Source organism: Nicotiana tabacum, chromosome 12, assembly GCF_000715075.1.
Source record: "Nicotiana tabacum cultivar K326 chromosome 12, ASM71507v2, whole genome shotgun sequence".
NCBI classification, from domain to species: Eukaryota; Viridiplantae; Streptophyta; class Magnoliopsida; order Solanales; family Solanaceae; genus Nicotiana; species Nicotiana tabacum.
The window spans coordinates 108,813,598-108,957,776 of NC_134091.1; the positions used below are offsets into that span (position 1 = coordinate 108,813,598).

Below are 144,179 nucleotides of genomic sequence, written 5' to 3' on the forward strand. Positions count from 1 at the left end.
TCCTTAGAAATATTTTATGTATAATTGACCTCCTTTGAAACTATATCATGCGGCCTTAGTTTGTAGTGCCTGAGATGCCTTAGGATCCCCAGGCAGTTTTTCGTGTTCGAGATAGTCAATAACTTTGTTTCTCCAGTCCCAGACCGAGTTAGTCGAGTTACCTCGTAATAGCTATCTACGTCCAGAACCGAGTGCATAAGCTGTACGACAGTACCAGAGTCCGATCCTTTCATTTCCGTGGACGAGTCAAGGTTAGCTAATGTGTCTGCTTCTGCATTTTCTTCCCTCGGGATATGAGTGATTGACCACTCTCGAAACCGAGCGATCAGAGTTTGAACCTTCATTACGTATTGATGCATGCATTCCTCCTTGGCTTCGAAGATCCCGTAGACCTGATTTACCACCAACTGGGAGTCGCATTTGATTTCTATGACCTCGGAGTCTAGTCTCGGGCCAATTCGAGCCCTACAATCAAAGCTTCATACTCTGCCTCATTGTTAGTCAGCAGGACCGTTCTTATGGCCTGCCTTAGGGTTTCCCCTTAAGGTGTGATTAGTACTATGCCGAGCCTGGACCCATTTACCTTGGAAGCTCTATCCGTGAATAGGGTCCAAACTCCTGATGTCGATTCTGACACCATCTCTTCATATTTGGTTGCCAAAGGTAACAGTCCCGGACTAAAAATCGGCTACAAAGTCGGCCAAAATTTGTGACTTAATCACAGTCCTAGGTTTAAATTCTATGTCAAATTCACTCATTTCGACGGCCCACTTGGCCAGCCTACCCGAAAGTTCGGGTTCATGAAGGATATTCCGAAGGGGAAATGTGGTCATTGTTGATGGCCAATTTTCACCCTCCCTTTTAAATTAATTTATTTATACTTAACAATTTACAATAAATATTTTTAAAGTGTTTTTTAGTATCAAATGCCTATTTTTACAAATTAACCAAGTATTAGCTCTAAAATTAATCACATAGTATTAACATTATGTAATTACAAATATATTTACCTTTTTTAAAAGATTATTAAAATAATTCTTATATATATATATATATATATATATATATATATATATATATATATATATATACATTACATAGGTTCTATAATTAATTTTATAGACTACTATTTAATTTCTAGTAAATTAGATTATTATATGAAATTCGAATTTACTGTTGCAATTTAGGAAAAAATAAGTGTTTTACAAATGGTTCATTAAATAATTAGTAGTATATATAGAAATTATAATTTTATCACATTTTATTGAAATATTTTAAGATTATTTAAATTAAATTCAAAAGGGGCCAAAAGACAAAAGGGCCACAATTGCAATTCTTAAACCAAAGACAAAGTGGCCATTTTTCAAATCATTTGGCCCAGTTAACAAGCCCAGTCCGAAAATACACCCAACCCAAACACCCATCTCTTTCCACCATGGCGATCCAAGTAACTTTATTTGCACCAATCAACGCTTGCCACATCACCCGTCTTCAACACTCACATAAAAAACACAAATGATCTGAGTCGTTGATCCAAATCATCGACGACCCACGATTACTCACATTTTCTCTTTTAATTTTGACCAGTGATCAAATATTATCTCCACCATTGGATCACACAAATCCAACGGTTCCCGTATTTTTCCAAATTAATTTGTTTAAACTCATAAAACCCCGATTTACCTGTGTCGTTGATCAAATGATCAAACCCATATTCCATCTTTCAAACATAACCCTCAGAGACCAACCCCCAATACCCTAACCCTAAATCATTTCCCCTCTAACCTCGCCGCCCTCCTTTCCCTTTTCTCTCTTCCATCTGTCAACCTCTATCATCCTAATCAATCAAAAACCTTGCACCAATTTGTGCAAGGTCACAAATCGACAAAAAATCATCCACTTTGCCTTCTGAATCCGCGAATCCCGCCGGTTTCTTCCCCATTTCATCGTTCAAATTCAAACGCCTAAAATTTGGAACCCTAGCATAAACATTAAACCTCAAATGGTTTAAATCCTCTTATACTTCGTCAAATCAGAGCATGCATAGAGCTTCCTTCAGAGACTCATCATGAAATTCTATACCAAGAGGTCATACATAGTGACCTCTGGGTTTTAGGATTTTTTTCATTGGTTCAAAGCCTTCAACAATCGATCCCTACTCTCAGGTAAGATCGACCCTATTTTTTCCCTCTATTTCTTTCTGATTTCCACTCAATTTGCTATCATCATCTACCATGCGTCACTTTCCACTACTGATTAGAATTTGTGAAATCCTAGATCCTTAAATGGCACTATAAAAGGGGCTTTTAATATTCTCACCAAACACACGAACACGGACACGGACACAAACACGACAACCTAACACTGAAATCATATACACAATCCCTCAAGAGCAATTTTGAGTTCAAAAGCCTAGGGTTCCATACTGTTTCTTTTCTTTTTCATTTCTGAGTACTGTCGCTGCTTCGAACTTGAAGTTTTTTGAGGTCTTAAGCAAACTAAGAGAGTATTCATTTGGTCTACTATCCTAAAAAGGGTTAGCATATCTCTCATCTCTCTCTTTTTCTCATCTCTTTTGAATGCCATAAATGTGTTAGTTATCTTCTGAGAATTACAATAGTTTATGGTGTTTGTAATCAGTATGGGAATGCTTATGTTCTGATAGTATATTGTCTGGTCGTAATTATTTGTCATGCCTTTTGAGTCTTTAATTGATGATTGATCAAGTTATTAAGTGATTCTTGATGGTTTTCATTTCTGCATTTCCAACAGTCTACATGTTTAAGTTATAATGTGTCTTGAATGATTGTTCATGTTCACATGAACTTCATAGCCTTCCATTGAAGATTCTATAGCGACCTTTACCTTTATACGCTACTTATCTGTATTTTGTTAGTCTTTTGGTTGAGTTTGCTGTTTGATAATCATAACTGAGATGAATCTGAAGGTACCTAAGTTTATATCATCTACCATTTAACTTAAGCATGAAAATCTAAGTGCTTATGTGCTTTTTTTTCTTCTCTATACTTGTGTTTGTTAACTTTGAAAGCAACTTTTGGGTTGTCACTATGACATTCTCATGATCTCATATAGTTATTGTTGCATCTGTTCACCTAGACTTGTTTGAGTTGAACTTTTTTCTTTTCATGAATGCCAATAGTTCTACTATACACATCCTGTTAGGATTAATTTATCCTTCCTTCATAAAACAAGTCATGATCATGTTTTGTTACAGTCAACTGGTAATTTATGTATAACTAAACTTGGCTATCTCATGATTAGTTAAAATCTTCAGATACATGTTTAATTCAAAAGATACTTTGTATAGTACTTCCTTGCCTTTAATGTCTTTGAACTACTGTTAGTTTTGTAAAGCTTACATGCATCTATCATCAAGTTATCTTCCATAAAAAGTGAGACTTAGTTATTCTGTATTAATTAAGTGATAACTTTTAAAAGTTGAAGCAGGACTACTTCACATTTAGATACTAAACTAGACTTATGTCTAAGTTAAACTTATTTTAACACAATGCTTTCCTTTATCTGTAAATCCCTCTCCTAATGACATGTTTAACCTGATTCTATAATGTGCAAAGCTTCCCTGTGTATATAAGGTCATAACTACACTTGAAGTGTTCATGTAACTAACTGAATACTATATGTTCCTGTTTGATTCCTGATCTCATGCTTTGACCTATATCACCCCAGTCCTTTCCTTATTGTTAATTTGAAACCAAACCTAATCCTTAAACCTTATGAGGTCCTTAGTTGATACTGTCTGAACATGATGACTCGTTAATGTTAATATTTTTAGGGATATAACTCTGTTGAGCCCTTAGGGATTCCATGTTCAAATCTGTGAACTTGTAGTCATGTTAAAAGTCCAAACTTGTCTCTGATATCTTCTGTAAAAATGGTTTGCCATGACTGTTCTGTCTGAATCTTTATTGATGACCCTTAAAGTTCTAAGTAGTATCATCAACCCATGCATGTGCTAGAAGCAAACCAATCAGTTTACAGTTGGTTTGTCAGGGACAAGTGCATCTGTATCTTTGTGTTGTTGCATATATATGAGCCCTGTATAGCTTGCCTTTCCTTTGAGTGTGCTCTTCTCTAATATTTAGACCTTTAACAGTATGCTTGTGATGTTTCTTCTCCTCTCATGTGTGTGTTCCAAAGTCAGACCTTCAAATTCACTTGATATGTATTCTTTTATTTGGCATAAAATGTAGACTATGTGTTCTTATTTTAGGAACGAAAGTATATTTTTGTGGCAAGTAATGCTATAGCATTTAGTTTATATTGAAATGGCCTCATTGTCGTTTAAACCTATAAGGAAAATATGTTGTTAGTATTTAGGGGTATTTGGGATGGGAATTTAACTCTAGGTTGGGCTGCCCTCCCCGGCACAAGCATTGCCCTGGACCTTAAGTCCATTGGGAACTTTGAAGTGTCGGGGGATTCAAAGGGGACATTGACCTTGAGTAGAAATTCCTCCTTAGCCCTTAATTCATTAACACATTTGTTTATTTAGGGGTTTAATATTTAATGACAACGAAAGATTTTAAATGTAAATTATTTGCCGGGTATAACTACCACATTAATATAATTTCCCATAGTATTTGAGTATTGATAATTTCTTGTTCCAGTCGTTTGTCTATACATCTATACATGTTTGAATATGTTGAAAATATGAAATATACATCTAATAACCTTCTTTCTTTCTGGGCATGTACACACTTGGGCCTGCTAAGTTCCTAAGGAACTCAGGCCCAAACCAGCCTTGTTGCATTTTTTGGAGGGTCCAGTCAGCTGTAGCCGTATCTTTCAATTGTTGGGCCTACCTTCTTGAGGCCCAACCACCAGAGTCCAGTCTTCTTTCTCTCATTTCTTTCATTACTATTTATTGCTTCCATAATCTAGTTTATTGCTTTCATTATTTTCACTTGTTGCCCTTGTCGTTTTATCGTATTTTTGTTATCATGTATTTAACACTCATATATTGGATCATGTACTTTATATTCATGCTTTAATATCATATGAAACATAAGCAAACTATAAATAATATAGCAAACTTTGAATTAATTAGTAATTAATCTTTACTGCGCTAATTATAAATTATTCATATCATTACCATGATCTCGCTCACTTATTTTTTCTTAAAGATGTTTTGAAGCCCAGAATTTAATCAAAACAGCACCCCGTTTTCAGAAAGACAAATCAGAAAGAGTCGATGGTCTTACTCACAAGAGGTAAATCAGATTTTGTTTTGTAAAACATCGAAGCATTATTGCCCCAAATGATTTTTAAAAGATCGCCTCTCTTAAGATTCCAGAAATCAAGGTACATTTAGGTTTACTTTCTTACAAACATCTTTTATATAAACACACATTCCTTAAATCAATTGTTTCCATGGCTTAATCTCATTTTTTACAAGCCTTATAAAATATGGACTACTTTCAGAACTACTCTATAACTTCACATCTCTCTTAAGTCCTACATTCCTTCTTTTATTCCCTCCTTTATATATATATATATATATATATTTAATATATATATATATATATAGTAAGCCATGCCTTAGTAGTAATTAAGCATAGTATAAATAACTGATTCCTTAAAATTAGTCTAAGTCCTATGGAGCTACCTCAGGTAGATTTTAAGGGGTGCCTAACACCTTCCCCTTAGAAGAACAAGAACCCTTACCCATAATCTCACCGGTTTGCAGACCTATAAGGAACATGACTTAGTAATTAAATAGGTACCCTAGTATACCTTTAAATATTAGGTCGCAACTCTCTTTCATCAACAGCAGAGAAACCACAAGTTGAATCATGTCTTGACTAGTGCAAAATTTGGTACAACAAGCCATAGAAGAAGTAGACTACGAGAGCTAAGGCCAATTTCTCTAGATGTGGGTAGCGAATTTCTTATCCAGTTAAAATTTTACTAACATAATAGATAGGAGATTGCGTACCTTCGTCCTCAAGGGCTAGAACAACACTTACCACTATTTCTGAGACTGCAAAGTAGACCAACTATTTTTTGCCTTCTTCCGGTTTCGATAGTAATGGAGGGCTTGACAAATACCTTTTCAAATCCCTCAAATCCTATTGATATTCCGAGGTCCATTCGAAGTTGTTCTTCTTTTTGAGCAATGAGAAGAAATGAAGGCATTTCTCCGAAGACCGGGAAATGAATCTGCTCAAAGCGGCCAATCTCCTCGTTAGCCTCTGAACCTCTTTTACGCTTGATAGCTGGTCCGGGATGTCTTCGATGGACTTAATTTTATCAGGGTTAACCTCGATCCTCCTTTGTGACACCAAGAATCCCAAGAACTTATCGGAGCTGACCTAGAACGCACATTTCTCAGGGTTAAGCTTCATGTTGTGCTTCCTTAAGATGTCAAAATTTTCTTGCAAGTGTTTGAGATTATCACTTGCTTTCAAAGACTTTACAAGCATATCATCTATGTAAACTTCCATGGTTTTCACTATTTGCTTTTCAAACATCTTGTTCATGAGCCGTTGATAAGTGTCTCCGGTGCTCTTTAGCCCGAAGGGCATCACGTTGTAACAATATGTGTCGAAATTCATGATGAACAAAGTTTTTTCCTGATCATCCGAGTCCATTTTGATTTGATTGTACCCGGATTAAGTATCGAGGAAACTCATTAACTCGTTCCTTGCCGTTGCATCAATTATTTGATCAATGTTTGGCAATGGGAACAAATCTTTTGGCATGCCTTATTTAAGTCCTTATAGTCTACGCACATACGAAATTTATTCTTCTTCTTTGGTGCTACTGCTACGTTAGCTAGGCAGTCGGGATACTTTTCCTCTTAGATCGAACCGATATCAAGTAGGCGAGCTACCTTTTCCTTGACGAATTTATTTCTGGCCTCGGCAATAGGATTTTTTTTTCTATCTTGCCAGAGGAATGCTGTGATTTGAGCTTAGCTTATGTATGGCCACCTCTGGCGGGATACCTGTCATATCTGCATAGGACCATGCAAAACAATCGACATTAAATTTAAGAAATTTAATAATACTAGACCTGAGTTTAGGGTGTATTCTTGTTCCCAAGTGAAATTTCCTCTCCAAAAATTTCTCGAACAATGCGAGTTGCTCAAGTTCTTCTGTTATGGACTTTGTTGCGTCCGTCTCTTCTGGTACCTGGAAATACCTTGGCACCTGATAGGATTCTGATGCCCTTTCCCCCTGGCTGACTTCTCTTGGCTCAGGATCAGGCGTCGGCTCCTGTAATTGCTACGCCGCATGTTCCTTCCCTTTGCTACTAGAGATTGAGATTTCATTCATATCCCTCTCTGCCGGTTGGCACCTCTTATTTGTTTAACTCCCTCGGGGGTTGGAAATTTTAGCAACTAATGATATGTTGATGGAAAAACCTTCATTTCGTGCAGCCATGGTCTCCCTAGGATGATATTGTAACCCATATCGCTATCCACTACCTCAAAAAGAGTCGTCTTCATCACCCCTTCGGCATTCGTGGGCAGCAAGATTTCTCACTGGGTTGTCACGCTTGCCAGATTGTACCAAACGAGGAGTTTTGTGGCCGGAATAATACTTCCGCTAAGCTTGGCTTTCTCCAACACTCTCCATTGGATGATATTGGATGAACTTCTTGGATCCACCAGAACACGCTTAATCTTAAAATCTAAGACATTTAGAAAAATTATCAGGACGTCGTTATGCAGTAGCAGCAGTCCATAAGCGCCTTCCTCCGTAAAATGATGTCGTGTTTAACAACTTCCTGGAGATTTTTGTTGTGGTTCACTAATACTTTCGTCTTTTTTGCCGCCAAAAATGTAAACCCGTTGATCTCCCCCTCCCTCCCCCCACCCCCCACCCAAAAATCATGTTGATCATCATGCATGGGGGATCTTCTCCTGCTTTTGAAGGCTTCACATTATCACAATTGCGACCATAGTTGTTTTCAACCCGATCGCTTAAATATTCCATGAGATGGCATTTTTCAGCAATGTCGCCACCTCTTCGCACAAATGCCGGAAGTCCCCAGTCTGGGGACCGTTTGTCCCGTGGTATTCACACCACAAATTAGGATCTCTCTGGACAGTATCTGATCTTATTGGCTTCGATAACTGCGTTTATTTAATGTTCCTCATGGTCGATACCAGCTCCACTACGCTAACGTTGAAGTTGTATTCGAAAAGTCTATGGTAGGAAGAATCTGACATTTCCTTGTTCAGAATGGACCTATTGTTTCGACCGTGATCGGTTCTTCTAACAATAGAAAATCTATCCGCTGAAGGGAATCCAACTCCTCGAAGACCGTCGATCTGTGTCGAAGTCTTCTTTCGATTTCTCTTTATTCTTCTCCTGGTCCCGACTCTTAACCGATGCTGGGAAACTGGGTTGTTCATCTTCAGTCCTTATTTTTGACTCGTACCAATTGTGAACATCCGCCCAAGTTGTCTCCTGGAACTCGAGCAAAATTTCTTTCAACTTCTGGGAAGCGTCAGAACTTCTCGGATTCAGACCTTTGGTGAATGCTTCAGCCGCCCATTCATCCGGAACGGCCGGTAGCAACATCCTTTCCTTCTAGAACCTGGTTACGAACTCCCGCAGCAACTCGGACTCTCCTTGCGCAATCCTGAATATATCATCCTTTCGATCTTGTACCTTTCTTGTCCCAGCATAGGTCTTGATGAAAGAATCCGCGAGCATCTCAAAGAAATCTATGGAATGGTCGAGCAAAAGCGAATACCACATCAGGGCTCCCGAGTCACCCAGAATTTTTTCAGCAAAACTGACTCAATCTCGTAGGGAGGTAAATCGTTTCCCTTCATCGACGGTATATAGGTAGTGATATACTCCTGAGGATTCGAAGTCCCATCATACTTCGGCACATCTGGAATTTTAAACTGCTTCGGGATCAGTTCAGGTTCTACACTTGGTTTGTACGGTAATTGAGTGTATTTCTTTTAGTACTGGTGGTGGGCCTGGAATTTGATCCATTCGGGCATTTACTTCCCTCATAAATCGCATGAGTTCGATTTTAAAGGGATTATTCTTGTTGTTGTGACCGGACACGTTCCTCCCGGCACTATCAGAGCCGACCTCGCCCCTCGAGGTGTTGTTGTTGACCCTCTGCATCGCTTGGTTTCCGGGAGCACCAGGAAGAACTAGGCCTTGCACATTCGCGTTGTTGGAAACGCCCGACAATGCCTGCTTCAGTTCCGTCATGACCTTATCATGCCGTGTGAGATGGCCTATAATGGCCTCCTGTTGCTCTTGCAAGACCCTGACCGCTTTGACGACTTGCTCTTTTTCAGCATCATCAGGAGTTGTCTCTCGAACATGTCGCGGATATCGGCCACTGTGGACCGGCGTGGCCTAGTTTCCCTCGTTGCGGGTATCACTGATTGAATCCTCGTGTTGAGGCTGATTTCCTTGGGCCTCAATGTTGTTGTGTGTTGTTAACACCATTATCTGCTATTTTTAATAATTTTTGCTAAGAACAAAAAAAAACAAACAAGTTAGTAACAGATTGAGGGATCAATTCAATTACACGACTGTTTATGCTTCATGGTGGGCGCCAAACTGTTTACCCGTAAAATGATCTAGTTGAATTTATACGTGGTTTAAAGACAAGTGAATTAATTTGAGCCAAAAATAATAGTTGAATTAGACAGAAATATAAGACTTAGCCTTAAAATCAAAATAGTCAGCAGATATCGTGGTTCCGAGCGCAGAGCTATCGGGAGCAATAAGAACAATACAGATAAGCAAGAAAGTAAAATGTTATTGAGCTTTTGATAGAATATAGTGTATGCTTGTGAGAAAATTTCTCTCATTTACAATGATGGTAGAACTCACTATTTATAGCTGCACCTAGGGAACAATGTCCTAGGATTAAGTTCATATTTAATGACAACTATGAGGGTCATTGAAGGATGTGTAACGGCGGGCAGTGAATGCCATATTTTCTATAATGGATCATGCACTTAATGTTGTAGAATATTCTTCATTGAATGCTATCGGATGGCAGCATTAATTTTGTCATTATGAGTATCATTCTCTCCGGTGACAAGCAAGATCATTGCCTTCTGGTTCAGCTATCTTTTGCTTTCGGTTTCACGTGTCGCTTTCTCATGGGATCATTAAATATGAACATATTTTACCCCATGCAGTACTATTATGTATGTGCCTCATTCAGTACCTTTAGTTTTTCATCACCTTCTTTTCTACTAAGCATCACTAAATCCATAGACACAAGGGTCTTTCCGGTAGGATTAAGCCATTGCTTTAACATATGATATTATCCGCTTTAGATTAAATTTATACCGTTAAGAGTATCCTAACCGGTCATAATCTATAGAACAAGAAGACTCTTTTCTTGTTTTTCCTTTTTTTTTTTTGAGGAGAAAATGAACAAGGAATGGATTCAAGCTTCTCCGATCGGATGGTGATGATCACTTGCATACATTTCAATATGATCTATGTATAATTTTCTTAATTGAAGCGTTCAAGTTTTCAAACTTTGATTGGAAAATATGATTATAATTGAATGAAACTATGCAAAAAAATCTCAAGTCAATTTTGTTTTGCTACTACAAGAAGAGAGACTAAAGAATTTCCTAATAAAAATAATATTATTTGAGATAAATATAGATAAAGAAGACAATAGGTGGCTAGCATAGTCGCAAAAGCTGTTTGTGAAAATGATTTTCTCGATAGATATATATATATATATTTTTCTTTTTGGTCCAAATAGATTTGTTGTTTAGATACAGCTTAATGCTTGTAACTTGCTTCAGGAAAGAAAAAAACAAAAAAGTAATAAAATAACTCCATAGTACGTTCCCTAAGCATAAGTTTCATGATCATCAAATTAAGGTCGTTTATTTTCCGCCTCAATATCTATATATTTATATAATTGAGGGACAATGCCCCGTGACGTGACAAGGCTTATTGATCAGGATTTGCATCTATCTGTTTCCTCATTTTTTTGCCCTTTTCTTCTTTAGTTCGTTTTATTTTTCACTACCCCTATTTAACGGCGTTCGCATACAGTTCGTAACTTCCAAATCTTTAAATTAATAGACGTGTTTCTTCCGTTTCGTTGTGTATATCTATAGATTAGTTTCCTTTTTTTATGGTAACTTTAATTAATATAATAGTGCCAACAGCTACTTTCCTGCATGCCCATCCTACTTTCTTTTTTGTTTTCTCTTTTTTCCTTTTTAGTGTGCATTTGATGGAATGTGAAGGTTTTGAATTTGGGGAATAAACTTTTAGTTGTATGCTTCAATGAAGTATTTCTCAAATTTCAGTCTATAAACAGTGGGTCTGCATCATGTGAAGAAATGCGAGGCATGTGAAATTTGCTATGTTGGTGATATAGTTCTCGGAAAAAAAAAATGTTACTTTTAAGGTCCACAGGGGAACACTCTTACCTTTTATGATTTTCTTTTTTCGTATTTTTCTTTACCCGGAGTAATCTCTGTTAGTTCAGGCTGTATTCACATTGAAAACATATTCTTTATCTATGTATAAAATATTTGGTAGAAGTGTTGTGCTTTGTTTTTGTTGATGGTAGTGCGCGTATAGTGTATCCCTTTTTCCATTTCGTTTCGGTATTCTTTGAGAAATTTTATTGTTATTATTTTGTAGGAATACTGAAGGATCAACATTGAAACATGGTGAGCTTTTGGCCTCACACACGTGATTTGTACATCTACTAATGCTGCATAAGTTTTCTTTTTCTTCTACCCCCAAAATATTTGAATACTTGTATAAAATGAAAATGATTCATGCATCATTATGGTTTTGTTTTGAAATGTCACTGAAAGTCCAAAATTGAATGTTTGAAACCATGAAGTGATAACAGACACAATCTCGATATGGACAGTTTAATTGAAGCGAATCCCTTAATAATTTGTATATCTACATGGCACCTTTTACAGTTTAGGGTTTAGATTTATCTATCTTTTGGCTAATTCCCCTATTTATGTAATGTGCCCTAAATAAATAAAAAAACTCAATAGTCACGTCTCTTAATTGGCCGCCATTTATAATTCATTTCCCTCACTTTTGATCATTTTCGGTCCGTTTTTACTGAAACAAAATGATTCTTCATTCTTCTACTTTTACATTCTCTTTCCCAAGTTCCTTTTCAATCATCTGCTCTACTTTTTAACTATTTCTTCTATGACAAAATCTATATATTCTATCCTTTTTTATTATTTCTCATGAAGAAGTTTTTTTCCGTTTTACTTCTAATGAAGTTTGAAAAGCTACTTCAATGTCAGCAACAAGAAAATGGAGAAGAGTACGGCGGTGGGGTTGTTGTATTTAATAAGATTCAATCACTTGAAAGATAATATATTTGTCAAATAATGCAGAGGTCCAATATGTGGTGATTGAACAGAAAGATGATTGAGATTAATTGCAAGCAGTAATGGGCAAAAACTGTAAGTATACTCAAATGAACGACTTGTATCATGCAAAACTTTAGAGATCTCCATGTTTCTTTTTTTTTTTATTATTAGTAGAAATCTTCGTGTTGTTTTCTCATTATCTATTCATCGTAATATGATAGAAAGGTGACAAGTTGCTCAGAGAGACTAATGTAATATATTTTTAAGCCAGGTTAGTTGCTTTGGAATCTTTTTCCCTGTTTTATTGTTAGTAAAGTTTTCACCTAAGAATATTATTACTATGAATGTAATTTTATTTACCCTAATATCCTTTTCGGGTAACTCACTAGTATTTTATTTTTTTCTTGTAATAATTGTTTTGAAATACTATTTATTTTTTGGTGATTCATTAATGTGTTGTTTTTGGGTGATAATTATGATTTTCAATTCATGTTGTTCTCTTCTTTTTTTTAATTCTGTTTTGGGACCTACTTCCTATTTTGATATCTAATAAGTATCGATTTTATTAAACTAAAAGTAAATTTCTAAAGGTATTATTTCATATAGTTTTTATGTCAATTATCTTTTATATTAAAAAAAATAGTTTATACTTCTCAATTTCTCGATTTCATGTAAATGGCCTAGATACTTTGATGTCTTTCATGTATTTTACTGAAAGACTGTGAGCATATTTATTTGTTAATTCCTAAGATAAAAAAACTATATCAATAATAATAAGTGTTGATGCTATTTTGAGATAGGTGTTATTTGTTACCAGATAATTTATATATCTTCAATGAAAATGACCCAAATAATAAATTTCTCGGATTGTCCAATTGTCAATGAGACCAAAACTTGAAATTTTTGTTAATATCGTTGATTCTCTCCAATTTGTGAAGATGTTGTGTGTATTGAATTGATAGGAAAAATTTAGCTTCCAAAATAAATAAACAGATTTTTTGAGATTAAAGAAAATCTTAGTATACTTCGGGTGATACTGAAGATGAAAAGAGTATTTTAGAGTGAAGGAGTTGCTGGTTATGAAAAGTTAGAGAAGAAAGAAAACATAAGTAGACATTCTTTCTGAAAAGATAAATGGATAGATAGATATAAGAAAAGAAAGAATACGAAAAAAAAACAGAAAAAGGTAAAAGAAAGGGAAAAAATAGCGTGAAATTAGAATTTAATTTTACGCATTTGGAGCAGATATTTTTTTATCATTGGTTAATTTCTTTTATAGCCTCTCTTTCTTCTTGTAGGTAAGAGTAAAGTCTGTGTACATACTACCCTCCTAGAACCCGCTTGTGGGATTATACTGGGTCTGTTATTGTTGTTGTTGATTAGCTTATTCTATAAGATGGTGAAGGAGTGTGCTACATACCGCCAATTATTATGTCAAGCAAAGAATGAATGGCTATAGGGTCTTAACATACCTCTCGTAAACTTGTGAGCACAATAAATGTATTGTAGATGAGGATAACAGAGAGTCGTAATATAGGAGTCAATAACAATATAATAAAGAGGAAAGTCGATAATAAGAGTTCATTTAGATGATGAAAACTGAGAGGAATATCAAGTAATATGATGATAGAAAGAAAAAGAAGAACAATGAAAGGCAAAAAATTAAAAAGGAAAGGAATACAAAAATAATTTTCTCTTTTTCCCTGTTTTTTGTTTCATTTTTCATTTTCTTTTACTTGAATAGAAGAAAAGTTCATCAAGTAAAAGTTTTATTATATAATTAAAGAAAAATAAGTTCTTATGTACATGTTTTTGAAATTAGACTAAGAGGGTCGTGGTTAAGCTCTCCAAACACAGAATATATGAACAAATTTCTTAAAATCCCTTTTTCATTTTTAAGGAATATTTGATATTAAAAAATATAGTTCATTTGAACTCTAATTCAACTAAAAACATTTATATTGTGATCTTATTGATATATATAATTAAATTTATTATTCGTATTTATAACAATAACAACAACAACAACAACAACAACAATAACTATACGTCAGTTCCAAACAAAGTTGGAGTCGGTGATATGAATTATTCTTTTTTTCGTATCTATATACATGAAATAAATTATCACTTCTAAAGTAAATTTATAAAAAGATCATTTCTAAATTTAATAGTATTTTTTCATAATCGCGCGAAGCGCGAAAAATTCCCTAGTTTACAGTATTATTTACAGGCTACCCTACCCAAAATTGTACAATAAAAAGAAATAGTCCTTCCATTATAAGGAAAATGATATTTTTGTTAATCCGATTTTAAAAAATAATGATATATTTTTAAATTTAAAAATAATTTAATTTAAATTTTTTTATTTTATCTTTAATAACAAATATTTATGGCCATTCAGAAATGTTAATAGAATATCACAAGTTTCAAAATATTTCTTTTTTAAAACTCCGTGGCCGATTTTGATTTTTTTTTTTTTTTATGGTTTTGTATATAACTTGTAAATATAGATATACAAAATAATTAATAAAGAACTTAAATAAATGTGATAAATAGGATTCTATTATAGTATAGCTAGGTAAAAATCCCTTGTAAATTCTTATGCAATTTTCGTGGGCCAAAACAAATGATTTTGGTTGTAAGCCTTTTACTAAGATTTGGGTCTTTCCATCTAAGATCACTTTCTTTTCACTAAGTACTCCTATGAACGGTAACACAAATCTATTTTGAAAAAAAAAATATCATAAATAGCCAGATTTATAATTGGTAATTGAAAAATAGTCACAATTTTAAAAGTGATCAAAATTTAGCCATTTTTTCTTGTAAAGATAAAAATCTGAACAAAAATACCCTAAAAATCCAACATAATATGCTGGAGTTCGAATTTTTTACATATGAGATTCCATCATAATGTGCTGAAATTTCAACATAATATGCTGGAAGTTTATACACATGAGCTCCATAATCCAGGTGGAACTTTCCATGTGCTGGAGTTCCAATATTATATGCTGGAAGTTTACATGCAGGAGCTCCCTAATCCAGCATATTATGTTGGAACTTTTCGTGATTCAGCAAAATAATAGTTATTTTTCAATGACTTTACAAACGTGGATATTTCTCAATTACTACTCCGAAAACTGGTTAGTCGATGCTATTTTCACATCTATTTTGCTAAAACATTAGGTGAAAACATAAAGGTAGTCCAAACTTTTGGGACACTTAACATGAACACTATTGCAATATAATTTTCGCTTTCTCATAGTTCTTTGAAAAACTAACTAGATTATGCTAAATAATTTTCGAGAAAATTTGTGCTTTTGGATTAGGAGTTAGAGAAAATTTACTTGGAAAAGATTTCTGTTAGTTTTGGTAAAGACCTACCTTTAAATCCTTTCAGTTTCTGAAAACATTTTGCTCTGATTTCCAAAAATCACAAATCTGTCTTTTGGATCAGATAGTTTTGGTTTTGTTAAAATAAAAATCTAATTAACTTTTCTATAAAATGACAAAAAGGAGAATTCTTTTTCCACATAAAGATGATTAATTTATTGCTATTTTCAAGACTTAACGGGGAAGAGTGGTATGTTATAAAGGTCCCCAACTAAATCTTACTCCCTACGTTTCAATTTAGATGATGTGGGAAAACATGAAATAATGTTTAATAAAAAAAAACTTTTGAAATATGTGATCCTAAAAGCTTAATTGGCAGCTTTGTGGGGTTATAACATTTATGTGACTATAAAAACTTCTTATTAAGGATAAAGTGAGTAAAATAAAAAAAAATTAAAGTTAAATTATTTTTAAATATGAAAATATGTCATTTTTTTTTGAAACAGACTAATATGAAAAGTGTGTCATTTAAATTAAAACGGAAGGAGTACTTATTTTACCATAGTTAACATGAAAAGGAAATGTCCAATGTTGAATTTCTAACACTTTATCTAAGAAATTAAGTGATTAGAACACTTGTATTATAAATTTAGATATATAACATGTCCTCATCAAGTGTGAGTATTTTTTTTTTTTTTTTGGACCAAATATATTGATATTGAAAATCTTTATTGGTAAAAGATAGTGATAGAAAACAGTCGGACAAACTTTTTTACGCACTATATTAAATTGTCTGAATCATCGTCTAATAGCTTCAAGTTTTAGAGGGAAATTAAGTGCTGACATTACTAATTTTAGATCTGCAACCGTGGTCACGAGTAGAGCCGTCAAAATGGACTGGCTTCACCAGCCTGTTATTTGAGTAGTGTTTGGTTAGAATTTTTTGAGCCCATTTAAAATTGAGGCTTAAAAGTCCGGCCGAAGATAATCCGTTGGCCCTTGAGGCTTGACCGAAATTGGGCCTGGGCCGGCCCGTGGGCCAAAAATTAATTAAATTTAAATTAATTAACTATTAAATATTTAATATTTAAAAAAACTAAAAACTAAAAAAATGATTAACTATAATCCCCATTCTCCAACCCTAGATTGCTCATCTACCCTTCCATATCAACTAGAATTTAGATTTTTGACATGCATGTAATATGACAAAATTAGTTTTTCTTTTGCTTAACTAATAACGAACTCGAAAAGTTTTAGGTGACCAAAATAATCTTTTATCAAAAGAAAATATTACTTCAAGTGGCCAATGATCAGTTTGGATTACTTTAATATATTATTAATATTTAAATTGTTCTTCAGTATAGAAAAAGATCAACTTTAAATATAAAAAAAATATGACTACTAGCGAATTTCAGGAATTTAAAACATTTATGGACTATAATGATGAAATTGGCAAACGATGTTAATCCTAAATTAAAAACCTCAGCATATAAACTTATTGAAGCAATTCCTGAATCTAAGAAAAATGAAAGAAAAGTATTAAGAAAATATTCACGTAACTTTTAAAAAGAGGAGTTAGAGATATAGAGAATTTACATTTTAATTACGAGATTCATCGTCAAATATCAAGTTTTTTATATGTTCTAAGCAAACAGAAGTTGTTTACATGATTAATCAACTATGTCACAAAAAACTATTTAAGGATTTAAAGAAATTCTTTTTTCTAAAAATAATTGAAGGGTCGGCCTGTCCTAACCCGTGGCCCTCTTAGGGATGGGTTGGGCTGGCCATTTTAAGGCCCATTCATATGGCGGTCAGGCCCGGCCTAATTCACCAAATTTAAAAGCCCATGAAGCTTGGACTGGGCTGGACTGGCCTGGCCCGTTTTGACAGCTCCGGTCACGAGACTATATATTATGACACAAACTTGTGTACGTCCGGACCAATGGTACGAGGCTTCCAAAACAGGAAAGGATTTTCGTAAAACTGGTCATAAAACTCATTAGCTCGTTATTTACTACAAATATGAGAAATTATAGAATTTGTAAGGGTATTCAACAAGCTCTGAACTGTATTGTTGAATGGCCTTACAAGAATTTAGAAACACAACATTTTAACAGATTTTGAATGGAATGATTTCGACTATCGATTTGTTGAAACTGAAAAAATAAGTTTTGAAATTGAAATTGAAAGAATATTTGAAAGTATTTTTCTAGACATGAATTTTACTAAGTTGAAGATTTTGTGTGCGAAAGCAGAAAGTTATCTGTTCACTTCAAATACTCCTCAAAACACAATTTTCAACATCAAAATTTTGTTGTAAGTTGAAATTAAAATAATAGACAAAATTATAAAATTAAATTAGTTTACAAATAATAAAATTGTAACGACACGATCGGTCATTTTGAGCCTTAGCGCTTTGTTCAACGGGTTGAGGCCTTAAGTAGCTTCACTTCATGTTTTATGACTTGTACGTATGTTAGGAATTGAATTTCGGGAAGTTCTGAGTTGATTCGGAAGAAAAAATCTCAATTCGAAAGCTTTAAGTTGGAAGAGTTGATCAAGGTCTGATTTTTGAATGAACGACCTCGGAATCGGGATTTGAAGGTTCCAATAGGTTCATATGATGATTTCGGACTTGGGCGTGTATTCAGGTTGAGTATCGGGTGGCCCGGGAGCAATTCAGCACTTATTGTGAAAAGTTAGCATTTTGAAGGTTTTAGAATTTTTTAAGTTTGATTTGAAATAGATTTTGATGTTATGGATGTCCGTTTGGGATTTCGAGCCTTGGAATGGGTTCGTTTCATGATTTGTGACTTGTACATAAAGTTTGGCGTCATTCCGGAATATTTAAGTGTAATTCGGACGCGTTCGTCGAAGTTTATAAGTTGAAAGTTTAAAGAAAAGTTTCGATCGTCAATTCGTAGTTTTGATGTTGTTTGGTGTGATTTGAGACCTCGAGCAGGTCTGTGTTATGTTATGTGACTAGTTGGTGTGATTGGACGGAGTCCCAGGGGCCTCGGGTGTATCTCGGGATGGTTTCAGACCATTTTTCTTTATTTTGTGATTGCTGGTTTCTGGTGTTTGGGTTGTTCATCGCGATCGCGTAGTGTTGGCTGGGAGCTGGCGAAGTTATTCTTCGCGATCGCACATAGTGGCTCGCGATCACGAAGTTTGGTCTGATGGTTCATCGTGTTCGCATGGCAAGGGTCGCGAACGCGAAGTGTTAGCGGGCTGGGCTTGGAAGGTTGTTCTTCGCGATTACAGAAGGTTTTGGTCTGAGGCATGAAGGTTTGGCCTTCGCGTTCGCAGAGCTGGGCTCGCGTTCGCGTAGGCTGATTAGGCAGAGGTTCGCGATCGCGTTGATTTTGTCGCGTTCGCGTAGAGTGAATCTGGGGCATCTGATTTTGGCCTTCGCGGTCGCGAAGGTATTCCCGCGATCACGAAGAAGAAGGGCCTGGGTAGACTTGTTTTTAATTTGGGACTTAGCTTTCACTTCTCTCATTTTGCACTTGGATGGCCGAATTTGGAGAGCTATTTTGAGGAGTTATTCATCAAGCAACACGAGGTAAGTGATTCACACTTATTGCAAGTTAAATACATGAGTTATATATGGATTGAACATGAACATTTATGGAAATTGTGGGAGTTTAGGAGAAAACCTAGAATTTGATATTTTTAGATTTTGGCCGCGAAATTGGACATGGAGTTAGGAATAGATTATATATTTGAGTTTGTGGTATTTATTGGTAAAGTTTATCTTCGAAAATTTTCGAAATCTGGGCATGTGGATCCGAGGGTTGACTTTGTTGACTTTTCGAGCGGAGTTAAGAATTATTATAAATTATTAAATTATACACTTGGAGTATATTTTGATTGATTTGCATGATGTTTGACTAGTTTCGGATCGATGAGCATTTGTTTGAGGTGTTAGAGAGGCGGTTATAGAATTTCAGAGCGAGATAAGCCTCATATCTAACCCTGTGAGGGGAAAATCACCCCCTGGGTGATGTATTTGATATATGTGTTAATTGCTGTGGGGGTTATGTATGCACAAGGTGACGAGAGTCCGTACGTAGCTAGATTCATGTTATGTCCGGGTAGACGTAAGCCTTTATTATGTTATTACTTGCACTATTTAAACTCATTTTTTCTAGTTTGAATTGCTTGAATTAATAAGTAAGATTTTGGTTAAAGATTATGTTAAATCGAGCTTCATTATCTAGAGATTTGGCGGACTATTAATTATTGAGGAGAATTTATATTCATTTATGGACTTACCCTGAAATTGTAAATATATAATTCGTAAATTCGAAGAGTTTCCTTATTCCTGTGGATTGGGCCGAACGCCTCGGCGATATCTATATATATATATATATATATATTATGGGATGCATCCATGGATCGCGTCGTACGATCTCGGCAGTGTATGTATACGACTATATGGATCGGGCCGAACGACCTTGGCATAATTCATGCGTGAAATCGCTAAGAGTCCGAATACCCATGAGATTACCCTCTTAATTAAATTTGAAAATTACGTAATACTCTCTTTATGTCATGAGATCAGATATCTAATTGAGGGTTCCTATTTGTTGAGATAGCATGTGGCTCTTGGGGACATTTTAACTGATAATTGTTGTTAACGGATTTTGTTATCTACTGTTCCTTATTCTATTGATCTTGTTGTATTTCATGCCTATTTATGATTCCTGCATTTTATTTATTGGACTACTTGTAAGTGTCGATATCCTCGTCACTACTTCTCCGGGGTTAGGCTGGATACTTATTGGGTACGCGTTGATTTACGTACCCATGCTACACTTCTGCACTAAATGTGTAGGATCTGACATGTTCATTCGATGGTCATCTTGGCGCGTAGGCGTAGCTATTGGGGAGGCTTTATGGTGAGCTGCTCTCTATGCTACGCACCGCAGCCCTCAGAGTTTCCATCTTATTTATTTTCTTTATCCTGTCTATTTCATATTCCAGACAGATGTTGTATTATTATTGTACTCTTTAGCAGATGCTCATGCACTTATGACACCGGATTTTGGGATATCCTAGTGGTTGTTTATGGTTCGATTCGATGTTGTCATCTTTTACTTTATATCTTACTTGTTTTGAGTATTCATGGTCTTTAGACACATTAAATTCTTTACTTAATAAAACTTATGATTTCAAAAAAATAAATAAATAATCAAGTTGGTACATCACCATTAGCTTATCTAACGATAACGTTATAATGAATTATGGGACGTGACAAAACTAATATCTATGTTGAAAGTTGAAACGAGAACTTTATTTGCTACTTCCAAGCTAGAGGAGTCTGGGATTGTACGGCCATATTTCTCCGTTGTAAGCAGTGATCTCTAATCTCTTACCCCTAACGTGGCAACCTTACATTCGCTTGAACCACCAACTAATGGATCACTCCACTTCACATGCAAAGACCTAGATAACGCTTTTGGGCCCCACCATTAGCTTACGTGTTATCATCCACCTAAGATAAACCCATACAGAAAAATGCCACGTAATACCAAAAAGTGTCCCTTTTGTCTTTCTTTGCTTTAGAGATAGTGATAGAGAGAAAAGTAGATAACAAAGAATGAATCATCAAGTATTGCGGTAGATTTATTAGTACTTCTTTATATATTTTTAATTCGAACCCTGACATGTTATCGTGTTTGTCAGAAAATACTTTATTTCTTAATATAGATTTTTGAGCATAAATTCAAATTTATTCAGGCTTTAATATAAATATTGAATAGCCAGTGAGGAAAAAAGAAGATAACAAGCACATATAATGACAAGTACATCAAGAGAAATCAAAGGCAGTGCTGCTGATCATGAATGATAAGATGCATATTCCTGTGACTCTCCTCCATATACCCCCTTACCCTCAATCCTTTTTCTCTCTCTCTTTCATAAATTCACTTAAATAATTAAGTTTCATATTTTTTGCTGATTCAAGAAAGTTGACTTCTTGCCAACAATCACAGGTTCATTACTTTAATTGAAACTCTTTCTGCGTTTTAGTTTTGTTTTTCCTAATGTGATTAATAGAAATTAATTAGGTGTCTTGGCGATAATTCTTTTAGAAAATTGCAGTGAAGAAACAATTGATGTTACTACTAAGTACTACAGGTTTGATTAATATATACTAGAATTTTGTTCTTGTTTTTAATGCCGCTAATGCTTGCATTGAGGTAGGTTGACTACATCACATCCCTTGAGGTGCGACCCTTCTCTGTACCCTGCGTGAACGCGGGATGCCTGATGCACCGTGCTGCTGCTGCTTCTTGTGATTTTCATTGAGGAGTTCTTGAAATCTTTTGAATAACTTACTGTAGTCTATAATAGTTTGAACTATCTATAAAGAAATCTCTATTGTGCTTTATGAAAGTGTAAATTGTTTAATTATGCATAATGTTTAATTTGTAGGAGTTTGGTATAGATAGATATTAGTAATTTCCATTCATCACCGAGTATTTTAGTTGATAAGAACAGAAAACTAATCCAATATTTAGCTTATGTTCTTGCACTGAATTCTTTCTGCAATTGTCATTTGAGTTCATCATTGATTCTGAGAGTTAATTGATAAAGATCTTGCACAAAGTTATCTTACTATGAGCTGGAATTTATACTTTTTACTTTTGGAGGTCTTAGAAGAGATTTTTCTAAGAGTATATTGTATGGCTTAGATGTGCAGAGCAACTCTTTCGAGGGTCGTTCTGTTTTGTGAACATGGAAATGGAGAAAACATGTGAATTCTGCATGTTATTGAAGCCAGTGGTGTATTGTGAGTCTGATGCAGCACACCTTTGCCTTTCCTGTGATGCTAAAGTTCATTCAGCTAATGCCCTTTCTATTCGGCATCCGCGCACCCTTGTCTGCGAGCCTTGTGGATACAACCTAGCTTATATTCGATGTTCGGATCATCAAATGTTCATGTGTCGTGACTGTGACTGCCGCCATCATGACCTATCTTCTCAACACCTAAGAAAAGTGATCACTAGTTATATGGGGTGTCCTTCTGCTAAGGATTTGGCAGCATTGTGGGGTTTCGGCTTGAATGAGTTGGAAAATACTACTCCACCAGATAAGTTCATCTCAACATCAAATGGAACAGTAAATGGAGCCAAGGTCAATCCAAAAATTGTCAAACGGTCTCACTCCTCAACTGGGGCCTCTTCCTTGGCTACTGAACTCGACTTCAGAGGTCCTGTTGTCTCTGCAGAATGTGAAGTGGGATCAAGTAACAACCACACTAAGGTAGACATCAGTAACTAAATACCTATTGTTTTGCAGCTTTTTCCTGAAATCCTGAATTAGCATGTTGGAGATTTTATCATATTTTCACTATAATTTCGAATAGTAAGTTGATGGTTTCTGGCGAAGTGCTTCCAAAGTTGGTCTAGAATACTAGTATCTCTACATGTTGGGGTTGAATTAAGCATGAGATTAGCATACTAAATTAAAGATGTCTTTACATCTTGGATTGCTCATACAAATATTGTTGAGATAGATTATAGTTAAGTAGGAATATGCATATAAGTATGAGGATGATTATGTCAACTGACCACGGAGGCGGATCTAGGATTTCTACAACATGGGTGCGCAGTTAAAGAGAGGAAGAAAAAAAAGTTTTAAGTGGGAATTGATACCTGTTCTTTTGAGTAAACAATTAAGAATTGAACCAAGTGCACCATTCAACCCTTATGGAGCATGGGTGCCAATACATAATATTGGACCAATTCTAGAAAATACGTACATAAAATACCTAGTTTGACGGAGGGACCATGGGTTCACGTGCCCGATAATTTCGGCTATAGATTCGGTTATCCGCCCTGACTGTCTGACCAGTATAATCTTCCGCATTTTAATTATAGAAGGGGTGATTCTAATGCAGTTAACCTAATTAATATTGGCTATGCAATTTAGCTTTCTCCATTAAGGGATAAATCCTTGTATATGACTGTAGATCATAGCAATAAGTCACCTTACATTGTAACTCCTCAAACTCTTGTCTTCATCTTTTCATATCATGTTCGTTAATTGTCAAGGATCGATTATTTTATGAATGCCAATAGTTAATAAGGTCAACTTACATAATAACATCCTCCCTACTTTCTTTGTAGGTAATTTTTGGAAGTGTATTAGCTTCTTTGTATATCCTTTACAAGTCATATATGGCCTTCGTACCACTATAATCACTTGCTTCATTTCTTTAGGTGTTATGCTTGCATAAACGGCGGGAGAGCACTTCTTTCATTCTACAACAGATTCTTGACTTGGAAAGACTTCAGCTGACAGAGGGCAGTTACAATTTAACAAGTGGAGAAAGTCAAAATAATGTTTCTTCATTCAAGAATGGTACTTCATGGAATATGCATAGCAAATCTGATCGCTTGCAGAGTTCACTTGATCTTGGCCCTGAACTTCAGGATTGGGTCAGTACTCATGAAAGTTCAGTTGCTGAATCTTTTCCTTTACCGTTGCCAGATGGAGATTCGTTTTGGGAATGTAAAAGTCCAGTTCAGAGTAGTCAGGTCTGCTGCTACTCTATGTCATTCTCTCCCTTATCCCGCTTTCACACATTTGACGTTTTATTTTGTATGGAGTACTCAAGGCTGATGGCAAAACCTGCCCTCGCCCATAGAAGCATTGCAAGATTGTTTGTCTTGTTTAGATTCTCTCCTAGGATATTAAAGATAATGTTTTGTCTCTGGAATAAACTGTAGCATAAAGTCTTCAAAATTGACAGAAAAAGGAATGCATGCGCAAATATCATGGGTGTAGTTGGTTCCAACATAGGTAACTTTTTCACCCTTCTGATCATGTAACTAGACCAAAATTCAAGATCTTTCTCAGTTTCAAATCTGAAGTTCTCATTTTCTGTCTGGTATAGGTGCATGATCCCTATCTGCAGTTATCCTCGTGCTTCTTTTTTTTTTTTTTTTGTGTGTGTGTATTTAGTTCATGTTGGAAGTTTGTCAGAAGCGATGTAAGGAACACTGGCACTCACATTTTGTCATTAAGGGGATTCTTCGTGTAATCAATTAATGTCGGCGATTTGTCTGAAGGGATGTAAGGAACACTGAGAGCCACATTTTTCATTTAGGGGACAGTGTCCGCAAACCAGCTAAAGCATAAGACTTCTCATTAACTAACTAGTTTTACTTTACTTAGAAATTTCTAGGCAAACAAACTAGTTTTACTTTACTTAGAAATTTCAGGGACCAAAGAAGCAAGCCATGCATTACATTTGCTGCTATGCTGGCAAAATACTTTATCTTACAGAGCACAATTAGCTACAAAGAGTTTTCATGTGCTGTTAAAATCTTTACCTACAGTCACTAACACCTAATATTAAGAAACATAGGCTGAAATCTAGTCTAGTATGATAAATAAATTTTCTTTTTGTAGCACCATGTACTGTCTTCAATCTTGGCATTGATGCAAGGTGATGACTTTAGAATGAAACTTTTAGCGAGGTCAAACCACTATTTGCCTGTTTCTTCTCCTCTTCCCCTTATGATTTTCCGCACTATTTGTCTGTTCCTTAACCTCTTCTCCTTATGATTGTTAGACATGCGCGCTCTTATGGGAGTCTAAATGCAGATACAATATTCAGGGATAATGTCTAGCTCTCTTCTCTTCTCCCTTATTATTATTAACATGCAATTTGATAAGGGATTAGAACCGTAAATGCAAGTATATAACCAAAATCTGCTTTATATATAGGGTGTCACTACTAATATATCAATAATTTCTAAAGGCATATACAATGCATACATGGAATCTTTGCTGAACTTTCCGGGTGCTGGTGAACCCTCTCTTTACAACATAGGTCCGCCTCTGTGTACTAGCTTGATCATTATATGAACTCTGCAGCTTTGGCCTCAAAATCTGCAAGATCTAGGACCTTATGCTGAAGAAGGACGTTTTGACAATTCCAACATGCCTGATGTTGATTTGACCTTCCAAAATTTTGAAGAACTCTTTGGCGAGGAGCAAGATCTGAACAACACATTGCTTAATGAGGAGGATATGACATGCTCATCTATGGAGAATTTTTCTTCGACGGATAGATCAGATCATAGCTATGTCAAGAGGGTTGAGGTCTGCAATATATTGCCTTAATTTACGGTTTTCTCTAATATGATTTGTTCTCACTCGACGAAACATCTAGTTTTCTTGTACTGCAGAAACTGAGTCAGATTTCTACCAGCGACCTTTAATTACATAATTTTAGCCTGCAAATATGTTGAAACTTTATTTATGTTATTAGAGGTTTTTTTAACTGATGACAGGACATATCAACAGCTTCATCAATCTGCAAAAGACGGCCAACTCACTCCGGCCAAAGCCATGTTACCTCTAATGAACACATTCCCACAGTCAAGGATTGTCCTCCTCCAATTCGAACAACTTTTTCATCTTTGTACTTCTCAGCATCAAGGCTGAGCAGTGAAAGCAGTGGTAATGAGTACGTGGATTCACCCGCTTCCAACGAGCAGGATCTTTCATGTAATTCACAGTTGGACAGTAAAGAGAATCAATTAGCAATGCACAAAGAAAAAAAGAAGGCTCGGCTGTAAGTACAAGTCTCCTTCTTGATGTTAAATATGTCCATATGCTGTTTGGTAGCTCGTTACTGCATGTTTTAGTTTTGTATTCAGGTTTGAGAAACAAGCTCGGAATACACCTCGAAGATCCAGGACTAATTTAAAAAAGCATCCAATAAAAGGGAGGATCGTAAAGGTGGACAGATATGAATCTGATGCAGTTAGTATGTCTTGAAGCTTTTAAAGTTGCCCTGGTTGAATGTGTGTGATTTGTGTACATATCATCAAGCATCGCTCAGTAACTCAAGACATTGTTCTGAACATCTGTTGTATGTCCGCTCCTGCTAATTGTTTCTTCGTTTCCTACTGTAGAGCGTCATTTTTGTGTTTTAACAGAAATGAGCTACATTTATGCTGGCTTTTATGTTTGCTGTTATCATTTCCCTTTTTCTGTATCTTATGCTTTTCAGAAGCAACACAATGGATATAAAGTGATTAAACAGGATTTGTTTTCTGAAGTTGTGTTTTTAGTTCTCATTCCTAGTCCAACTTTGCAAGCTATCCATAACCGGGGGCGGTTTTAGCCTCAAGTATATGGGTTCTCGTAAATCCAGCAGCTTTCGCCCAAACCTTGTACTTGTAGTAAGAAGTTAGACTGTGAACCAAATTATTATTGTATATATAACTCAAGATTGCTATGAAAACCCATAAACTTTAAATTTTGGATCCCCGTCTTTCCATAACACAAAAATTGAAGTTGTGTTATGCTTTTCCTCCACACTTCGTTTTCTCTATGCCCGTTCAACATGTTCTTTGAGAATGGCGCTCGCTCTCTTATTATTCTTCATTGGATAGATTCTATGAACGCAGAGGCGGAGCCATAGTGTCTGCTGCGAGATCAGCCCAGTCGCTTTGGTTCAAATCATGTATTTATCTTAAAATGTTTATTAAATATGTACAAATTATTACTTTAGAACCCAGTAACTTAAAATAGATGATCCATCTCAAATCAAGGCATCTCTGATTCTGATTCTGATTCTTGATATCCCCATACTGACCCTTACCCATTGTGTTTGTTCGATAACTATGGGGAAATTTGGTTTTCTAATCCATCACAAATGTTATTTTAGTTAAAAAATAACACATGAGATCTTTGTAGGGTCATTTTCTAAAAATCAAATTGTAAGTGGACATGGAGATCACTTCATCCACGCCACCACAAACACACGCACGGAAGAGATGCTATCACCTTATTTTTGGGAAGATTTGGTTTTGTAGTCCACTATTTATTGTTGTTTAAGTTATATCACTCTTTTGGCAAGAGATTAATAAAAAAAAATAACATAAAGGAACTATAATTACAAAACTAAATCTTTATAAGTCATTTTCTTCTAATCAAACTAGAAATGGTTATAGGAGATCATTTCCTCTTAACTTTTTGTCCCTTTTCCTACAAAATTCAGTAGGAAATCATGTCATTTCAACATTTTGTGAGATGTAACTGTCCTATGCTGAAATATTGAACCTGAAGTCTCAAGCAAACTTCTGGGGTCAATCATAAATTAAAAAACTGTTTACTTCTATTTCTGCACACTATTACACATTCTTATAGGAATTGACATGGTATGCTAAAGAGTAAAGATCAGTAAATACTAGAGTACGATGGGGTATGCACATGCATATAACCTACATCTCAAAATCTTTCTTTGTTAATAAACTCCATACCTAATATCAACTATACACCAAATCAAGATTACACTTAAAACTTCTCATTTATTCAAGTATCGTGGTATAAAACGAAATGTGAAAGTACAAGAGGGGGTAAATTGTAACCAATTAAAAAATCCTAGTTGACTAAGTATGAATTTAGTCGACTAGACTTTGCGCAATTATTTATTTCAGTAGAGATAAACTAAATGAACAGAAAGGTAAAGAAGACACAACATTTATTATACTGGTTCAATACCGGTGTGATACCTACGTCCAGTTCCCTTGGGTTACAAAGGGTTCTCTTAGATATTTGATGAATGTTTACAGCATTGATGGTTTTAGTACGTTCACCAACAACGATATACATCGACAATTATTCTTTCCAATGTTGACACAACTCTCGTTTTATGTTCTAAACCTTCCTATCTTTTGTGACACTTATAAACTCAAGAATACATTGTTTGTACTAAGAACTAGAAAGGCTTAGAAACATATGATGTAGTTGCGTGTGTTGAATGTTCTTCTGCTTCTTCCTTTATAGCTTGATGAGTCTTCTATTTCCTTGTCTTCTAGAATTGTATTGCAGCAATTCTAGGAGTCCTTTCCTTGTGAGACATATACATCTAAGAGAAATACCCAAGGGTAGCCTCATGAATCTAGCTTGAAATGGTATTTAGATTCATCCTTAATCTTGACGAGTTGCTTCCATCATTCCTCCTTGATTTGAGCTTCTGCAGAATCTTCTGGATTTGATCTTTGGCCTTGATTAGCTCTCTTCCCATTCTTGCTTCCTTGAGAATCTTTGACAAGGCTAACTGATTGACTTTCATTCTTTGTTTATTGACTGATTGATTCATTTTTCATGTAAAACAAAGTTCAAAATACATAACCATTGAGTAGGATCTTTTTTCCAAATCTGCATACAAAGATATGTCATTAATCAAGGCTTCTTTTAGATTATTGATCATTATTAAAATTCTAAACTTAACAATCTCCCCTTTTTTTTATGATGACAATAATCTAAAAAGAGTTTGACTAATTTATGGCTACTTCCTTTTTTCAAGTGTGCTCCCCTTGTCTTGAGGCTGGTTCTTGTGTGTTTCCCCCTTGTCTTGTACCTGTACTCTTTTTCTTTCTTTTACCCTTTGATATCAATCAAAAAGAGCAAGAAAAATAATTTGCAATAATAGTACTAGTTAAGCAGGTAAAAAATATATACATCTAAGCAGTTATACTGAGTATAGTCGACTGATATGCTCGTCCAAGACACAACCAAAAGAAATAGTTTTAACTACCACTACATAAAACAAAATAAAAAGATTGTCTAAGCATCCCAGACACTTAATTCCTTCCACGAAAATATTTCAGGGTGTTGATCACTTTAGTGCAGAAATTGTCATAAGAAGCATCAATATCTTTGGTGACTTTGGTCAGCTTCTCAATTACATCCTGCATGGGCCTGATCCCTTGCCTCCTTGTGGCTTGGAGAGTGATCCTTAGCTTAGCCACATCTGCTCCAGTTTCCTTAGTTACTGCCTTGATCTTGTCCACCTGCTCATGCATAGAGGTTAGTAACTCCTTGATACCTGTAATGTTTTGCTGCATCAGCAGCAACTGATCTGAGAAAGAGGATTTGCTGGCTTCAGATTTGATCCCCCTAGTGCTCTGAGGAGGGATGAACTCTGGTTCTTTGTCTTTCTTAAGCCATATTCCCTCAATCAAGGTATATCCCATCATGGCAAAGGTAGTTTTGTCATAGGTGCTGGAGATAATTTTAGGAGCATTGAGAGACAGATCCACTTTCATAACTTTCAAGATGTGAGAGATTAGTAAACCATAGGAAAAACTGTTCGAAAAAAATGAAACATCCCTGATGCTTTCAAGCATGTACTGACGTACCCAGGCAAACTAGTTGATAGCTTTTACCATTTACAAACAATACAGAACAAATACATCTCTGAGAGACAGAGTACTCAGTGAACCAGTACGGGGTAGCAAAGTGGTAGCAATAATGTGGGCTAGGATACGGTGTTCAAATTTCAAATTTTTTGGGCCTATATCAGGTGCTCTTGGCTTCCTCAAACGACACTTCAAAATTATCTGGCCAGGAGTGTTGCACAAAAATATTGTACCCAACAAATTTTGTTGCAAAGATTTTCTCAAACTGATAAGAGTCTAGAATGATACGAGTTCCTAAAACCATGGATTCTAGATCATCTTTATCATTCACAAACGGATTTGCATAAAACATACACACATGCTCTTCATAGACAATATCACCAATAGTAACAAATAGAGAGACAAGTTTTTGAGTTTCGAAAACAGACATAACATCACAGTGAGAGTTTTGCACAGACTTTAAACTTACAGTGCGGCCAAAAGCAATCGACTTTCATTTGAAGGCAAAAAACCTAGCCTTCTCTTCAGAGCCATAGAAGTTCATCTTATCTTCAGGGCCAAACTCTACACTTTCAGGTTTTTCCTTTTTCTGAGAAGATTGTTTAGGGAAGGACTCCATTGGTCGTTTTTCCGCCTTCTTTTGGGAGATGAGAATGTCTTCTTGAGAGTCACTGGAATCTTCCTCGGTCAGTAGATGGTCTGTGCTTTCTGAAGATTCTGTATCAACAGGATCATCTTTGGTCTTCTTGAAGCGATGACTTCTATTGGATATGGAGGAGGAAAGAGAGGGTTTGGTTTTGGCCATGAGTAAAAGAAAACAGAGAGATATAGATTGAGTTTCTTTGAGAGAATGAGATATATGATCGAGGGATAAGGGGTTAAGAAGGGTTAGAGAGGATGCCTTGATTCTCGGAGAGACATGTGAAGGACAACTGAAAAGTTGCCTTATGCGAGCCCACCGTCAATTCACAATTAATACATGTACCAACTAATCAAGTAATTAAAAGATTTTTGGGACAAAAATTACGAAAAAATATATGGACAAAAATTAGAATAAGACAATTAAGGAAAACATTAAACACAGTAATACGAGAATTGTACAAATACCTATTTTGTTACGAAGGAAACAAAATCTTTCTTCAAGCAAAGTTTTGTAAAAATATCCACTAACTGATTTTCAGTATTTATAAATTCTAACACAATATCACCTTTAACAACATGATCACGTATAAAATTATGCTTAATCTCAATATGCTTAGCCCTCGAATGATGCACATATTTTTTTGATAGACAGATAGCACTAGTATTATCGCACATAATAGGAACACAGTTAATACGTAAATTATTATCTAATAGTTGATGCATAATCCATAGTACTTGTGTGCAGCAGTTACCTACTGCAAAATATTCCGCTTCAGTAGTAGATAGGGCTACACAACTTTATTTCTTGCTATTCCAGGACATAAGAGATTTTTCAAGTAACTGGCACATTCCACTTGTGCTTTTTCTGTCAATTTTATCTCCTGCAAAATCTACATCTGAAAAACCTTTGAGATCAAAATTATCTAAACTTTCGTACCATAATCCATAGTCGACTGTCCCTATCAAATATCTGATAATACATTTAACAACATGCAAGTGGAATTCTTTAGGAGTTGACTGATATCTTGCACATTTGCAAACGCTAAATATAATATTTGGTCGACTAGCTGTAAGATAGAGTAGGGAGCCAATCATACCTCGATACATTGTTTCATTAACATTCTTACCGTCTTTATCTTCATCCAAGGTAGTTGATGAACTCATAGGTGTTCCTATGGCCTTCGCGTTGGACATGCCAATTTTTTTGATGAGTTCTTTTGTGTATTTTGTTTGACTAATGAAGATCCCTTTTCTGTACTTGCTTGATTTGAAGCCCAAGGAAGAAAGTTAGTTCCCCCATCATACTCATTTTAAATTCCCCTTTCATGATGTTTGAAAAGTCCTTGTACAAGACAGGGTTAGTGCTGCCAAAAATAATATCATCTACGTATATTTGTACAATTAAATTACCTAGAGATGATCGTTTGATAAAAAGAGTAATATCAATATTGCCTCTGTTAAATCTATGTTCGACTAAAAATGAGCTCAGCCTTTCATACCAAACTCTAGGAGCTTGCTTTAGACCGTACAGTACTTTGGATAATTTATAGACATGATTTAGAAATGATTTATTTACAAATCCTGGAGGTTGCTTAACAAATACTTCCTCATAGATGAACCCATTTAAGAAAGCATCTTTCACATCCATCTAAAATAGTCTAAAATATTTGTGAGTAACATAGGCTAATAGAATGCGAATTGATTCTAACCTGGCAACAGGGGCGAAGGTCTCCTCGTAATCAATTCCCTCTTGTTGTGAATAACCTTGTGCGACCAGTCTAGCTTTATTTCCCACAACTTGTCCAGATTCATTCAATTTATTTCTATACACCCATTTTGTTCCAACAATGGATGCATTTGGTGGTTTAGGAATGAGTTCCCATACTTTATTTTTCTCAAATTGATCAAGCTCTTCCATCATTGAAGTTTTCCAACTTTTGTCCCCAAGTGCCTCATCCACCTTTTTTGGTTCGAACTGGGATATGAGAGCAACGTTCGATGTTTGCTTTAATGATCTTCTGGTTTTTATTCCCTCCTGAGGGTCTCCAATCATGTACTTATGTGAATATCCATGCTCACTTTTCCATTCATTTGGAACAACTAATATTGGCTCATTTTCAATATAATTTATTGGATCAGTTGTAGAAGATCCTTGGTTTTTTGTAGGACTGTTAGTCGACTGATCTTGTTGATTAGTTACTTCATCAAGAGTGTTCTCACCTGTATTGATAGACTGTAGAACTATGAAAATTTCCTCATCTTCAGGAAATTATTCATTCCTTAAGCGAGGGATAGTGTCCACCAAAACGATATGTATAGATTATTCAATAGATAAAGTGCGCTTATTAAAAACCCTATATGTTCTACTAGAGGGAGAGTATCCAAGAAAAATACCTTCATCGCTTTTGGGATCAAACTTACCAAGATTGTCTTTTCCATTATTATGTATGAAGCATATGCAACCAAAAGGATGAAAATAACTGATGTTGGGTCTTTTCCTCTCCATAGTTCATATGGAGTCTTCTTGAGAATAGGTCGAATTAGGCATCTGTTGATGATGTGACATGTTGTGCTTACAGCTTCTTCCCAGAAGTGGTGTGAAGAGAGCATTTTTTCCATTCATGGTTCTTGCCATATCTTGCAAGGTTCTATTTTTACGTTCTGCCACTCCATTTTATTGCAGTGATCTTAGAGATGAAAAATTATGAGAGATCCCTTGATCATTGCAGAAATTTTTAAATGCTTTAGTTTCAAATTCTCCTCCATGATCACTTCTTATGGAGGATATGTAGTAACCTTTTTCTCGCTGCACCTTCTTGCAAAAGACTTTAAAATTCCTTAATGCCTCATCTTTATGACTTAGAAAGATAACCCAGGTGAATCGAGAAAAATCATCTACTATAACAACAGTATATTTTCTACTACCTATACTAGCAGTTCTAGTGGGACCAAAAAGGTCCATATGCAGGAGTTGAAGAGGCTTTGTAATAGAGACAATATTTTTAACTTTAAAAGAGGGCCTGTTTTGTTTTCCTAGTTGACATGCATCACAAATTTGATCTTTTGAAAAATCTAGTTTTGGAAGACCAATGACAAGATCGTTTTTGGAAAGTTTATGTATAGTATGCATGCTGGCATGACCAAGTTTTCTATATCATAACCAAGGATCATCAATAATAGAAGCTAGACAGATTTGGTTACCAAGACAATCTAAGTTACTGATAGTATAGACATTTCTGTCCCTATTTCTATAGAGAATAATTTTACCTGATTCGTCTTCAATGAACCAACCATGTTATTTTAAACGAACCTCGTAGTCATTGTCACATAGTTGACTGATACTGAAAAAATTGTAACCAAATTCATCAACCAGGTACACTTCGTCTACATCACATGTTGAGCTGAAAGGAACTCTTCCAACTCCAATTACATTTTCTTTTGATTTATCTCCAAAGGTGATTGTTCCTCCATCTAGTTTGGTGAACGTTTTGAATAGTTGTTTGTCACCAATCATATATCAGGGCAATTGGCTTGAATGTGTCCATGTTTTCCAAACTCATAGCATCTTCTATCATTTTTATCATTATCATTGTTCATCTTCCCTTTTCTGAAGTTTGATTTACCTCTCCTACTATTTTTGTTTTTTCTCATCATGCTTGTTACAACTTTGGAGAGCATAGCTATGTTTTCATTTTGTTATCCTCCTTCCTCTTCTTCTTCATTTTCTGATCCAGCCACAGTTTCTTTGAATGCAACTGTCTTCTTTTCTTGTTGAACATGCTTGTCTAAGTGTGTTTTCTCAAACGCAATTAGATCACCTCTAAATTCATCATAGGATATTTTGTCAAGATCCTGACATTCCAGTGCAATGACTTTGGATTGCCAGATTGTGGGAAGACTTATCAGAGTTTTTCTAACTTGTTCCCCACTCTTGATTGGTCTACCAAATGACTTTCAATCTCCAATGATTTTCCTAAACCTATAAAATATTTCCTCCACTGATTCTCCATCCTTCATTTGAAGCAATTTATAGTCTCGAACTAGGAGATTTATCCTTGTTTCTTTTACTTTGTTGGTTCCTTCATATGTGACTTCTAACTTATCCCACATTTCCTTTGCAGTTTCATAACTTGATATTTTTTTGTATTCTTCCCCTCTGATATCATTGTACAACAGATTTTTTTGCCTTGGGATTCACTTGAATAACGACTGATTGTTCTTCAGTATAATCATCTAAATTAAGTGGATCGGATGATACTATGATTTGACCATTTGTATCCTTCTTTGGAGGAATTGAAATATTTCCCTTTTTGATCATAGGACAAACATTAATGTCAGGCCACAGGTCTCCATGAGCACTTTCGAGTGAGAGAAGTGTTGTCCATTGACGTACGGGGGTTGTACTTGAGATGTTCCTTCTTGAAATAGTACTCCAGCTATTGTATTTGATGCCATGATCTTTTCCTCACTTGCTGTTAAGCAATATTTGTGAGTCCTACTCTGATACTAATTGAAAGTACAAGGGGGGTGAATTGTAATCAACTAAAAACTCTTAGTTGACTAAGTATGAATTTAGTCGACTAGACTTTGCGCAGTGATTTATTTCGGTGGAGATAAACTAAATGAACAGAAAGGTAAAGAAAACACATCAGTTTTTATACTGGTTCAGTACCGGTATGGTACCTACGTCCAGTTTCCTTGGGTCACAAGGGTTCTCTTAGATCTTTGATGAATGTTTACAACAATGATGGTTTTAGTACGTTCACCACCAACGATATACAATGACAGTGATTCTTTCTAATGTTGACACAACTCTCATTTTGTGTTCTAATTCTTTCTATCTTTTGTGACACTTGTAGACTCGAGAATACACTGTTTATACTAAGAACTATTAAGGCTTAGAAACAGATGATGTAGTTGTGTACGTTGAATGTTCTTCTGTTTCTTCCTTTATAGCTTGATGAGTCTTCTTTTTCCTTGTCTTCTGGAATTGTATTGCAGCAATTCTAGGAGTACTTTCCTTGTGAGGCATATAGATCTAAGCGAAAGACCCAAGGGTGGCCTTATGAATCTAGCTTGAAATAGTAGCTAGATTCATCCTTAATCTTGACGAGTTGCTTCCTTCATTCTTCCTTGATTTGAGCTTCTGCAGAATCTTCTGGATTTGATCTTTGGCCTTGATTAGCTCTCTTCCCATTCTTGCTCGCTTGAGAATCTTTGACAAGGCTAACTGATTGACTTTCCTTCTCTGTTCTTTGACTGATTGATTCATTTTTCATGTAAAGCAAAGTTCAAAATACATAGCCGTTGAGTAGGATCTTTTTTCCAAATCTGCATACAAAAATATGTCATTAATCAAGGCTTCTTTTAGATTATTGATCATTATTAAAATTCTAAACTTAACAAAATGAAATTTCTAGTTAGCTAATCGTTAGAGATTTTTCGGTTTAATAGAAAAGTTGATCTCCGTATAAAAATCATAAGTTGTCTTGTTTCGTGTACATTACTCTATATTAGTAATACAACATTTGATTTCTGTTGAAACGTTGTAGTACTACTACATGTAATCTTTGGACAACTAAAATTAATGGTTACAATTTCATACTAGTTCTGTGGCATAACAGAGCTCAAAGGGTAAAAACTAATTGTTTACATCAAACCAATGAAAGCATTACACGTGTTTGCATATAAGTTTTTCTCACTTAATCATGGTTAATGAATATATAATTTTACTTCATTAAATCACTTAATCATATTAAGTTGATATTGGAAACATCCGGTATAGATAAGTGTTGGAAAATATAACTTTTGGGCCTAGTACACCCATAACACTACTAGAAAACTGCCAAATCTCGTCCAAGGCATTCCGATCGACATTGATCGAAAAGAAATACCGACCGAAATTGGTCGAAAACAAAGTAAAATGGTCAAAAAAAGCAAATAAAAAATTGTAAATAAGACTACTGACCGATGTCGGTCGGTTTATATGGTCCCACAAAAAGAAAGTTTGTTTTATCTGACACAGTTAAAATTTCTGACTGATTTCAATTGAAAAATGGTCAATCTTTGACCAAAGACTGTTTAGACTTACATACTATCTACAAAAGAAATAATTAATTAAAATAATTATAGAATACGGACCGATGTCGGTCGAAATTTTTAATTTAATTTTTTTCCGCCCTAAGTCAATTATTTTTTTTATAATAAATAATTATTTATCATATAATTATAAAATTTCCGACCGATATCGTTCGAAAATACTAAATTGTATTGTCACGACCCAAACCGTAGGGCCGCGACGGGCACCCAATGCCTAACTCACCAAGTACCAACATAACGTATCCTTCTTATTATACCATCATGGGTAAATGAACCAGAAAGGACGTCATGATGTAACTAGAATTAAACATAAAAGAATACTCGACATGGGATGACCCAACATGATATAGAAGCTTATGCATGTGACATACGGGTCTATAAGGACGATATGATCATTTGTACATTCAAAACATAGGCCGACAAGGCCATACAATCATCTATATACATGACATATGTCTACAAGCCTCTAAGAGTACATAAATATCATAAAGGTCGGGACATGGCCCCGCCATACCAATCAATACATGTCCAAATCATACTGACCAAATAGGCAACTTCGGAGCAAGTGGAGTGCACCAACATCTTCCGCTGAGCTGATAGCCTACTAGGAGGACTCTCAACCTGTCTATCGGGACCTACGAGCATGAAACTCAATGTCCCCAGGCAAAAGGGACGTCAGTACAAATAAAGTACCGAGTATGTAAGGCATGACAGTAGTATATAAAAGACATGAAAGAAACATGGAGAGAAGAACTCAACCTGTAATTCTGAATAGCTCTGTGAATCATGAAAAATTTATAATGTCATGCATGTGCGTATAAATACCATACCATGCATAAGTATATGCGTACATAACATCATCAAGCCTATGAGGGCATCCCATCATATCATCTCAGCCACTGTGGGCGAAATCATTAACGTATACTAGCTGATCAGGTGGTGGTGCGTATATAACGCCATAACCTTTCCTCATAATGCCATCTGGTCATGGGTCAATATACATGTATAAATAAATGCAGTGCATAATGAAATAAGTTAATAAGATCTCTCGGAATGTCATGAGACCCCTGAATAGACGATATGATAGTAGGACATATGGGGAATCAAGAATATAGGTAAACTTAGTACTTCTAGGAATAGAATCATTAGTGAAAGTGGTGTGCTTGATCGTTTCGTTGTATCATATGTATCATGCCAAAAGGAAAGAAGGGATAGCCTTAACATACCTTTGCAATCTTCTCTCCAATCGTCAGCCAAGATCAATATAAGCATTGTAACTCGCATATTTCAAAACCAATATTCTACAAGAAAACGGACAATACCTCCCATATTTTTACTACATCCCATAAGTTACTAAAAGTCACCAAACAGCCCAAACAACAACAATATAATTCATAATAAGCTCTCTGATTACTTCAACAACCATTTTGAGCGGCAAGCTCGATTTACAATTAACAAAATATAATTTAATCCAATTCCATTTCCATGAATTTGCCTACAACTTATATAACATCATACTTATGCTTACCATATCATTTTCATCCCAAAACATTATAAGAATAATCTTCAAAAATAGTCCACACGCCTAGCACCTTAACATTTATCATCAACCTCTTATTTTTCGTGTTATCTTCTTTAATACACTGAGTTAGAACATACATAAGCTTAACAACAGTAGCCACAACATAATCAAACTATTTATAATAATTTCCAGCCACAACAAACCATATTTGTATTCTCTTTTTTAATTAACTTTTGTGTTCAAGTTGATGTGTAAACACTTGTATTTATATATGAAGGAGGGACTAATTCTTAGCTTAATCATAAAGAACAACACGAAATCTGAGGTTACTTACCTTTGAAGAACCCTCCAAAATAGCCACAAGATGAAGAACTACGATCTAGCAAGCACCACGGGATTTCTAGCGTTGGATTCATGTTTTCATCTTAGGTTCTCACCCTAGAATCATGAAGGAACCATTGGAGAGCATTTAGGAGGATTTAAAAACTGTTTTGGACCATAAAAATGAGTTAAAACGACGGAGAATGGACTCTAATACAAGCTGAAATGTTTCCCCGACTTTCTGGGTCCCATGGGTGCTGCTTGCGCAGTCTCGCGAAAACGTGAATATCTCTCTACTTCGATATCATATTGATGAACGGTTAAATGTGTTAGAAACTAGATGCAAAGACCTTCAATTAGTATATAATATGTCCAAAAATACATCATCAAGATTACGAAATATATTGCTCAAAATGCTTTATTACAAGGCAAATCCTTAGTCGTTTGTTTCCGCAACTTAAATCCGATTTTTTCCAATCTTAATATTTCATATCCAAACATCATATATTCATATCATGACTTTAAAATCATTTAAATCATTATTAAGAAGTCTCATATTCATCTTAACTTACTTAAGACTTCGGTAAATCTTTCTTATCATTCTAGAATGATTTTGTCATTTTTGAACTTATATTAGATAATCCTATAATGACAGTGACGTCTGAAGTACGGGGTGTAACAACATGTCCCCTAGAAACATTTGTCCCCGAATGATAGCTCTTAAAGGGTTGCAAAAATGGGACGTAATATGTGTGTGTGTATATATATATATATATATATATATATATATATATATATATATATATATATATATATATATATATATATATATATTTTCTTGTAGTATATGATTTGACCAAGTATATGTTGTTATTGTTATATATATATATATATATATATATATATATATATATATATATATATATATATATATATATATATATATATATATATATATATATATATATATATATATATATATATATATATATATATATATATATATATATATATATATATATATATATATATATATATATATATATATATATATATATATATATATATATATATATATATATATATATATATATATATATATATATATATATATATATATATATATATATATATATATATATATATATATATATATATATATATATATATATATATATATATATATATATATATATATATATATATATATATATATATATATATATATATATATATATATATATATATATATATATATATATATATATATATATATATATATATATATATATATATATATATATATATATATATATATATATATATATATATATATATATATATATAACGACTCGGCCAGTCATTTTGAGTGTATTAGCCCTGATCCCCTATTTACTACTTTCCCCGTATCTGTTTCTGCTTATGTGACTTACCGGGAGGCCTTGTTTTTGGTTTCGGAGTGTTTTGGGACATATATATATATATATATATATATATATATATATATATATATATATATATATATATATATATATATATATATATATATATATATATATATATATATATATATATATATATATATGACTCGGCCAGTCATTTTGAGTGTATTAGCCCTGATCCCCTATTTACTACTTTCCCCGTATCTGTTTCTGCTTATGTGACTTACCGGGAGGCCTTGTTTTTGGTTTCGGAGTGTTTTGGGACACTTAGTCCCTAAAACGGAAGCTTAATTCTTAGGATTTTGACCGTAGTCAGAATTGTGTGAAGATGACTCTGGAATGGAGTTTCATCGGTTCCGTTAGCTCCGTTGGGTGATTTTGGACTTAGGAGCGTGTCCAGACTGTGAATTTGAGGTCTGTAGCTAATTTAAGCTTGAAATGGCGAAAGTCGAATTTTTGGGAAGTTTGACCGGGGGGTTGACTTTTTGATATCGGGGTCGGATTCCGATTCTGGAAGTTGGAGTAGATCTGTAATGTTGAAAGTAACTTGTTTGCAAAATTTGAGGTTAATCGGACGTGGTTTGGTATCGTTCGGCATCGTTTGTAGAATTTGGAGTTTCAAGTTTATTAAGTTTTGATTGGAGGGTGATTCGTATTTTTGTCATTGTTTGACTTGTTTTGAGGGCTCGACTAAGTTCATATGGTGTTTAAGGACTTGTTGGTATATTTGGTTGAGGTCTCGAGGGCCTCGGGTGTGTTTCGAATGCTTAACGATTTTAATTTGGACTTAGACAAATTGGTGAAGCTTTGAAGCTTCTGGTATAATCGCACCTGCAGTGGGTGGCCGCAGGTATGGGCATGCACGTGCGTTAGCCAAGCACAGAAAAGGGAATTAAGGAGATGGCCAGGGGTTGCAAGTGCGAGGGAATTTCTGCATCTGCAAGCCCGCATATGCGCTTGAAGCTCCGCAGATGCGGAGAGTGAGCTGGAGAGAAAGATCGCAGAAGTGGACCCTTGTCTGCAGGTGCGCACACGCAGGTGCAAACTCTTGCTCGCAGATGCAGACCCAGTCCATTAAGTCATTTCCACACCTGCAAGGGAAATTCCGCAGGTGCGACAGTATGTCCGCAGATGCGAAAGAACTGGACAGAAAATGGTATTTCGAGGGTTTGATTCCCATTTCGATTTTGGGACTTTGAGAGCTCGGTGTGAAGCGATTTTTCGAGGTTTCTTCGAGAAGATTATTGGAGTAAGTGATTCTAACTTGGATTGGACTATATTTCATGAATATATTACTATTTTCATCATCTAATTAGGGATTTGAGTTGTAAATTTGGGGGGAAATGGTAGAAACTTTATAGACTAAAATTTCGAGTTTTGGAAGGTGATTTGAGGTTGGATTCGAGTAATTCTGATATGGTTGGACTCGTGAGTGGATGGGTGTTCGTATTTTGTGAATTTTGTCGGATTTCTAGATGTGGTCCCGGGGCCCAGTTTGAGTCTATTTCGGATTTTGGCTTATAATTTTGTGTTTTCTTGTGGAATTGATTCTTTTAGCCTATATTAATTATATAGTACTGCTTGCGGCTAGATTCGGGGCGTTTGGAGATTGATTCGAGGGGCAAAGGCATTACGGAGTAGGATTTTACGTGGTTTGAGGTAAGTAACAGTTTTAAATCTAGTCCTGAGGGTATGAAACCCCGGATTATTGGATTATGTGAGTATTTTGGAGGTGACGCACATGCTAGATGACGGGCGTGTGGGCATGCACCGTAAGAATTGGGACTTGGTCCATTCCGTGAAACTGTAAAGTTGAATAACTTGTTGCTAGCTATATGCTCTCCCTGTGTTATAGAAATTTGACTGCAAATCATGTTAGAAATCATGCTTAGGCTATGTGATGGTACTGTTGGGACCCGCAGAGGTCGCGTACTTGTTGAATTACTTGCTAATTGTTGTCTTGTGCTCAATCATGGTTTTACTTACGTATCATGTCTCAACCTCTTCTTGATTCTTGTTGATACACTATGTTATCTTTGTTTGGGCCGATCTTTGTGATTTCCGAGAGCCCGAGAGACTAGAGAGGTTGATGATTGAGTGAGGCCGAGGGCCTTCCTGTGAGGTATTGATACTATGGCACGTGAGTTGTCCGTGCAGATTCACATATTGATACTATAGCACGTGAGTTGTACGTGTAGATATAGCGCTTGGGATAAAAGGAGCCCCTCCGGAGTCTGCACACCCCTAGTGAGCGCAGGTACCTATTGAGTGTGAGTACTGAGGGCTAAGAGCCGAGTGATTTGAGCTGTTGTGACGAGTTAAGTGACTTTTGCCCTGAGAGGCTGCACTTGCTTTTTCATTTGTTGGTGCACTTAGTTGCTATCTGTTATTGTTGTGAAATTCCTGAAAGATTCTATATCTGGATTACCTGAACTTTAAATGTATAAAACTGATTTGACTTAAACTGCCGGATGTGAAAGCATGTCTATTCCTTGCTGGAATTATTGAAAATGAACTGTAATTGTATAGCTCGTCACTACCTTCTCAGTTCCTTATGTATTTTTGTTACTTACTCAGTTGGTTGTACTCACGCTACTCCCTGCACTTCGTGTGCAGATCCAGGTGTTCCCGGTCGTAGCAGGTGTTGATATTTGAGCAGTTGATTCCGGAGACTATCGAGGTAGCTGCAGGGCGTTCGCATGCCTTGGCTCTCCTTCATTATCTTATTCTCATTTCAGTTCTTATTCCTTAGATGTTGTATTAGATTGCTCCTGGTATAGATACTCATGTACTCAGTGGCACTTCGATTTCGGGCTATATTTCTGCACTTATGATATTGGGTTTTATCCCGTTTTTATGAAAAAAATCTCCGATCATTTTGAATGTCTTAATTCATTTCTGTTAAATGTTGAAAGTGTTTTGGAAATGTCGGCTTACCTAGTATCATGATAGGCGCCATCACGACGGGTTAGGTTTTGGGTTGTGACAAGTTGGTATCAGAGCCTAGGTTACATAGGTCTCACGAGTCATGAGCAGGTTTAGTAGAGTCTTGTGGATCGGTACGAAGACGTCTGTACTTATCTTTGAGAGGCTGCGGAACCATTAGGAAATTTCACATTTATGAATTCTTGTCGTGCGAATCTTTTGATTCTGGTAACTAAATTTTTGTTATTCTAATTCTTTCACATATGTTGAGGATGCGTACTACGGGGAAGGATGGACAGCCACCGGTACCACCAGTCAGGGCCGCGAGAGGCCAAGGTCGTGGTAGAGGCCACGGTAGGGGCAGAGGTGCAGCTCGCACCACAGCTAGGGCAGCACCTGTAGATCCACTAGTTGCCCCAGTTCAGGAGCAGGCTCCAGTTGTGGATGAGCCTGTGGGGCCAGCTCAGGCACCACCTATGCCTATTGTGATTCCAGGCCTTCAGGAGGCCTTAGCTCAGATCCTGACCGCGTGTACCAGTCTTGCTCAAGCGATCTCTGTTCCGGCCACAACAGCCACTTCTCAGGCCGGGGGAGGTGCTCAGACTCCTGCCGCCCGCACACTGGAGCAGGTGGTACAGGGATTCCAGACACCGGGGGCACCACCAGCCCAGCCGGTTGCAGCTTCTCAGGACTATGTGGTTCCTGTCATGCCTGATGATGAGCAGTGTTGATTGGAGAGGTTTGGGAGACTCCAGCCTCCATCTTTCAGTGGTGCCGAGGGAGAGGATGCAGAGGGCTTCTCGGATAGGTGCCAGAGGATACTCCATATGGTAGGTATTCTAGAGACCAATGGGGTCTCGTTCACTACTTTTCAGTTCTCTGGGATTGCCTTCAGTTGGTGGGAGGCTTACGAGAGGCGTAGGCTGGTCGGCGCAACACCCCTTACCTGGCAACAGTTCTCCGGTCTATTCCTGGAGAAGTTTGTGCCTCAGTCCCGCAGAGAGGAGCTGCATAGGCAGTTCGAGCAGCTTCGTCAGGGTGATATATCCGTGACGCAGTATGAGATGAGATTTTCAGAGTTGGGCCATCATGCTATTTGGTTGGTTGATTTATACTTGAAGGCTCAACGGATGGTTAAGAAGAGTTGTCTATATTATCTGGCCTTTGTGAGAGATGTTAGTGTAGAGACCCCTGCTATTGATTCTGTTCCGGTGGTGTGAGATTTTTCGGATGTGTTTCCTGAAGACCTGCTGGACATGCCGCCCGACAGGGCCTCACAGATCAATATTGGGTATGTTCTGATGCAGGAGGGTAGAGTGATTGCTTATGCTTTGTGCCAGTTTTAGCCCCATCAGAGGAACCATCATGTCCACGACCTTGAGTTAGCAGTTATTGTTCACGCCTTGAAGATTTGGCGGCACTATTTGTACGGGGTCCATTGTGAGATTTACACTAATCATCGTAGTTTGCAGCATCTGTTCAAACAGAAGGATCTTAACTTGCATTAGCGGAGGTGGTTGGAGCTTCTTAAGGACTATGATATCACCATTTTATACCATCCCGGGAAGGCCAATGTGGTGGCTGATTCCTTGAGTCACCGGGCGGAGAGTTTGGGGAGCTTAGCATATCTTCCAGCAGCAGAGAGGCCATTGGAATTGGATGTTCAGACCTTAGCTAGCCAGTTTGTTAGATTGGATGTTTCTGAGCCGAGTCGAGTATTGGCTTGTGTGGTATCGCGGTCTTCTCTTTATGATCGTATCAGGGAGAGTCAGTATGATGACCCCCATCTGCTTATCCTTAAAGACACGGTCCAGCACGGTGATTCTAAGGAGGTCAGTGTTCCTGATGATGGTGCATTGAGAATGCAGGGCAGGCTATGTGTGCCAAATGTGAATGGTTTGCATGAGTTGATTCTCCAGGAGGCCCACAGTTTGTGGTATTCTATTCATCTAGGTGCCGCAAAGATGTATCAGGACTTGAGACAGCATTACTGGTGGAGGAGAATGAAGAAAGACATAGTGGAGTATGTACCTCAGTGTCTAAATTGCCAGCAGGTGAAGTATGAGCATTAACGACCAGGTGGGTTGCTTCAGAAGTTAGATATTCCGGAGTGGAATTAAGAGCAGATCACTATGGATTTCGTTGTTGGGCTTCCACGGACTCAGCGGAAGTTTGATGTAGTTTAGGTGATTATGGATACGTTGACCAAGTCAGCTCATTTCATTCCGGTGATGACTACCTATTTTTTCGAGCAGCTGGCTCGAGTGTATATCCGCGAGATCTTCAGGCTTCATGGCGTATCGGTATCTATCATCTCGGACCGGGGTACATAGTTTACACATGGTTCTGGAGGGCCGTACAACATGAGTTGAGGACTCGAGTAAAGTGGAGCACAACATTTCACCCTCAGACGGATGGACAGTCCGAGCGCACAATTCAGATATTAGAGGATATGCTTCGTGCGTGTGTGATGGATTTTGGGGGTTCGTGGGATCAGTTCTTGCCGCTAGTGGACTTTTCTTACAACAGTTACCAGTCGAGCATCCAGATGGCACCGTATAAGGCTCTGTATGGTAGGCGGTGTAGGTCTCCAGTGAGTTGGTTCGAGCAGGGCCAGGCTAGATTATTGGGTACAGACTTGGTTCAGGATGCTCTGGAGAAGGTTAAGGTGATTCAGGATAGACTACGCACAGCCAGTCTAGACAGAAGAATTATGCGGATCAGAAGGTTCACGATGTTGCATTCATAGTTGGAGAGTGGGTCTTGCTCCGAGTGTCACCCATGAAGGGTGTTATGAGGTTCAGAAAGAAGGGCAAGCTGAGCCTGAGGTTTATCGGCCCATTTGAGGTATTGCAGCGTGTTAGGGAGGTTGCTTATGAGCTTGACTTGCCTCCCAGTCTAGCAGGAGTTCATCCAGCATTCCATGTTTCTATGCTCCGGAAGTATCACAGCGATCCGTCTCATGTGTTGGATTTTAGTTTAGTCCAGTTGGACAAGGATTTATCTTATGTTGAGGAGCCGGTGGCGATCTTGGATATGCAGGTTCGAGCAAAGTATCCGAACAAAGTACTAATAAGGTGATCGAGAACAAAATATTCAAGACTATGTCGATTGTACACATCTTGGAGCATCTTGTCACTCATTATACCGGAGCATGTAGTCACTTAAAATGTTCACTTAAGCTTCAAGATTTATTTTCTTATTTATTCACTGATCAAGCATTCGAGCGATGTAATCAACCGGGAGTATGTATGTGTGTGTGTGTGTGTATCAACACTTGTCATATATATGTAAGTGTAAATTGTCATAAATGAATAAATGAATAAAATTATACACTCTATTATAATCTATTACACGTATACGAATATGAAGTGTAATTTATATGAAAGCACACAGATGATAAATATTATATATATAATTGATCGAGTGTAATTGATATAGTCGTTGTATCCAATATGCTATGACACACTTAGTGTCTTAGTAAATAGATTATAAAGTGTATCATTGATGTAATGCTATGGTAAAACTTAAGATGTAGTGTTGTATATAAATCTAATTATATATTATTTTATTATAATCTTTAAGCACAAAATCGACCGGTATGTGGTGCAAGTTAATTAAAAAACATTTATTAAGGTACAAATTAAGAAAGAAAGCATATATTAAGTGTGCAAAATGCTAAGAATAAAACATTTTGATAGGTAATTAATAAAAGAATATTATTAAACTTATAATTAAGATGTAGTGCTATATATAAATCTAATTATATATTATTTTATTCCAATCTTTAAACACAAAATAGACCGGTATGTGGTGCAGGTTAATTAATTTTTTTTGATTAAGGTATAAATTAAGAAAGAAAGCATATATTAAGTGTGCAAAATGCTAAGAACAAAAAATTTTGATAAGTAATTAATAAAAGAATATTATTAAACTTTTTATAATTTAGTTTCCCACCGATCTCGGTCGGTATTTGTGAGGTCAAATGGTCAAATATGTTTTTAACAATCATGTGGTGCAAGTTAATTAAAAATCTTTGATTAAGGTACAAATTAAGAAAGAAAACATATATTAAGTGTGAAAAATGCTAAGAACAAAATATTTTGATAAGCAATTAATATAAAGAATATTATTAAACATTTTATAATTTAGTCTCTGACCGATTTCGGTCGGTATTTGTGAGGTCAAATGGTCAAACATTATTTTAACAATACCGACCGAAATCAGTCAAAAATCTATTAATTAGACCAGACCAAACAGGTTTCTTCCCCATTTTCATCTTTTCACTCTCTCTCTTCTATATCTCGTCCATCTCCCTTCCCCACGGAGTTTTGGTCTAATCTCACCCAAAATCAAGTCATCCACCCCAAAATCGAAGCCTCACCTCTTCTCTCTCACGCATGCGCCCCCAACCGCCGCCACTACTGTTCCGCGCCTTCACCACCACCACTGCTGCGCCGCCGCCACCACCACTTCCATTTTGCCTCCTCGATGGCACCACCATTGTTGCGCCGGCACCACCATTACTGCCATTTTGCCTCCTCAGTGGCACCACCACTGCCATTGTTGTTCAAGGTTAGTACTCTACCTTATTAGCTTTTTAATTTTTAATTTTCGGAATATAATTTTATGAAAGTTTTTAGGGTTTTTGTCTATTTAGGATTTATGTGACAAAATAGGTTTTTTAAATTACATTAGATTTAGATTTAGAATTGAACTAACTAAAATTATAATTTTTTAGGGTTTTTGGTTTGAACTACATTAGATTTAGAATTAAGGTATAAATTATGAACTACTTTAAATTATGAACTTATGGTTCTTAATGGAACTCAAATTAATGCATTTAAATTATTTAATGTATAAATTAATTTAAGGTATAAATTATGAACTTAAGGTATAAATAACGAACTACCTTAAATTATGAACTTATGGTTCTTAATAGAACTCAAATTAATGTATTTAAATTATTTAATTTATAAATTGATTTAAGGTATAAATTATGAATTGAACTTTTTGGATATGAATTGAATTAATCTAACTGAATTAGTCTAATTGAATGGCTTAACTAATTCATTGTCTAGCGAGTCTAATTATATGATTAATGATAGGGTTAGAACAATAAATTGCAAGGATAAATCAATCTTATTATATGGACTTTTAAATAAATTATATCAAACTTAAAATAAATTACAAGGATATATTAAGCTAGTTCTCAATCTAATACTAAGTGTAACGATACAATTTAAGCTAATTGAACTAGATGGGTTGAGGACCGGGCGGAGACTACATATGTAAGTTTCATAACTACTATAACTTGAAATTAATGTTTATAATATTATATAGTTAATAATTTTCTATATTCTAAATAAAGGGTCGCTACAAGATTAATGTGAAGGAGTACAATTAGAGCTTGCCACCAAATGAGCAAGGCAAGCGACCACCCGTTTCAGACGAAGAAGCACAGAAGATATGGTTGGATGTTGTCAGTGGTCCTAAAAAGGGGATAGCATACGTCCTTCCAGAGAGATCATTTCGACACTACAGGGTTGGATTGCAAGGTATAGGGACTTCCGCCCAAGGCGAGGCAATTGATAGGTCGACTATCTCGTTCAAGTTCAGCTAGAAAAGAGGGACCAACAATTTAATCTCTTTCAAGGTCAGTTGGCCAATCTTCTTGCTAGTGGTACTTTCCCCATTCCTCGGTCTCGTGAGCCTTCCCCATGTGCTAGTCCTTCTCGTCGTGATCCTTCGAACCATGCCGACGATGAAACTTCTAGTAGTGAAGATGGAGGTGATGCAATACAAAATACTCATTGAATGGTGTGTATTGCTAAACACAGTTTTGAACTTGTGAATATTTAGTTGGAAATAGTTTTGAATGTTGATTGTATTGTTGATATTATTTTGTTATTGAACATTTGTATAGTTGTTGTTGTGGTTGGTGTTTTTGTTGTTGTTGTGGTTGTTGTTGGTTAATTGTTGTTGTTGTTGTTGTTGTGGTTGTTGTTGGCTAATTATTGTTGGTTAATTATAGTTGAATGGCCGCAATGTAATGCTGCCATTATATGATGGATATTGGTTGTAATTGGCAGGTGGTGTAGCTTAAAAGCAGATGAAAACCGACCGATTTCGGTCGAAATTCTCACACAAAAAACTCAGAAATTCATATTTACCGACCGATGTCGGTCGGAAATTTCAATTTAAAATCTGCACAATTTTAAAATTTTTGACCGACGTCGGTCGGAAATTTGTTATTTTTATTTATTTATTATTTTATTTTTCCGACCGAATTCTGTCGGTATATTAAAATTTAAAAAGAAATATAAAATTATTACATATTTATGATTCCAACCTAAGTCGGTCGATATTATGAAAAGAAAATAAATAATAATTTAAATAATATCGACCGACGTCGGTCGGTATATTTATTTTTGTCAATCAAAGCGGTCAACCAACAGTTGAATTAACTGACCGACTGTGGTCGGAAAATTTCGACCGCCTTCGGTCGCAACGCCCTAGCGACCATTATTCTTCCAACGAATTAAAAGCGGTCAGAAATCGTTCGCTTTTCCTTTAATTCTGACCGATATCGGTCGGTACTGGTGGACGAAATTTGATAGTTTTCTAATAGTGTAAGGGATGCTAGCTAATAAGTTAGCCCATTAGGTATCTAACTCTAGAAAGGTAGCCTTGGAGCAACGATGAAGTTGTCTCCATGTAATCTATAGATCATGGGTTCGAGCCGTTGAAGCAGCCACTAATGCTTGATAGATTAGGTTGTTTACATCACACCCTTTGGGGTGCGACCCTTCCCCGAATCCTGCGTAAATACGGGATGCACCAAGCTGCCCTTTTATTAGGTATCTAACTCTAATAATAACATATATAAATAATATTATATGAATTATAAAGATACACTTTTCAGAATATCATAAATGACTAGGTTTAGTAGTTAGGGTTATTTTCTACATTAAAGGTAGATTTTTAGGCTGTGAAAAAAGAGAGTTTATCAACCTTGTGAGGATCTTGATGATCGGTGACACAAGTTGTTATTGTTGCTCGGTTAAAAATAAAATAGGCAAGTCTTTTAAACTAGTATTTGTTACTCAACCTGTATTACTGTAATAAATAATATAAAACATTAAACTTTCTGTCGAAATAATATCTGAAAATAATTTCGGAATAAATCGAGCCCACTAAATGCACATTGTGTCCTTAAGAAAATTATTCCCCTCAAGTACCCGAGGTGCTGGAATATTATCCTCCCTAGATAGAACGATTTTTACTCACCAGTGTATTGGTACCAAGAACTCTGATGAACTTCGAACTGCTCAATGGTTGTAAAACACACTGGAAAATTTTGTGCAGAAGAAAATTAGAAAATTTCGTAAGGAAAGATTCCGGGATTCAAAGCATATTTATAGACTTTCTGGCAGTGTTTCCGAAAAGGTTTGTAACCTTTCAGAAACAGTCATGGCTGTTGGAACTGGTGGGAATATTTCTGTTTGAAATATTACGGGAAAACAGATTTAAAATAATCCGAGAAAGAAAACGGACCGGACCGGGTCGCGTTGCGGGTCCTGGATTATTCCGGATTGAATTTTTGTTAATTAATTAAATAATTGAAAGAAACTTTGTCCAAAAAGATTAATCAATCAATCGATCTTTGACCAAATCCGAAGCCGAAGCCAAGTCGAGCGAGCGAGCGACGACGCGAGGCTTACTTTCTTTCCAACCCATTTAACACCAAGAGAAGTGCTTTCTCAATATAAGCACATTCATTTTTTTTCCACCACCAATGAGGGGCACTTTGCTCTTTCTAAAGCAAAAGGGAGCTCACTTTCCCTCCATTTTCCCTACACAAGCTTACAATCCCAATAATCCCCCACATGAATGGGGAATGGCTATAAAATAAAGGAATGCACGGACGCGTGTGTGTTTTACATGCAAGAATTAATTGCATCTGGATAAGTAGGTTTCCCTTTGAACTTTCCGTAGTGAACTTATATCGGATATACTCGGTCAATCGGTAGATTTGATATCTTTGAACCGTCGAGCTTTGTTGTATACCTAGACAACATAAGTCACACAATCAATCCTTAACCATCTATGGTTCTCACGGTTGTGTTCGTTTCAGCCATGAACACCGCCTGGTTTCATGAGTGCTTAGAGAATGGGCCTTTACTTTCATTCCCCTTGAAGCGGCTTACACTTCACACTCACATAGGTGATTTCTAAATGTGTAATCCTATAGACACACTATCTGGTCATATCCTGCCAGACTTAGAAAATCATTAAAAAACTTTTAAGCTTTGTTGACTCATCAAAAAACCTTAATGCTTTACCTCAGTTTCTGAACATTGTCTTCATCACGAGAATGGGTTGAGTTATTTGACAATGTTGAACCGTCATTCATAACTTTGTTTGATCTCTTTGAACCTAACTCTTGGGATCTCTAGTCTGCTAGGTAGAGTTACCGCCATGATGACTTGTCCTAGGCCTTAACCCCATTCCCTTCGATGATCTTTCAACTGCCACTCTAGATAGGCCTTATGTAAGTGGATTCGACACGTTATCTCTTGACTTTATGTAGTCATTCGTGATAACATCACTAGAGAATAGTTGTCTAACGGTATTGTGTCTCCGTCGTATACGACGAGATTTTCCGTTATACATAACGCTCCCTGCCATGCCTATTGCCGCTTGACTATCATAATGTATACATATAGGTGCCAAAGGTTTGGGCAAAATGGAATATCTTCCAAGAAATTCCATTTGCCATTTAGATTCTTCACTGGCTTTATCTAAAGCTATGAATTCAGATTCCATTGTAGAACGGGCGATGCACGTTTGTTTGGATGATTTCCAAGACACTGCTCCACCCCCAATTTTGAAAACATATCCACTCGTGGATTTAAATTCAGATGATCCGGTGATCCAATTTGCATCACTATGTCCCTCGATCATGGAGGAATATTTGTTATAATGCAAAGCGTAATTTTGGGTATGATTCAGATACCGCAAAACTCGTTTCATTGCCATCCAATGTTTTTGATTGGAATTACTTGTAAACCGACTCAGTTTGCTAATAGAACATGCTATATTTGGTCGCGTACAATTCATGATATACATCAAACTTTCCAATACTCTTGCATAGTCCAGTTGTGAGTCACTTTCACCTTCATTCTTTTGAAGTGCATAACTCACGTCAATTGGAGTCTTGGCAATTTTGAAATCCAAATACTTGAACTTGTCAAGTACCTTTTCAATGTAGTGAGACTGTGATAATGCTAGACCTTGTGGAGTCTTGTGAATTCTGATTCCTAAGATCACATCAACAACTCCTAAATTTTTCATGTCGAATTTGCTAGCCAACATGCACTTAGTAGCATTTATATATGCCATATTTTTGCTCATTATCAACATGTCATCAACATATAAAAAAATAATAACTTCATGTCCTGGAGTGTTTTTAATGTAAACACATTTGTCACACTCGTTGATTTTAAACCCACTTGCCAACATTGTTTGGTCAAATTTGGCATGCCATTGTTTGGGTGCTTGTTTAAGTCCATAAAGCGACATAACAAGTTTGCATACTTTCTTTTCTTTACCCGGAACCACAAAACCCTCAGGTTATTCCATGTAAATCTCTTCCTCCAATTCTTTATTTAAGAAAGTTATTTTAACATCCATTTGATAGATTTCAAGACTATATACGGCCACCAGTGCCACTAACATCCTAATAGATGCTATCCTCGTTATAGGTGAGTAAGTGTCAAAGTAATCAAGGCCTTCCTCTTGTCTATAACCTTTGACAACAATTCTTGCCTTATATTTGTCAATAGTTCCATCAGCTTTTATTTTCCGTTTAAAGATCCATTTCGAACCTAAAGGCTTATTTCCTGGAGGAAGATCAACCAATTCACATGCATGATTATCCAAAATTGATTGAATCTCGCTATTGACTGCCTCTTTCCTAAATGCTGAATCAGAAGATGACATAGCTGCTTTGAACGTTTGAGGCTCATTTTTAAGCAAGAATGTCACAAAATTGGGTCCAAAGGAAGTAGATGTTATTTGATGTTTACTATGCCTTGGATCTTCATTACTTGGAGTATTTTCCTTTGGTTCTTCCTGTGGTCGTTTAGGTCTTTCACTTAACGACTCGCATTCAGTTTTATACGGATAGATGCTTTCAAAGAATTCAGCATTATCTGATTCAATTACCGTATTAACATGAATTTTGGGATTATCAGATTTATTAACCAAAAATCGGCATGCTTTACTGATTGTAGCATATCCAATGAAAATGCAATCCACGGTTTTTGATCCGATTTTTACCCTTTCGGTTAAAGGTACTTGTACTAGTAACGACCCGACCGGTTGTTTCGAGTATTATAACCCTGTTCCCCCATTTACTACTCAATTTATACTTTACAGTTATTTTATGACTTACCGGGTTAGTTGGTTCGGGTCCGGAAGGATTTCAGAGTGAAATGAGACACTTAGTCTCATAATTGAAATCTTAAGTTGGAAAAGTTGATCGGATATTGACTTGTGTATAAATGACCTCAAAATTTAATTCTGATAATTTCAATAGCTCCGTATGGTTATTTTGTACATAGGAGCGTGTCCGGAAAATTATTTGGAAGTCCGTAGTGTAATTAGGCTTGAAATGACGAAAGTCACATTTTTAGGAAGTTTGACCGGGGGTTGACTTTTTTATATCGGGGTCAGAATCCGATTCTAAAAATTGGAATACCTCTGTTATGTCATTTATGACCTGTGTACAAAATTTAAGGTCAATCGAACTTGATTTGATAAGTTCCGGTGTCGCTTGTAGAAATTTGAAATTTCAAAGTTCATTAGGCTTGAACTGGGGTATGATTCGTGGTTTTAGCGTTGTTTGAAGTGAATTGAGTGTTCTACTAAGTTTGTATGATGTTTTGGGACTTGATGGTATGTTTGGTTGAGGTCCCTAGGGGCTCGGGTGAGTTTCGGAAGGTTAACAGGTCATTTTCGGACTTAGCATGTTCGCTGAAGACTGCTGGTGTAGTTTTCAGGTTTCCTTCTTCGCGTTCGCGAAGGGGAATTTGAGGCAGGCAATATTTTCCCTTCACGTTCGCAAGAGGGTCTCGCGTTCGCGAAGAGGAGTTGGGGTCAGGCGAGGTTGTTCATCGCGTTCGCGATTGGGTATCGCTTTCGCGAAGGGAAAAATAGTGGACATGGGTCTTTGCTTTCGCGTTCGCGAAGAAGAGCTCGGTAAAGCATCATGTTTGCGATCAATGTCTCGCATTCGCGAAGCGCAATGTTGGGCAGCACGATTTTGTGCTTCGCGAATGCGAGGGACCTGTCGCGTTCGCGAAGAAGAGAGGTCTGGACATAAAGTTTAAGTTCTGAAAATGGGACTTCGTCCCATTTTCCGTTTTGGACGGATTGGGGCTCGGGAAGAGGCACTGTTTGGGAGATTTTCAAGGAAAACAATGGGGTAAGTGTTCTTAACTCATTATTGGTCAAATTACCCGAATCCATGGTTGTTTTTAACATTTAATATGTGAATTAAGTTGGAAAGATTAGAAAACCCTCTTGGTTTAATTTGAAGATTTGAGGATCGAGTTGATGTCGGAATTAAGTAAAACTGGTGTGGTTAGACTCGTGGTTGAATGGGCTTTCAGATTTTGTAACGTTTGTCGAGGTCCGAGATGTGGGCCCTATGGACTATTTTTTGGTGAAATTTTGGATTTTGATGGAAAATTTGTATTTTTTATGGAATTAATTCCTATAATTGTATTGACTGAATCAGATTATTTATGGCTAGATTCGAGGCATTTGGAGGCCGATTCGCGAGGCAAAGGCATTGCAGAATAAAGAATTACACGGTTTGAGGTAAGTAACATTTCTAAATTTGGTCCTGAGGGTATGAAACCCCGGATTATGTATTATGTGATTGGTTTTGAGGTGACGCACATGCTAGGTGACGGGCGTGTGGGCATGTACCAGAGGAATTATGACTTGGTCAATTCCATGGAACTGTGTAGTTGAAAAATCTGTTGATATCCGTACATTTTCCCCCGTATTAGAGAAATTGATCTATGAATCATGTTTAAATAATATGTTTACATTGTTGGGACCCACAGAGGTCGCGTACCTGTGAAATTATCTGTTAAATTGTTATTTTACACTCAATCACAGTTTTATTTGCACATTTTTACCCCAGTCTCTCTTATTCATTATTGATGCATCATATCGTTGTTGTTGGGCTACTTATCATGATTTCTGAGAGCCCGAGAGACTGGAGAGGTTGATGACTGAGTGAGGTCGAGGGCCTGATTGTGAGGATATTTATGGGATCGGGCTGCACGCCGCAGCATGTATTATTGATTTATACCATGATATAGCGCTTGGGCTGAAGGATCCCCTCCGGAGTCTGAACACACCCCCAGTGAGCGCAGGTACCTACCGAGTACGAGTACCGAGTGCGAGTGCCGAGTGCCGAGTGATGAGTGACTGTGAGGAATGAGTAACTGTGAGGAAAGAGTGATTGTAAGGAAAGAGTGACTGTGAGGTTGGAGTGAATGGGAGGACTGAGTGACTGTTACTCTGAGAGGATGCATTGATTTTATTAATTGCTGCATTCCAGCTGTCATATATCACTGTTTTGAAAATTTTGGGAAAACATTATTTTCCGTTTCAGTCAAATTTGATATGAAATTCCTGTGAAATTTTAAATGTTGAACTTGAGAGCATGCCTACCATTTTCTGTTGGAAAGTACTGTATTTGGACTTAGCTGAGAAGCTCGTCACTACTTTCAGTTCCTTATTTATTATTGTTACTTACTGAGTTCGTTGTACTCATGCGACACCCTGCACTTCGTGTGTAGATCCAGGTGATCCCGGACACAGTGGGTGTTGATTCTTTCACATAGTTGATTTTTCGGAGATTCAGAGGTAGCTGCTATGTTTCGCAGACCTTGTCTCTCCTACCCTATCCTTTTGTTTATTATATTTGGTCTCGGATTATTATAGACAAGGTTTCTCAGACTTGTAATTTATAAATGCTCATGTACTCAGTGACACCAGGTTTTGGGAGTGTATTTATATCAGTATGTGTGGGGTTTTCTCTTAAACGTAATTATTATATTTTCCGTATTTAAAAGAAAAATATAGGTTATTGGCGTTGTCGGCTTGCCTAGTACTGAGTTAGGCGCCATCACGACAGGTTTGGATTTAGGGTCGTGACAAGTTGGTATTAGAACCTAGGTTATATAAGTCTCATGAGTAATGAACAGGTTTAGTAGAGTCTTACAGATCGGTACGGAGACGTCTGTACTTATCTTCAAGAGGCTGCCGAACCCTTAGAAAAATTTCATTTTTCTTATATTCTATCGTGCAAACTTGTTGATTCCGGAAAACTAAAATTCTATTATTCTATTCTCTCACAGATGGTGAGAACACGTACTACCGGATCGGACGGTCAGCCACTAGTGCCACTAGTTAGGGCCGCGAGAAGTCGGGGCCACGGTAGAGGTCGGAGCCGAGGTAGAGGTCGAGGTGTAGCTCGTACCACAGTTGGACCAGCACCTGTAGTACCACTAGTTGTTCCAGCTCAGGAGAAGATTCCAGATATATCTGAGCCGACAGGACCAGCTTAGGCACCAACTATGCCCATTGAGATTCCATGCCCTCAGGAGACTTTGGCCCAGATATTGACAGTTTGCACTGTCCTTGCTCAGGTGGTTTCGGCTCATACTGCACCTGCCACTTCTACTGCCGGGGGAGGTACGCATACCACTGTTGTCCGTACTTTATATCAGGTAGTGCAAGGACTTCAGATACCGGGGGCAATACTAGCCAAGCCAGTTGTAGCTGCTCAGGCCCCGGTAGTCCCTGCTATGGAAGATGATAAGCAGAGAAGACTTGATAGATTTGGGAGGCTTCGACCTCCATCATTTAGCGGTTATGAGTCAGAGGATGCTGAGGAATTTCTGGATAAGTGCCAGCGGATGCTTCTGATAGCGGGTATTTTGGATACCAATGGGGTCTCGTTCACTACTTTTCTATTTTCTGGAGCTGCCTTCAGATCGTGGGAGGCTTATGAGAGGCGCATGCCAGTTGGTGTAGTACTACTTACATGGCACGAGTTCTCCGTTCTCTTTTTGGAGAAGTTCGTGTCACAGTCTCGTAGAGAGGAGCTGCGCAGATAGTTTGAGCAGTTACATCATGATGGCATATCTGTGATACAGTACGAGATGAGATTTTCTGAGTTGGCTCGTCACACAGTTTGGTTGGTTCCCACTGAAAGGGAAAGGATTAGGAGATTCATTGATGGCCTCACATATCAGCTGCGGTTACTTATGACTCGGGAGAGGGTATCTGGTGCTACTTTTGATGAGGTAGTTGACATTGCTCGGAAGATAGAGATGGTCTATAGCTAGGAGCGTGGAGAGAGGGAGGCCAAGAGGTCTTGTGGACCATGTCATTTCAGCGGTATTCCTTCAGGGGGGTCAGCTTTACCGCGGTAGGGGTCGTCCTTACAGACACACACAGACGGGTCATCCAGTTCACTATGGTGCATCATCCAGCCATGGTTCATATAGTTCTTATTAGGGCCAGTCATCTCTCAGTGCCCTTCCAACCCAGAGTTCGTCCCATGCCCCTTCAGTTCAGGGTTCATTTGCACCGGGTGCTTCTAGCAGTTATTCTGGTTCTCGAGGCCCGATTCAGTCTGTACCACCACCAGTACCGGGGAGCTGCTTTGAGTTCAGGGAATTTGGGCATATGCGGAGATAGTGTCCTCGTCACTCGAGAGATCGAGTGCAGCAGAGGAGTCAGACTACGACTTCACCACCCGCCCAGCTAGCACGGGGTGGGGGTCAGTCAGCTAGGGGTCGGCCAAGAGGTGGAGGCCGATCAGGTGGCGGTTGGGCCTGATTCTATGCTTTTCCTGCCTGGCCAAATGCCATTGCCTCAGATGCAATGATCACAGGTATTGTCTCAGTGTGCCACAGGGAAGCTTCTATATTATTTGACCCTGGTTCTACTTATTCGTATGTATCATCGTACTTTACTCATTATCTGGACATGCCCTATGAGTTCTTAGTTTCACATGTTCCTGTATCTATACCGATGGGCGATACTATTATTGTGGACCGTGTATATCGGTCTTGTGTGGTAACCATTGGGGGACTAGAGACTAGAGTTGATCTCTTACTGCTCAGTATGGTTGATTTTGATGTAATTCTGGGTATGGATTGGTTATCTCCATGTCATGCTATTCTATGACTGTCACGCAAAAACCATGACGCTAGCAATGCCAGGGTTGCCGAAGGTCGAATGGAGAGGTTCTCTAGATCATGTTCCCAGCAGGGTAATTTCTTATTTGAAGGCCCAACGTATGGTTGGGAAGGGGTGTTTATCATATTTGGCTTTTGTGAGAGATGTCGATGCAGATACTCCTACTATTGATTCAGTACCGGTAGTGAGAGACTTTTCGGATTTATTTGCTACAGACTTGTCGGCTATGCCGCCCGACAAGGATATTGATTTCGGTATTGACTTGGTGTCGGTCACTCAGCCCATTTCTATTCTTCCATATCGTATGGCACTAACTAAGAATTGAAAGAGCAACTTCAGGAACTTCTTAATAAGGGGTTTATTAAGCCTAGTGTGTCACCTTGGGGTGCACCAGTTTTGTTTGTAAAAAAGAAAGATAGTACTATGCGGATGTGCATTGATTACAGACAGCTGAACAAAGTTACAATCAAGAACAAATATCCTTTGCCGCGTATTGATGATTTATTTGACCAAATTCAGGGAGAGATGGTATTCTCCAATAGTGATTTGAGATCGGGGTATCACCAGCTGAAAAATCTAGATTTGGATATTCTAAAGACGACATTCAGGACTCGTTATGGTCACTATAAATTTCTTGTGATGTCATTTGGGCTAACCAATGCCCCAGTAGCATTTATGCACTTGATGAATAGTGTGTTTCAGCCATATCTTGATTCATTTATCGTAGTATTTATTGATGATATCATGGTTTACTCACGTAGCCAGGAGGAGCATGCACAGTTCTTGGGTATTGTATGGCTGAGAGAGGAGAGATTGTTTGCCAAATTCTCTAAGTGTGAATTCTGGCTTAGTTCAGTGGCATTCTTGGGACACATAGTGTCCAGTGAAGGGATTAAGGTGGATCCAAAGAAGATAGAGGCAGTTCAGAGTTGGCCCAGGACATCTTTAGTTCTGAGATTCAGAGTTTTCTCGGCTTGGCCGGTTATTATTGTCGCTTCATGGAGGGTTTCTCGTCTATTGCATCGCCTATAACTAAATTGACCCAGAAAGGTGCTCTGTTTAGGTGGTCGGATGAGTGTGAAGAGAGCTTTCAGAAGCTCAAGACATCTTTGACTACAACCCCAGTATTAGTGTTGCCTACTAATTTAGGGCCTTATACGGTATATTGTGATGCGTCGCCTATTGGTCTCGGCACAGTGCTGATGCAAGATGATAGGGTGATTGCCTATGCGTCCAGACAGTTAAAAGTACATAAGAAGAATTATTCGGTCCACGATCTTGAGTTAGAAGCTATTATTCATGCTTTGAAGATTTGGCGGCATTATTTGTATGGTATCCATTGTGAGGTTTATACCGATCACCGGAGTCTACAACATTTGTTTAAATAGAAGGATATTAATTTGCGGCAGCGGAGGTGGTTAGAGTTGCTTAAGGATTATGATATCACCATTCTCTATCATCCAGAAAAGGCCAATGTGGTGGCCGATGCCTTGAGTCGTAAGGCGGAGAGTTTGGGCAGCTTAGCATACTTAACGATAGCAGAGAGGCCTTTAGCCTTAGATGTTCAGGCCTTGGCCAACCAGTTTGTAAGATTGGATGTTTTCGAGCCGAATCGAGTTTTACGGATGCAGGGCAGGCTATGTGTGCCTAATGTAGATGGTTTGCGTGAGTTGATTCTCCCGGAAGCTCATAGTTCGCGGTACTTCATTCATCCAGGTGCCGCAAAGATGTATTAGGATTTGAGGCAGCACTATTGGTGGAGGCGAATGAAGAAATATATAGTTGGGTTTGTAGCTCGGTGTTTAAATTGTCAACAGGTGAAGTACGAGCATCAGAGACCGGGCGGATTGCTTCAGAAACTTGAAATTCCGGAGTGGAAGTGGGAGCGTATTACCATGGACTTCATAGTTGGGCTCCCACGGACTTTGAGGAAGTTTGATGTTGTTTGGGTGATTGTAGATCAGTTGACTAAGTCCGCGCATTTTATTCCAGTTAGTACTAATTATTCTTTGGAGCGGCTGGCTGAGATTTATATCCGCGACATTATTCACCTACACGGTGTACCAGTGTCCATTATTTCAGATCGGGGCAAGCAGTTTACATCACAGTTCTGGAGAGCGGCGCAGCGAGAATTGGGCACACAAGTTCAGTTGAATACAACATTTCACCCTCAGACGGACGGACAATCCGAGCGCACTATTCAAATATTGGAGGAAATGCTACGCGCTTGTGTCATTGATTTTGGGGGTTCTTGGGATCAGTTTTTGCCACTCGCGGAGTTTGCTTACAATAACAGCTACCAATCGAGCATTCAGATGGCTCCGTATGAGGCTTTATATGGGAGACAGTGTCGGTCTCCTGTGGGTTGGTTTGAGCCGGGTGAGGCTAGGCTATTGGGTACTGACTTAGTTCAAGATGCTTTGGAGAAAGTTAAATTGATTCAGAAGCGGCTTCGCATGGCACAGTCTAGACATAAGAGTTATGCTGACAGGAAGGTCCTTGATGTTGCTTACATGGTTGGGGAGAAAGTTCTGCTCAAGATTTCACCTATGAAAGGTGTGTTGAGGTTCGGGAAGAATGGAAAATTGAGCCCTCGGTATATTGGGCCTTTTGAGATACTTAAGAAAATTGGAGAGGTGGCTTATGAACTTGCTTTGCCACCTAGTCTATCAGGTGTTCATCTAGTATTTCATGTATCCATGCTCCGAAAGTATGTCGGGGATCCGTCTCATATTTTGGATTTCAATACAGTGCAACTGGATGGTAATTTGACTTATGATGTGGAGTTGTTGCTATTTTAGACCGGAAGGTTCGCAAGCTGAGGTCAAAGAACATAGCATCAGTGAATGTATAATGGAGAGGCCAACCAGTCTGAGAAGCTATTTGGGAGATTGAGCAGGAGATGCGGAGCAAATATCCACACCTATTTGAGACTCCAGGTATTATTCTATACCCGTTCGAGGATGAACGGTTGTTTAAGAGAGGGAGAATGTAATGACTCGGCCGGTCATTTTGAGTATTATAACCCCGCTCCCCCATTTACTGCTCAATTTATGCTTTACAGTTGTTTTATGACTTATTGGGTTAGTTGGTTCGGGTCTGGAAGGATTTCGGAGTGAAATGAGACAGTTCGTCTCATAACTGATAACTTAAGTTGGAAAAGTTGACCGGATATTGACTTATGTGTAAACGACCTCGAAATGTAATCCTGATGATTACAATAACTCCGTATGGTGATTTTGGACTTAGGATCGTGTCCGAAAAATTATTTGGAAGTCCGTAGTGGAATTAGGCTTGAAATGGCGAAAGTCAAATTTTCGGGAAGTTTGACCAGGGGGTTGACTTTTTTATATCGGGGTCGGAATCCGATTCTGAAAATTGGAATACCTATGTTAATTCATTTATGACTTGTTTCAAAATTTGAGGTCAATCGGACTTGATTTGATAGGTTCCGGTGTCGCTTGTAGAAATTTAAAATTTCAAAGTTCATTAGGTTTGAACTGGGGTATGAATCGTGGTTTTAGCATTGTTTGAGGTGAATTGAGGGTTTGACTAAGTTCATATGATATTTTGGGACTTAATGGTATGTTTAATTGAGGTCCCGGGGAGCTCGGGTGAGTTTCGGGAGGTTAACGGGTCATTTTCGGACTTAGCATGTTGGCCGAAGACTGCTGGTGTATTTTTTCTGGTTTCCTTCTTCGCGTTCGCGAAGGGGAATTTGAGGCAGGCAAGATTTTCCCTTAGCGTTCGCGAGGGGATCTCGCGTTCGCGAAGAAGAGCTAGGTCAGGCGAGGATGTTCATCGCGTTCGAGAAGGGAAATATAGTGGGCATGGGTTTTTGCCTTCGCGTTTGCGAAGAAGAGCTCGGTAAGGCATCGCATTCGCGAGCAGTGTCTCGCGTTCGCGAAGCTCAATGTTGCACGATTTTGTGCTTCGCGAACGCGAGGGACCTGTCGCGTTCGCGAAGAAGAGAGGTCTGTATAGAAAGTTTAAGTTCTGAAAATGGGACTTCATCCCATTTTCCATTTTTGACGGATTGTATCTCGGGAAGAGGCAATGTTTGGGAGATTTTCAAGGAAAACAATGGGGTAAGTATTCTTAACTCATTATTGGTCAAAGTACCCGAATTTATGGTTGTTTTTAACATTTAATGAGTGAATTAGATAACCCTCTTGGTTTAATTTGAAGATTTGAGGGTCGAGTTGATGTCGGAATTAAGTAAAATTGGTATGGTTAGACTCGTGGTTGAATGGGCTTTCAAATTTTATAACTTTTGTCGGGGTCCGAGATGTGGGCTCCACGGGCGAGTTTTGGGTGAAATTTCAGATTTTGATGGAAAATTTGTATTTTCTTATGGAATTAACTCTTATAATTTTTATTGACTGAATCGGATTATTTGTGGCTAGATTCGAGGCTTTTGATGGCCGATTCGCGAGGCAAATGCATTGCAGAATAAAGAATTACACAGTTTGAGGTAAGTAACAGTTCTAAATTTGGTCCTGAGGGTATGAAACCCCGGATTATGTATTATGTGATTGGTTTTGAGGTGACACACATGCTAGGTTACGGGCATGTGGGCGTGCACCGTATGAATTATGACTTGGTCAATTTCATGGAACTGTGTAGTTGAAAAATCTGTTGACATCTGTACATTTTTTCCCGTATTAGAGAAATTGATCTATGAATCATGTTTAAATCATAAGTTTACACTATTGGGACCCATAGAGGTCGCGTATTTGTGGAATTATCTGCTAAATTGCTGTTTTGTACTTAGTCACAGTTTTATTTGCACATTTTTACCTCAGTCTCTCTTATTCATTATTGATGCATCATATCATTGTTGTTGGGCTGCTTATCATGATTTCTGAGCGCCCGAGATACTGGAGAGGTTGATGACTGAGTGAGGCCGAGGGCCTAATAGTGAGGATATTTATGGGATCGGGTTGCACGCCGCAGCATATTTTATTTATTTATGCCATGATTAGCTTGATATAGCGCTTGGGCTAAAGGATCCCCTCCGGAGTCTTTACACATCCCCAGTGACCGCAGGTACCTACTGAGTACGAGTGCCGAGTGATGAGTGACTGTGAGGAATGACTGACTATGAGGAAAGAGTCAATGTGAGGAAAGAGTGACTGTAAGGTTGGAGTGAATGGGAGGACAGAGTTACTGTTACTCTGAGATGATGCATTGATTTCATTAATTGCTGCATTTCAGCTGTCATATATCATTGTTTTGGAAATTTCGGATAAACATTATTTTTTGTTTCAGTCAAATTTGATATGAAATTACTATGAAATTTTAAATGTTGAACTTGAGAGCATGCTTACCCTTTTCTGTTGGAAAGTACTGTATTTGGACTTAGATGAGAAGTTCGTCACTACTTTCAGTTCCTTATTTATTATTGTTACTTACTGAGTTGGTTGTACTCGTACTACACCCTGCACTTCGTGTGCAGATCCAGGTAATTCCGAACACAGTGGGTGTTGATTCTTTCACACAGTTAATTTTTCAGAGATTCAGAGGTAGCTGCTATATTTCGCAAACCTTGTCTCTCCTACCCTATCCTTTTATTTATTGTATTTGGTATTGAATTATTATAGACTAGGTTTCCCAGACTTGTAATGTATAGATGCTCATATTCTCAGTGACACCAGATTTTGGGAGTGTATTTATATCAATATGTGTGGGGTTTTCTCTTAAACTTAATTATTATATTTTCCGTATTTAAAAGAAAAATGTGGGTTATTGACGTTATCGGCTTGCCTAGTACTGAGTTAGGCGCCATCATGATAGGTTAGGATTTGGGGTCGTGACAGTACCTTTGCTAAACACCCCCACCCTTTGAAATATTTCAAGTTGAGTTTTCTTCCTTTATATTTTCATATGGAATAGATTGCGTTTTGTTGTGGGGTACTCTGTTGAATATTCGGTTAGCTATAAGGGTAGCTTCCCCCACAAACATTTCGGTAATCCAGAACTTATTAATAAAGAATTCATCATTTCCTTTATTGTCCGATTTTTTCTTTCCGCAATTTCATTGGATTGAGGTGTGTAGGAGCCAGTAGTTTGATGGATAATTCCATATTTTGAACGTATTTCTACAAACGAAGATTCATATTCTCCTCACTTCTAATCATTTTGATCTTTTTATTCAATTGATTCCCCACTTCATTCTTGTATTGCTTAAATGCTTCAATTGTTTCATCCTTACTATTAAGCAAATAAACATAATAATATCGAGTGCAATCGTCAATAAAAGTAATAAAGTACTTTTTCCCACCTCGAGATGATGTCGACTTTATATCACAAATGTCAGTATGAATTAAGTCTAAAGGATTTGAATTCCTTTCAACAGACTTATAAGGATGTTTTACAAACATAGATTCAACACATATTAGACATTTTGATTTATTACACTCGAATTTAGGCAATACTTCTAAATTAATTAACTTCCACAATATTTTGTAATTGACATGTCCTAAACGAATATGCCATAAATCATTTGACTCCAATAAATAAGAAGAATCTGAAATTTTATTCATATTGTCAACAACCATTACATTGAGTTTGAAAATGCCCTCTGTGGGGTAGCCCTTTTCAACATACATTTTATTCTTGCTTACAACAACTTTGTCAGATACAAATACACATTTGAATCCATTCTTAACAAGTAAGGAAGTAGAAACTAAATTCTTCCTAATAGTAGGAACATGAAGAACGTTGTTAAGCATTAACACCTTGCCGGAAGTCATCTTCAGGAATATCTTCCCATAACCTTCAATCTTGGCTGTTGCAATATTTTCCATGGAAAGCTCTTCTTCGGGACCAGTATTAGAGTAAGTCGCAAATGCTTCTTTGAAAGCACAAACATGTCGAGTGGCTCCAGAGTCAATCCACCACTCCTTAGGATTTTCATCTTGGTTGCATTTCGAAAGCATTGCACACAGATCATCAATGTCATCATTCTTCTCCACTGTAACGGCCCGATCGGTCGTTTTGAGTATTACAGCCTCGTTCCTCCATTCACTACTCAATTTATGCTTTATAGATGTTGTATGACTTATCGGGTTAGTTAGTTCGGATACGGAGAGAATTCAGAGTAAAATGAGACAATTAGTCTCATAATTGAAAACTTAAGTTAGAAAAGTTAACCGGGGGTGAACTTATGTGTAAACGACCTCGGATTTAAATTTTGATAATTCCAATAGCTCTGTATGGTATTTTGGACTTAGGAGCATGTCCGAAAAATTATTTGGAGGTCGATAGAGAAATTAGGCTTGAAATGACGAAAGTTGCATTTTTGGAAAGTTTGACCGGGGGGTTGACTTTTTGATATCAGGGTCGGAATCTGATTCCTAAAATTTTCATAGCTCCGTTGTGTCATTTATGACTTGTGTGCAAAATTTGAGGTCAATCAGACTTGATTTAATTGGTTTCGGCATCGAATTTAGAAGTTGGAAATTTTTAAGTTTCATTAAGCTTGAATTGGGGCGTGATTTGTGATTTTAGTATTATTTGATGTGATTTGAGGTTTCTACTAAGTCCGTATGATGTTTTATGACTTGTTGGTATGATTTGATGTGCCCCGAGGGGCTTGGTTGTATTGTTTGGATCATTGGTTGAGAGACTAGTAAAGTTAAGAAATTTGGGAGTTTGACCATGGTCAATATCGGGTTAAGACGATCTCTTTTCAGTGTTTTGGGTACGCGAGTAGGTCCGTAGCATGTTTTATGATTGAAATTCATAAATGGTTTGTGTCTGGGAGGTTCCGGATGAGTTTCAGGGTGGTTTCGGATCATTTCAGAGAAGTTTGAGTTTGCTAGTTTCTGGTGAGGTATTGTTCATACGCAATTGTGAAACATTTATGGCAATTGCGAAAACACTGTTCATTCGCAATTGCGAACAATTTATGGCAATTGCGAAAAAACTGTTCATTCGCAAATGCGAAGTTTTTGTCCGCAAATGCGAACCTGGACAGAATGTTTAAGATCTGAAAATGGGACTTCGTCCCATTTTCCATTTTTACCGATTTGGAGCTGGATTGATGCGAATTTTGGCAGATTTTCAAAGAAAACATCAGGGTAAGTGTTCTTAACTCAATTTTGATTAGATTACCCGAATCCATCACAGTTTTTATCATTTAATTGGTGAATTAAGTTGAAAAAGTTTAAAAACCCTCTTGGATAAATTTGAGGATTTGAGGGCCGAATTGTTATCGGAATATAGTAATTTTGGTATGGTTAGACTCGTGGTTGAATGGGCTTTCATATTTCATAACTTTCGCCAGATTTCGAGACGTGCATCCCACGGGCAATTTGTTAGCTAAATTTCATATTTTTATGAAAAATTAGCATTTTCTTATGGAATTAATTCCAATAATTGGTATTGACTGAATCGAATTAAATGTGACTAGATTCGAGCCGTTTAGAAGTTGATACGTGCAGAATGGGATTTCTGGAGCATTGTTTAGCTTGCTCGACATTGGATTCGTCTTGTTCGAGGTAAGTAACTTTTCTAATCTTGGAGTTGAGGGTATGAACCCTGAATATACGTATTATGTGAATTGTTTGGAGGTGACATACATGCTAGGTGACGGGCGTGTGGTCGTGCAGCATAGAAATTGTGACGTAATTGTTCCGTGGAATTTTTGTAGTCAAATAATCTTGGCATTTTCCATGAAGTTTTATGTGTTAAAGAAATTGAGCGAAATTGAGCGAAGAATCATATTAAAAATCATGTTGAGGCTATGTGCCAGTATTATTGGGACCCACAGAGGTCATATTGCTATGAATTATTTGTTTTAAATTAAAAATTCATACTCAGTCATATTCATTTCGTTACATATCGTATCCTAGTCTCTGTTGTTATTTATTGATACATCATATCATCATTTTCGGCTATTTTCATGACATTGTGAGCCCATGAGAGAGAAACTGGAGAGATTGATGATTGAGTGAGGCCGATGGCCTGATTGTAAGGATAATTATGTGATCGGGCTGCACGCTGCAGCATGCCATATTGGCTTTAGAGGTTTATGACTAAGTGAGGCCGAGGGCCTGATTTGTGAGGATGAGTGTGGATCGGGGCTGCCCACCTGCAGCATACTTTATTATTATAGCACGTGAGTTGTCCGTGCAGCACGTGAGTTGTCCGTGCAGATTATAGCGCTTGGGCTGAAGGAGCCCCTCCGGAGTCTGTACACACCCCCAGTGAGCGCAGGTACCTACTGAGTGCGAGTGCCGAGTGCCGAATGCTGAGTGACTGGGAGGCATGAGTGATTGTAGGATTGAATGACTGTGAGGACTGAGTGAAATGATACTCTGAGAGTATGCATATGATTTTATCACTGAGTTGCATCGCATTGACATGCACATATGACATACAGGCATAGAGATGTATTTTTCTCACGTTGTACAGCATCACATCATTCATGATTTCTCACACATGTTGATAGATGGGCATAGTGATACATTTGTTTTACACGGGTTATCTGGAAAGAAAATGAAACATCTCATTTATTATGGAAAGGATTTTTGGGAAAATTATTGTTTTCAAACTTATTCATATTTTTGGCAACTTCGATAAATGATTTGGGTTTTCACTAATGTACTTGAAAGGAAGAACTATTTTTAGAAATCATGATTTAGCTGAGCATTTTATCTCTGAGTTACTTCTTATATTATTGCTTTACGTTGTTATGGACTGTTGTGGACTATTGGTTTTGGACCCGACCTGGGTAAAATCCTGTCACTACTTTCAACCTAAGGTTAGGTTTGTTACTTATTGAGTACACGGGGTCGGTTGTACTCATACTACACTTCCGCACCTTGTGTGCAGAAGTTGGCTGCTGATATTGCTATGTTCGTTGGGAGCTAGATCTGAAGATGTACCTGTGTTTTGGTTGTAGCTGCCTCTTGTTTATAGTAGCCTTAGATTCATAAAACTCTATTTATGTACTTTTCAAAAAGATGATGTATTTACTTCATACCTGCTTTGTAAACTCTATTCTTAGAAGTTCATGATTTGTACTACTAGTTCTTGGGGATTGTATAAGGTTAAGATAATTATTTACTTAAATTGCTTTATTAATTGTTATTGGAATTGGTTAGTGGTTAAGTGGCTTACCTAGCGGGTGGGTTAGGTGCCATCAAGACTAGTCGGACTTTGGGTCGTGACAAGGTGGTATCAGAGCTCTAGGTTCATAGGTTCTACAAGTCATGAGCAAGTGTCTAGTAGAGTCTTGCGGATCGGTATGATGACGTCCATACATATCTTCGAGAGGCTACAGGGCATTTAGGATATATACTTCCCATCTTTCTTTCCTTATTATGCGAAATTGCTTTAGCTTGAGACATAAATCTTTGTATTCCTTCCACGTATTCGTATGCACACATGAGTGCTCGGTATCAGCTGTGCATCGTCGGCTTGTGATTCCATGAACGAGGTTCGAGATGTGTATTATGTGTTTTGGTGATGGGCCAATCTGGAGGACTTGAGGCCAAGTTTAGACTGCAGCTTAAGCTCGGTAGCTTCAGTTGTGTGAACTTGTACATTTGGACTTATACGTCCGGTAGTGTCCCTATGAGTGGAATTTATGGCTCGATGAGTGGTGGAATGACCATATGATGAGTATGATGTGACTGCGGGATGTGTCCAGATGGTTTGAATATAACGGGATGAGTTTGTTTGGGATGTGAAAAGGACTATTGGGTGTTTAATTTGTGTCTTGATGTGACGCATAGTCTCGGGTTATGAGTGTATTGAAGGGTCTTTCACGTTATGAAATTGTAGGACAAATTAAATTCGCATGTCTTGTTAATGAGTTTGGACTCAAAAAGAGTAAGTGATTGTGTAGTAATTGTGGTTGCGAAAGGGTATAACAAGATTTCAATTTGAGGCTAAACAGGTGGGTTATCTTCTGCAGAGTAATCTACATAGGTGTGTTCCTTATAATGTTGATGGGAGAGTTTCTTTTCTACCAGCAGAGTGTATGTGTTGAGATTTAAATTTGAATCTGGTTGAGAAAGTTGACTTGACTGTCACGAGAATGAAAGCGAGCTTAACGGATGAATTGAGGTATTTTGTGATTTGTGTTACCGGAGCTTGTGAAGAATTTTTGTTGAACTGACTACAGTATTATGGCAGTAATAGAGTATGGATATTGTGAGTTAGGGAATGTTTTGTTCTATGGCTTTGAGCCAAATAAGGGAGCTTTCTATTGACGACTTGATTTCATTATTATGTGTTGTACTGGTGTTTGTTTGAGGCATACATGTGAATCGGTTATGACTTGTATAGGTTAAGATCGAGGATGACTCGAGTACTGAAATTCCTAAATACGGGTTATATTGCGCTTTATGAGTATACAAAAATTATGGGATGAGTGAGTTATTATTTTTGAATGATATAGTGCGCACGGAGTATGAATTTGATCAGTGATGTTAAGGCAGGGTTACCTCCTTGAGTGTTGTTGTGCTAATGGGGCACGTGTCTTCAGTCCGTTTGGGCGGTGCAATTTAGATTTGATCAAAGTGGGTGACTTTCGAGAAGGTGCTAATGGATTCAAAAATGTATAAGTGGCAAATGAAAATTTTTTGGATTGGTTTGTCGCTAGAATCGGTTAGTTACATATGGTGTCGGGACTTGTGGTGATTCTGTATGACTATGGATTCTACTTTTCAGTATAAGAAAAGGGAAGAGGAACAATTTTAAATTCACATAAAGTCTTGGTTATGTGCAAATGGGTTTCAAAGTGTTCTTGATAGTTTCTACCATGGTTTGAACCGGATATTTTCTACCGATGTGGGAAACGTGTTGTGCATTATGATTTCCTCCTAAAAGGAAGCAAGAGGAAGGTTTCTAACTAACCGGGTATGTGATTTACTAGTGACTCAGAGTTGATAATGGGATTCTTGTGCTTGTCACATGATGGCATAATAAATGTGGTGTGTTGTGCGGGATTAGGATTTACATGTACAAGGTGACAGTTCAGTCTTGAAGAGAAGGTAACGAATGTTGGACAACATGGTCAGTTTCAGATATTTTGATGAATGTTATAAATGCTCGATAATTCCTGAGAAGGGCATGCATTTCAGAAGGAGTGTTGTATTTTGACTTATGAATGTTCATCGGTATTGCAGTACTCACCTGGTTGATAGACTGCTGATATTCAAATTATTGCTATGTGGCACAGGAGATATAGAAGTATTCCTCGTGGGATGATCGTGCACGAAAGATGTGTTAGTCATTCTAGTGATGGAGTTGGGATAGTTACGGTGATTCATGTGCTCGATGATTTTGGAGACTGGGAATTCTCAAAAGCATATTGTTTCGAGTTGTGGCCTGTTTGAGGTGAGTATTTTATTTAAAACTCAATGGAGGCGCTAGTTGCGTTAATTATTTATGATATCTACGCACTATAACTGTGCATATATATGAGGTTTGAGCCAATGTGTGGGCATCGGGGCAAGTATTTATACTCGAAAGAATGCTTAGGCTATGATATGCCTAGAGTTGATTTTTAATCGTAAAGTTACAACATTTCTTGTGTTCTTACCTTTGTTGAGAACTATCTGGGCTACACTTGAGGTTACAAAGAGGCTAATTCCCTGCATAAATGGGGTAATTATTATTTCCGCATTAAATTGTCGATTTGAAGTGTGATAGCAGACTTTGCACATGCTTACACTATGACATGTTATTTATACCAGTCCAGGAGCATGAGAATCTTATTTCATTATCATATACAAGTGTACTTGTTTAATTACTCTTGTATGATATGCGGGGACTGGAGGCCTGTGACCATGCCAGACGATTCATATTATTGGAACGTGAGTTATCTGTGCCGTGTGTGGGAATTTTATCTATATGATAATTTATCTGATTCATTAATTTCCTTCCTCTACAATTGTACACATGCGCCTACGGTTATCCTCTTCACAAAATTTGAGGAGTTGGTTGTAACATTATGGTTGTGGTTGGTGCTTGTTAAACTTGCAATACGGTTCTCTTCCTTGAGACATCTACCATATTTGGGTACACTAATTGCACAGATGTGACTGGAGTTATATTGATGTGGCGTGTCCGTGGGATAAGTGCATTTAATAATGTAAGGTCATTGGACCTAGAATGGGTACTATCATATTTGATTACAGTATATTAGGAAGGATAATATTGAAAGTCAGCTTAGAAAGTGAGTATGGTTCTGGTTGGGGTGGGAAAGCTTCATGACTTGTCGATCTGATAAGATGTTATAAGATTTCGCTTGTTTCTTTTATTATCAACAGTGTACGAAGGTGTTGGGATGAGTTTTTGTTTGATATGGGTTTAATGCTAGTACTTGGTTGGTTTGGAGTAGTTACTATGATCAGGAATGGTGCTACGAGCGGGCGAGCTGTGTAATATGCTGGGTGATTATATCCGTGATTATATTTATAGCTCGATGCAGCTTGTTCAGACTCATACAGTGAGTAAATGTAAGATTTGTGTCTTGAAAAGAAACTTTGAAGGTTGGGAATTGAATTCCATGATTTTTGGGCTAAGGTTAAATTAAGGATTTCCAGTTGTATTGTGTTGCCAGGCCTATGTGGAATAGGGTGACATAGGATCACCCCCGGGTACGTACGTGGTAAGATGGAATAGTGATTTGATGGCTTGGAAACAACTCTAGGCACGTTCGAGGACGAACGTATGTTTAAGTGGAGGAGAATGTAATGACCCGGCCGGTCGTTTTGAGTATTACAACCCCGTTCGTCCGTTCACTGCTCAATTTATACTTTATAGCTGTTGTATGACTTATCGGGTTAGTTAGTTTGGGTCCGGAGAGAATTCAGAGTGAAATGAGACGCTTAGTCTCATAATTGAAAACTTAAGTTAGAAAAGTTGACCGAAGGTGGACTTATATGTAAACGACCTCGGATTTGGATTTTGATGATTCCAATAGCTCGTATGGTGATTTTAGACTTAGGAGCGTGCCCGAAAAATTATTTGGAGGTCAATAGAGAAATTAGGCTTGAAATGACCGGGGGGCTAACTTTTTGATATCGGGGTCGGAATCTAATTTCGAAAATTTTCATAGCTCCGTTATTTTATTTATGACTTGTGTGCAAAATTTGAGGTCAATCATACTTAATTTGATAGGTTTCGGCATCGAATGTAGAAGTTGGAAATCCTTAAGTTTCATTAAGCTTGAATTGGGGTGTGATTTGTGATTTTAGCATTATTTGATGTGATTTGTGGTTTCTAATAAGTCCGTATGATGTTTTAGGACTTGTTGGTATGATTTGACGGGTCCCGGGTGGCTTGGTTGTATTTTTTGGATCATTGGTTGAGAGACTAGTGAAGTTAAGAAATTTGGGAGTTTGTCCATGGTCAATATCAGGGTAAGACGATCACTTTTCAGTGTTTTGAGTACACGTGCAGGTCTGTAGCATGTTTTATGATTGAAATTCATATATGGTTTGTGTCCGGGAGGTTCCAGATGAGTTTCAGGGTCGCTTCGGATCATTTCCAAGAAGTTTGAGTTTGTTGGTTTCTGGTGAGGTACTGTTCATTCGTAATTGCGAACAATTTATGGCAATTGTGAAAACATTGTTCATTTGCAATTGCGAACCATTTATGGCAATTGCGAAAATACTGTTCATTCGCAATTGCGAATAATTTATGGCAATTGCGAAAACACTGTTCATTCGCAAATGCGAACCTAGACAGAATGTTTAAGATCTGAAAATGGGACGAGTCCCATTTTTTATTTTTACCGATTTGGGGCTCGGATTGAGGCAATGTTTGGGAGATTTTCAGAGAAAACATCGGGGTAAGTGTTCTTAACTCAATTTTGGTTAGATTACCCGAATCCATCACAGTTTTTATCATTTAATTAGAGCTTGAATTCCTTCCATGCATTCGTATGCGCACATGAGCGCTCGGTATCAGATGTGCATCGCCGGCTTGTGATTCCATGAATAAGGTTCGAGATGTGTATTCTGTGTTTTGGAGATGGGCCAATCTAGAGGACTTGAGGCCATGTTTAGACTGCAGCTTAAGCTCGGTAGCTTCGGTTGTGTGAACTTGTACATTTGGACTTATACGTACGGTAGTGTCCCTATGAGTGGAATTCAAGGCTCGATAAGCGTTGGAATGACCATATGATGAGTATGATGTGACTGCGGGATGTGTCTAGATGGTTTGAATATGACAGGATGAGTTTATTTGGGATGTGAAAAAGACTACTGGGTGCTTGATTTGTGTCTTAATGTGACGTATAGTCTTGGGTTATGAGTGTATTGAAGGGTCTTTCACTTTATGAAATTATGGGACAAATTAAATTCTCATGTCTTGTTAATGAGTTTGGACTCAAAAAGAGTAAGCGATTGTGTAGTAATTGTGGTTGCGAAAGGGTATAACCAAATGTCAATTCTGAGACTAAGCAGGTGGGTTATCTTCTGCAGAGTAATCTACATAGGTGTGTTCCTTATAATGTTGATTGGAAAGTTTATTTTCTACCAGCGGAGTGTATGTGTTGATATTTGAATTTGAATCTGGTTGAGAAAGTTGACTTGACTATCACGAGAATGAAAGCGAGCTTAACGGATGAATTGAGGTATTTTGTGATTTGTGTTACCGGAGATTGTGAAGAATTTTTGTTGAACTGACTGCAATATTATGGCAATAATAGAGTATGGATATTGTGAGTTATGGAATATTTTGTTCTATGGCTTTGAGCTAAGTGAGGGAGCTTTCTATTGACGATTGATTTCATTATTATGTGTTGTACTGGTTTTTGTTAGAGGCATACATGTGAATCGGTTATGACTTGCAGAGGCTGAGATCGAGGATGACTCGAGTACCGAAATTCCTAAATACGCGTTATATTGCGCTTTATGAGTATATGAAAATTATGTGATGAGTGAGTTGTTATTTGTGAATGATATAGTGCGCACGGAGTATGAGTTAGATCAGTGATGTTAAGGTAGGGTTACCTCCTTGAGTGTTGTTGTGCTAATAGGGCACGTGTCTTTCAGCCCGTTTGGGCGGTGCAATTTAGATTTGATCAAAGTGGGTGACTCTCGAGAAGGTGCTAATGGATTCAAAAATGAATAAGTGGAAATTGAAAAAATTTCGGATTGGTATGTCGCTAGAATCGGTTAGTTACATATGGTGTCAGAACTTGCGGTAATTCTGTATGACTATGGATTCTACATTTCAGTATAAGAAAAGGGAAGAGGAACAATTTTAAATTCACATAAGGTCTTTCAGAGTGGATGTCTCGGTTGTGGTACTTTTGGGGTACTTAAGAGGCAATTCAGCGGCTTATGGGCCTTAGGGCGTTGTGGTTCTATGCTAGGGTTATAGTTAAAGATCATGGTATTTTAGCAAGGAGAAGTATCAATTTGAATACAAATTTGTAAGGGACTAGGAGAGATAGGACATCTTGGTAGTAGGTTGGATCAGTATGGTAAGGGATACGATCGGTTCTTAGGGTGCTTATGATGTAGGGGTTTTTCTACATGTTCTTTGTGGCAATACTCTTGGGTTTAGTGACCTGCGTGGCTTGGTTGATTTAGAGAGATTCAATTCTGATAGCTTGGTTATGTGCAAATGGGTTTCAAAGTGTTCTTGATGGTTTCTACCATAGTTTGAATCAGATATTTTCTACTGGTGTGGGGAACGTGTTGTGCATTGTAATTTCCTCCTGGAAGGAAGCAAGAGGAAGGTTTCTAACTAACTGGGTATGTAATTTGTTGGTGACTCAGAGTTGATAATCAGATTCTTATGCTTGTCATATGATGGCATAATAGATGTGGTGTGTTGTGCAGGATTAGGATTTACATGTACAAGGTGACAGTTCAGTCTTGAAGAGAAGATAACGAATGTTGGAAAGCATAGTCAGTTTTAGATATTTTGATGAATGTTATAACTGCTCGGTAATTCCTGAGAAGGGTACATATTTCAGAAGGCGCGTTGTATTTTGACCTACGGATGTTCATCGGTATTGCAGTACACACCTGGTTGATAGACTGCTGATATTCAAATTATTGCTATATGGCACGGGAGATATAGAAGTATTCCTCGTGGGATGATCGGGCACGAAAGATGTGTTAGTCATTCTAGTGATGGAGTTGGGATCAGTTATGGTGATTCATGTGCTCGATGAATTTGGAGACTAGGAGTTCTCAGAAGCATATTGTTTCGGGTAATGGCCTGTTTGAGGTGAGTATTTTATTTAAAACTCAGTGGAGGCGATAGTTGTGTTAATTATTTGTGATAGCTACGCATTATAAGTATGCATATATGTGAGGTTTGAGCCAATGTGTGCGCAACAGGGCAAGCATTTATACTCGAAAGAATGCTTAGGCTATGATATGCCTAGAGTTGATTTTTAATCGTAAAGTTATAACATTTCTCGTGTTCTTACCTTTATTGAGAACTATCTGGGCTACACTTGAGGTTACAAAGAGGCTAATTCCCTGAATAAATGGGGTAATTACTATTTCTGCAGTAAATTGCCGATTTGAAGTGTGATAGCAGACTTTGCACATGCTTACACTATGGCGTGTTATTTATACCAGTCCAGGAGCATGAGAATCTTATTTCATTATCATATACAAGTGTACATGTTTAATTACTCTTGTATGATATGCGGGGACTGGAGGCCTGTGACCATGCCAGGAGATTCATATTATTTGAACGTGATTTATCCGTGTCGTGTGTGGGAATTGTATCTATATGATAATTTATCTGATTCATTAATTTCCTTCCTCTACAATTGTGTACATGTGCCTACGGTTATCCTCTTCATGAAATTTGAGGAGTTGGTTGTAATATTATGGTTGTGGTGGTGCTTGTTAAACTTGCAATATAGTTCTCTTCCTTGAGACATCTCCCATATTTGGGTACAATAATTGCGCAGATGTGATTGGAGTTATATTGATGTGGCATGTCCGTGGGATAGTTGCATTTAATAATGTAAGGTCATTGGATCTAAAATGGGTACTATAATGTTTGATTATAATATATTAGGAAGGATAATATTGAAAGTCGGCTTAAAAAGTGAGTATGGTTCTGGTTGGGGTGGGAAAGCTCCATGACTTATCGATCTGATAAGATGTTATGAGATTTCGCTTGTTTCTTTTATTATCAACAGTGTACGAAAGTGTTGGGATGAGGTTTTGTTCGATATGGATTTAATGCTATTACTTGGTTGGTTTGGACTAGTTACTGTGATCAGGAATGGTGCTACGAGCGGGCGAGTTGTGTAATATGCTGGGTGATTATATCCGTAATTATATTTATAGCTCGATGCAGCTTGTTCATACTCATACAGTGTGTAAATGTAAGATTTGTTTCTTGAAAAGAAATTTTGAAGGTTGGGAATTGAATTCCAAGATTTTTGGGCTAAGGGTAAATTAAGGATTTTCAGTCGTATTGTGTTGTCAGGCCTATGTAGAATAGGGTGACTTAGGATCACCCCCGGGTACGTGCGTGGTAAGATGAATAGTGATTTGATGGCTTGGAAACAACTCTAGGCACGTTCGAGGATGAACGTATGTTTAAGTGGAGGAGAATGTAACGACCCGGCCGGTCATTTTGAGTATTACAGCCCCGTTCCTCCGTTCACTGCGCAATTTATGCTTTATAGTTGTTGTATGACTTAACGGGTTAGTTAGTTCGGGTCCGGAGAGAATTCAGAGTGAAATGAGACACTTAGTCTCATAATTGAAAACTTAAGTTAGAAAAGTTGACCGAAGGTGGACTTATGTGTAAACGACCTCGGATTTAAATTTTGATGATTCCAATAGCTCCGTATGGTGATTTTGGACTTAGAAGCGTGTCCGAAAAATTATTTGGAGGTCAATAGAGAAATTAGGCTTGAAATGGCGAAGTTGAATTTTTGGAAAGTTTGACTGGGGGCTGACTTTTTGATATCGGGGTCAGAATCTGATTCCAAAAATTTTCATAGCTCTGTTATGTCATTTATGACTTGTGTGCAAAATTGGAGGTCAATCAGACTTAATTTGATAGGTTTCGGCATCGAATGTAGAAGTTAGAAATTCTTAAGTTTCATTAAGCTTGAATTGGGGTGTGATTTGTGATTTTAGCGTTATTTGATGTGATTTGAGGTTTCGACTAAGTCCGTATGATGTTTTAGGACTTGTTGGTATGATTTGACGGGTCCCGGGGGGCTTGGTTGTATTTTTTGGATCATTGGTTGAGAGACTAGTAAAGTTAAGAAATTTAGGAGTTTGACCATGGTCAATATCAGGTTAAGACGATCACTTTTCAGTGTTTTGAGTATGCGAGCAGGTCCGTAGCATGTTTTATGATTGAAATTCATATATGGTTTTAGTTCGGGAGGTTCCGGATGAGTTTCAGGGTGGCTTCGGATCATTTCAAAGAAGTTTGAGTTTGCTGGTTTCTGGTGAGGTACTGTTCATTCGCAATTGTGAATAATTTACGGCAATTGCAAAAACATTGTTCATTTGCATTTGCGAACCATTTATGGAAATTTGCGAAAATACTGTTCATACGTAATTGCGAAAAATTTATGGCAATTGCGAAAACACTGTTCATTCGCAAATGCGAAATTTTTGTCTGCAAATACGAACCTGGACAGAATGTTTAAGATCTGAAAATGGGACGAGTCCCATTTTCTATTTTTACCGATTTGGAGCTCGGATTGAGGCAATTTTTGGGAGATTTTAAGAGAAAACGTCGGGGTAAGTGTTCTTAACTCAATTTTGGTTAGATTACCCGAATCCATCACAGTTTTTATCATTTAATTAGAGCTTGAATTCCTTCCACGCATTCGTATGCGCACATGAGCGCTCGGTGTCAGCTGTGTATCGCCGACTTGTGATTCCATGAATGAGGTTCGAGATGTGTATTCAGTGTTTTGGTGATGAGCCAATCTGGAGGACTTGAGGCCAAGTTTAGACTACAGCTTAAGCTCGGTAGCTTTGGTTGTGTGAACTTGTACATTTGGACTTATACGTCCGGTAGTGTCCCTCTGAGTGGAATTTGTGACTCGATGAGGGGTGGAATGACCATATGATGAGTATGATGTGACTGCGGGATGTGTCCAGATGGTTTGAATATGACGGGATGAGTTTGTTTGGGATGTGAAAAGGACTATTGGGTGCTTGATTTGTGTCTTGATGTGACGTATAGTCTTGGGTTATGAGTGTATTGAAGGGTCTTTCACGTTATGAAATTGTGGGACAAATTAAATTCTCATGTCTTGTTAATGAGTTTGGACTCAAAAGGAGTAAGTGATTGTGTAGTAATTGTGATTGCGAAAGGGTATAACAAAATGTCAATTTGAGGCTAAGCAGGTGGGTTATCTTCTGCAGAGTAATATACATAGGTGTGTTCCTTATAATATTGATTGAAGAGTTTCTTTTCTACTAGCGGAGTGTATGTGTTAAGATTTGAATTTGAATCTGGTTGAAAAAGTTGACTTGACTATCACGAGAATGAAAGCGAGCTTAACGGATAAATTGAGGTATTTTGTGGTTTGTGTTACCGGAGCTTGTGAAGAATTTTCGTTGAACTAACTGCAATATTATGGCAGTAATAGAGTATGGATATTGTGAGTTATGGAATGTTTTGTTCTATGGCTTTGAGCCAAGTGAGGGAGCTTTCTATTGTCGACTTGATTTCATTATTATGTGTTGTACTGGTTTCTGTTTGAGGCATACATGTGAATCGGTTATGACTTGCAGAGGTTGAGATCGAGGATGACTCGAGTACTGAAATTCCTAAATACGGGTTATATTGCGCTTTATGAGTATATGAAAATTATGGGATGAGTGAGTTATTATTTGTGAATGATATAGTGCGCACGGAGTATGAATTAGATCAGTGATGTTAAGGCAGGGTTACCTCCTTGAGTGTTGCTGTGTTAATGGGGCACGTGTCTTTCAGCCCGTTTGGGCGGTGCAATTTAGATTTGATCAAAGTGGGTGACCCTCGAGAAGGTGCTAATGGATTCAAAAATGAATAAGTGGAAATTTAAAAAATTTCGGATTGGTATGTCGCTAGAATCGGTTAGTTACATATGGTATCAGGACTTGCGGTAATTCTGTATGACTATGGACTCTACATTTCAGTATAAGAAAAGGGAAGAGGAACAATTTTAAATTCACAAAAGGTCTTTCAGAGTGGATGTCTCGGTTGTGGTACTTTTGGGGTACTTAAGAGGGAATTCAGCGGCTTATGGGTCTTAGGGCGTTGTGGTTCTATGCTAGGGTTGTGGTTAAAGATCATGGTGTTTTAGCAAGGAGAAGTATCAATTTGAAGACAAATTTGTAAGGGACTAGGAGAAATAGGACATCTTGGTAGTAGGTTGGATCAGTATGGTAAGGGATACGATCGGTTATTAGGGTGCTTATGATGTAGGGGGGTTTCTACATGTGCTTTGTGGCAATACTCTTGGGTTTGGCGACCTGCGTGGCTTGGTTGATTTAGAGAGATTCAATTCTGATAGCTTGGTTATGTGCAAATGAGTTTCAAAGTGTTCTTGATGGTTTCTTCCATGGTTTGAACCGGATATTTTCTACCGGTGTGGGGAACGTGTTGTGCATTATAATTTCCTCCTGGAAGGAAGCAAGAGGAAGGTTTCTAACTAACTGGGTATGTAATTTGCTGGTGACTCAGAGTTGATAATCGGATTCTTATGCTTGTCACATGATGGCATAATAGATGTGGTGTGTTGTACAGGATTAGGATTTACATGTATAAGGTGACAGTTCTGTCTTGAAGAGAAGGTAACGAATGTTGGACAGCATGGTCAGTTTCAGATATTTTGATGAATGTTATAACTGCTCGGTAATTCCTGAGAAGGGTACGCATTTCAGAAGGCGCGTTGTATTTTGACTTACGGATGTTCATCGGTATTGCAGTACACACCTGGTTGATAGACTGCTGATATTCAAATTATTGCTATGTGGCACGGGAGATATAGAAGTATTTCTCGTGGGATGATCGTGCACGAAAGATGTGTTAGTCATTCTAGTGATAGAGTTGGGATCAGTCACGGTGATTCATGTGCTCGATGAATTTGGAGACTGGGAGTTCTTAGAAGCATATTGTTTCAGTTAATGGCCTGTTTGAGGTGAGTATTTTATTTAAAACTCAGTGGAGGCGATAGTTGTGTTAATTATTTGCGATAGCTATGCGTTATAAGTGTGCATATATGTGAGGTTTGAGCCAATGTTTGGGCATCGGGGCAAGTATTTATACTTGAAAGAATGCTTAGGCTATGATATATCTAGAGTTGATTTTTAATCGTAAAGTTATAACATTTCTCATATTCTTACCTTTGTTGAGAACTATCTGGGCTACACTTGAGGTTACAAAGAGGCTAATTCCCTGAATAAACGGGGTAATTACTATTTCTGCATTAAATTGTCGATTTTAAGTGTGATAGCAGACTTTGCACATGCTTATACTATGGCGTGTTATTTATACCAGTCCAGGAGCATGAGAATCTTATTTCATTATCATATATAAGTGTACTTGTTTAATTACTCCTGTATGATATGCTGGGACTGGAGGCCTGTGACCATGCCATGCGATTCATATTATTGGCACGTGAGTTATCCGTGCCATGTGTGGGAATTTTATCTCTATGATAATTTATCTGATTCATCAATTCCCTACCTCTACAATTATACACATGTGCCTATGGTTATCCTCTTCACGAAATTTGAGGAGTTGGTTGTAACATTGTGGTTGTGGTGGTGCTTGTTGAACTTGCAATACGGTTCTCTTCCTTGAGACATCTCCCATATTTGGGTACACTAATTGCGCAGATATGACTGGAGTTATATTGATGTGGCGTATCCGTGGGATAGTTGCATTTAATAATGTAAGGTCATTGGACCTAGAATGGGTACTATCATGTTTGATTACAGTATATTCGGAAGGATAATATTGAAAGTCGGCTTAGAAAGTGAGTATGGTTCTAGTTGGTGCGGGAGAGCTCCATGACTTGTCGATCTGATAAAATGTTATGAGATTTCGCGTGTTTCTTTTATTATTAATGGTGTATGAAGGTGTTGGGATGAGGTTTTGTTCGATATGGGTTTAATGCTAGTACTTGGTTGATTTGGAGTAGTTACTGTGACCAGGAATGGTGCTACAAGCGGGCGAGTTGTGTAATATGCTGGGTGATTATATCCGTAATTATAGTTATAGCTCGATGCAGCTTGTTCAGACTCATACAGTGTGTAAATGTAAGATTTGTGTCTTGAAAAGAAATTTTGAATGTTGGGAATTAAATTCCAAGGTTTTTGGGCTAAGGTTAAATTAAGGATTTTCATTTGTATTGTGTTGTCAGGCCTATGTGGAATAGGGTGACATGGGATCACCCCTGGGTACATGCGTGGTAAGATGGAATAGTGATTTTATTGCTTTGAAACAACTCTTGGCACGTTCGAGGACGAACGTATGTTTAAGTGGGGGGAGAATGTAACGACCCGACCAGTCGTTTTGAGTATTACAGTCTTGTTCCTCCGTTCACTGCTCAATTTATGCTTTATAGCTGTTATATGACTTATCGGGTTAGTTAGTTCGGGTCCGGAGAGAATTCAGAGTGAAATGAGACACTAAGTCTCATAATTGAAAACTTAAGTTAGAAAAATTGACCGAAGGTGGAGTTATGTGTAAATGACCTCGGATTTGAATTTTGATTATTTCAATAGCTCCGTACGGTGATTTTGGACTTAGGAGCGTGTTCGAAAAATTATTTGGAGGTCGGTAGAGAAATTAGGCTTGAAATGGTGAAAGTTAAATTTTTGGATAGTTTGACCGGGGGGTTGACTTTTTAATATCGGGGTCAGAATCCGATTCAGAAAATTTTCATATCTCTGTTATGTCATTTATGACTTGTGTGCAAAATTTGAGGTCAATCATACTTGATTTGATAGGTTTCGACATCGAATGTAGAAGTTGAAAATTCTTAAGTTTCATTAAGCTTGAATTGGGGTGTGATTTGTGATTTTAGCGTTATTTGATATGATTTGAGGTTTCGACTAAGTCCGTATGATGTTTTAGGACTTGTTGGTATGATTTGACGGGTCCCGAGGGGCTTGGTTGTATTTTTTGGATCATTGGTTGAGAGACTAGTAAAGTTAAGAAATTTGGGAGTTTGACCATGGTCAATATCAGGTTAAGATGATCTCTTTTCAATGTTTTGAGTACGCGAGCAGGTCTGTAGCATGTTTTATGATTGAAATTCATATATGATTTGTGTTCGAGAGGTTCCGGATGAGTTTCAGGGTGGTTTAGGATCATTTCGAAGAAGTTTGAGTTTGCTGGTTTTTGGTGAGGTACTGATCATTTGCAATTGCGAAACATTTATGCCAATTGCGAAAATATTGTTCATTCGCAATTGCGAACAATTTATGGCAATTGCGAAAATACCGTTCATTCGCAAATGCGAAGGTTTTGTCTGCAAATGCGAACCTGGACAGAATGTTTAAGATTTGAAAATGGGATGAGTCCCATTTTCTATTTTTACCGATTTGGATCTCGGATTGAGGCGATTTTTGGTAGATTTTCAGAGAAAACATCGGGGTAACTATTCTTAACTCAATTTTGGTTAGATTACCTGAATCCATCACAGTTTTTATCATTTAATTGGTGAATTAAGTTGGTAAAGTTTGAAAACCCTCTTAGATAAATTTGAGGATTTGAGGGCCGAAGTTTTATCGGAATTTAGTAATTTTGGTACGGTTAGACTCGTGGTTGCATGGGCGTTCATATTTCGTAACTTTTGCCAGATTCCGAGACATGGGCCCCACAGGCGATTTTTGAGCTAAATTTCGGATTTTTATGGAAAATTAGCATTTTCTTATGAAATTAATTACAATAATTGGTATTGACTGAGTCGAATTAATTGTGGCAAGATTCGAGCCGTTTAGAAGCTGATACATGCAGAATGGGATTTCTGGAGCATTGTTTAGCTTGCTCGACATTGGATTCGTCTTGTTCAAGGTAAGTAATGTTCTAATCTTGGAGCTGAGGGTATGGACCCTGAATATATGTATTATGTGAATTGTTTGGAGGTGACGCACATGCTAGGTGACGGGCGTGTGGGCGTGCCGCATAGAAATTGTGACGTAATTGTTCCGTGGAATTTTTGTAGTGAAATAATCTTGGCATTTTTCATGCAGTTTTACATGTTAAAGAAATTGAGCGGAGAATCATATTAAAAATCATGTTGAGGCTATGTGCCAGTACTATTGGGACCCACAGAGATCATATTGCTATGAATTATTTGTTTTAAATTGAAAATTCATACTCAATCATGTTCATTTCATTACATATCATATCTCAGTCTCTGTTGTTATTTATTGATACATCATATCATCATTTTCGGGCTATTTTCATGACATTGTGAGCCCATGAGAGAGACTGGAGAGATTGATGACTGAGTGAGGCCGATGGCCTGATTGTGAGGATAATTATGGGATCGGGCTGCACGCCGCAGCAGGCCATATTGGCTTTATATACTTTATTATTATGGGATCGGGTTGCACGCCGCAGCACACCAGATTGGCTTATTATAGCACGTGAGTTGTCTGTGTGGATACAAATATTGATACTATAGCACGTGAGTTGTCCGTGCAGATTATAGCGCTTGGGCTGAAGGAGCCCCTCCGGAGTCTGCACACACACCCAGTAAGCGCAGGTACCTACTGAGTGCGAGTGCCAAGCGATTGGGATGACTGAGTGACTGTGAGGACTAAGTGACTGTGAGGACTGAGTGACTGTGAGGACTGTGTGAAATGATACTCTGAGAGTATGCATATGATTTTATCACTGAGTTACAACGCACTGACATGCACACATGACATACAGGCGTAGAGATATATTTTTCTCATGTTGTATAGCATCACATTATTCATAATTTCTCACACATGTTGACAGATGAGCATAGTGATGCATTTATTTTACACGGGTTATCTGGAAAGAAAATGAAACATCTCATTTATTATGGAAAGGATTTTTGAAAAAATTATTATTTTCAAACTTATTCATATTTTTGGCAACTTCGGTAAACGATTTAGGTTTTCACTGATGTACTTGAAAGGAAGAATTATTTTTAGAAATCATGATTTAGCTGAGCATTTTATCTCTGAGTTACTTCTTGTATTATTGCTTTACATTGTTATGGACTGTTATGGACTATTGGTTTTAGACCCGATCTGGGTAAACGCTCGTCACTACTTTCAACCTAAGGTTAGGTTTGTTACTTATTGATTATATGGGGTCGGTTGTACTCATACTATACTCCTGCACCTTGCGTGCAGATATTGGCTGCTGATGTTGCTGTGTTTGTTGGGAGCTGAATCTGAAGATGTACCTGCATTCCGGTTGTAACTGCCTCTTATTCATGGTAGTCTTAGATTCATAAAACTCTGTTTATGTACTTTACAAACGGATGATGTATTTACTTCATACCATCTTTGTAAAATCTATTCTTAGAAGCTCATGATTTGTACTACCAGATCTTGGAGAATGTATAAGGTTAAGATAATTAGTTACATAAATTGCTTTATTAATTATTATTGGAATTGGTTAGTAGTTAAGTGGCTTACCTAGCGGGTGGGTTAGGTGCCATCACGACTAGTCGGATTTTGGGTCGTGACTTCCACTATGTTGGCATGTCCCTTTTTTCTTATCCTTTTCTGGGAGATGTCAATCAGGGGCTTTGTGACCGGCTTTTCCACGATTATAGCAGTTGCCCTTGAATTTCTTTTTGTTCTACTCATTAGTCTGTCCAGAAGACCTCTTCCTCTTCTTACTTTTTAGAGAAGTCTCCTCAACGATATTTGCTCCCATAATCGTTGAATTTCCACGAGACTTCTTCTCGGTTGTTTTGTTGTCTTCCTCAATCTTGAGACGAATCATAAGATCTTCCATCTTCATCTTTTTGCGCTTGTGCTTAAAATAGTTTTTGAAATCTCTCCACGAATGAGGCAATTTTTCAATCATTGCAGCCACTTGAAATGCTTCATTCACGACCATACCTTCAGCAATAAGGTCATGAAAAATAAGTTGAAACTCTTGAACTTGGGTTCCAACAGTTTTGCTGTCTATCATTTTAAAGTCTAGAAACTTGACAACCACAAACTTCTTCAAGCATGCATCTTCAGTCTTGTACTTCATCTCAAGTGCGTCCATAATTCTTTCGAAGTATTCATAGCACTGTAGACGTTGTACAAATAATCCTCCAAAGTACTTAGGATATAGCCTTTGCAAAGAAAATCTTCTTGTTTCCACGCCTCAACAATAATAAATTTTTTGTTATCCGGCATGTCCGCGACAGGCACTGGAGGTTCTTCACTGGTGAATTTCTGCATACCAAGTGTGGTAAGCTAGAAGAACACCCTTTGCTGCCATTAAGGGTGGCATATGGGCCGGGTCCGGTCCTAAGTGGGTTTCGCGGGCCCGGTCCTAAGTGGGCCGGTCCTAGGCGGGCCGGTCCTAAGCGGTCCCGGGCTTCGCAGGCTTCTTGTTGGAACCGGCCCGGGCCCGGGACCACGAACTAACGATTCCGGATTAAGTGGGCCGGTCTCGGGCACAGCGGGCCTAAGCGGGCCCAATGGATACTTTCTATTTTTAATTTATTTTTTATACAAGTTAGAGAAAACAAATGGGAATAAAAATATCTAAGGCAATTCCTTGTAAATTATATTATAGAATTGTCACCTAAAATTTTTAATTTAAATTTAAAGACAAAAATATTGTAAAGAGATATTCAAAATAAGATGAGTTTTTACATGTAATTCATAATTAAATGAATCTTATCTTATGATTTTTGTAATTAACTTTTTTTTGTGTAAATAGCAATCCCAAATAGTGCAATTATATTCCTCTATATGTTTACCCTATCCAAATCTATTTCATTCTAATTGACACATATATGACCCTATCGGTTGCTCGATCAATTGGCTCATACAATTTGAGAAAATATAAATATGAACAACGGGCTAAAAAGTCACAGTCCATACCTGAGCCATTAGAGAAGAATCTATCCTCCCTTCTTATCTATTTTAGCATAGTAACAACTAGCACTAACAGAAAAATAAAAAGACAAAAAAATGTATCTATATACAGCTTAAGATATATAAAAAGACAAAAATATTTTAAAGAAATATTCAAAGCAATGCGTTATAATTTTATTATAGCATTAAAAAATTATAGCAATATCTTTCTTAGTCTTCCTCCCCCTATGGAATGAGCACAACAAGGTGCTAATATCACCATTGAGAAGAAAAAGAAACTAATCAAGATGTATGATCCTGCTAAATTCTATAAATAAAATAGAACAAATTATATGAATAACTATTGACATAAACTTAAATATTATAACCCCATATATAGTCAGTGATACAAACAAATAAAAATACAATATGATTCAAAAATAAATACCCATTCCCTTTCAATTTACATAAAATATTTTTCTTATTAGTCTGTTCCAAAAGAATGACACATTTCTGTATTTGAAAATAATTTAACTTTAAATTTTTTATTTTACTCATTTTATCTATAATGAGAATTCTTACACTCATACAAATATCATTGCCCCACAAAACTTTTAAGATCATAAGTTTCAAGTCTTCTTTTTTGTTCTTAAACTCTGTGCCAAGTCAAACTATTTCATATATATTGAAACTGAGTGAAGTCATGCTATATAGAGTAATAACTAATAAAAATACATTTAGTAATATCTTAATTTAAATTATAAAAATATATTATATTATTATCTCAACATAATAACTTCTCACATCAATATCAACTTCTACCAACCTAAAATTACACAATGTCAAATTAATATATACATACATGATAATTTATTAACAACCAGTATATTCTAACTTTTGGGAATTACCAACTTATAAAACAGTTGGATCGTAATTTGCTCAATAATTTTAATGTCACCTCAATTTTAACCACACAATTAAAGTCACTTTATTTTTAACAATTTAAATGATACCTTTGGGATATAGTTAAGATTAATATATTATAATTAAATAAATGTTAACCTACTTTAAATATTTTTCTTCTACCATGAACATGTACTAAAATAAGATGAGTTCTTACATATAATTCATAATTAAATGAATCTTACCTTATGATTTTTTGTAATTCACTTTATTTTGTGTAAATAGCAATCCCAAATAGTGTAATTACATTCCTCTATATGTTTATCCTATCCAAATCTATTTTATTCTAATTGACACATATATGACTCCGTCGGTTGCTCGATCAATTGGCTCATACAATTTTAGAGAACATACATATCAACAACGGGCTAAAAAGTCATAGTTCATACCTGAGCCATTAAAGAAGAATCTATCCTCCCTTCTTATCTATTTTAGCATAGCAACTGCTAGTACTAATAGAAAAATAAAAAGATAAAAAAATGTATCTATGGCTCCAAACAATTGAGATATAAAATAAATTATAAAATATTAGATAATTAATTTTACCGTAAGGCAACACAATTGACATTTGTGTTAGCCGATGCCTGAGTCGATTCATAGGTTAAAATATTATCCCCGCAGAAATATATGTCATCAGTTCCTTTATTCTTGTGTAAATTTATGATTGATTAACTCCCTTCTAACATTATTGGGAGTTGCTTAAAAATTGATCGAATCGAACTGCATTTATTTGACCATTCTCTTTCTAAGAATCATTTTAAAAGTATCGACTCCAAACTACATACATCACACATCTTGATTCTCAAAACTGAAATGCTAATTGAGCAAGAGATATAGATTTATTTTTAAATTAATTAAAAGTATCAATTTACCCGTACTATCTTTATATCGGTATACCCCCCCCCCCCTTTCTATATTATTCCCTCTACTATAAAATTTTATATAATAATTTCATTTATATGGAAGTTTGACTTTAAATTTCCATTTAAATTAACTATATAAGAATTTGAATTATATTTAAAAAAATTTAATTTGTTTCTCGAAAGTATGTCAATTGTTTATTTATTTTAGTTTTATCTATTATAACGGTTTTAAATACGTGTATCTTATTTATATAGTATAACTTAGCTCATTATTATTTTAAAAACTTTCTCTTCTCAAACATCAAAACCTTATTAATTAAAATAGCTAGTTGGTTATATCATTATAAGACTATTATTCTTTCTTTCCATTCAGATTCAAAATAATCTTATTTACTATCTTTCCATTTAAATTAAAAACATTATCTTCTAATTTTAAATTAAATTAAATATTATTATAAATATTATCCTAAATTGTCAAATAACTTTATAGTAGCGTGCCACTGCCCACTTAACTTAGCCACAATACAAATTATTCCTTTAATATATATATATATATATATATATATATATATATATATATATAAAATATAGATATAAATTGATTTGAACATTAAGTTTACTGATTGGTGAAGAAAGTGCTCTATCACCAAAGCAAATTTTCCTTTATTAATCACCATACAAGTTGATGCTTCAATTTATATTTTCTCTCTTCTGTTATCACTATATGTTATACTTAAATCTTTTGAATTAACGTCTTAGGGCACACGAAGAAGTGAACACTATTGATCACCTAAGGTAGTTACGCAAGTTAAGTTTTGATCCAACAACTCGGTAATTATAATTATGGGTTCGAACCTAGATTTTCTAGTCTTATTTCTAGTAACAAATACGTTTTTGTTTTTTATGTTGTTTTTGTTGAGAACTCAAATTTCAAAAAACTCTTTCTCATCATTTAGAACAATTCGCCTCACTCATTGAGCCTCTCGTTTGAATTGGAACATTTATGTGGTGATTAGCTTTCCTAATTAATTAATCAATCAATTCAAATTTAACTTTCTTTCCATTCAGATTCAAAAGAATCTTATTTACTATCTTTCTATTTAAATTAAAGAAATATCCTATCTTTCAATTTAAATTAAATACTATAACAAAAATTGTCCTAAATTGCCAAGTGGCTTTATTGTAGCTTGCCACTTGGCTTAACCACAATACAAACTTTCTTGCTTTAATATATATATATAGAGAGAGAGAGATTTTTATTTTAATTTCATTTTCAAGGACCTTGTACCTCCTAATTCACTTAGATAATTCAAATATCATGATAAGGTTTTGCAAATTTTGTCGTAACGATTAATACTACTATCTATGTCAAATTTGCAACTGCAAAGGTTTAAATATACCTATGTACTTTCGAAAATAGTCTAATAATACTCCTCGTTATACTATTGGGTTATTTATACCCCTACAATTATACATTGGGTTCAAATATACCTCTCATTTAAACGGAGGGACACGTGCCATCGTCCTGTAGGCTAATTCTAAATATCTTTTAATTAATTAAAAAGACCCACTATTTGGCACTTGAAAAATAATTTTCTAAACCAATTTTCTTTTCGTAAAAACTGGAAAAAATATTTTTTTTAACTAAAAACTGAAAAATCATGGCAATATCTTTCTTAGTCTTCCTTCCCCCTATGGAATGAGCACAACAAGGTGCTAATACCACCATTGAGAAGAAAAAGAAACTAATCAAGATGTGCCAAAATACAAGTTACATATTAATTTATATGGTATCTCTTACAAATTTCATAAATCCTTCAAGGTCCAGAGGAATTTTCGTTGGTGGTGGCGAAAAAGAAGCTTGGTCATCACCGCTTCCAGGCGAAGCATCATCCTCCCCAAGTTCAGCCAGCATTTCTTCGTAAGCTTCGTCTACCTCTGGTTGTGATTCAGCAAGTCTAAAGTTTCTTCTTTCCGAACGGATTCAATCTCTGAAAAATACTGATTTTTCCAAGCTCTCCCTCATAGACGCTCTATAATCATCGAGTTGAAGTCTTGTTTGATTGAAAGCGCTCTCTGATGCCACTGTTGAAGTTTGAATAGTTAAAATATCTCGGGTCATACTTGAAAGAATCGGAAAGTATTTTTCTTTGTCCTTCCACCATTCCAAAATATTAAAGGAGCCATCGGGATTCACTTCCTCAATTCTCTGTGACAAATAAACTTCAAGCTTATTTAGTTGTGAAAAATCACTAGTACTAGAACCTTGAGAACCCCTGAACCCCGCCCAAGCACTAAGTGTTCTTACTCCCGCAGTTCATTTAGATGATTGAGAACTAGAAGAAGAAGGAGTTGGAACATTTGGTCTAGCATGATCTAATGCAACTTGATAAGTATTATAAATTGTTTGAACATTTATTTTAATTGAGGCTATTGCGTCCGGAAGTTTAGACAACTCCTCATATTCAAGTGCTAAACCATTATAAACTGTGTCATACCAAAATTGAGGACCTCCTAATTTCATAGTAGGATTTAACAATGCAGCAACACCATAAATAGGGGGAATAAGGAAAAAATATTTTTAAACTTTTTTCTCATAGAATCAATAGCAAGTTGATAAATTTTCCCACCCTCTAAAAAATGATCAAACAAATTTACAAGTTCTGCAATATAAACTAAACAGTTAGAAATAGTAGGATAATATTGCCCAGAAAATTCATTTGTAATAATATGAAATTTTTCTAAAAAATCTACAAGCATTTTAACATTAGCCCAATCTGCATTTGTAAGGTGCTCATCATCATCACTTACATGAGTATTAAACGTTGAGTTTATGGGGTCTCTATATTCATATGCAACAACTAAACTTTCATACATGTAATTCCATCTACTTGGACAAGGTTTAGGAACCTTTCTTTGTCTTAGGCCAAATTCATCGCATCTTTTAAAATATTCTCTAAGTCTACTTCTACAGTTTAAATAAAAAATCCAATTAAGAGCCATTTTAGCCTTTTCAATTTCAACATTTGAAATTCACATACACCCACAATTAAATGGTAAATATGACAAATACATCTAATATGAAAAATGTTACTAAATGCAGGACTTAGTGTAGTGGTAAGCAATGCTACAACATTTGTGTTACTAGTAGCATTATCCATTGAAACTGATATTATTTTATCACTAATGTAAAAATATCTACAAATATCCGTAATCGTGCTAGAAATAAACTGCCCTGTGTGACGTGAATTAATTATTCTATAAGCAATAATGTGCTTTTGCATTATCCAATCCTCATCAATCCAATGACTGGTAATAGTAAGGTAATCACATTCATTACCACTTCTACCAATATCAGTTGCAATAGCAATACGATAATTTATATGAGTAAATAAATAGCGCAAATATTATTCATATTCATGTTTATATTTATAAATATCACTCTTTACGGTTGTGCGATAAAAACTTTTATAAGTAGGATTTTAAACTTTTCTAATATAATGAACAAAGTGAGGGTTAGAAGGAAAACTATAGGGTAAGCACATAACAGTAATCATTTTTGCCAATTCTTCCCGATCTTTTTTTTGGATCATAATATAAAATACCACCGATAATAGTATTAATTCCCGGTTAAAATTAATTTGACCCGGTACTAAGGTCAGCCTGACTAGGTGCACTTGTCCCATCGGCCAAAGTTTTCATACGAAAATATCTAGTTTTATCTTGAGGGTGTAGCAATATATGTCTAGTCAAACTTCCTGCCCCCCTTCCCTCTCCCCCCCGACTTCCAACATATTTAAAAACTAACTTTTTGCCACAAGTTTTACACTTAGCCCTATTTTTTTCTCTTAGTTGAGTAAAAAATGGCCAAACAATATGTCATGACCCAAAATTCAAAAGGTCGTGATGGCGCCGGACACCACTGTCAGGCAAGCCAACCATAATCAATTAACTTAATTACCCATTTTAGTATTTTTGAAATAAAAATTTCTTTAATAAAATTGTAGAGATAAAAACTCATAGAGTAAATGATAAATATTTTTGCAGCTAAATTTCTAAACAATTCACAACCATTCCCAAAATTCGGTGTCACAAGTGCATAAGAATTTACTAGGGAATTAAAATAAAATACAGCATCTGTCCAGAATACAAATTAGACAGGAAAATATAATAACTCTGAAGGAGATTCCGTTAGCTGCGGATCGTAATATAGAATGCAGCTCACCTATGTCCCCACAATTTTTATAACACCTCTGCGCCCACAAGGCCGCTATACATATATGTACCTGCACAATAAAATATGCAGCAAGTGCAGTATGAGTACGAAAATAACGTGTACCCAGTAAGTATCAAGCCTAATCTCGAAGAGGTAGAGACGAGATGGCCGACTATGACACTCACTATGGGTCAATAATATTACATAATCATGAAAATAGAAATATTTATATCAACGATGATTCACAAAATTAACAATAATTTATTGAACCAGTAGAAGTAATTAAATTCCTTCAATTCCAATAATTCTCAGTATAATAATTAAATTCCTTCAATTCAAATAATTTCTAATCTATTAAGTAAATCCTTCAATTTCAATAAAATTTTCAGTTTATCAAATAGCTTTACAAGCTACAATTTAATTTCAATAAATTTTCAATTTATCAAATAACTTTACAAGCTATAATGAACTGTCCAAGTATCGTGTAATTATTATTATTATTAAGCACGATTTCTGCCGAGGATGTACGGCCCGATCCAGAGTGTCATGTACACTGCCGAGGGACGTGCGGCGCGATCCATAGATGCATCTATCCTGCCGAGGCGTTCGGCCCGCTCCATAAGAAAGAAGGACATTTTTTTATGTGCCTCCGGAAGGACAGTATGTTTATTATAAGATAAATTTGGGAGGAGAATAATTTCTTTTTAATAATTAATTGATTTAAACAAAAATTAAGCATATGAGATTTCCATCCTTTAATATCTTTATCTAACAATTCACAATATATTCATATAGATATCAATTAATATAAATAAATCAAAGAATACAATCTACACAAGTAAGGCATGCTTTGAGTCCTAAATTACCCGGACTTTAGCATTTAATAGTAGCTACGCACGGACTCTGGTCATCTCGTGCGTATATAGCCCCCCACAATTAGCAACAATTATTTAATTTTTAATCACCTAGGAGGTAATTTTCCCCTCACAAGATTAGACAAGAGACTTACCTCATCTTGCTCCAATTTAATCCATTATAAGGCCTTTTCCACGATAATCTAACTCTACCTGGCTCGAATCTAGCCAAAATAATTTGATACAATCACTAAAAATTATAGGAATTAATTCTATAAGAAAATACTATATTTTTAATAAAAAATCCCGAAATTAATAAAAAATTCATCCGTGGGGCCCACATCTCGGAATCCGGTGAAAGTTATGAAATCCGACAACCCATTCAATTACGAGTCCAACCATACCAGTTTCACTCAAATCTGACTCCGAATCGATACCGAAATCTTAAAAATTCGTTTCTATGAGATTTCTAAAATTTTCCAAATCTCAATCTCAAAACACTAATTAAATGGTGAAAATAATGATATATTTGTGTATATAGACCAAATCCGAATTGGAATCACTTATCTCAAATGTCTTTCCTTGAAACATCTGCCAAACGTCACTTCTGCTCAAGCTCAAGTTTGTCAAAAATGGCAAATAGGTCGAATGCCTCTGTTTTTATAACTTACAGATCTGCCCAATTCGATCTTGGGAGCTCGATCTCGGGAGCTCGATCTCGGGGAGCTCGATCTCAGGAGCTCGATCTCGGGAGCTCGATCTTGGGAGTTCGATCTCGGGAACTCAATCTTGGGAGCTCGATCTCGGGAACTCGATCTTGGGAGCTCGATCTCGGGAGCTCGATCTTGGGAGCTCGATTTTTGGGCCTCGATTTTGGGCCTCGATCTTGGGCTCGATCATAGCCCAGAATTTCCAGCAGAAGAGAAAAACAATTGCAGCAGTTGTTTAAGTCTAATTTGTGATCCGTTAACCATCCGAAACTCACCCGAGACCCTCGGGACCTCAACCAAATATACCAACAAGTCCTAAAACATCATACGAACTTAGTCGAACCTCTAAATCACATCAAACAACGCTAAAACCACGAATCATACCCCAATTCAAGCTTAAGGAAACTAAGAATTTTCAACTTCTACATTCGATGTCGAAACCTATCAAATCAACTCCGATTGTCCTCAAATTTTGCACACAAGTCATAAATGACATAACGGAGCTATGAAAATTTTTGAAACTGTATTCCGACTCCGGTATCAAAAAGTCAACTCCCCGGTCAAACTTCAAAACTTAAATTCTTGTTTTAGCCATTTCAAGCCTAATTTCACTACGGACTTCCAAATAAAATTCCAATCACGCTCCTAAATCCAAAATCACCATACGGAGCTGTTGGAATCATCAAAATTCTATTTCGGGGTCGTTTTCACATAATTCGACATCTGGTCATTATTTGAAGTTAAATTTTATTTTTAATCAAAATTCCATATCTCGGGCTAGGGACCTCGGAATTTGATTCCGGACATACTCCCAAATCCCAAATCACGATACAGACCTACCGAAGCTGTCAAAATATTGATCTGAGTCTGTTTGCTCAAAAAATTGACCAAAGTCAAACTTGCCCTTTTAAAGCCAACTTAAGGAAACAATTGTTCCGATTTCAACCCAAACACTTTTAAATCCCGAACCAACCATCCCACAAGTCATAAATCATTTAAAGCACATACGAAAAATTTTATTTAGGGGAACGGTGTTCTAAAAGTCAAAACGACCGGTTGGATCGTTACACAACAGATGTTTTGCCCGTTTATAAGGTTGTCTAGAAAAAGTAGGGGTAGTAACAGGAGGGTCAGACGGGGCATCATTTGGATTATTATTAGTTGGATTAACTTCAGGAGCAGGACTAGTGGGTATATCGTCATCCGGTTGCGTTTCATCAAAATCTATTTCTTCATCATCATTTTCATCAATAGTTGGATTACCATAAAGTGCATTCATATATTCATGGTTTAATTATTCACCGGGTGCAATATTATGGCAAAATCGACTCTCGATAAATTATAATAAACTATTATCGCTATCAAGAATAGGAGGTGTAGGACGGGAAACAGGTTTGGGTCGGGGAGCCAGAGGAACTGGAGGAGGAATAGATTGGCCACTAGATTCACCACTCTTGGATTTTTCCTTATTTTTACTAAATATTTTTTTTAAGGAATAAACCATCTTAATTAATTAAGCAAAGTAAATAAAACAAACAAAACTATAATATTAAAACTTAAGAGTTGGAACGAGTTTACCGAATTGACGAACAACTTTTTAAAAATTAATTATCGTTGAAGACTTGAAGATTTCAATTCACCAACTTCACAATTTTGCACAAATTGTAACAATTAAGTAAGCAATTATAGAAGAATATTAGAGAGAGATTGATGGTTTTGTGAGAAAAATGAAAGAATGAGGGGGTATTTATAGTTGAAAATAGGAAAAAGTATAATTATAAAAAGTTTGGGGTTAAAACAAAGTTTGGGGGATTAAATGTCTATTTTAGCAAACCAAACGGCTAGTTTTTAAATGGCCAAACGGTTAAAAAAAATTTTAAAAAAATTATCCGTTGGGCCTGGATAGGCCTGTTTAGGATTGCTTGAACCGACCCACTTTTCAGCCGGTCCCGGTCTCGCAGGCCTCCCCTATAGGACCGGCCCACTACCCAGCCCACCTCCCCACGGTCCCGGTCCTATCCGATTAGGACCGTTTAGGCCCACCGCCCATTTGGGCTTGCGGTCCTGGGCCGGTCCCGGTCCTAACCGGCCCACATGCCACCCTTAGCTGCCATCCTTTGAAGTGGCTCCAAAAACTTTTCTCGGATTCTCGGCCAGTGGAACAACAGTTCGACTTGACGAGGTTATCGTCGTTGACGCAACAGTCGCAGAAGAATTTCCATTATCAATTGCCATTTCTCACTGTCAACAACAGAAGAGTTCAATTAGTGGCAAAAAACAGAATAGTAAACATTACCGTAATGAACGATAAACAATACGTTTAATAAATAAAAATCGAAGTTTTTATATACTGTTTTATAGTATATACGATGAAGTTTTTATATTCTTCAAATCGTTTATGAATTTTAATATTCCGATGAAGTTTTTATATCTTCAAATTAGAATAGAAAAATTCAGAATACAATAAAATAATTTCCTTAAGCCAAAGCCGATTGCCGAGCGACGACGACGACGGCGCGAGGCTTACTTTCTTTCCAACTCATTTAACACCAAGAAAAGTGTTTTCTCAATATAAGCACATCAATTTTTCTTTTCACCACCATTGAGGGACACTTTGCTCTTTCTAAAGCAAAAAGGAGCTCACTTTTTTTCACTTTCAAGTTTCATCCCTCCATTTCCCGTTCACCAATCTTTAATCCAGACCATATTTACCTTTACATACTTCAATAAGTTCTTATTGAGTTAAAGTGTATATGCACCCATATATAGGAGTAGACAAGTGCTTGAAACGGCTAAAAGAGTGATGGAATGTGATTGTGAACGGCGAAATTTATACGAATGAGGGCCTCGAGGCCTCATGCGCCGCTGTGTCCACTTTTCTCTAGACAAAAATCACTGCACACTTCGTTAGTATTTTTCAATTTCTTCTTTTGGATATACTTTTAGATTTTTCGTACGAGACATGAGACGTCGATTAGGCCCTTGATTATCTAGCTAATCATTGTTTTTTAAACAATTAGAAGAAAATTAGAAATGTGAGGCAACGCATCTATTTCCAATTTAATTTAGTTGAATTACTCTCCGGGGGCAAATATACATCCTATCGTCAATTGACAACCCTTTGTAAAAATATTATGTCAAAAAATTACACTGCGTATATAAATAAAATATCAAGTTTTAGAGGTATATAACATATATTGAATACCCTTTATAAGAATTTCTTTTTACTTTTTTCAAATTAGAAATTTCTAGTTTTGCCACTTTCTCCATCTATCATTGATAATAATTGTACAAAGGTATGAATTGTGCATTTGATTATCTCAATATTGTCATTTTGATAAGTTACCTTTACTTATAAACTTTTTTCCATGGTGTTTCAAACATAGTCTATAAGGGATCGTTTGGTCTGAGATATAAGAAGGTATAGTGCTGGTATAAAAATTTAATACCACCTTAATACTTTGTTTGGTTAGTAAACCTGGTATAAGTTATTCCGGAATTAAAATTAGTACCGGAATAATTTATACCTTGTAGAAGGTGGGGTAATTAGTATCGTGATAACTTATACCTTCTTCTTAGAAATTATGCAATTGTCATTTTTAATACAAGATACCAAATAGTGGATAAAAAAAATATCAGAATAACTAATCCCAGCATAACTTATCTCGACATAAGCCGTATTCAAACCAAACGATCCGTAAGAGTCTTGGTATGCCTTCTTTTTGTTCCAAATGTATGAGTATGACTATAAATTCTCTAGCATTTCCCTCACATGTATTGTCCTTTTCTTCTTGAATAAGATTTTTTTGTATTACAAATGAATTTGAGAAGGAGAAAGGAGAAGGATAATAATAAGAATTGAAACTACAATTATTGCTCTTACATTCCCTCACTTCATTATAGTCACAAATATTGAGTTGTTTCTGTTTAATGTGCTTATATAAACTTTATGATGCATAATGGTCGTAATGATGATGTCAAAAAGGACCAGGCCCTAGGGTCAAATTTCATAAGTGGAGCACTAAGCATATAATAGAAAACAATATTGACGTGTTTACATTACGAATTTACAATAGCCTCTTAGGCTTTTCAAAATTTAAAGTAATGGGGCCAATTACTGTCTTCTATCATTACTTTATCATGAAGTCCAATAGACCATAGTTCCCATTAATTTCCGCATTCCAAAGTTGTTGAAGTAAAGAGAATCAACTCGAATAGATTCATAACTCATGATAATTCCATCATCTGAGGCCAAGTCTTTCGTTTGTTGCATTATTAAGGTTGATTTTGGACAACTTAAGACTCTCACAAGTGTCTCCTAAATAAATTATGTATTATGCAATTATTTCAAAGATTGCATATTATAAGTTATGTTCGAGTTGTGAAAGCAGTCACTAATATTTTTATTACGGTAGTTATCTACATTATACCCTTTGATATGTGGTCATTTCCCACCGGAATCCTGCGTGAATGCAGGTTACCTTGTGCACTGGGCTGTCCTTGCAATTTTTTCAAGAATTCAATTCTAAACCATGCATCTCTAAAAACTTTTGGAAATCTACAATTTCATTTTTGTTGAATCAATTGTATGAAAATGCACATGACTAAATATGTTAATTAAGTTGATAAGAAAACTAAGCTCAACGTTTTCATCTTAATTTGAAGTTCCAAATTTGTGAAGGAAGATGGAAATGGTTTAGGGGTCTTATAACCGAATTAAGTTATTTTTAAAATATTAAAAGAATTTCTAAATCAATTGAATAATGTATAAAACTATATTATTATAAATGTATATTTATAAAACTTACATCTCCTACTTGTTCTTTACATTATACATTGTTTCAGCATCCGAATGTTACATATCCTCAATAAGAATGACCTTTAGATTTAGATAAAAAAATTCAAATTCAACCACCACGAAAGAACATATTTTAGATTTTTTAAATAGTACTTACGTTGAATTTTTCCTAAATTTGCAAACCTGGCTCCATAAGAAAAGATAACACTTGTTGACACTTCAAACTCAGAATTTCCAAATAAATGGGCGCATGCTACTCTAATTCTCGTCTTTTTTCACTTTGAACTTTTTTCCCAAGTCAAGAATGGACGTGTCCAATTAAGAAAAAACACTTCACCGGATAAAATTACACCAAATAAATGAATACAAAAATATGTGTTTTGCATATATATATTTTTGTCATTTATTCGGAGTAAATGATATATATTTCTACTATAACTTGTGAATTTTATGATTATATTTATATTATTGAATGTGAATAAGTATTTTTCTCGGACAAAATATGATAACCAATTTGGAATGGCATCCCACAAGCAAGAATTCCTTTCAAAAATATTTACTCATTATACCACTGATTAATTAGGTCAAGCTGTTTCTAAGTGCTAGTAGCTATCCTAGAAGCTTAGGATGCTCTTACGAGGTTTAATTAAAATCAATTAGTGACAACTTTTTGGCTGTATAATGAAAGGAAAAAGTATTGAGAGAGAATAGGAAAAGAGAACACAAGAATCTTATCGCTGACTTATAAGGAGGAGAGGGCTTTCAGAAATTGCTTTTTTTTCATTGTCATTGATATATAAAAAATCCATAATAGTAAAAGATTAGATTGTTGCTTTTTTTGCTATCAAATCTAGAAAAAGGGTATTTCCGTGTCACAACCGGGGCCGAGGGAAAGTAGAACCTACGAATTTGGCTGAACATCATAGTTTTGGTTCAAATTATGTATTTATCTTAAAATATTTATTAAATATATATAAATTATTAATTTAGAACCAAATAACTTAAAAAATTTAGAATCTCAAACACATAATTTTCAAATCATTTGCCCATGATCACAACATCTTTCAATTTCTTCTCCTTTATCTTAAGCCATGCCACAATGGACTTGACAGTAGTAAAAGATTGCAATAATTCTTGAAAAAGGGACTGTAAGCAGCGCACTTTCAATGAAGAAATCAATTGCCTTGTTTGACTACTATACCTAGTGCTACTAATCCTGTTCAAGCAAGTTAATCAACTACAGTTTGTAGGTTGTCCAACTTCCTTTTATATTTTAATATTTTTTAGAAATGTTATATTTGAATTTACTTATATGCACTAGTCCCCCCTCCCCCCCCCCCCCAAAAAAAAAGATTTACGGTAATAGTGCAATTTAACTTCTTATAAAAGGTTCTCACTCTATATTTCAAGTTACTTTATGAAAAGTTAGAAAAATGACAATAATGGTCCCTCATGTTTGGGTTAGTTCAAAATGGTCCCTTAAATATATTTCTAAGCAAGTTGGTCCTTTTAGTTTTTTAAAAGTGAGTACTTTAGGTTTTCGTCAAATATTTAATTAACTCTAGTTGTTAGAAGTGATAAAAAAAGGATTTAACGTGGATTCATATTTGGAGGTATAATAATAATAGTTTGTCCTATTTTTGGTCATTTCTAAAGTCTGATACAACTTTTTGATGTGTATTTTCTGCTACTTTTCATTTATTTTTGTGTCTGATACAATTTTTGATATTTGATGAGATTTCCTAGCATGTTCTGGTTAGTTTTTTTCTTTTACAGTGCCAATAAATTTTAACAGCCAGAATTTGTTTAATATTTGACGAAGATCAGAAGCTCTCCCTTTTGGACAAACTTAGAGGACCTAACTTGCTCAAAAGTATATTAGGGGAGCATTTTGAACCTACCCTAAACATAAGAGAATATATCTAATGGTATAAAGTGGGCGTTTGGACATAAGAATTGTAAAATTTTAAAAAATAAAAATAAATTTCAAGTAAAAATGGTATTAGAAAATTAGAGTTGTGTTTGGACATGAATATAATTTTGGGTTGTTTTTGAATTTTTGTAAGAGATCTGAGTTAAAATTTTGAAAAACAGTTTATTGAAATTTTTCAAATTTTCAAAAAATTTCAAAATTCATCTTCTAATGAAAATTGAAAATTCTATGGCCAAACACTTGTCGGAAAAAAAGTGAATGTTTTTTTATGTCCAAACGGGCTCTTTAATATTTAATATTGTCTATGCAAGATGGTGCTTTCACCTTTCTCAAACCTGTATGAGATAAAATCCTCTCAACTCTAAGTTTCTTCGGAAGATAATTTGAAGGAGACGTTCTAGAATTATCATAAATAACTCGAGCGACAGATAAAATAAAAACAAAATTAAACAACTGTAAGTTGTTGTGACTATATGCTCTTTAAATGATCACAAATAGTCTATATTTTCCATTTCCGTGCTCTTAGAATATTTTGCATGTATTATGCATAGTCCCCTCACTAAGATCATATTGATATATTCTTCCAAAAAGAAAAGGCAGTCACCATTGAAGATGAAAGTGAGATACAACAAGGTCATTTTTGTTCACATTCTTTATCGTAATAAAAGCGACTTCAAAGGCAATCCCCCATTGTATCAGGGATATAAGTTCAATTGAACCAACTATTATATATATGATTTTTTTTTAAAAGATAGTAGTACTACAAATATTGCATTTTTAACTTTTTTTTCAAAGAATAAAAAAATCGAATGTCATTAAATTAAAATCATGAATCTTGCGTCCCAATACTTCCCTCCTAACTCGTGATGAAATTACAAGTTACCCATATCAAATGTTTACATCATTTCCTCCTCATCAAAAAGAAAAGAAAGAAGAGTCTCGCATCTTGATATTATATATATTCTCATTCTCATCATAGAATGCTGTGAGCTAACTATGCAGAAAAGTAATTGACACCGTCTTCAATAATAAGGTAATAAAACTCAAAAGTTGGTCATGACGATTTTTGTCTTGAGTTGAGTGTGATAGGTTAGCATCAAAAGCCAACATGTACACCCTCAAAAGTGAACCACGTTCAATAAACACAGTTACAGACAAACCCTAACCCCACCAAATGTGCCACTTTAATTTGCAATTTCCTTCTTCTCTATAGGATTAAATTTAATTCCCCAAGAGCCTTGGAAATCGAGTTAGTGGAGTTTTTGTACGTTCCCCACAAACATGCCCTTAACCCCCTTCTTAGACCACGACTACTGCTCAATCCGGTCCGCAACAAATTTATCTTTGACACACTCATTAAGAAAATATAAATTTTAAAAAAAATAAATATATATTTACTAAATCAACCTTAATTAATTATTACATTAACACTTTGAAATATATAAATAAGGGAAAAATTTGGAAAAATAAAATTAATTCATTATTGATTATATAAATGTACACTTATTTTGGACCAAAATAAAAAGATAAAATGATTAAATAGCATAAAATGGAGGGAGTAGTATTCTACACTACTTTTCTCAAACACTATTCTCTATGTGAAGGTGTTCAAACTTAAATAGTCAAACAAATTATTATTTCACCATATTTCTTTTAAATGTATTTTAAATATTTTAAGTTATTAATTATTGTGATTTATAATACTTTTTACATGTTTTCAAAAATGTAAAATTTATTTCGAAAAATTGAAATTTTTTATGTCCAAGTGCATAATTAAAATTAAGAAGTTTTAATTTCGAAATATGAAAAGTTTTACATAAATTGAGACCGAGGGAATAGTAGACTTCTACTCCCTCCGTCTCAAATTATCTGTCGTGCTTTCTAAAAATAGTTGTCTCAAATTATTTGTCATTTTAGTAGTTCAAGACAATATAAATTATATATTTTTCCATTTTACCCTTACTAATAATTGTTATTGAAGATAGAGATAGCACATAAATAGAATAAATATTCAATGAAAAGAGATTATATCTTAAGACATAAATAAAGGTAAAACAGTCCAATCTTCCTCCTAATTAATGACGGTGTAAAAGAGAAACACAACAATAATTTGAGACGTTGGGAATAGTAAATAGGTGTAGTAAAATAAAATTGCAGTCAAATTCGACCAAACGCTATAATCTCGCCTTTATATACGACTCATTGTGTACCTCTTCCTCTTCATACTCTCACTTTTTCTTGGCTTAGCTTAAGCTTATCCAAGATTGTCAAACATCTTTTTCTTTTCCTTTTTTTTTTCACTCTTCTAACTAGCATGAGTGGTGGAACGTTTGCCGACTCTGAAGGTGGATATGGAGGACTAAGTTGGCTGTGGAGGAAGAAGAGGAGAAGGAAAAAGTAGTGTAAATAACTAAAAAAAGAAGAACAAAACAATGCAATTTCGATCTCTTGAGTTTCTAGCTATCTATTTGGAAGGTGAAGAATTGGGAGATCGACACTATGCATTGTGGGGAATTGAGGGTAGCGGTCCGAGTTTACCTAAGTTTAATTATTTTAGCCTTTTAGGTTCTTATTTTCTTTAATTAACCTTTGGTTCTTTGTACTAATTTCTATCGTCTTCGTTCTCGTGAAATTTATCACTACCTTATGAGGACGTTGAGACTATAGCATGTTACAACAAGGCGCTGCTTTTATCTTTGTTTGTTTTGGGTATTTTTTGGGTTTTTTGCTAATCTCATAGTATAGCAAAGTATAACATGAGATGTAAGAAATGCATACGAGGCAGTTAGCAATGGTGGAATTAGTGGGGGAAGATTTACTATTTCTATTAACAGTTTGGGTTTGTTTGTAAGGTTATTAAATTCTGCCAGGCATGCATCACTTACACCTTTACCAAATATATGTATTTACTTTTTCATGTGTTAAGAGATAAAAGAACAGTTGGTTTATTACTGGTTTTACTTTTCTACTATCTTTGTTTGAATGATTGATTTGCTTTTTGCAGAAATTTAAGTGGAGACGATTGGATGTTACTGTTTTCTTTTCTCTTTCCCTTATATAATGGGAGACTAGTGATAGCATTTTTAGCTAGCAATTATTTTATTTTTTTGGTCCTTTTCATTTATTATACTCCCTTGTAATTATCCAAAATAAATTTGTTCAATTGTGAAAGTTGATCGAACTAGATGATTTATTTGTTTAATGAAAAAATTTGTATCATTTTTCATAAGCAGAATCGAAAGAATATGTTTTTAAATGTTAGTTCAATTTCACTTTATCTGAATTTTGAATTGCAAAAGTGTGGATATATATTTTTAAAATAAAAGTCGAATAATATTTTCCCCAAAATTAATCCTCACACATTACATGGACTTATTGCAACTTTTAGACCACCAAAATTTGTGATTGAGGTGGCAAAAATCCCTTTATCCATAATAAAAGATTGAACCTGAATTATAAAATCGTATTCGGTAAAGAGCGCTTTATTTTTAAAGTGTACTTTTGTATAAATTTGGATTGGTTAGTCTCCAAAACTAAGACATTGCAACTTTAGTACTCATAATTATTTGTTTCTGGTCATGTCAAAATAATTATAATCATGCTTAGATTGAAATAGTCTACCAGGTTTGGCCCACATCGATCGTGGTGGGAGTAGCAATTTGCGACTGGTTAAGGAAAAAACTCATTGGTCGTAGTTTATATATATATATATATATATATATATATATATATTCTTCCATTTCGATAATATAAATTAGTAACTACGTGATTGGTAACATCACTTGATAATTCAAATATCATGATAAGGTTTTGCAAATTTTGTTGTAACGGTTAATACTACAATCCATGTCAAATTTGCAAACTTCCTTCTCATTTCTATAATCGCTGCAATTACAAAAGCAAATCAATTTTAGCACATGATATGTTAAAAGCCTATTAGAAACCAACTTAAAGTTGGCAGTATAATGTCATTATTTCAAATTCTAAGTCCCTTACATTTCTAAATTTAGAAAAAGGGTTTTCCACTTAAGTTGAAGTATTCCACGTATGTAATTGTACCAAATAGTCTTCTTTCACATCTAATCAATGGCTCATAAGTGGAGTACTACTTTTGGTGTAAGCTTTTACTAATATTCCTAATCCTACTTCTCCTTTGGTTGTTAAAATCGAATCGAAAAACTGCACCAAAATCGAAAAATTAAATCAAATAGATTAAAAAACTAGATTAGATTTGGTTTGACTTGGTTTGATATTGAGTAAAAAAAACGAATCAAATCGACATATAAATATATAATTTTTTTATATATTTTAAAGATTTTATATTGAATTTTTTTTAAAAAAATATTAAAATATTTGGGATCCTCTCATGTGTTAATCTTAAAGGCGTACATTAACGAAAATTATTGTTAGACGACTAAGAAAAAAACTATCATGTGTTACTAAAAAATTTCTCCTACTAGAATATTTTAATAGATCATGTGTTTATCAATTTTTTCAATATTAACTAAACATATATTCACTTATCAAAATTTTATCTATAACTTTAACATAGTAAGATTGGAATAATATTCATGTAACAAAAAAACCGAAAAACCTAAAACCCGACAAAACCAAACCAATCCAAATCGATATAATTGATTTGGTTTGATTTTGATAAAAATCGAACCAACCCGGTCCATATACGCCCCTAATTCTTGCATACACCTTTTACTTGCCTAATATGACAAAAAAGTTTGATTGAAGAAAATAAATATGACCAAAATTTATACCTAATAAATAATGGAGACAAAACTCATCACATCGGATTCGTTTAATAACCTAACCAGCTAATCCACGTAAAAGAGGTTTATTACAGGATTCTTGACCCCTAAAAAAACATTTAATCACAAAATTATTTGTCTAAATTATTCTCGTTATCTCTCTTTAATTATCTCATTTATTTAACATTCCACTAATTGAAACGGGAAGTTTATATTTAGAAAAAAAGATTATAAAAAACTTCTTGTATTTCTAAAACTTTACATATAAATCCTTTTCAATTTATGTAACCTTATTTCTTTTTAGTATATTAAAAAAAAATATTTTTAAATTAGAAACAATTACACTTTTTTATTTTTCACTGAATGACATGCTTTATAATCATACTAATGTTATGATATTTTAAAATCACAAGTTTTTTTTTTTTTTTTTCGTACAATCCGTATTAATTAAGCTCCCGTTTGGCCATAAATTTTGGCTTCATTTTTTCAAAAAAAAAATTGAAAACATTATTTGCTTATGAAATATGATCATGTTTTGGAAAAAAAAACTTCAAAAATTTTCAAGTTCCCAAAAACTGCCTTAGGGTCAGAGGCGGACCCAGGATTCAGTGATCGTGGGGCACCATGACATTCAGTATAAATTTATCACTGCTCATAAAGATTGATACGGGGGCCTACGCTAATATTTAACTATTTCTTGAAGACATTTGTAAGCATATATGATGTTTTTGCGAAAATTACCGGGTGCCGGTGACCCCTCTTGTTAAAGTGTGCGTCCGCCTCTGCTTAGGGTAAATTTTAGGTGAAAATTTTTCTTTTACTCACAAAACTTCAACTTTTCTTCAAATAAAATGCATGACAAAACATAACTTCAACTATAAAAAATTATTTTTTAACACAATTTTAATTTTTTTTTTTTCAAGTTTCAATCAAATTTATGTCTAAACTGGCTAAATAAAATCACATAAAATAAAATGTAAGGAGCAAAACAAATTCAACTTGTTAAAATGACTGATATTTTGATAGAAGTCATTACTACGTACGTACTTATTATTGCATGGCTCGGTGAGAGACACTCTGCCATTTGGACAATAAAATTGGGTTCTAGCTCTAGACGATTTGCGGCTCGAAGCAGTTAGGTAAGCTAGATTAATGACAGGACGCTGCTGTAAATTCTCTTTATTTGATTTGATTTGATTTGGGGTAAAGAGTGCAGCACTGGGACTACTTGAAGTAGCATTAATAACATTTGACATAGTACTGATTATGGGACTTTTAAGTTCTGATAGAGCAATTAATCCTGGAGTTGTGTATAGCCAGCCGTTTCCTATAACCGCATACAAAATCATGTTTAAATTCTGCTGGTTGGATTGTACTGGTAATTTTGTTTGGGGTTCGTTTGGTTGGCAAACAAATTTTTTCAAGATAAGTTATTTCGAGATTGCTATCCCACCCTTCTATAAGGATAAAATAATATTACAATTCGGGATTAGTTATACTGTAATTTTAATTTTAATTAAACGTGGGATAAACTCATCTCTAATTTAATTTCGAATTTAATTGTCACTTATCCCTCGTACCAAACAAGCCCTTAGAGTGACAAATGTTTAACTTATAGCATGTTCGGCCAAAGTTCTAAAATCTCCTCATTTTGAAAAATATTTTTTCTCATAAGTGCTTTAAAAAATTTTTTTTTGATGAGAAACACTTTTATTTTTGGCTAATTAATTTGAAAAATATTAAAAAAATACTTGTGATAGCTCAAAAAAGAATTATTCAAATTGATGTATAGGTTCATTCTTTTAATATTATTTTAATGAGTCTTTATTATACCAATCAATTGAATATATTTTAATATCTATAACTGAAAATTTAAATAACTTTTGAATATAATATTTTTACTAACCTTTAATGGCTATAATCATGGCTACCAAAATCCGTTTGATTTTTTATGATATTCAATTTGCTGTTTGAAACGTTTTTTGGCTTAATTGCTTTTAATGTTATGTAACCTTTTTTTGGCATTACTAATGGAAATGTTTTCTTAACAATTATGTATTGTGTTCATTTAGTGGCGAGTGAAAAAGCTAAAAAAAGTAAAACTTTTCTTTTCCTTTTTCTTTTGTGCTAGATTTTCTTTTATTCAATCTTTGTTATTTGTGCTCCTAGTTATACTAGAAGAATTTGTTGAATTTTGCGAGATACGCCTAATTTTATTTATCGCGGTGTGGGCGAAATATCCTTAAGGACAATGTCCTTAACATGCATCAAGCTAATCTTATTCTCCATAATTCAATTTTTCTAACAATCTTAAAAATATTTACACGTTATTATGGAGAATAAGAATTACAATATTTTCGCTGATACTCCTATGCTGAATGCACAAACTATTCTAGTCGTTATTCTAATTCTACTCGGTGGTATATCGATGTTCATCCATCTTTTCTTCAGAGAAGGTAAAGATTGCAACTATTCGGCTTTAGCATATTCGTCGTATCAATGTTCAATGTGAATAACCTGGTATGTTTTCTCCCGGTTATCTATATTTTTTGATAAAATAGTATTCATTATTTTTGTTCTCTTTTAACTATATGAGATTTAGTTTTATATTGGTTACTACTCACCAATATAAAAATTATATAAAATTTTAAATTAACTAGAATCTTGGTTTTATAGTATATGGTACAAAGTTTGTTTGCATTTTATCTGCTCAGTTGATACATATAAGATCGAACAAAGTAACTCTCTTAAGTTTATGTGAATTTTATTTTTTGAAATGATGGAAAACCTCATGTTGTACTTTTGTTTCCATTAGTCTTTAAAATGGTAAATTTTTTTATGTTAAGTTGATCTAGTGGAAATGATATTAAGTTGTCTTATAATAGACTGATATAAAGAAGAAAAATCATCTGCCTTGCTTATGTTTCTCATCTTATAAGTGTCATATCAACTGGATATATTCTACTTCTTTAAGAATATTTATCCATCTTTTAATTAAAATGTTATTTTCTTAAAATATTTGTTGATGATGATATATTATGGGTAGTTGTCCATAATCTTGTGGGATCTTAATATTTTTGTCTTACATTTATTCAAATAGGGCATAACTAGTTTTATTTGAGTCATGAAAATATCAATTTAGTCCTCTAAATAAAATCATTGAAAATTATTTATAAGTGACACATTAGCTACTCTAAGGTGTTATGAGGTCTTGATTTCTTTTGTATGAAAAATAATTAAAGGGAATAAACTACTACGATGATGTGATGTGGTCAGAAATAATACATGAGATAAGACCTTCATATTCTTTTGAATCTAATAATGTAGCTAAATAGAAGAAAAATATTCGGGGTAAAACTATATTATTAGCTTGTTATTTATAAAGTAGAACTATTTATGAGTTGTGAAAAGGTTATCTCCTTAACCTGAAATTTTGAAAATGTGGGGGACCATGGTGTCCTGATTTATATAGCCTGATCCTAAAAAGGAAAAATGTGAAAAAAATTATTTATTAATTTTACAACAAAACCTTACAAATTTGAGATTTTTTGTGCAAAAATTTGTATTGGAAGATAAAAAATATTTTATATTTCTGGCTTTGAAAATTGCTTCGGGTCTCTTAGTCATTTGGGTGAAGAAATCGTTGAATTATGATCCGTTTCCTACTAATTTGAGATATTTTTGTAGAAGATAAAGTTGCTTCTATATTTAAAAAATTTTACTTTGGTACTTAGACTATGGAAGATACAAAAAGAAAATAAATTCTTATGTATTGAAAAATATTTTAAAAGGCACTTGCATGGAAATCAATTTTCAATTGACTTGAAATGATTTTATGCCTTACTTGAGAAATACTATGAGTAAGTATTCTTTATGTGAATTTTTTACTGTATTAGAAGGATACAATGATGATATTGAATCTTTGATTCAGACGAAAAAAGCTCAATAGTGATTATGTGGTCACCTTTTGGTGAGTATTGTGGTATTAAAATTGCCTGAAAATGAGGTTGATTAAGCAACCTCTTAGTGAGTTAAACCGACAATAATTATGTAGATGAATTGTGATTGCTAAGGCGCAATAGCTATTGTAAGAAAATAAATTTTTCAATGGGAAGAGTAGATACATTCTCGAGAGACATAATGTGATATAGCAATTTCTTAGAGATGAGAATATTCTATATATATTATGTGTAATCAAAAGAGGATTTGGCCGATCCTTTGACTTATAAGTGAAACATCGAGGGATTGAGACTTTTGCCAATATTGAGATATATCAACAATAATGGTAACTCAACCTATGTGATTGGAGATCGCATGAAATAGGTTCATATGGGTAATAACAAGTCAATAGTTGATTAAACATGCACTATTAAATTATATCTCGTTCTATGGTGTGTGTGTGTGTATAGTGCAAGACTGCAAGGAATGTGAGGCTGAGTTCTTAAACTCTTAATTTAATCCATAGCCTTTTATAGGTGGTGTATTGTGCTGCAGAATACACTTGATGGATGAGCCTATATGAGTGTGGAGTGGGGCCGTTACTATGAAATTTATGGCAAAAATATTTCTAGAGCACTCATGAAAATCAGGCGCATGCATGGACTATTGGCGCAAAACCGCGATAAACAACAAAATGTGTAGGGGTATTATGTGATAGATGAGACATTAAACTTACAAAAGAATTTTTGGTTCATAGAAGTTTTAAATTTCACCAATTGTTCCGTAAGTTCAATCTTATTTTATTTAAGTTTGGTTCATAGTCCAAGAGACCAAATTCGACGCATTATGCTCGTTTGTGAAAATCCAGCGAAACTTTTTATTTTACTCTATTAATTAATATTCTTTTTGAGTTATGTGAGGGATTGTTAGAAAAATAATTTTGATAACTCAAAAAGAAATATTTAAATTGATGTATAGGTTCATTCTTTTAATATTATTTTAATGGGTCTTTATTATACAAATCAATTGAATATATTTTAATATCTATAACTGAAAATTTAAATAACTTTGAATATAATATTTTACTAACCTTTAATGGCTATCATTATGGCTACCAAAATCAGTTTTATTTTTTATGATAATCAATTTGCTGTTTGAAACGTTTTTGGCTTAATTGCTTTTAATGTTATGTAACGTTTCTTGGCATTACTAATGGAAATATTTTCTTAACAATCAGATGTCCACTTTTGGACTATGTATAAATATATCTTCATGTGTTCATTTGGTGGAGAAAAAGATGAAAAAAGTAAAACTTTTCTTCTCCTTTTTCTTTTGTGGCGCATTTTCTTTTATTCAATCTTTGTTATTTCTGCTCCTTGTTAAATTCTGGGGGATACGCCTAATTTTATTCATCACTGTATGGGCGAAATATCCTTAAGGACAGTGTCCTTGACACGCCTCAAGCTAATCTTATTCTCCATAATTCAATTTTTCAAACAAAAATTATTTTTGAGCAACACTCAGTGTTTAGACAAGCTTTTAAAAAATACTTCTAAGTGTATTTTTCTCAAAAAATCTTTTTAAAAAAATATTTTTGAGGAAAAATTATTTTTTTCTGCTTCTCAAAAATTATTTTTGCTCCTATCCAAATTACTGTTTTTCTTCAAAAAAACCTGGCCAAACACCTTAACTTTGAAAATAATACTTATGGCAAAAAAAATCGTTTTGGCCAAAAAAAGAATTCGCCAAACAGACTATTAATGGTATTAAAATTTGAAAGTATTTGGGCACTCTTTCCTTAGGATCTTGTGCTAGAAGGGGTCGTCTAGTTCGAAGACGAGTTATATAGAGATTACAAAGAAGAAATAAATATGAAAAGTGTGAGGATATTTTTATCATATTTTAATTTTAATTCATATATACTAATGCCTGTTTTCTTATTTCGCATTGTACTCGGCACAAAACAATTTATGCACTAATATCCGTTTTCTTATTACTCCCTCCGTTTCAATTTATGTGAACCTATTTCCTTTTTAGTCCGTGTCAAAAAGAATGACTTCTTTCCTTATTTGAAAATAATTTACCTTTATGCAATGATTTATAGCCACACAAAATATACGTGTCTCATTTTACACCACATGTTCAAAAGTCTTTCTCTCTTTTCTTAAACTCTGCGCCCAATCAAATGAGTTCACATAAATTGAAACGGAGGGAGTATAATTTATTATTTTATGTGAAAAACAAAAAAGCAACCAACTAATGTCCATAATTGTGCAGAGTGGAATGCGGTGATTAAACCTCTTGTTTTACCACCCAAACGAGCTCCAAGTTTATCATACTGGGGTCGCTAAGTACTGAAATGATATGAAAACTGAATTATGAAATAGTAGCACAGAAACGAACTTAAACATTTATGAAATGTGATCGGTCACCGGTTCAAGCCGTGAAAATAGGCTCTTGCAAAAATGTAGGATAAGACTGCATATAATATACTCTTGTGGTCCGTCTTTTATTGGACCCCGCGCATAGCGGAAGGTTAACGTACCTGCCCTTTTAAACTAACTTAAACATTTGAAAGTTGTGTTTAAACAACTAATCCGGACATGGGAGTTTTAAATGTGAAATTCTATACAAGAGCAGCTTAATGGAATAAGCTAGCTACTAGTAATTTGTCACATCACAAATTTCCAATAAGTCTTGGTTAAATCAAAGATGTCGACTATCTTCAATTTCCAGTAATTGGCGTTAATGTGTCCCCATATCTGAGACATAATTGAGCAGCTCTTGGAATTGATCACCAACATTCTCTCAAGAATCGTACTTGATATATTAGATTTTGTGTTTCAAATAAATTATCACTCAATAATACTTTCATCATTTTCGTCATAATATATCTACAATTATGCATGATAGAATCTAAGATAAAGTCTGATTAGTTTATCAAAACCAAGACTTAGTGCTGATTGGACTGATTTTTTTTTTCTTGTCTGCTTCAGTTACTGGCAAATTGGTTTGTCCAAGTGCACAGGCTGGATGTAGCTAGTTTCCAAACCATGACGGTTCCTTAACATTTCCTACACATTTTCATTAATGCGTCGCAAACTATGTCTGTTTTTTCTACAACCTCTCTTCTTGAAAAGCCTGTCTCAGTTCATCTTGAACACCCTCTGCACCTTGCACTTGATCACACACCACTTTGCACTTGCACAGATTCAGCCCCTTGCACTTCACTTAGAGCTTAATGGTGAATAACTTAAAAAATAAGTTAGAATCTCATATACTATTAATAGTTGAAGAACTATAATTGTTTACCCGTAAAACGGTACAGTTGAATTTATACGTAGTGAACTAATTTGATCCTGAAATAATGTAATAATTGAAGAAATGTATAATACTTAGCCCTAAAATGTAGATGAAATAGCAGAGATGATAGTTCCGGGAAGAAGATTTCCGGGCACATCAATGATGAAATCAAAGAGTAAGAAAATAAGATTGAATTATGCTTTGTGTAGAATACAGTATAAATTTTGCCAGAGAATTCGTATCCCTTACAATAATAATTGAGCTCACTATTTATAGATATGTCTAGGGAAGGAGGTCTTAGGATCATGTCCTCCTTTAATATCAATTATGAGGGTCATTGATGAAGACGTAACGGTGAACATAAATGCTACTGTAACGGATCGTCAATCTTAATATTGCAGAATATCCCCTATTAAATGCTACCGGGCGCAGAGTATTTAACACACCTTTATGACCGTTATCTTTTCCGGTGACAAATGGAATAGCTGAGTTCGGCCTTCGGCTATTCCCGTCTTGGGTTCCACGTGTCTTCCTTTTAGATGACTACGTGTCGTATCATATTTTACCTTATACAGATAGTCCCCCTGCTTTTCAGTGACATAACTTTGTGTTATCGGGAAGTTGGTAGAAACACCTTTTTGGCGGGAATTACTATAACTCCCTCTAAAGGTTCCTGACAGTTGATTAGACGCACGTCTTTCCGCATTTAATGCCCCGAACATGCGTCATCCTATGATTCAGCACAACGTTTGCCGATTATCGAGGTAATCATGGCCATGAATTTAGCCGCCAAAATTTTACTTATACGCAACATTCTTTTCCTTTGCGTTTCATAATTTCTCGAGCTTACGATTTTTGCATCTTTGTTTTCCATCCTTTCTATAATTCTCTTAAAACACAAAACCTTTTTTTTTTTTTTTCAATGGCTTCTTTCTCAAGCGCGTTGGTTCTTCAAAGAACAAGAACAAAGCCGAGGATTTGCTCCTCCAATGGTGTGTTCCATCATCCCAAGAAAACTCAGTATCACAAAGGACCTTGAAGAGAAATTCCCTAATACTAACCCTCGTACATGGGCTGTTAGCAGGTACCCTTCTTCCATTCGTCCTTCCAGTATTCCTGCTGTGAAGGAAGATTGTCTCTGCCATGAGTTGGATATCATTGCTCCTGATCTATCGGAGCGAGTGACCCTTCCCAAGGAAGGTTTTACATACTTTTACACGTATCCCTTTACTTTGGGTGCGTTTTCTTCGAGCGTAGAGCTTGATTCTGTGATTACGGAGTTTTGCCTTCGCTACCAAGTGTGTTTGGCATAGGTAAGTCCTTCAGTGTGGAGGACGGTAGCCTCTCTTCGACATTTATGCCAAGAAACTGGAGAGGAGCTAACCTTAGCTCATATGATGAATCTCTTTTCTCCCAAAATCTTCCGCGGGGGAATGATAAACCTCTGCAAGCGTAGCCACCATGCTTTTCTGTCTAGCATGGATGATGATAACGACCGTGGGTGGATGGAACAATTCGGTGCAGTCACCACCAACGACATCATTCCGACAACGACTTCATCCTTTCTGGTCGCTTGAAACCGCACTCGTAAGCTCTTTGCTTAGTATTTCTTTACACTAGATATTCTTTTATGGCCGTATCAACTCTTCACCCTTCACATGTTTTAGCAACTCGATGGATCCCACCGGTGGTGAAAGGTCTGGATCGGTGGGTTCAGAAGATTTTGGATGTCACGATACCCGAAAAGTTGTTTGTGGAAAAAATTGACCCTTAAATACGGGTGGAAGGCAAAAAATCATGGTAATTTTAGTTTACATTGCTTCAATTGTTTTGTATATGGAGAACTTGGTTGAATCCTTCTGACTTGTTCACGAAATTAGGTCTACCTGCGGGCTCTATTGTTGTCCCCGAGGAGGATGTTTTGGCTGATCCTGCTGATGCAGCGAGGCTGCTTCAGGAAGCACTTACTCGAACAGGTATCTCTGGGCCTGTTTTGAGCGCAAACACTTCTTTACGGAGTCCCCAGCTGGAGGATAAGCAACCAAATAGAAAACGTTCCTCCGCGGCCGGGGAAAATAATAAGAGGACAAAGACTGATGTCCCCGAGTCATCTTCGGTGGCGATGACGACTGGTCCTCCTTCCGGGTCGGTCATAGACACCGTGATGATTGATGATAATGATGAAGCTAGTAATGAGGGAGCTTCTCTACATAGAAGGCGACAATCCTCATCATCTCAACATGATGCTAGACATGTTGAGATAGTTACACCAACCGAAGATGATATCTCGGCACTTTGGGGAGAATATGATTTGGTAGAAAATGCTAACCCCTGTTTTCGGATCCCGATTGCTGTAACTGGTGCTGCGGGGCTGAGTATCGGGTCCTTGCCGTCTTTGGTTGGCGAGCATCCAACAGCCAGCACTGCATTTGATGCAGCTGCTTCTCACTCTTCAACTCCATCATCTTCATCTCTCCCTTCACTAACACCAGCAACTGCTATATCATTTTCATCTTCATATTCTCTTCCACGAACAGTTGCTACATCACCTCCATCGGTCGCGTCTGACCATGAAGAAGGTGTTCCTCCTCCACAATCCCCAGTTCATGGGATTTTGTGGCAAAATTATGTTGCCCCTTCTGAAGATCCACTAAGGAGGAGGAACGTTACTCTTTCGGTCTCTACCAGATGCAACTTGCTATCCCGGCCGGTGGAGCTTGCTAACTATCTAAAGCGTTTGGCTTCAGAAAAAGACAGAGAAAAGATTCAGGCACTCTCGGGAGAGTGCTTGTTGAATAATGCCATGCATAACGCCGCAACGGTACGTTCTTTTCTTCCTTCATTACTTCTTCTACCTTTGTATGAATGTATTCTAAGTTTTACTTTTTCTTGTTTTGTAGGCCAACTTTCTTGCTTTTGAGGGCCTTCAAACGTTGATTCATGAAAAGGAAGAACTTACTTTCGAACGGAATCAACTTTTGGTGGAACGAGACCAAACTGTTCTCCACCTCTAGGAATTGGAAACCAAAGCTACTGAGGTCGTTGCTTTGGAGGCTCGCTTGCAGGAAAGCGAGCAAGAGGTGGTAACCCTTAGCTAAGTAATTGGCCCGCTGAGGGTTAGTTTTGATGAAGCTAAGGCCAAATGGGCTGAAGTCCAGAACGCCGTTCTTGCTGCAACTGAGCGTGGGGTTGCTACTTCTGAAAAAGTAACTAACTTAGAAGCATCCTTGAACTCCAAACTCGAAGAGCTTGCTGCTGGGGGGGGGGGGCATTCCCAACTAGAAGAGAAGTACAAGAAAACTATCGAACATAATAGGCTCTTTAGTTCAACTGTCCGCAACCTTGACGTCAGCCTCAAATCTGCTAGGTCCACTCGGGAAAGCCTTTCTACCAAGGTTACCCAACTCAAAGAAGAACTTAAGCGTCGAGCAGCTTCCCTCTTTGTTTAAAACATTTATGCCATGTGCAGCATGAGGAAAAAAACCTTGTAGAAGGCCAAAGCTGGTATCATCGACTTTGATGCCGAAATTGTTAAGACCCGAGAGTTTGAGTTAGCTGCTAAAAATGGACTCCCAGCGCAGTTTGATGCTCCTGGTTCTTCTGGTTTCGGTTCAGAGTTTTCAAAAACTGACGAGGGATCGGACGATGACGATGCTGAAGACCAAACTAGGGAAAACGTCGAGCCATCTGTGGACTCACATACTTCTCCCGGGAATGCAGACACTTCTCTTACTCCTGGTTCCGGAGGTGCTGCAGTTTAGCTTTTCTTTTCTTTTTCCCATTTTGAACTTTTACCGTTTTGGAATGTTCTTGTAAATAAAGACATATTTTTTCTCAAGTATCTTTTGAGTCTTACTTTCGTTTGAATATCCATGCAAGTCTTTAATCTTTGCATTTGCTCAAGAGTTCAGCGCACGTTTTTATGTTCACGCTATACTATGTGTAGTCTTGAATATGTTTTCCTCGAAGCATTTTGATTCTGAGCATTATCCCTTTTACGTGAGGGTTTCTATAAGTATTTGGGCAAGTTTACTTTTTATGTCCTTTTCATATGTGGCATCGAGTGTATTTTTCCCCGAAGGCATTTTTTTATTCCGGGCATAGATTCTTCCGGAACCAACCCTTTAACGTGAGGGTTTTTATAAGAGAGGGCCCTCTTATGTTTACGGTGCTCTTGAAGAGGACGTCTCCTGTTCATTACGGCACTAACATTTGAAGTACTTGTTTAACTTTCAAATGACAAAGTTAGTTCATCGTTCAGACAAGAAATAAGATAAAAACAAAAGATTTTCATTTTATTCCTCTATTTTCAAAATATACATAAGCATTTGCTATGCTGAAAAGAAATTGCCATTACTTGTGGCCTATCTTGTACAACTTGTTTCTATGGGGATGGATGCGCAGCCCCTCGTCCCGATGATGCGTTTAGTTTCCAGATTTTTGTTCCCCGGTTGACGTGGCAGTCATGTTGTATCCTTATATCATTCCCCCCCCCTCCTGTGTTCGAATGCGAAGAATGCGAATTGGAACACTGGAAGTCTTGTATCTTCGAAGATTCCACTAATGAATTGCTAGATAATCCTCAACTTGGTAACACAACTTTATTTCCCCTCAAGAATTTATGCTATCGAGCGAAGGAATATCTAACAACTTTCTAGTGGATCGTGCTCGTGAATGGTTGGGTAATCTTTGTTCGGTAGCAAACTTAACTTTCCAGTAGGAATTTTCTATCGAACCAAAAAATATCTAACCGTCCCCGAGTGTAAGTTTGCTCGTTTGCCTTGCTATCAAAGGTCTTATTGCTGTTGTCTTCGTAGTATGCTCTTCTTGTATTGCCTCATTAAAAACCTTGCCAGAAAAACCCAATTGGGACAAAAACTGAACGAAGCGAAACAAAGTACAACACATACTTTCCGCTTGAATAATGTTCATCAGCAATAATATCTTTTGAGTTGTGCCACATTCCAGTTGCTAGGCAACTTGTCTCCATTTTGGTTCTCCAACTCGTATGATCCTTTCCCAGTGATAGCTGAAATCCGGTAGGGACCTTCCCATATTGGACCTAGCTACCTTGCGTTGAGCTCCTGGGTATTTTGGGTTACTTTCCTCATAACTAGGTCTCCTACTTTGAAATAACGGAAGTTGGCTCTTCGATTATAATATCACTCCATTCTATACTTTTGAGCTATCATTATTACATGTGCCAAGTCCCTACGTTCCTCGAGTAGTTCCAAGTTGATTAACATCGCTTCATTGTTCGATTCTTCATATGCCCAAAAATATCTCAAAGTGGGTTCACCTACTTCCACAGGGATTAGGGCTTCAACACCGTACACAAGGAAAAAAGGAGTTTCTCCTGTACTTGGTTTGGCCGTTGTTCGGTAGGCCCATAGAACTCCGGTTAATTCTTCGGGCCATTTTCCTTTTGTCGCTTCCAACCTTTTCTTGAGGTTTTGAATAATCACTTTGTTTGTTGACTCCGCTTGACCGTTTACGCTCATATGATAAAGGGAAGATGTGATCCTCTTTATCTTCAAATCTTCGATGAACTTTGTAACTTTTGCACCGATAAACTGGGGCCCATTGTCACACGGTATTTATTTTGATATTCCGAATCTGCAAATTATATTTTCCCACAGGAAATTGACCACTTCGTGTTCTCCGATCTTCTGATAAGGACCTGCCTCCACCCATTTAGAAAAATAGTCAGTCAAAATTAAAAGAAACCTTACCTTCCCGGGAGCCGGTGGCAGCAGTCCAATGATGTTCATCCCCCATTTCATTAACGGCCATGGGGACAAAACCGAATGTAAGGGTTCTGCCGGTTGGTGTACTAGTGGTGCGTAGCGTTGTCACTTATCACATTTTCGTACGAAGTCTTTAGTATCTTGTTCCATGCAAGGCCAGTAATATCCTGTCCGTACCAACTTCAGCACCAAAGAATCTGTGCCCGAGTGATTACCGCATATTTCTTCATGGACTTCTCTCATGACATAATTAGCTTCTGATGCTCCTAAGCATCGGATCAGCGGGCCTTGGAAGGATTTTCTATACAATTGGCCTCTCTTGAAGCTATAATGTGCAACTTTGGCGCGTAACACCCATGATGCTTTGGGGTCTTCGGGCAATTTTCCGTGCTCGAGATAGTTGATTATTTCATTTCTCCAGTCCCAGACCAGACTAGTCGAATTTACCTCATAATAGCCATCCGTATCCAGGACTGAGCTCATCAGTTATACTATCGCCTCAAATTCCGATTCCTTTATTTCCGTCGATGATCCTATGTTTGCTAATGCATCCGCTTCTGCATTATCCTCCCTCGGGATGTGAGTAATTGACCACTCCCAGAATCAGGCCAAAAGAGCCCGGACCTTTACCTCGTATTGTTGCATACGTTCTTCTTTTGGTATCAAAAATCCCGTATACCTGATTTACCACCAGTTGCGAGTCATATTTAATTTTCGATTCTGACACCTTTACTGCCTCCTTAGTTGCCAGAGGTAGTAGTACCAGACTAAATCGGCCACGAAGTCAGCCAAGACTTGCGACTTGATTGCAGTCCTTGGTTTATATTCTATGTTGAACTCACTCATTTCGACGACCCATTTGGCCAATCTGCCTGAGAGCTGGGGTTTATGGAGGACATTCCGTAAAGGGCCTCAGCTTTCGAGCGGCGACTACGAGAGCTAAGGCCAGTTTTTCCAAATGTGGGTAGAGAGTTTCTGCTCCCGTTAAAACTTTTCTAACCTAATAAATGGGAAATTGTGTACCTTGGTCCTCCCAGACTAAAACCGCACTTACCGTAACCTCTGAAACTGCGAGGTAGACTAGCAATGTTTCACCTTCTTTTGGTTTTGAGAGCAATGAAGGGCTTGATAAGTACTTCTTCAGATCCCTCAGAGCCTGATGGCACTCTGGTGTCCATTCGAAATTATTCTTCTTTTTTAGTAGTATGAAGAAGCGATGACATTTTTTTGATGACCGAGAAATGAACCCGCTCAAAGCTGCTAATTTTTCTGTGAGCTTTGGAATTCCTTTACAATTGACAATTAATCCAGGATATCCTCTATGGCCTTGAGTTTGTCAGGGTTTACCTCAATTCCTCTTTGTGTGACCAGAAATCCCAGAAACCTACCAGAACTGACCTCGAACGCACACTTCTCGGGATTAAATTTCATGTTATGCTTCCTCAGGATGTCAAATGTTTCTTGAAAATGCTTAAGATGGTCACCTACATTCAAAGACTTAACGAGCATATCGTCTATGTAAACTTCTATAGTCTTTCCTATTTGTTTTTCGAACATCTTGTTTACGAGCCATTGATAAGTGGCTCCAGCGTTTTTCATCCCGAAGGGCATTACATTGTAACAATATGTACTGAAATTCATTATAAATGAAGTTTTTTCCTGGTCTTCTGGTTCATCTTGATTTGGTTGTACCCAGAATAAGCATTGAGGAAACTCATCAACTCGTTCCCGGCCATGGCATCAATCATTTGATCGATATTTGGCAACGGGGACGAGTCTTTCGGGCACGTCTTATTAAGGTCTTTATAGTCTACACACATGAAAAATTTATTGTTCTTCTTAGGAACTACTACTACATTGGCTAGCCAGCCCGAATATCTTACCTCTTGGACCGAACCGATTTTAAGTAAGCAGGTTACCTCTTCTTTGACGAATTTATTCCTGGCTTCGGCAATAGGGAGTTTCTTATGCCTTATCGGAGGTACGTTGGGATTCAAACTCATCTTGTGCACGACTATTTCCATCGGTATACCTGTCATATCCTCGTGCGACCATGCAAAATAATCATCATTAAATTTAAGGAATTTAATAAAACCAGACCTGAGCTCCGGGTGCAGTCCTGTCCCCAGATGGAATTGTCTTTCCAGGAATTCCTTGAACAATGCAACTTGCTCCGACTCCTCCGCTGTGGGCTTCGTTGCGTCTGTCTCTTCTGGAATTTAGAAATATCTTGGCACCTGATATTGTTCTGACGGCTCTGCCTCCGGGCTAACTCCTTCTAGCTCGGGAATAGGTGTTAGTTCCTGTAATTGCTATGCCATGCATTCCTTACCTTTGCTACTAGAAACTGAGATTGCATTCATCTCCCTTGTTGCCGGTTGATCACCTCTTATCTTCTTGATTCCTTCGGGCGTTGGAAACTTCAACAATTGGTGATATGTTGAGGGTACAACTTTCATCTCGTGAAACCATGGCCTTCCCAGGACGATGTTGTATACCATGTCACTATCTACCACTTCGAATAGAGTTGTTTTTATTGCTCCTTCAGCGTTCGTGAGCAACAAAATCTCTCCCCGGGTCGTCACGCTTGCAAGGTTAAATCCGGCGAGGAGCTTTGTTACCGTAGTAATGCTTCTGGTGAGTTTATCTTGCTTTAATAATCTCCATTGTATGATATTAGCCGAACTTCCTGGATCCACTAGAACACGTTTAATCTTAAAATCTAACACATTTAAGTGCCATTGTGTGGTAACAACTGTGATGACCCAAAATGTCATCTTTAAATTTAACAAGTAATTCTGTGTTATAAGACCTCGAAAAGTACCATTTATCATTCCTCGACTTGTGTGCGTAGTCCGTACAATTTTTCAAAAAGTTTTTATATGAAAAATGGATTAAAATGTGAAATAGAGCTTTAAAAACTCAACTGAGTTGACTTTAGTTAACATTTTGAGCAAACAGACCTGGATCAGTATTTTGATAATTCCGATAGGTCCGTATCGTGATTTGGGACTTGGGCATATGCCCGGAATCGAATTTCGAGGTCCCTAGCTCGAGATATGAAATTTTGATGAAAAATTAAAAGCTTGAAAGCTTAATGATTTTTAAGAAATTACTGATATTGGATTTATTGACCTCGGGTCCGTATTTTGGTTTCGAAGCCCGGTGTAGGTCCACTATAATATTTATGACTTGGCTGCCGAATTTGGTGATCGGAGTTGATTTGACGTGATTCGGATGTCTGGTTGTAAAAATATAAGTTTTAAAGTTTTCTTGGAAATTTCCTTTGATTTGGTGTCTGATTCGTAGTTCTTGGTGTTATTTAGGCAAATTGATCGCGCGAGAAAGTTCGTATGATGTTTTAGGACTTGGGTGCATGTTTGGTTTTGAGTCCCGAGGGCTGGGGTTGGTTTCGGGTGGTTAACGGATCATTTTCGGACTTAGGAAATCTGGTTTTCTGCAGACTTCAGGCTTCTAGTGTGTTCTTCTTCGCGTTCATGAAGGTACTCTCGCGAATGCGAAGAGCAAGTTGGGGCTGTCACATTTTGTGCTTCGCGTTCGCGACAGAATGACCCCGTTCGCGAAGGCTTGAGGTTCAAAGCTTCGCGTTCGCGACCGAAGCCTCGCGTTCGCGAAGGGAAAGAGGCTGGCCAGGATTATTGCCTTCGCGTTCGCGAAGGGCATCTCGCGTTCGCGTAGGTCAAGCTAGGCAAGCTTCGCATTCGCGAAGTAGCCCTCGCTTTCGCGAAGTGTAAATGGGACATCATAAATTTGTGCTTCGCGAACGCGAGGCACTGACCGCATTCGCGAAGGGTAAAAGTCCAAAAAACAGAACTTAAAAACTGGAAAATGGGATTCGTCCCATTTTCAACCCTTTTCCATTTTTGAGCTCGGGTAAGGCGATTTTTGGGCAATTTTTATGGAAAAACATTGGGGTAAGTGTTCCTTATCCTATATTGATTATATTTCATGATTTCATACTCATTTATATCATGAATCCGTGAATTTATGGAAGAAAAATCAGAGTTTTATAAAATCTTCCAAAAAACAAAAATTTAAGATTTAAAGGTCCATTTGACATCGGAATAGGATAATTTTTATATGGTTGGGCTCGTCTCGAAATGGGTGTTCGGATTTCGTAAGTTTTTCTGAGATTTGAGACGTGGATCCCACTATCGAATATTTAAATAAATTTTGGATTTTTATCTGGAAAAATTAGTAAATTCATATGGAATTAATTCCTATGATTCGTATTGAGTATATCGAATTGTTTGTGAATAGATTTGAAGCTTTTGGAGATAAATTTAAAAGGAAAAGCTGTGGTCGAGTAATTGATTGGAATTTGCAAAGCGAGGTAAGTGTAGTGGTTAACCTTGAATTGAAGGAATAGAATCCTTAAATTATTTGTTATGTGAAATGCATGTGAACGACGTATAGGCGAGGTGACGAGTGTCTATACATTGTCAAATTAATTGTTTGCCTGCTTACTTGAAAAATCATAAATTATTTTAAATCATGAATTAATTATTATAATAATTGTTTCTCTCCTATTCTTTGTCAAATATTAATTCTTGAATTCCTGCATTAATTGTTACATGCTATTTGAATTATGTGCCTTAATTGTTATTTGACATTTAGCATATTAAATATTAAACTGCATATTTTCTCTCTGATTTCCATAATAATTTGCTATTTGCCTTTGTTTGTTTCATAATTAAATCATAATTATTGTATGCTTTTTGTCTTATAATTTTATATTAATTATTGCATTTATTGGGGAAATTTCTTCTATAAGAATTGATAAATAAAAATGTTAGAGGAGCGGGTTGCACGCCGCAACTGAATTAATTATAATGAATATATTGGAAGATCGGGTTGAACACCGCAACAGACTTATTAAAAAGTCCATATTGGAGGATCGGGTTGCAATCCGCAACAAACTTATTAAAAAGTCCATATTGGAGGATCGGGTTGCACGCCGCAACAGACTTATTAAAAGTTTATATTGGAGGATCGGGTTGCACGCCACAACAGACTAATTTAAAAGTCGACATACATATTTATATATTGGGGGATCGGGTTGCACGCCGCAACAGACTTGATTAAAATGAATATATTGGAGGAGCGGGTTACACGCCGCAACAGAACTGAATGTGAATATATTGTGAGAGCGGGTTGCACACTGCAACAGAACTGAATGTGAATATATTGTGAGAGTGGATTGCACGCTGCAACAGAATTGAATGTGAATTTATTATGAGAGCGGGTTGCACGTTGCAACAGAATTGATGGAAATGATAATTGGTTATGACTGCTGAGTTGGCTTCAATTATTATAAATGAATTACCTGATTTGTTTCTATTATTGTTGTTGTTACTAATATTACGTACATGTAATGTAAGTGACCCGCCTTAGCCTCGTCACTACTTCGTCAAGGTTAGGCTCAGCACTTACCAGTACATGAGGTCGGTTGTACTGATACTACACTCTGCACTTCTTATGCAGATTTCGGAGTTGGTCCTAGCGGCGTGCCATAGACTTGCTCAGATTTCAGCTACTCGGAGGAGACTTGAGGTATAACTGCATGGCGTCCGCAGTTCTGAAGTCCCCGTCTTATTTTTATGGATTATTTCACTATATTTCAGACTTTACTTCAGCATTTTTTCTTTGATTATTAATAAATTTAAAAATTATTTTAAAAATAGATAATATTATTCTAACGTTAGCTTGCCTAGCAAGTGAAATGTTAGGCGCCATCACGGTCCGAAGGTGGGAATTTTGGGTTGTGACAGTTGGTATCAATGCACTAGGTTGCATAGGTCTCACGAGTCACGAGCAAGCTTAGTAGAGTCTGAAGGATCGGTACAGAGACGTCTGTACTTATCTCTCAGAGGCTATGAAGTTTAGGAACAATATCACTTCTTTCTTATTCTATCGTGCGATTTTATTCTATCATCGATGATTGAACCATTCTACTCTTATTCTCTCATAGATGGTGAGAACACATAATACCTCTACCGATGGACAGAGACCAGAACCCCCGGTGGTAACTATGGCTAGGGGTCGAGGTCGAGGTCGTGCTAGAGGCCGAGGTAGAGCTCAGTCCAGAGCTCGAACACCTGCACCTATTGTAGAACCTCAGGTGGACCTTCGGAAGGAGGTTCCAGTTCAGAATGTACCAGTTGGACCAGTTCAGGTCCCGGAAGGATTCATAGCCACTCCAGTACTTCAGGACGCTCTAGTCCGTCTGGTAAGTCTTATGGAGGGCGTGGCCTAGAATGGGACATTTCCAGTGGCACCAGCCGTCTCACAGGTTGGGGGAGGAGCACAAACTCCCACTACTCCCGCTCCAGAGCAGATGGCTCCCCAGAATCAGGCTCTAGCAGCCCCGCCAGTTGGGGTAGTTCAGCCAATTGTTACGGCACAGATCGGTGATAGGCCCGCCATGTCTTTTGAGGTCTTATTGAGATTGGATAAGTTTATTAAGCTCTTTCCAGTTCACTTCAGTGGTACATCTTCTGAGGACCCACAGGATTATCTTGAACTCTGCCACGAGGTGCTACGGAACGTGGGTATAGTTGAGACCAATAAAGTTGATTTTTCTGTATTTCAGATGGTGGAGAGATTATACATTGACCCGACCAGTCAGATCTCCTGCACTTACCTGGGAGCAGTTCTCTCAACTATTTCTGGAGAAGTTCCTCCCCATCATACTGAGAGAGGAATTCCGCAAGCAATTAGAGCGTCTACAACAGAGTAGTATGACTGTTACTCAATATGAGTCCCGTTTTGTGGATTTGGCCCATCATGCTCTCCTTTTACTACCTATGGAGGGAGAGAGAGTGAAGAGGTTTATTGAGGGACTCACTCACCCTATCAGACTTCAGATGGCTAAGGAGACCGGAAGTGAGATTTCTTTTCAGGCAGCTGCTAATGTCGCAAGGAGGATCGAGATGGTTCTTACACAGGAGAGAGGGCAGAGGTCTGATAAGTGGCCTCGTTAGTTTGGTGGTTACAGTGGTGCCTCGTCTGGAGGCAGAGGTAATTTTGGTAGGGGTCATCCTCCCAGACCGTTTCATTCAGCACTCCATGCATCTCCCGGTGCTTCAGGGAGTCACAGTCCTATTATGCCTTACTCTGGGCCAACATTCAGTGTACATTTAGCTCCTATCAGTGCACCACCACTCCAGAGTTACTACATCGGTTATTCGGCCCATTTGGGTCAGCTTCAGCTCCAGTAGGCACGACATCAGGATGGGTGTTATGAGTGTGGGAACATTGGTCACATCAGGAGGTATTGCCCTAGACTGGCGAGTAACAGATCTCAGCAAGATTCTCGTGCCATCGTACTGGCACTGGTTGCTTTACCACCTGCTCAGCCAGCTAGAGGTAGGGTTCAGGCATCTAGAGGTAGAGGTCAGGCTATTAGAGGTGGAGGTCAGGCCATTCGAGGTGGAGGTCAGACCGTTAGAGGTAGAGGCCAGCCAGTCAGAGGCTGTCCCAGAGACGCAGTTCATAGTGGTGGGGCCCAGCCCCGATTTTATGCTTTTCCAACTAGGCCCGAGGCCGAGTCATCTGATGATGTGATCACATGTATTATTCCAATTTTTCATAGAGATGCTTCAGTTCTATTTGATCCAGGATCTACTTATTCCTATGTGTCCTCCTGTTTTGCTTCATATTTGGATGTGCCTTGTGATTCTCTAAGTGCTTCTGTATGTGTATCTACACCGGTGGGAGACTCTATTGTAGTAGATCATGTCTATCGTTCGTGTGTGGTTACTATTGGTAATCTTGAGACTAGTGTGGATCTTCTACTTCTTGATATGGTAGATTTTGATGTCATCTTGGGTATGGATTGGCTGTCCCCTTATCATGCTATATTGGATTGTCATGCCAAGACAGTGACCCTAGCTATGCCGGGGTTACTTTAGTTAGAGTGGAAAGGAACTCCTGGCCATTCTACCAGCAGGGTTATTTCTTATATAAAAGCTCGACGTATGGTAGAGAAAGGGTGTCTAGCCTATTTGGCTTATATTCGTGATCCCAGTGCGGATGCTCCTTCTATGGACTCAGTACCAGTTGTTAGTGAATTTCCAGAAGTATTTCTGCAGATTTGCCGGGGATGCCACCCGACAGAGATATTGACTTATGTATTGATTTGGCTCCGGGCACTCAGCCCATTTCTATTCCACCATATCATATGGCCCCGCCGGAGTTGAAAGAATTGAAAGAGCAGTTACAAGACTTGCTTGATCAGGGATTCATTAGACCCAGTGTCTCACCCTGGGGTGCACCAGTATTATTTGTAAAGAAGAAACATGTCTCTATGCGGATGTGTATAGATTATCGGCAGTTGAATAAAGCCACTATCAAAAACAAATATTCGCTGCCAAGAATTGATGACTTATTTGATCAGCTTCAGGGTGCCAAGGTATTTTCGAAGATCGATTTGAGGTCTGGTTACCATCAGTTGAAGATTAGGGCATCTGATGTCTCTAAAACAGTTTTTTGAACTCGGTATTGGCATTACGAATTCCTAGTGATGTTATTTGGGTTAACAAATGCCCCAGCAACATTTATGGATTTGATGAATTGGGTGTTCAAGCCTTATTTGGATTCTTTTGTGGTTGTATTCATTGATGATATCTTGATTTACTTCAGCATTCGAGAGGAACATGAGCAGCATCTTCGAAGTGTGCTTCACACCTTGAAGAATAATCAGTTATATGCCAAGTTTTCAAAATGTGAGTTTTGGTTAGACTCAGTTGCCTTTTTGGGACATGTTGTATCTGCAGAAGGCATAAAGGTGGATCCTAAGAAGATTGAGGCTGTTCAGAATTGGCCTAGACCTACTTCAGTTATAGAGATCCAGAGTTTCCTGGGTTTGGTAGGTTATTATCGTCGGTTCGTGGAATGGTTTTCATCTATAGCAAGCCCATTGACCAGACTAACCCAGAAAGGTATCCAATTTAGATGGTCAGACGAGTGTGAGTTGAGCTTCCAAAAGCTCTAGACTGCTTTGACTATGGCGCCAGTGTTGGTACTACCCACAGGTTCAGGATCTTATATGGTGTATTATGACGCATCTCACATTGGGCTTGGTGCAGTATTAATGCAAGATGGCAAGGTAATTGCATATGTGTCACGGTAGTTGAAAGTTCACGAGAAGAATTATCTTGTTCATGACTTAGAATTGGCAGCCATTGTTCATGCGCTGAAGATTTGGAGGTATTACCTCTACGGTGTCTCGTGTGAGGTATTTACTGATCATCATAGCCTTCAGTATCTGTTCATACAAAAGGATCTTAATTTGAGGCAGAAAAGATGGTTGGAGTTGTTGAAAGACTATGATATCACCATTTTGTATCACCCCGGAAAGGCCAATGTGGTGGCCGATGCTTTGACTAGAAAGGTTGTGAGTATGGGCAGTCTTGCGTATATTCCGGTTGGAGAGAGGCGATTAGCTACAAATGTTCAGACTTTGGCTAATCAGTTCGTGAGGTTAGATGTTTCAGAACCCAGTCGGGTTCTAGCTTGCATAGTCGCTCGGTCTTCTTTATATGAGCGCATCAGAGAGAGGCAGTATGATGATCTTCATTTACTTGTCCTTAAGGACACGGTAATGCTAAATAGGTTGTTGTGGGGAGAGATGGAGTTCTGCGAATGTAGGTGGGCTTCGTGAATTAATTCTTGAAGATGCACACAGTTCAACGTACTCTATTCATCCAGGTACCGCCAAAATGTATCAAGATTTGAGGCAACATTATTGGTGGAGGAGAATGAAAAAGGATATAGTTGTTTATGTATCTCAGTGTCTGAATTGTCAGCAAGTTAAGTACGAGCATCAGAGACCTGGTGGTTTGCTTTAGAAGTTAGAAATTCCTGAGTGGAAGTGGGAGCGTATCACTATGGATTTTGTTGTTGGTCTCTCATGGACTCAGAGAAAATTTGATGCAGTTTGGGTCATTGTGGACAGGTTGACCAAGTCAACACATTTCATTCCAGTGGTAGTTACCTATTCTTCAGAGAGGTTGGCTGAAATTTACATTCGTGAGATTGTCTTCCTTCACGGTGTGCCCGTGTCTATTATTTCAGATCGAGGTACGCAGTTTACCTCACATTTATGGAGGCCTGTGTAAGTTAGGCACGCGGGTGGAGTTGAGTACAACATTTCATCCACAGACAGACGGACAGTCAGAGCGCACTATTCAGATATTGGAAGATATGCTCCGCGCTTGTGTTATAGACTTTGGAGGTTCTTGGGATCATTTCTTGCATTCAGATGGCTCCATATGAGGTATTATACGGAAGGCGATGCCGATCGCCAGTTGGTTGGTTTGAACCGGGAGAGGCTCGGTTGTTGGGTACCGATTTGGTACAGGATGCCTTGGATAAGGTCAAGATTATACAGGTTTGACTTCGCACAACTCAGTCTAGGCAAAAGAGTTATGCCGACCGTAAAGTTCATGATATTACATTCATGGTTGGAGAAAGAATATTGCTCTGGGTTTCACCTATGAAAGGTGTAATGAGGTTAGGGAAGAAGGGCAAGTTGAGCCCTAGGTATATCGGACCCTTTGAAATTCTTGAAAGGGTGGGTGAAGTAGCCTACAGGCTTGCATTACCACCTAGTTTATCAGTGGTTCATCCGGTGTTCCATGTGTCTATGCTCCGAAAATATCATGATGATACGTCCCATGTGTTAGATTTCAACTCGGTCCAATTGGACAAAGATTTGACTTACGAGGAGGAGCCGGTGGCTATTCTAGCCCGGCAGGTTCGACAATTGAGGTCTAAGAGTTATCCTTCAGTTCGGGTGCAATGGAGAGGTCAGCCGGTAGAGGCATCTACCTGGGAGTCTGAGTCAGACATGCGGAGTAAATATTCACACTTATTTACCAGCTCAGATACTTTTTCTAACTCCGTTCGAGGACGAACGTTTGTTTTAGAGGTGGAGAATGTGATGACCCAAAATATCATCTTTAAATTTAACAAGTAATTTTGTGTTCTAAGACCTCGAAAAGCACCATTTATCATTTCCCGACTTGCGTGCACAGTACGTACAATTTTCTAAAAAGTTTTTATGTGAAAAATGGATTAAATATGAAATAGAGCTTTTAAAACTCAACTGAGTTGACTGTAGTCAACATTTTGAGCAAACGGACCCGGATCAGTATTTTAACAATTTCGGTAGGTCTTTATTGTGATTTGGGACATGGGCGTATGCCCGGAATCGAATTCCGAGGTCCCTAGCTCAAGATATGGAATTTTGATGAAAAATTAAAATCTTGAAAGCTTAATGATTTTTACGAAATTACTGATATTGAATTTATTGACCTCGGGTCCGTATTTTGGTTCCGGATCCCGGTGTAGGTCCACTATAATATTTATGACTTGTTTGCCGAATTTGGTGAGAATCGGAGTTGATTTGACGTGATTCGGACATCTGGTTGTAAAAATATAAGTTTTAAAGTTTTCTTGTAAATTTCCTTTGATTTGGTGTCTGATTCATAGTTCTTGGTGTTATTTTGGCGATTTGATCATGCGAGCAAGTTCGTATGATGTTTTAAGACTTGGGTGCATGTTTGGTTTGGAGCCCTGAGGGCTCGGGTTAGTTTCGGGTGGTTAACGGATCATTTTCGGACTTAGGAAATCTGGTTTTCTGCAGACTTCAGGCTTCTTGTGTGTTCTTCTTCATGTTTGCGAAGGTACTCTCGCGAGCGCGAAGACCAAATTGGGGATGGCACGTTTTGTGCTTCGCGTTCGTGACAGAGTGACCGCGTTCGCGACTGAAGCCTCGCGTTTGCGAAGGGAAAGAGGCTGGCTAGGATTATTGCCTTCGCGTTCGCGAAGGGCATCTCGCGTTCGCGAAGGCCAAGCTAGGCAAGCTTCGCGTTCGCGAAGTGTAAAATGGGACATCGCAAATTTATGCTTCGCGAACGCGACGCACTGGCCGCGTTCGCTAAGGGTAAAAGTCCCAAAAACAGAACTTAAGTTCTGGAATATGGGATTCATCCCATTTTCAACCCTTTTCCATTTTTGAGCTCGGGTAAGACGATTTTCACGGGAAAACATTGGGGTAAGTGTTCCTTATCCTATATTGATTATATTTCAGGATTTCATACTCATTTATATCATGAATCCGTAAATTTATGGAAGAAAAATCAGATTTTTATAAAATCTTTCAAAAACGAAAATTTAAGATTTGAAGGTCCATTTGACATCGGAATTGGATAATTTTTATATGGTTGGACTCGTCTCGGAATGGGTGTTCGGATTTCGTAATTTTTTTCGAGATTTGAGACGTGGATCCCACTGTCGAATATTTAAATGAATTTTGTATTTTTATCCGGAAAAATCAGTAAATTCATATGGAATTAATTTCTATGATTCGTATTGAATATATCGAATTGTTTGTGAATAGATTTGAAGCTTTTGGAGACAAATTTAAAAGGAAAAGCTGTGGTCGAGTAATTGATTGGAATTTGCAAAGCGAGGTAAGTGTCACGGTTAACCTTGACTTGAGGGAATAGAACCCTTAAATTATTTGTTATGTGAAATGCATGTGAACGACGTATAGGCGAGGTGACGAGTGTCTATACGTCGTCAAATTAATTGTTTGCCTGCTTACTTGAAAAATCATAAATTATTTTAAATCATGAATTAATTATTATAATAATTGTTTCTCTCCTATTCTTTGTCAAATATTAATTCTTGAATTCCTGCATTAATTGTTACATGCTATTTGAATTATGTGCCTTAATTGTTATTTGACATTTAGCATATTAAATATTAAACTGCATATTTTCTCTCTGATTTCCATAATAATTTGCTATTTGCCTTTGTTTGTTTCATAATTAAATCATAATTATTGTATAATTATTATCTTATAATTTTATATTAATTGTTGTATTTATTGGGGAAATTTCTTCTATAAGAATTGGTAAATGAAAATGTTGGAGGAACGGGTAGCACGCCGCAACATAATTAATTATAATGAATATATTGAAGGATCGGGTTGCACGCCGCAACAGACTTATTAAAAAGTCCATATTGGAGGATCGGATTGCACGCCGCAACAGACTTATTAAAAAGTCCATATTGGAGGATCGGGTTGTACGCCGTAGCAAACTTATTAAAAGTCCATATTGGAGGATCGGGTTGCACGCCGCAACAGACTTATTTAAAAGTCGACATACATATTTATATATTGGGGGATCGGGTTTCACGCCGCAACAGACTTGATTAAAATGAATATATTGGAGGAGCAGGTTGCACGCCACAACAGAACTGAATGTCAATATATTGTGAGAGCGGGTTGCACACTGCAACAGAACTGAATGTGAATATATTGTGAGAGCGGGTTGCACGCTGCAACAGAATTGAATGCGAATATATTGTGAGAGAGGGTTGCACGCTGCAACAGAATTGATGAAAATGATAATTGGTTATGACTGCTGAGTTGGCTTCAATTATTATAAATGAGTTACCTGATTTGTTTCTATTATTGTTGTTGTTACTAATATTGCGTACAGGTAATGTAAGTGACCCGCCTTAGCCTCGTCACTACTTCGTCAAGGTTAGGCTCAGCACTTACCAGTACATGGGATCGGTTGTACTGATACTACACTTTATACTTCTTGTGCAGATTTCAGAGTTGGTCCCAGCGGCGTGCCATAGACTTGCTCAGATTTCAGCTACTCGGAGGAGACTTGAGGTATAACTGTATAGCGTCCGTAATTCTGAAGTCCCCGTCTATTTTACTTTAGCTGTGTGTTTATTTCCAGACAGCTTTATTTTATTCAGACCTTTATTTGTATTATTCTAGAAGCTCGTGCACTTGTGACACCAATTCTGGGATGGTATTTAGAAACCGTTGTTTTTATGGATTATTTCACTATATTTCAGACTTTACTTCCGTATTTGTTCTTTCATTTTTAATAAATTTAAAAATTATTTTAAAAATAGATAATATTATTCTAACGTTGGATTGCCTAGCAAGTGAAATGTTAGGCGTAATCACAGTCCGAAGGTGAGAATTTCGGGTTGTGACAACAACAATCCGTCTATGTCTTCCTCCGTAAAAGTGATATCGTCTTCCCGGAGTCTTTTACTATGAGTTATTGATACTTTCGTCTTCTTTGCTACCGAAAAGGTGACCCCATTAATCTCATTCCCCCCGAAAATCAAATTGATAGTTTGGCGTGGGGATTCTTATCCTTCTTTCGAAGGTTCCGCGTTGTATCTGTTATGACCATAATTGTTCTTAGCTCGGTCACTCACGAATTCTCTGAGGTGACCATTCTTCAATAGTGTAGCCACTTCTTTCCGGAGGTGCCGACAGTCCCCTGTTCGGTGACCGTTTATTACATGGTACTTGCACAATAAGTTGGGATCTCTCTGGCTGGAATCCGATCTCATAAGCCTCGGGAATCGTGCATCTTTAATATTTCTTATGGCTGACACCAAATCCACTATACTGACGTTGAAGTTATATTCAAATAACTTGAGGTAAGAAGGATCCTTAGACCCCGACGTCTCCTTATCCTGGAGTGATCTATTATTTCGGCCATGATCGGTTCCTCTGTCAACGATGAACTTGTTTGCTGCCCGAAAGTTTATGCCATGGCCTTCGGTCCGCTCGTAGGGCAAAAACTAGTCCCTCGAAGTCCGTCTGTTCGTGTCGTAGTCATCCTTTGATTTTTCTCTGCTCTTCTCCTGTCCTTTGGTTGTAGATGTGGAACCGACCTGGTCATCTTTGATCTTTATCTTTGACTCGTACCGGTTGTGGACATCTGTCCAAGTTGTCATTTAGAACTCAAGCAGGCTCTCCTTCAGCTTCTGGGAAGCGTCTGAGCTTCTTGGATTCAATCCTTTGGTGAATGCTTCAGGTGCCCATTCATCCGGGACAATAGGGAGCAACATTCTCTCTTTGTGGAATCGGGTAACGAACTCTCATAGTAATTCGGATTCTCCTTGTATGATCTTGAATTTGTCAGCCTTCCAGGATTGTACTTTTCTGGCACCGGCATGAGCCTTGATGAAAGAATCCATGAGCATCTCAAAGGAATATATAGAATGCTCGGGTAACAATGAATACCACGTTAGGGCTCCCCTCGTGAGAGTTTCTCCAAATTTCTTTGGCAATAAAGATTCAATTTTGTGAGGAGCTAAATCATTTCCTTTTACCGCCGTTTTGTAGGTGGTAATATGCTCCTGTGGGTCTGAAGTCCTGTCATACTTCAGCAGTTCAGGCATTTTGAGCCGCTTCAGAATTAGTTCTGGTGCCACGCTCAACTTGTACGGTAATTGAGTATACTTCTTCAAGTCCGGGCCTTTCAATATTGGTGGCACGCCCGGGAATTTGTCCATGCGGGCATTTACTTCCGTCATAAACTGTAAAAGTTCATTTTTGAATCGGTCGTTCTCGTTGTTGAGACCCAATCAACTCCCCCCAGCCCTGTCGGAGCCAACTTCGCCCCTGAGAGTGTTGTTGTCGACTCTCTGCATGGTTTGGTTTGCGGGAATATCCGGAGAAATTGGATCTAGTCTGTTTGAATGATTTGAAGACCCCGATAGTGCATGCTTCAGTTCTATCAGAACCTGATCCTGTCGTGTGAGATAGCCTAGAATGATTGCATGTTGTTCTCGCAGGATCCTCACCGCATGCACGACATGCTCCTTGTCAGCATCATGGGTAGTTGTCTTTCGAACCTGTCGAGGGTTCTGCCTGCCATGCACCGGCGTGGTGTCATTTCCCTCATTGCAAATGTCACTGATTGAATCCTCAAAATGAGGCTGATCCCCTCGAATTCCAGGGTTGTGCGTGTTGTTAACAGTGTTATCTGCCATTTATTTTAATGATTTTTCTAAGACAAAATAATCAAATTGCGTTAGTAAAAAAATGCAAGCATCAATTTAATTGCATGGCTGTCTAGGACCCACGGTGGGCGCCGAACTATTTATCCGTAAAACAGTACAGTTGTGTACGTATTTTATAGACAAGTGAACTAATTTGATCCTGAAATAATGCAATAATTGAAAAAATATATAATACTTAGCCTTAAAATGTAGATGAAATAGCAAAGATGATAGTTACGGTAGCAAAGTTTCCAAGCACAACAATGATGAGATCAAAGAGTAAGAAAATAAGATTGAATTATGCGTTGTGTAGAATACAGTATAAGTTTTGCCAGAGAATTCGTATCCCTTACAATGATAATTGAGCTCACTATTTATAGCTATGTCTAGGGAAGGAGGTCCTAGGATCACGTCCTCCTTTAATGTCAATTATGAGGGTCATTGATGAAGATGTAACAGTGAACATAAATACCAAATTCTCGTATCATATTTCACCCTATACAATTGTTTTGACAAAAAAACTGTTAAAGTCGATTTATAACAGATGGGTTGAGTTTCAAAATTGTTCAGGTTTTAAATTAGTGTTTAATGATATTTTCTTAAAATTAATTTTTGCCATGTCACTGAATTTTATCGGAAAGTACAAAATCAGAAATAAATGTTGAGTAATTTTTTAAATACAAAAAAATATTATATGACTTCGATGATAAATTACTCAAAGTTGAGTGATCATTTGAGTCATTAACTTAAAAAAATCCAGACGTTAGCTTCTCAATAGTACATCTTCTTTTCTTTTCTTAGGGTGATATGCTTCATATTCGAATAGTAAGATCTTTGTCAAAGAGTTTGAATTTTTTATCTCATTAAGGTATGGAAGACCAAGCTAACATGATTAAATAGAAGGTAGAATACAACTATCACAAAATGATATTTGATTGTAGAACACCAATAAAGAGAGTCATTTAATTTGCTCATTTATAAAATTGAAGAGGGCAGCAAGGTGAAGGGGATAAAACTTTTAGGTAATTTTCGTATGTTAAGACTTAAGTCTGCAAATGAATTAGAAATACCCAAAGTAAATCCCAAAAAAGAAAAAGAGAAAAAGAAAAAATAGAATACATAGTTTATTCACTAACTTTGAGACCAAATCTCTGTAATACATCTTTCCTCCACGGGCAACCCTTTAGACACATAACATTTGTGTCTAAAACACACTTTAGACATTTGACCACTTTTTTTTCAAAAAGGGTGCAACACACTTGCCAGTCAACACGTGACATGTGTCATAAATCAAGAAAAATAATTATTTGAAATTGTAACTACACCCAAATTGACAGTTTCTTTTTAATTTTTCATCTTCATCTTCCTCCCCGTGGCTGCCCCCAAAACCACCTCCATGGTTGCTACCATAGTCATAACCAAAATGAAAAAAAGCCAAAAAACCTCTTTCAATCCATCAACGACATTGACCATCGCAAGAAAACGGTCTCATCAGCGGAAAAACAATGGCTAGTAATGACCCCTTGACAAAAACTTTTATTCTTACTCCCCTCTTAGCATATGAGGTTTAAGATTATTTCCTTTCAAAGAAGAGATTGAATACCCTCACCGGTATAGCGGTACTTCGAATACAGTGAACTCGAAATGACAGGTTGAGTTAAAATGAAGAGTCGCAACTATTAATAAATATCTATATTAACAAAATAAACTAACATTTGTAGATCCAAAAATATCAATCAATCAGATCATTTGACATTCGAAGTCGAAGCCAAGCTGAGCGACGACGGTGTGAGGCTTTCCTTCTTCTCAACTCTTTACGAGCTTGTATACGTCCTAAACCGGGCTCATCTATTGCATGATGGATCGAAACTGAAACGTGATAGATTGAGGATCGACCCCAGGTTGCATCAAACCAAAGAACGAAGTCAGAACATATATCTCCAAGATCTTCGAGCCCGTGACTCCGGAATCGATCCCAATTCCGAACAAGCTCGAGGAAACATTATCAGACCCAATAACGAAAGGCAAAAATATCCGCAACCGATCGGATATTCGCCTCGGCACGTATCAACAAGAGACCGACTAATTAGCAAATCACGAGATTTCTTACCTTTTATAAAATTGTACCTAAAACAGGACTCCCCTACTATATAAAGTGGGTCTGATTCTTCGTAATAGACAGGGTAACATGCATCCCAAAAACATTATAATATTATTTTCTTTCTGCAAGCTATTGTTCTTCTATATTTGATATTATTTGGATCATATTCAGTTTGCAGTGAGGTCTATTTCTCAAGGCTACAATTGTTCAAGTCACACGGTTTGAATTTACTTTATTATTGTTCGCTTTACTTATAGTTCGATCTATCACTTTGTGTCAAGTTAGATCACGTATCCTTAAAACTGCGTATAAATTTGATTATTATTTGTTTTTTAGGTTAAATAGTTTGGCGCCCACCGTGGGGCTAAGAATAACAGTAGTTATTTGATACAAATCTCCATAACATATACTGCTTTACACTTGCTCTTTGAAGTGTCTTTTATTCCAGGCTAAAATACAAAAATGTCAAACTCTCAATCAGCACCTCTGCATGTTGACAACTAGTCTGATCACCAAGGTTAAAATAACAAGATAGTGCCCGGTAATGAGATATCTCATGCTGTTCCCGCTAGAATTACGATCGCAGATCCGTTTGAATCTAATTCGCATGCGGCTATCGATGCAAATTTGCCTGCCAATTCCGAGAATAACATCCATGGTGGAGCTCGGTCGACTGCATCGAATACTCAAAACAATGGAGGGGACGGGTTCATTCTACGGATGATCTTCGAAATGTTGCAGGCTCAACAGGCGGCAATAGCTCAGTTACAAAACCAAAGCCGCACACCGAGCAGGATCGAGCTCGGCCCATCTCGAGAAATCACTCATAGGGAAGAACTGGTCATGGAAAGGTCGAGTGGGAACGAGTCGGGTAATAACCCCGAGATCATAAAAATGCTCGAGGAGCTGACAAAACGAATATAATCAAGGGAAAAGAAAATGGAAGCAAATGACAAAAAGGTGGAGACCTACAATTCTAGGGTCGACCAAATCCCGAGAGCGCCACCGATACTGAAAGGCTTGGATTCCAAGAAGTTTGTACAGAAACCTTTCCCTCCGTGTGCGGCTCCGAAGTCGATCCCCAAAAACATCTGCATGCCTGAGATTCCTAAGTACAATGGAACGACTGACCCAAACGAGCAAGTCACCTCATACACATGCGCCATCAAAGGAAATGACTTAGAGGATGATGAGATCGAGTCCGTCTTACTAGAGAAATTCAGAGAAACCTTGTCAAAGGGAGCTATGATATGGTATCACAACTTACCCCTTAATTCTATTGACTTATTTGCTATGCTTGCAGACTCTTTTATGAAAGCACACGCTGGGGCTATCAAGGTCGAAACCAGTAAATCAGACCTCTTCGAAGTGAGGCAAAAGGATAATGAAATTCTTAGAGAATTTGTATCTTAATTTCAAATAGAACGAATGGACCTGCCACCGGTCGCTGATGATTGGGTTATTCAAGCTTTTACTCAGGGACTTAATATTCAAAGTTCAGTGGCTTCACAGTAGCTGAAGTAGAACTTAATAGAATATATGGCTATTACATGGGCCGACGTGCATAACCGGTATTAGTTAAAAATTAGAGTCAAAGATGATCCACTCGGGGCCCCTTCGGGGTCTGTTTATCCAGTCAGAACCTTCGACAGAGTCAAGAGAGAAATCAATCGTGAACTGAGGCTAAATAAGGATACGTATCAACCATATAATTAAGATCGTAGAAGCAGCGAGTCTGGGCAAAACCCCATGTGAAATGAAATGAGGAACGACCGAGGTTAAAGCAGCCGGGGACTTATGACCAAAAATGGCCTCGATAAGTCTAAATACGCACTAAGGCTATCAGAATACAACTTTAATGTCGATGTTTCCGCCATTGTATCGGCTATCGGGCACATCAAAGATACCAAATGGCCTTGACCCCTACAGTCCAATCCAACCAAAAAGGATCATAACCAGATATGCAAATATCACGGCACTCATGGTCACAAAACGGAGGATTGTCGACAGCAGAGATAGGAAGTAGCTTGTTTATTCAATAATGGGCACCTTCGGGAGTTCTTGAGCGACTGAGCCAAGAATCATTTCAGGAACATGGATTCTTGACGAGCTAAAAGCACAACACAAAATTATGCTCGCTAGTCGAATATAGTATAGAAAATATCGTATACACAAGGATTGGAGTTAAATAATATTATTTTAGTTTGTAGTTAGATTGCTATCCAAGATGATCAACAGTTGAGAATTATGTGAATTAAAACTAAAATTAACTAAGAATCTAGAGTTAATTGACTAATGACAATCAAATAAAAGTAACAAGGAAGATATCAATGAGAGAAAATAGGGGTTGATTGGATAGGTGCAAGATTATTGTCTGGGATTTAACTCTAGTTAATTCACTCCTAATGTTCAAGTGAGTCTCTCGAATTCACTCAATTATTAGTTCAAACGTTTGGTAGAAACTCCTCTCTCGATTAAGTCTCAACCTCACAATATGAACTAATTTCCGCTCGGTGAAGATATGCATGAATTCATAGTGGATTGGTCTTTAGGAGAACCTATTTCGATTATCCTCCTAACTAAGTCTAAACAATAATTCAACTAGCCTCTTTCGATTACTAAGGAAAATCAATGAATTCAACCAATAAGATAATGCAAGACATTACAAATTATGCCTCTTTCGATTACATAAACATTTGAATATGTATGTAATAATAAAAATACCCAAAACGATTCAATACATAAAACTAGTGTTAATATCCACACAAATTCTCAAAACACCAAATCCATCAATCCCAAAGGAAGAATTACTCCATAGATATGGAGAAATTCATCACAATTAAGTTTAAGTCAAAGGAAAAAACAAAATATCCAAACCCTTGTCTTGAGTGAGGATGAATAGTGAAATCCTTGTGCTCTTGCTTCTCCCTCTTCTCCTTAGATTCCTTAGGTCTATATTATGTTAGAAATCCTCAAAAGACCATTTTTCTATGTATATATACCAAGTAGGGTCGGCCCCCAACAAATACACCTTCTCCTACGCGAAAAAGAATATTTTTCCGGAGTTGGACGTGTGCGGCCGCGCAACTGGAAGTGTGCCTGCCCACTTTTCACACTGTTCTGCCCCATATGCGCGGCCGTACACTTTCTGCAAACTATTCACCCTATTCTGTTGCGAATTAGAAAAACTGTAAAATATGAAAGTTGTAGCCCTTTGAATTAGCTTTCCAACAATATATTGTGGAGCCAAACGGAAATCCGAGTGAAAAGTTATGTGCGTTTTACTAGACACTGCGCAATATGCCTGCTCGATTTTTCGTTTGTTGTTAACTATCATCCCTTGATCCCCGAACACGATCCCAACTTAATTTCTTGGGCTTTTACTCAGATTTCAATGCTTCAAATCACTTGAATTCATTCCATAATATCTACATAGCTCGGAATCACTCCTACAAGGCATAAAAGACACAATTAGTGCAAAATACTAGCGATTAAAGCTCAAACTCAACTAAAGTGCAATAAATTGGAATGTAATAATCGACTAAAACATGATATTATAGCCTACCATCAACACCCCACACTTAAACCATTGCTCGCCCTCGAGCCATCAAACCACACTTTATATAGACACAACCTTACTAAGCAACTCTCCTAACTCATCACACTAAGAATATTTAAAATAAACTAAGCACAATAGTGTAACATCTTCACCTCAAGATTTGACTCACAAGTACCATGCATTATTCACAACCCGCTCACTTACTCTAGCATAGAGGTCAACAATATTACCTTTCCTTCATGAATCAAGTGCCCTCACCATAGAATTTAATAATTATTAAGAACTCAAGAGAGAAAGAATTCACTCTCTCTCAGAAATAACATTCATATGCCACAAACGATGAACCATAGGCTTGCCCGTAATGTACTACTCCACTAATTGAGCTCATTCAGTCAAGTATCTAGTAGGACTTTTAACTGGTTGTAATGTAGGTTGTGAGATGGGTAGGATACATTTAGATATAAGAGTGACTACACCTCCCTAAGCACTTTAATATATACACTTTAACATTCAAAACCCCACACTTATGTCAAACCATACTCCACCTTCACATCAACATACATTAACTCCCAAATTATTTAAGCACATTAACATCAAGATTCACCACTATCAAAGAATATTTTTCACAATAATACAACATATTTTTCTTTCTTTTTAAATTCAAGTGGCGCTTACTTTTTCAAAACACTGCACCTTCCTCCTTATTTCAATAGTTCCACTCAAAAGCCAAACCAACCACCCCACACTTCATCTTTTACAAAGTTCATAACAATTTCAAGTGCTCACGAGAGGTACAAGGTTCAAATAGATTATCAATTCAAATAATTGGTTAAGGCTTGTAATGTGGTTGCCAAAGAAAATAGGATTACAGGCTCAAAGGGGTTAACTACGATACATAACAATTAGGTGGGTAATAGAATATAACTGGCTCAACAAAGAAACGGCTAAATCACTTCCAAGGCTGAACAAAACTACTATTTCGCTTTGCAAACACACGGGGCAAGTTCTAGACATCAAATGCAATACACAAAATATACAAACCTCACACACATGACACATAACTCATTCAAGATTAGATTCATCAAGACACTCTAGTCAAAGCAGTTAAGCAAAGTTAAGATCATACAATTTAAGGTACTTATACAAGAGTCAAAAACTGAGTCTAAGCGTCACAACTAAAGAACTCACTATTCTCAAGGTATAACAAAGTCAAGAGGCATTGCTTTTAATTCAAATCATAGAACAAGATTTTCCTACTTCTAAAAACAAAAATCTAACTACACTCGGTTTAAACAAAACCCTTGAAAAAGAACTGCGGTACAAAGAAAAATCAAGGGGGGATTATTACGATAACTACAAAAGAAAATCTTTTTGCATTTTTCTTTCGACTTAATTCCCTCAAGAAAACCGTCGAATGATATCCATCATCGAGAAAATTCAAAAAAATTTCAATTTTTATGGATTTGTTTTCAATATTTTTCTATCAAACTACTATTAACCAAAAGAAACTAACCAAACTAATATACATATAACATACATACAAACATATCCCCTATCTCACACTTTAAGTAATGGCATGTCCTATGACACACAATTAAAAAGCATAAGGTAAAGAAACCTTCCCTGAATTTTCTTCTTTTTCGAGAACTTATGAACTCCACCCCTAATTCTTAATTCATTCCTCGCTTTCACTCCTTGGGATTCCTTATGGAGCTCATTAAGCCCAATTCTTCTAAGGATACATGCAAGACCCTCTCTTTTCTTTCTTTCTTGTCCGCATCTTGAGCGGTGAATTGCTCGTTCATGATGATCCTTAACTTGTTTCTGCATTCTTTCACAGGATTTATCCATACATATTCATGTAAATCCCAAACAATAAAATCCACATGATCAAGGTTAGAATATGAAAACAAAGAAGAAAGGTCAAGTGAATATTCCTCTGGTATGTCCAAGACTATTTGTTTCTCATCAAGTGAATATTCCTCCGGTATGTCCAAGACTATTTGTTTCTCATTCTCTTCTACCAAATGTTGCAAATGTGGAAAGGTGGATGAGGGTTTGAACTCTTCTTCCATTGCTTCACACTCAACCACAACCTTATTTTCAATCACCTCAATTGAATCAGAGTCATCTTGAACAGTGAAAAGCTCTCTTTGTGGATATTCATCCTCTTGGGTAGGCTCATTCTCACAGGGTATCTCCTCCATATATTCACCATCACAACGCAATGAGCGTCCTGAAAGTCCACTTATTATTTGACTTTCTGGCATTGTTAGTTGTTTATGGATTCATCATCTTGTGTAAATCTCTCTATCGGCTTATTTATGAACTTATACACAAGCTCTTCCAAGCTACCATTCTCCTCTTGAGGTGGTTGTCTCACTTCACTTCTATTCCAGTTATAATAAGGGTATTCACCCCAACCAAAGTCAAGATTGTGCCCATATGAATCCTCATACCTGTATGGACTAGAAACAGAGTGAGACTGTTCAAAAGACGAATCATTGGAGGAATACATACCTACTTGACAGTCAACCCATAGATGATTTTCACCGCATTTAAAACACATAACAGACCGCTGATAATATTCAGCTGCTAACTCTTTAACCGTTTTCTAAGGCTGGTAGCACTCCATCTTCACAACATTTAGAGTTCAATATCTACAGTATCTTCTCCAACTTATTAGGAACTACAAAATAATTCTTGAAAATAAGTTAACTAATAAAGAAAATAAAATAGAAAAGGAAAAAAAACTAAAACATAATTCCTGAATTAGCACTACAAACTATTTCAAACACTATTGATTGCCAATCCACGGCAACGACGCCAAAATTTGACGAGCTAAAAATACAACACAAAATTATGCTCGCTAGTCGAATATAATATAGAAAATATTGTATCCACAAGGATTGGAGTTAAACAATATTATTGTAGTTTGTAGTTAGATTGCTATCCAATATGATCAATATGATCTAAGGAAGAATTATTCTATGGATATGGAGAAATTCATCACAATTAAGTTTAAGTCAAAGGAAAACATAAAACATCCAAACCCTTATCTTGAGTGAGGATGAATGGTGAAATCTGTGTGCTCTTGCTTCTCCCTCTTTTCCTTAGCTTCCTTAGGTTTATATTATGTCAAAAGTCCTCTAAATACCTTTTTCTAGGTATATATACCAAGTAGGGTCGGACCCAAACAAATAAACCTTCTCCTATACGAGAAAGGACACTTTTTCGGAGTTAGACATGCTCGGCCGCGCACTTGGAAGTGTGCCCGCGCACTTGGCCGTGCACTTTTCACACTGTTTTGCCCCATATGCGCGGTCAGTGCATGGCTGCGCACTTGCCATCCACGTTTCACCCTATTATGTTGGGAATTTGAAACCACTTAAAACACGAAAGTTGTAACCCTTTGAATTAGATTTCCAACAATATATTGTGGAGCTCAAACGGAGTTGCGAGCGAAATGTTATGTACATTTTACTAGACACTGCACAATATATTCTTTGTTTCGTTCCACTATCATCCGTTTATCCCCGAACACGATCCCGACTTAATTCCTTGGGCTTTTAATCATACTTCAAAGATCCAAATCACTTGAATTCATTCCATAACATCTACATAGCTCGAAATCACTCCTACAAGGCATAAAACACACAATTAGTACAAAATACTAGCGATTAAAGCTCAAACTCAACTAAAGTGCAGTAAATTGGAATGTAATAATCGACTAAAACATGAGATTATAGCTACCATCAATTCTAACAAACAGGCAGAAGAAGAAGAACCTCAACACATCATTAACATGATCATTGAAGGAGTTGATATCCCACAGGGGCCGATGTTGAAACGCAACGAAATCGGGACTACATACCGGAAGGAACTTTATCTTTCAACAATGAAGGTGCGGAAGGGATCGTGCAACCCCACAATGATGCACTGGTAATATATGTACTCGTAAATAAAATTCGGGTTAAACGTGTGTTAATTGATCCATAGTTCAGCCAACATCATTTGATCAAGGGTCGTGGAACAGCTCAGTTTGCAAGACCAAGTCGTGCCTGCAGTTCGAGTTCTATGTGAGACCACTAAAGGCGAAATAACATTACCAGTAAAACACCGCCGGGACAATCCAGAAAACCAAATTTTATGTGATCAAAGGGGACATGAGATATAACGCTCTATTGGGAAGGCCATGGATCCACAACATGAGGGTGGTGCCTTCAACGCTGCACCAAGCATTGAAATTCCCAACACTCGACCAAGTTAAAATAGTCTACAGGGAACAGCCGGCTGCAAAAGAAATGTTTGCAGTTGAATAGGTGACACCAGCATCTACAGTTTCAACATCGAAGGGCCCAAACCAGGTGGTCAAAATGGGGCAAAATAGCAATCACTGATACCATCTTCGGAAGATTCAGACAAATAAGGGGAAGTCGAGGGTGATGATTA

General features: G+C 36.9%; 1 protein-coding gene and 1 pseudogene across 3 annotated transcripts; one reads left to right on the forward strand and one right to left on the reverse strand.

The window, feature by feature from the left end:
• The first annotated feature begins 21,337 nt into the window (after positions 1-21,337).
• Positions 21,338-26,783, forward strand: LOC107819889 (putative zinc finger protein At1g68190). Of its 3 annotated transcripts, none has more exons than XM_016646067.2 (6): positions 21,338-21,696; positions 22,407-22,969; positions 23,929-24,246; positions 25,592-25,819; positions 26,011-26,294; positions 26,368-26,783. In XM_016646067.2, exons 2-6 carry the CDS (start codon positions 22,442-22,444, stop codon positions 26,498-26,500), a joined length of 1,491 nt encoding a protein of 496 aa, XP_016501553.2. In that variant the 5' UTR covers positions 21,338-21,696; positions 22,407-22,441; the 3' UTR covers positions 26,501-26,783. The 3 variants fall into 3 exon arrangements, with proteins under 3 accessions (XP_016501553.2, XP_016501551.2, XP_016501554.2); XM_016646065.2 differs by having other exon boundaries at positions 21,339-21,696; positions 22,399-22,969; XM_016646068.2 differs by having other exon boundaries at positions 21,341-21,696; positions 22,399-22,969; positions 26,380-26,783.
• Positions 26,784-63,423: 36,640 nt separating this feature from the next.
• Positions 63,424-85,493, reverse strand: LOC142167323 (uncharacterized; annotated as a pseudogene).
• Positions 85,494-144,179: the final 58,686 nt, after the last annotated feature.

Excerpts from the sequence above, each read along its gene's own strand:
- LOC107819889 (XM_016646067.2), top strand. The coding sequence starts at position 22,442 with ATGGAAATGGAGAAAACATGTGAATTCTGCATGTTATTGAAGCCAGTG. Across the intron at positions 22,970-23,928 it reads CAAGTAACAACCACACTAAG|GTGTTATGCTTGCATAAACG; the intron begins GTAGACATCAGT and ends TCATTTCTTTAG. Across the intron at positions 24,247-25,591 it reads GTCCAGTTCAGAGTAGTCAG|CTTTGGCCTCAAAATCTGCA; the intron begins GTCTGCTGCTAC and ends TGAACTCTGCAG.